At 44.4% G+C, this 144,179-nt stretch overlaps 2 protein-coding genes across 2 annotated transcripts; both read right to left on the bottom strand.

Moving 5' to 3' along the window:
• Window positions 1–35,850: 35,850 nt before the first annotated feature.
• Window positions 35,851–115,532, bottom strand: CRADD (CARD and death domain containing adaptor protein). Its single transcript, XM_075723797.1, has 4 exons — window positions 115,505–115,532; window positions 111,726–112,031; window positions 104,842–104,847; window positions 35,851–36,146 (listed from the first exon to the last, which is right to left on the bottom strand). The coding sequence occupies exons 2-4, from the start codon at window positions 112,021–112,023 to the stop codon at window positions 35,851–35,853; spliced, it is 600 nt and encodes a 199-aa protein (XP_075579912.1). The 5' UTR covers window positions 112,024–112,031; window positions 115,505–115,532.
• An 11,144-nt stretch (window positions 115,533–126,676) lies between these two features.
• SOCS2 (suppressor of cytokine signaling 2) lies at window positions 126,677–129,171 on the bottom strand. Its single transcript, XM_075723512.1, has 2 exons — window positions 129,018–129,171; window positions 126,677–128,048 (listed from the first exon to the last, which is right to left on the bottom strand). Exons 1-2 carry the CDS (start codon window positions 129,169–129,171, stop codon window positions 127,600–127,602), a joined length of 603 nt encoding a protein of 200 aa, XP_075579627.1. The 3' UTR covers window positions 126,677–127,599.
• Window positions 129,172–144,179: the final 15,008 nt, after the last annotated feature.

Below are 144,179 nucleotides of genomic sequence, written 5' to 3'. Positions count from 1 at the left end.
TGGAAAAGCTTCCATTTCCCACATCTGTCTTGCAGAGGCTAGGAGAGCCCATGTCCCAGGGGGTACAAGGACCTCTGTGGCAGGGTCCAGCCCTGGTGTAGGTGTGAGAAAGGACAACAGCTCAACTCACGGCATTTCACTTGGCCAACAAAGAATCCTTCAGAGGAGCAGTTCGCTGCTGTCAGTGGCGCTGGGGCTGCCTGGGCTGATGTGCCTCCGTTTCAGTCCCAAGCAGATGATGTGTCTCGCTAAGGGGAGAATACAGGCGACTACTAATACATTTCTTTTGAAGAATTCTCATTTGGGGAGTTAATCTCATTAAACCCATCTGCAGCAGCCTGGGCAGTCACAAACATCTGCTCAAGAGGCTGCCGTAATGAGGCGATGCCTTCTCCCCACTCAGCTGCCACTAGCGTGGCCTCACCGCCGCGCATTGTCCGTTACGCACTGTCGGCGACACACGTCCGTCTGTCTTTGGCAGGAACACGTTACACAATGTTTGGCACGCATCAGGAGGATGCGCTCGGTGCATGGACGCATAAACGCTCCTGGCGTCGGGTTACGTGTTACACAGCTGTTTAAATTGTTGGGAGGCTTTCCCTCGGTGGTTCTTTTATATGGTTTATATGGTGTGAAGGGACCATTACTCTTGAAGGGACTTAAAGATCTTGGCCCGGTTTGTCTGTGGTCTTTAAAGATCCCATGACGCTTTTCGCAAGAGCTGGAGAATTAATCTCGTCGTGCTGCTTAAATTTCAACAGGGAGAATTATGTTTTGCTTTTCTATCCTTTCTCTTTCTGTGCTCTGCTTTGTAGATTCAGGAATTATTAATACCTTTTATAGTGTTTTAAACATACACTGTGTGTGGCACTGTGAATGGAAATCTGAGGGGTTAATCTCAAAGGAAAATGGGATCCTGAACAGTTTATGTGCTAGGAGAAGATCATGGTAACAGGCAAGAGGCAGTGCTGGCAGCTAACATATGGGCATTGTGAATATTGAATAAGAAAGTACATCAAGTTAAAGTGCTATTAAGTACATAAAATATTTTTTAATTCCGACACGGTTTTCAAAATACTTTTTTATTTAAAAAAATGAATATCTTCTTCAAACACTTGTTTGACATTATGATGGAGTTCAGAGCATAACAAACCTCACATCTGATGTAAATACAGAACACTGTGACTAGATGTCATAAAACAACTTGGTTTATGTCAGTGTAAACAAAAGCAGAATCTGTCCCACAGCAGCACCCACATGGCAGAGTGCATTATCTGGTCAGCTGTCCACACTTGGATGCTTTCTCAACATAAGAAACAGTTGAATGCCAAATTTGTGGAAATAATTTGGCTTTGCATAACAGGTACATAATATCCATTAAATAAAAGGTGACGAAATGAGGGGAAATGAAATGGAAAGAGTTCTTCAAAAATGCAGGAAGAAAAATGGGCAATGAGAAAGAAATAGCCTCAAAGTCAGGATTTTAAAACCCTCAGTTAATTTCTAATAGCAGTCATAGGATATGCCTGAAGGTTTTCTACAGTAAATAACAACTGTAATTCAATTACTGAGGACAGAAAGACTATCAACACCACAGACTGCATCTGTGCCGAAAATGGGCTTTCTGCCAGAAGTGGCGGTGCCTTCCAGACCAAACTCTAGTTGCTGTCTACGCCAGTCCTAACCACCACATTGCACCCCAAACGGCGCGTCCCAGAGGATGCTTTCTTGCAGGCATGCCAGCCAGTGAGCCGTGAGCTGCCTACCGCCCACCTCTCCTGCCCCGCAGCCCCCCAGCACGGGCTGCCTCCCCAGCTGGGCTCTGCTCAGCCCCACGGCCCCCTCCCCACTGCCTCCTGCACGGCTGAGTTTGGGGAGCAGCATGTAGCACCTCCCTTTACTACAGCAAACAAGGCAGGGGAGCATAGGAGATGCATTTGGGCAGAAAAGCCTGCGTGCCAAGCCACGGCGCACAGGGACACAGCTATGCTGAGTGCAGCCACCGGTGTAAAGTGCTCTTCTAAAAACACCAGCAAAGAGCCTTAAATTCAAACGGCATGCTCCTTCTGCTTCATGAGAGACCGTGGTAGGAGCAGGGAGGTGGAATGCCAGAAATGTTATTTCTTCGTGTCTAATAAGCAATAAATGGATTTTATTATTTGCATTAAATCATAACCCCTCTGCTAACTTTGAGAGTTGCTGCAATCTGAGGTAGCCAGTATATTAGATAATATTGTGTCATGGGGAAATATATGGCTTCCTGAGGTTCAAACTGCCAAATCACACCCAATCGCTATTGTTCGAAAATTGCGTGAGTGTTATAACTGTAACAGATGACACGGGGAAGCTATGTTGAAGTGCTGTAGTCAAATATCACCAAGTATTAGTAATCGCACAGTGGGGCCCATTCTGATTTAACAGAAGCTGGAATTAAGTTTGGAGCTGTATATCCTGATTTCTCTTTGATTTCACATGGGCCATGACATATGTCGTTAGCTGCTTCTCTTCCAGGCTGCGTGGAGGAAGCCTTCAATCAGCGGGTTACAAAGCTAATATGATGCCACCACAGGAAAAACAGAAGCTTTTGAGTGAAGAAGCCTATACTTGGGCACGGGTTTCAGGCTAAAGGCCGTTAGTTATTTGTAATCTAAACGCACAAGACAAAGAATTATTCTAATACTTGTCCTACAGACTAGGGTTAACATACAGAGGCCATGTGGTTTGCTCAGGCTGATGCAGGAACAGGGAAGGGAGCTGTGCATGCAGCTTCAAGACTGTATTTTCCTGCAGGAACCTGGCAAAGTCTTGAGAAACAACTACAGACATGCTTGTTCCCAACTTTTGCGTTGCCACTCCAGCTTCCCGATGCGCACATCTGACATGAGACAAGAGGTATGTAATTGCTGGTATCTGATGGAGGGGAAGAGGGTTTGTGGCAGACTTATTTGTCAAATAGGAGGGCATTTCCACTCAGAGTGAAAGAGAGAAAATATCAGTTCCCAAAGACTCAAAAGGAAATGAGGGATTATTTCAAAGTTTAGGAAACTTCCTTCGTTCACTGGAAAGATTTCATGACTATAAACCTGACACCTTCTTTGAGTCTTGCACAGCTCATAAGCCTTTCCTCTGGAGACGCAGGCCAACTCCTACTTCTGCACAAACCCAGCTTGCCAGGGAGAGGGGGCTACTCCGGATCCCCTGCCAGCACCCTGGAGCCCGCGGGGGTGGTGACCAGCAAGGCACCCCAAAATTTAACATTCTGGCGCCGCCTGACACACCCAGTGACAGTGGCTATGTAACAGTGTCTGGGCTAAAGTCAGCACTGAGATTTTCCTTGTGGCATGCTGTTCGCTTCCTTCTCCCCCAAACAAGGCAATTTAAAGTCATCAGATTGGTCCCTGTTAGAACGAGGCATTGCCCCCAGTCCCTTATCCCACCCTGTGAAAGCACGGGAGTGCTATTGCTACCCATCACTAAAAACAAGTCCTTTCCCCAGGCTTAAGCATTGATGGGACCCTTCCCTTGGCAGAGCCAGCAGCCCAGGACAGGTCTGGTTCTGGGCTAAATGTGCTGGACACATGCCTTCCCACAATTAAAAAAAAAACAAAACAAACCAACCCATATCATTTTGGATACTTCTGAGCAAATTTTTCTCTAGCTTTATTCTGAGAATCAAAACATTATTGGCTCCCTCAGTGTTACGTGCAGGAGTTAGAAGACAGCCTTTGAAGCAGACTCAGTCTGTGCATTCAGTCTTTCCAGTCTCTCTATCATCTGATTTTGCTAAATGCATTTTCAAGCAAATGCTAAATAGTATTAATTTTCATTTTCTCACAAGCACTGCAGGCAGACACAGCTGGGTGTAACCTTTCCATCATACAGAAACCAGAGATTATTAAAACCTTGTCATCATACGTTTTGAAAAGCACAGTTAATTTCTCGATCTCCCCAAAACTGAAACATTTATCCACAGCTGCTTTTAACAAAACCTGATTTGTGCACTTCACTGCATTTGAAAAATGTTTGCTCCAAATGAATATAAATGAAATGTAACTGTGAGGAGAAAATGGGCACTCACGTGTCCTCCCTCCTACATACATACAAACACACACACAGAGAATTAGGAAACCAAAGGAGCCAAATTTCTGTTAAATAGTTTCATTTGCATTTCCTTGAGCCTTTGTGAATACCAATAGAAATTCTGTAAACTTTTTGTCCAAGAAAAATTAAGTTCAGAATGATGGTACCCCCCGCCAACATACTCATACTCTGAATGCTAATAATATTAGGTATTGTTTTGCATACCCTGTGCTTTGTAATCAGAGAAGATAGCCAGCCTTCATAATTTTGAGTACTGAAAGCATTTGGCTATCTGCTGCCAGTTGTAGTAGCACTAATCCAAAATAATTCTATTAAGTGCAGTTGTTTCACATTTGCTCCGTAATGTGGCCATTAATTTTACCATCAAGGAAGCTTACTCTCCTACTAGAATTTAATTGATATTAGCAGACCATTTACTGCACAAGGCTGTACCATCAGCACAAGGAAGTAAAATAATGAACTCTGCACTGCAGAGGACTGGGAAGAGCACACATAATCAAATAATCAAAAAGTGTCCAAACAACTAATGGCAGAAATCATCATCTATCCTAAGGTTTCTTTATCTGATTAAAATGAATGCTCTCAATGTGATTTTACACAGGAAAATACTCTCCCAGACTATTGTAAAACTGACTGGCAACCGGTCACCAGCGGTGTTCCTCAGGGTTCAGTTCTGGGGCCAGTTCTGTTCGATATATTTATCAACGATCTGGATGCAGGAGTTGAATGCACCATTAGCAAGTTTGCTGATGATACCAAACTGGCAGGTGCTGCTGACTCTCCTGAGGGACAAGAGGCCTTGCAGAGGGATCTATAGATTGGAGCATTGGGCAACAATTAATGGGATGGAAGGTAACAAGTTCAAATGCTGGATTCTGCACCTGGGACGGAGTAATGCTGAGCACAAGTATAAATCGGGAGAGGGGTGGCTGGAGAGCAGCCCTGCAGAAAGGGATCTGGGGGTGCTGGCTGACAGCAGGCTCTGTATGGGTCAGCCGTGTGCCCTGGCAGCTGAGAGGGCAAACCGCATCCTGGGGTGCATCAAACACAGCACAACCAGCCGGTCAAGAGAGGGGATCATCCCGCTGTATTCGGCATTGGTGCAGCCTCACCTGGAGTACTGCCTGCAGTTCTGGGCCCCACAATTCAAGTAGGATGTGAAGGCACTCGAATGCATCCAGAGAAGGGCAACAAAGCTGGTGGCAGGGCTGGAAGGAATGGCCTATGAGGAGTGGCTAGGGACTTTGGGCTTGTCTAGTTTGGAGAAAAGGAGGCTGAGGGGTGACCTCATTGCTCTCTACAGCTTCCTGAGGAGGGGAAGTGGAGAAGGAGGTGTCAATCTCTTCTCCCTGGTATCCAGTGACAGGACATGTGGGAAAGGTTCAAAGCTGTGCCAGGGGTGGTTCAGACTTGACATGAGGAAGCATTTCTTTACTGAGAGGGTGGTCAAACACTGGAACAGGCTTTCTAGAGAGGTGTTCGATGCCCCAAGCCTGTCAGTGTTTAAGAAGCATTTGGACAATGCCCTTAAAAATATACTGTAACTTTTGGTCAGCCCTGAGGTGGTCAGGCAGTTGGACCGGATGATTGTTGCTGGTCCCTTCCAACAGAAATATTCTATTCTATTCTATTCTATTCTATTCTATTCTATTCTATTCTATTCTATTCTATTCTATTCTATTCTATTCTATTCTATTCTAAATTTCTATTCTAGCTCATTGCAGCCTCAGCAGAGGGGCAGCTGTGTCAGGCAGACCTGACCTGCAAGCCTGGGTGTGACAATTAGCAGTTGCTGCTGGCTGGGAAGAGTCACCCAGGTGGTCTTCAGGACAGTATCTGTCCTGGGACATATTTAGAGTTTCTAGCCTTGTAAAGTGACACCACCTTTCCCGCCCCACCCCCCCACCCCGCTACAAACCTCTCCTTTTCTTCATGCAGAGAATCACATGTTCACACTTGTTTCTTTCAATCATGTTTTGCATTTCCATTTGCCTTTGGCTTGAAGTGAAATCCAAACATGAAGCAATGCCCTCCACCTCCTCAATGTGGTCTAAATTTGTTTGATACATAGACCAAATCCTTGGATGTTAAAGACCCTGGGACACTGTGGTTAGAAATAAAACTTGACACAGTTAATCTGGTTTGCAGTCATCACCCCCCAATGCCATGCTCAGTAACAGGCCCTGGTGACCAGGATGTTGGCCTTGCTGATGATGCCCCACCCTGCCAGGTAACAGGATCGCTATCGACAGTGATTGAAGGAGCCATGGTTTGGTAACACGCTCTCTGCTCTCCACAGCTCGGGTGAAGCTGTCAGCCAGAGCAGTGCCGGTGGGTTGGAGATGTCAACTCCAACTGCTGGGGCATTGGGGGTATCTGACCAGCCCAAACCTACCTGGTAAGGGAAGAACCCCCTTCAGATATCCAGCACTCCAGCTGTGCTCCAGCAGTCTGCATGTGGGACTAAGAACCAGTGTATTTGAGGCTTGCTTTCACTCATTCATCACAAGGTACTCCAGGTAGTGGTTTGCCTTTCTGCCTCAAGTTAGCTGTCCCTGCATGACCAAAACACCCACTTTGGCCACCTCTTCCCTGCCTTGCAGCTCTGGAAATGCAGTTCAGATGGCCAGAGGGCTTGACGATGAAAAGCCATTAGTGTTACTCAACCCTCTTCCAGGCTTGCTGACCTGATAACCTGAAGGGAGCAGTAAGTTACAGAGTTCTTTACCACTTTGGCTAATGTGTGATGGGCCTCCTGGGTTATTTTTTACTAAGTTTGTTTTAAAAGCCCACAGTGGAGTTATATGGTGCCTGCCCCACCTGCCAGGCAGCAGGGCAGCACGGATGGGCAATGCCCATGCTGCCCAGCGCCCTTCTTCCACCTCCCCTTGCAATTACTCATCCTCCCCCTGTCCCGGTCCCTTCCTTTGCAGCCTCCTGCCGGGAAGTGTTATCACATGCTGTTCTTACAATAAAAAATTAAGAGCCTTTCTTTTAATTTACTTCACAGACGACCAGGTTCAAAAACTCCTATTGTGTTTCACAGAATCTTTTGTAACAGGATTAGATAGGGCCGTGCAATAAGAGCACCGTAAATAAGTTATGACTTAAGGGCAATTTTTTAGAACACCTGTCCTGGTGATTTGTCATAGCTGTGGGTGCGCTGCCCTTCCTGACCCACACCGGCTTCGGGCCACCAATATTACGGCCTTACAGCTTTACCTCTGTGGGCTGCAGCGTTTCCCCCTTCAGGTTGCAGCAGACCTTTCAGTTTAGCTTCAAATCCACTGCTGAGCTTGAGCACCACTTGAGCACCTGGGAACTTACCTCTGCTCATGCTCTTACTATTTTTATGTCTGTGTCCTCTTGATGGATTTTCAACTTTTGCACTCACCTGTTAAGCCAGAAGGAACATCGGAGCTCAAGATTCAGAGCTGCATCTCAGAAGCAGAGATTTTCACTAACCAATGTTAAGCTGGTAATTGCAGCAAAACCCCTAAGGACTGGGTACAGTTATACTGATATCAAAGTGCTAAAAATGGACTGTTTGCTGCAGACCAGCTAAACTAAAGTTTCCCAGCTGAACTCCGCCCCTGGAAAAGCTTTTACTGACATAAACATATATGAGGAAAGAAAAATCAGAACCACAGGAGATGCAATTATATTAGGAAAGCCTGCATTTCTTAAGGATTTCAGACATGTAATCTCTTTTGAAACAAATGAAAATTACAGGTACTTAGATGCCTACCACTTACAGATTTTAAAGCCTATTAGAGGTTTGCACATCTTTAAATGAGCTGGTTCTAAGATTATTTTTCGACTCTTCTTGCTTTCATTTAAAGCCAATGGGACTGAAGTGGTGCTGAGGATTTTGCCATAGCCTCTCCACTGGATGGTGAAAATCTGCATGCCTTTTTTGGCATTGGCTGCCCAATATCTGTCCCTCTTGGAATGAAAACATTGTTAGGGTCACTGTCATCAGTGCTACCTAGTTCATTGGATTGCCAAAACCTGAACGCTGCTCACAGTCAGTACAAATTAAAAAGAGGAAATCTTCAGGAACAGATGCAATTTTGACACCATTCAGTTTTTGCTGAATTACCAGCACCCAGAGCATACCAGGGGACAAGTTCAGTGCCATTCCCAGTCCCACTGGGAGGGGACATGTCCAGGAAGAAAAGAGGCAAAGCATCCCATCATGTCCACATCCCTACACCCAGGCTCTCCAGCTGGCCCGTGGTGCATGAACCTTGCAGGGTGGCCGCCCAGAGACACCCCATGTGCCAGATGGTTATGCTCGGGGTGGCTCCTCTGCACAGAGCAATGCCCCAGCCATGTGTGGGGTACAGCTCCGTGCTGGGATGATCACCCCAAGCACATTTGCAGGGACCCCTCTGCCACCCAGCAGGGGCTGCTGCCTCCTCTCCACCCCATAGGGCAGGGCTGAGCACAGGTTTTTGGAAAGTGTGTTTATGGCAGCTCCCATACTCCTCCAAACAAGCCCTGTGCAGACAGGACCCTGTGCTTCAGGGGAGACTGGTCCTAGAAATACCACCTCACTGCTCTTTGCTGCTCTTCCTAACACAGCAGTCCTGATTTGGGGCTGCAGCTGGGCTGGGAGGCAGTTAAAACACTTCTCATCCTATTGTATGAGATGGGAATAGACTGTAAAGATCATCTCTGAATGAATACACATGGTAAGTTTATAGCATCAAACACTTCTCTTGATGCTTCTGGCATGCAGACCTGCTGTGGAGGGTAGTCAGAGCTGCAGCTTGCTCACTGGAAAACCACACACGCAACTGTAAGAGGTGCACACCCTCACTGACTAATGGGCAGAGCTTATAAATTATGGCATGTACGGGAGTGGAAGGAGCTTTAGCTATTGAGAAATGGGTGGGGGATGCCTGAGCATCACTGTGGGTGCAGGTGGGGTTGGAGCTGTTGGAACCCCAAAAGGGGATGGGGCTCAGGCTTCCTGAGAGGGATGGGGATGCTCCCGCTGCCTGCCATGGCCAACAGCCTGGCTGCGGGCTGGGCAGGACAAAGGCAGGATGGCACCCAGGGCTTGAGAAAAAACTCAGCATTGGAAAACTGCTCCCTATCTTTGCTGGGGGAAGAGGCAGCAGGGCTCTTTTGGGGCCAGGGGCAGGCTGCTGCTTCAGGCTGCAGCCTGCTTTGCCTCACCAGCACTAGCTTTAAATAGAGGAGCTTGCCTGGTGAAAGCATCAGCTTTTGCCGATTTCCTAAAGGGGAAAAAAGTTTATTGCAATTTTGCATAACTAATGGTGTTATCTGAGAAGATAATTGTTTGGTGTAATAGCAAACATTCCTGTTCTCTACACAGCCAGCAGGTTTCGGGAATGAATAGGGGATTCTTGTTCGAGCAGTTACCCCTGATGGGTTCCAGTTCCTTCCCTGAGACACGGCTTGCTGCACGCTGCACCAGCTTGGGACTCCCGTGTCTCTCAAATGCAGCGCGCGTTTCAAGACTCTCCCAAAGATCAGCAAGCCCACAAGGCAGCAGTTGTGATCCTCACCCTCTCCTGTGTTTATTTTTAATCAATATGGATTATTTATTTGGTTGTGGTAGAGGCCCACTGTATAGAAAAGTCTAGAGACCACCCCACATGAGCTACAAGACAGTCAATGCGGGCTTTTTTTCCAAACACTCAGGTGGCCCTTCAAGCCCTTTCTTGGCCATTGCCAACTGGGGGGTGGCACTTTGCTACCACCATGGTGAGACCCAAACCAGCCTGGTCTGGGTGAAAGCAGAGTCAGGAGGGAAGGTAAATAAAAAGGCAGCACTGGAACAAGGGAACAGGCCTAGGCACTAGCAGCCGCAGCATGTATGAGGTTGCACGCCTGCTCCAGCCCAAGCGTGTCAGATGAGCAAGGGTGCACAGACTCCCGCTCCTCTGCCAGTGTGCCATGGTGCAAGCCAGCTCGGGATCAATCCCATGTTAGCACAGCACTGACTGCAATGTATTAAGCTGGTGAGAGCACGGCGACACACTATTATGGTAGCAGGGCTTTGGGATGAGGACTCTCTTGCATCGGTTTGCTCCTGACTGCAAAGACATGCTGGCGAGGGGGGAGGTGGGGAGGGGCACTCTGTGGGGTGAACTTTGCTTTTCTAAGGTTTGCTGTTCTCTTGCCATTGTGTCCTGATGGCTTTCACATAATCGCTGCAGGTTTCCCTCCACTGCCTGAGGCCTTGGGCAGGTGTAGCTGGCTTGCCAGGCTGGCTCACCTGGTTGTTATTTTTTCCATAAGCTACCTTTTTTTCTTGTACCATTGCAAAAGCTGGATGGGAGCATGAACTTTCGTCTTCTTGCTTGATAAGGCTACCAAAACTGCTGTGTTCCCTTCTCTGTGATGAGGAGCACGGGCAGGCTCCTTGCTGAGCACGTGTGGGAACAGGCAGTAAATGCTGTAAAAAACCTCGTGCGCGGCAGCTTCGCATCTTCACCGGCAGGTATAGACACTGTCCTAAATTATTGGCTGTACAGGTGTCTGCAAAGTTGGTGCAGGACCATTGAAAGTGGAAAGGCCTCTGGGCAAGTGCTTTGGCTTTGCAAAGTTGCTGCAGCCTACAGCTTACCCGGGGAAAGGGTCAGCCACTGCAGGTGCAAGCGACCAGGCAGCTGGAGCCTAGCACGTTCCTCTATGTGGTCTACGTGGGTCTGTAGGGTCTGTCCATTCGTAGGGCTGTGGGGAGCAAAGGTGCACCCCCTGCTCTGCAGGAGGAAGGACTGTGAGCAAGCGAGACACAAAGAGCCATCTGAGCAGAGTTTGTGAAAACTTCCTTCCTTCTCCATACGCGTGTCTTGTTTGCTAAGGGAGCAGTTACTACCTTTTCCTCTTGTGTTGTCTCTCTCTACCTTGTTTTAATTTCTTTTCATCCATAACAAAGCAAAGAAAGACTTCATTGTGCTGTGTTTACTGTGCTAGGAACCTGCTTCAGTGAGTAAAGGCACAGATTTTGTAATTCCAGGATAAGGAAGCAATAACTCAACCAGTGCGAGCAATAGAAGAGAGAAACACAAGAAACCTGTTGGTGGGGACTTGAGTGTAAGAGAGGGGGAGGAACAGGTATTCTGGCTGTCAATAGTTTGAAATAAGAAGATGCCAATTTCTTGGGCCACAAAACGTGAAAATCTGAAGGGGTGGAAAACCAGAAAAAAAACCCATGTATTTTTCAGATAGGGTTTCTCTGATTTTCTGTGCCCATTTGTGGTACGAGTATATGTACACCATTCTCAACAATATAATTTCACAAGCAAATCACTCTGGTAACGTGTTCCTTCAAAAAGCAGGCAGCAATGGCTTCAGGAGGCTCAGGAGTCGCCTCCAGCAGCCATCCCGGCACAGTGTCTTCTGCGTCAAGCAGGAGATGGTGGAGGCAGGCAGAGGGGCTCCGGCCCCCAGCAGCACGCCTGGACGAGCACTCGGTGCTGGGGTCCCAGGCAGGACGCGTGCTCCCCGCACCGCCCACCTTGCTCCAGCACTGCCCACGGCTGTCTTGTGCAGAGGGTGGGTGGGCGGCTGGGGTGAGACATCACATCATGGCATCTGCCGGGGCCCTTACGCTGCTCCGAAACATCAAGGGCTATAAAGCGCGGTGAAAGCTTGAAGCCATTGCCCAGGGTTTTACCCCTGAAGCCTCCTGTGAGATCAAGCTCCCATTCCAGACTCAGACCTAGTCAGATGTGAGATGACAAACATTGAAATGAGTCTCAGATCTGAAGCACTGCTTTTTCTTGTTGACAGCATTCAAATCTCTCTGGGTTTAGGCCAAGTTTGTTTTTTAAAAAACCTGCCTGTTATTAGCACATTTCTGCAATTCTTTCTCAGAGACTTCAAACAGAAAACTCTTATGTGAGTGTACCAGAAGACAACTGAGTTTCAAAATTACCCTTCAAGCCAACCACAAAAAAAAAAAAGGCAGAAAGAGAAAGGAGATCAGGAAAACAAAAATGAGCCCTTGTTACACGAACAGGCATGAGGTTGCCATTTGCGCTGCAGTTCTTGGCTCTTATGTGAGCCCAGTATTTTCCAGCAGTGCCTTTAACCCAAGCATTAGTTGATTAGGGAGCTTGAATTAAGTGGTTGCTACTTAAAAAGTAGCCTACCAGACTAAACTATGGGATTTTAATTAAGGCACTTCCTTACAAGGAACAGCGAAGGGCACTGGGAACAGCAGCTGTTTAGTGGATTAGCTCCCAGACAGGAGCCAGGTCTCTGAAGGGGCATCGGCTGGAGGTCCCCTGGTCTTGCCCACTGCCCACCTGTGGGCTGCACAAGCCTGCCCAGGCTGCGCTGCCGTGCTGCACTGCCGTGCCATGCAGGCAGGAGTGTTTTGGAGAAGGAGCCCTGACCACACCTGCTGCTGTTCTTGCTGGCTCACATGCAGCATAGGCAAGTCTGGTCTTGAGAGCAGCCCTACAGCAGCTTACACCAGCCAGTGTAGACATAAACATGACAGCCCAGAAAGGAGCAGCAGTGCAGAGAGAAGTGTCCTCTTTAACAGAAGCAAGGAAAACTGCTGGCGTGCACGCAGAGGACCTCTTTCAGGCATGTGGACCTAGAGGACTTCATGAACATCAGAGTCTGCATGAAGAAGGGTAAAAAATTGTACCCGTGGTCTACAGGACAGGCTGTACATGTGATTTGCTGTCAACGGTAGCTAGGCAGAGGTGTCTGGAAAATAGCAAACTGTGCTAACAGGAGGTGACTAGATAGCCTTCTGACCCCACGGCAGGGGCTATGGGCAGTTGTTACTTGGTGGGGAGGAGATGAAGAGTGGAAGATTACCATAAAGTGTGTCAGAAGCACATGTAGTTCCAGGTGCAGCAGAGTGGAGGACATGCTGCTTCCTTGGGGATTTCCGTTCTCTGTCCCTTCCTTCCCCCTCCTTTGTCCCCTTGTGCCACAGGAAATCTAGTTCCCATCTTCGAGCTCCAATGACTACGCCCTGCTACAAGACTTTCAATTCCTCCAACATCTTTGAGATTCCTTGCTACCCTCACACCCTTATTGACTATCTGTACCAACTTTCAATGTCCCTCAGTTGCTAACTGGTCAGAAGGCAGCACGTACTATGCTGCATAGAGCTATGCAGGTTAGATCAAATAATTGCTCCACTGTACAGAAGCCTTCCCCTCAGAAAGGCCACGACTATGGGTCTCCTTCTTCTCCACAGCTGCCTGTTATCACAAGACTTGCAGGATCTTTGAGATTTCTACCTCACTGTCAAATATGGTGGAATCTAGTCAACCTGGTCAAATCTATGAAGAAGGGGCTGACAGACACATAGGAACAGCACGGTTGCATAAATGAAATTACCTCAGGAAATCAGTCTACAAAAGAGCTCACTGGCACACATAAAATGAAACAAAAAGCTTGCTTTCATTTGCAAAGAATTTGCAATCTGGCATTTGTGGCTTTCTGCAAGGAAGACTTTGATAAAGGTCTGAATTCCAATCAGGGGTGTAGGCAGAATAAAAGAATTAGTCTTCTCCTTTAAATGATAGGAAAAATCAAACTGGCTACCCCAGCAGACTTGTAGAAGGAAACAATTTTCACATCTGTGCTCAAATAAAAACGACACAGTCCATTTCTGTAGTATACATCAGTTAAGGATCTCAAAGTGCCTTAGAGCTCATTGAGCACTCCTACCTCCACTTACAATGCACCATCTTTTGAGAGACACACAATAACTGCTTTGCACAAGAGCTGGCAGGAAACATGGAAGACATCCATATTACATCTTTCCTAAATGGGGATTGATCAATATACTAAGGGTAATGTGTTGTATGGTCAAGAGAAAGGCTTGGGACATGGGTGTTAGACTTTGTGGGTTGCCTCTCTTGACCTAGCTAGATATGCCTACACATCATTTAGACTGTGTACAGAGCAATCCCATGGCACCCATAAGGGTTTGGCAATGTAATATCACCAGACGGCAGAATTGAGGACTGAAAGCCAGTATTTGTTGGTGGTGACCAAAAGTTTGTCTCCCAGGATGACTGTTTCATCACCCATGGGACATGAGTTGCTGATGTCAGTGCAGTTCTCAGAGAATAAGTGATCAAATTACCAATGCTATCATTAAAGTCAGTACAATTAGCTTTCTTGCTGGTTGCTTCACAAATTAGTCCAAGGGTTGTCTTGAGCCTTTTCCACTTTCAATCTCATTGGCTTAAATCTAAGCCAGACGAAAACCTGGAGAGTCCTGGAAGGCAGATCTTCCTGTACCCGTAGGGAATGGCTGCTGAAAGAAGTACAATAGCAGGCAGCCACCGATGCTGATTTTCATCAGTCCAGCCTCAGCCTTGCTCCAGCTATATCTGAGGGGCCACATCTCATGATCTCTGTGTGCGACTCCCACAGCTACCTTCTGCTTCACACGGCCCTGCTCAGAGACCCCTCATACATGCCCAGTGCAGGGCTGCTGTTCTGCCTGGCTTGGACCTACACCGGGGCCAGACACAGCCTCCTCCACCACACCTGCCCTGGAGAACTGCAGAGAGACTTGGAGCGGGGCTGCCCCAAGGCGAGGCCCATGCTCCAACACACTCCCCAGCCTGAGCCTTTAGGTACCAGCAGCGCTTCTGCCCTACATGATCCAGTGCACCATGTGCATCCAACAGCTATCTACAGCTCCTTTTGGCGGTAGTGAAAGGGGCTGTGAGCAGTTTTAATCAGCATAGTCCTCCCAAAAATGAGCACAGGCCTCTTCATATACTCCTGGGTTAAGCTACTGGTCTACCTTGATCATGCTTTTGCAAGAGAATTATGCTGTTACTCTTCAGGAAAGTTTCCTGTAACAGCTTAATTTCATACTTATGACTGTGGCATATAAATGGCAGTCTCCACAATAAATTGCAATAGCTTTGCAAACCTCATGAAGCTTTTTGTCCATCAACGGGCTTATTTCCTTTTGTCACTGGCACAGGCATGTTCATGATTGTCTTAATAGAGCTGAGATCTATCTATACACCTTGCAGCATTCATGTTTTGATAGGCACTTAGGTTTTCAGTTGTTTACTTTGTTTACTACCACTGGTTTCCAAACTCCTCTAAGCTCCTGCTTATGCTCTTCCAAAATTTATCCCAATTCAGTGCCACACGTAAACCTCTGTATTATCCAAATAATATCTGCAGTTGCTACTCCAACGGCACCTCAAGCACTCAGTGCTTGAAGTGTTTGCAAGTGATCCGCTTTATTCTGTGTCCAGCTTAAACTGCTTGCACATAGCAACTAAAAGAGTTTCCAAGTGTCTCTGTCTGGGAAAGTTGGCCTTCAAAACTACGGTCCCCTATGCCGCAAGGCTGTTCATTAACACTATTGCGTGGCTAATACAATAAGAATGGAGCCCTATGGGGAAAAAGAAGGCTTGAAATCTCCCTGTGTTCCAAAGAGGGTCCCCAGGGTCTAACTCCTGCTCTTTCATGACATTTCAGCTCTCTGATTCTCACTTGCAGGTGCTAAAGGTCAAGGGTGGGTCCACAATGGGTAGCCAGCAACTGTGCAATGCAAGAACAAGGGGTGGGGGCAAGACTTGGAGACAACTCAGATACAATGGTGCAAACTTCCACAAGGAAGCCTCCTTACCAGGAAAACTAGAAGAACAAGTGCTAAATGCAACCCTTGCTAGCAGACACTGTGGTGGGTGAGTTAGTCACCCAGGACACTGGCAAGTCAGCCAGGAGATGCTTATGGTTCTGTTCATTCATTTAGTAAAGAAAGGAACTCAGCCCCTCTTTTAAAAGAACAATAAATGTAATAAAAATACTTAAGAAAAAACCCAGAATCAGAGCAGCATAACTAGTGATGCAATGAAGTGAAAACTGTCAGCTGTGACAAATGACTCGGCTGCAGACAACCCATTAATGAAAAGCTCTCCTGGTAGATAAATTCCTTTATAGATCCCTGACACTCAGGTGGTGGTCTTTTCCACCACCCCCATTTTATACGAGTTTCATAGCATTCCTCCTTCCCCTCCCAGTCCCCTCTGCCTTGTGTTGAAAGCATCTACATGTAAAGTGGACTTAGCATTAAGCTCCAGGGCTCTTTGGAATAGCTACAACAAACTACAAATGATGCGATCTGATGGTATGAAATGAATAATCTCTGCAAAATGGCACGGTGTACTAGCCTGTTTGCTGCATTAGTCAGACACACGCTTCGGTTCAGCAAAGTGCTGCCAAAAATTCTGACCACACCCAGAAAGAAACATGAAAATATTCCTCCCAGGAAAATAGAAAGCTTATTTTAGTTAATTTTTGAAATGAGATGGTGGCCAGCTAACTGGATTTGACACAGAGAGAGAGGGGAAAAAAAGCAGTATAGCCCTCCTTCCTCACAAAGGAATTATAAATCATTCAAAGGGTTTTTTAATTACTGGGCCATTACAAAAATGCAGACAAATGCTGGATGTGCATGAGCGTATACAAGTGCATATGTGAATTTAGGGGTAAAAGTGTGCACAGATCCTAGACAAGTGCACTGCATATCATTAATGTCTCCTTTGAGGGTTTTGGAATATAAGAATGTGAAAAAAAAAAAGAAAAAAGAAAAAAAAGATCCCTGTTAGGTCAAACACAGACCTGGCCAGCCCGGTGTACTGACTCGGAGAGTCGCCAGTAACAGATGCTTTGGAAAGAATATAAGAAAGCAAGCAAATATAGAGCAATCCTACACTTCCAACAGTCAAGCAGGGGCTATGGGGACTTTCTAAGCTGGAGGCTACATCTGGAGCCCAGTTTTTAATAGCTGCAGAGATGCTTACTGCTCAGGTGGTCTCCCTGCACGCCGGGGAGCTTCGCCTTGTAAACAGCAAGTGAGGAACGGCCCCAGGGGCTGCACTCGGCTGCTGCAGAAGGAGCTACCACCTGCCCCCGCTTCTCCAGGGAGCCCCACTTCGGGGCATAATCAGTCCTGGGTTTTTTTGCTGAGACAGCCAACAAAAGTTATTACAATTAACATAAATTGTGGTGATGGACTCCCTAATTCTGCTCAGAGAGGTTATTATACAGCTATTAGACTGCAACAAAATGTGGCCACTACTGATCTGTGCTGGTTTGAATTAATGACCCAGAAATGAAAGACTCTATATCCTATTAACAGTCTGCCAAGCCATGCCAGCTCTCATTACTTTGGTTTATTTGTAACCCGTCAGGAAGGACCCAATGCAAACCCAGATCTGGAGTCGATCCAGAGCAACTCCAAAAGGCACCTCTGCAATCTCACATGGCAGAAGAGCATCTGCCCGGCTCCACGCAGCAGTGGGGAGATGTTCCTTCCCACGGGGCTTTGTTCACCCGGACGCATGTCGGAGGACAACGGTGGAAAGGGACCCGTGAGACGCGAAGAGGCACTCAGACCCCCCACATTGCTAAAGCCATCCGCTGCACTGGTACCACGTTACAACGTGGAAATGCAAGACAATTACTTTAAATTTCAGCTCTGGTCGGTGCGTGACCCTGGTTTGTACTTTGCTGGTTCCAGCTGGTGAAAGAGGGGTGCATTTGGCAATGGCGGGGGTGCAGGTCACGGTGTGCGCTGTGGGGACAGGCCCCAGCAGGTGCCCCCGCATCGCCTACAATGTGCAACCCCTCTCCCTGCCAGTCGATGGGAACTGGTGGGACCCTTCAGCTGGCACAGGGTCACCGTGACAGAACCTTCCCAGGGCACGTTTCAACCCTGCTCCCGACCCTACCACCCCCACAACTCTTGGTGCAGGGAGTGAAACCTCGGTACCACAGTGATAACTTCAGGTTATCGTGTAATTCCAGCAATAAAGTGATAAGGAAATATGAAGAATACCACGCTGGGAGCGAGTTATGATTGTGGGGGGCCTGTGCTGGTCTTGGCAACTGACGCTGGTGATTGCCTATGGAATAGCCCAGGTAGTTTTTGTGCCAGACTGACAGCCCAGTCTCACGCAGCACTGCAGATTTTCCTATCTGCTTACTGCTGGAGACTGCAACTCAGGGTAAGCATACCAGTGAGCTGAGTCATTCCACACAAAAAAAATCACCCCTTCCCTCCCTGTCGTTCCCATCTGATGAGAAAGGAGGAGGAGAAGGGGAGAAAACGCAGCCCCCCTCCGCCCTGGCCCCCCGCAGCCCCCGCTCCTGAAAGAGCTGCTGCAATGGCATCATCCATCTCGGCGTCTGACTGCAGCCTTGATCCAGTCCAGGCTTTCTGCAGATCCCTACTGGAAGGAAGCCATTTTTCTTGAGTGTATTTCCAAGAAACAGTTGACAGGCTTGGCACAGCTATTCCTGGAAATGTTCAATAGGTCATCTTCTGGAAGAGAGTGCTGACTGATGGAATTGAACAGATCTTGTTCTGCGTGCCGCGCGCCGCTCACTCCCTCTCTCGCGACGGCTTGGCGTTTGCCCTCGCGCCATGCCGGGGCCCCCCCGCCACCTTGGCATCCCCCCGGCCCCAGCTTCAGCAGTGCACCGGCCTTGCACCCAACCTGCTCTGCACCAAAGTGGCCTGCGGCATTTGGGGTGCTGCGAGCCATATTTCCCTCCTGGCAGCACCGCCGTGGTTGTCCTGCGCTGCCAGAACAATTGCTACGTGAAGACGAATGGCCCCAGACTATAAATTACAGCGCTGCCCCTTTGCACATGCATGCTGGTGCGGTGGAAATCCTGGGCGCGTACACATACACACACATGCATGTGGTGGCTGGGAGTGTGGCGATGCGGGCTGTCTGACCGTGCTGTCCCCGCTTGTCCCTGGCCATCCCTCTGAGCTGAGGCATACGCCGGAGACAGGCTTTTAGTTTTTGTAGCGTGTTGCTGTTTGCCAGCAGTGAGGAAGCGCAGGGTGAAGTCATGCTAAGAGAAAGTTGCTTAAGGTGAGGCGTGCCGGTGGGGAAAAAAACGAAGTTCCATGTTGGGTGGTTTCTTCGACGCTTCTCCTGCCTTTAACCTGTTCCTGGTTGTAAATGCCCTGGCGAGATCTATTTCCTTCGCTGATCTTGGGGCGGATCCTGGCACCTCTTGCTAACTGAGGAAAAGGTCTTGGACAGTGATCCCGGCCCAGCCTGAGCCAGGGCAGGTCGGGATGCCTCGCTGGCACTCCCACCCAGGGCGAGGAAGTGCTGCCATGTGCCAGGACGGCCCGGACAGCAGCAGCGGGGAGGGTCTGCAAGCAGGGGCAGTCATCCAGCCTCCCCAGCGCCTGTTTACCAGCCTCAGCATGTGGAGAGTGCCAGGGGTTGTGCCCTCAGGGCACCAGCCGGGGAGGAAAGTTTCTCTGTTTTAGAAGAGCACGCAAGTTTGCTCCCCACAAAGTGCCATAGCCCAGCTCTGCAGCATCCTGCCCCGGGCTGGCTGCAGAGGAGAGCTCAGGTCCCCCCGCTGCATCTTAGCTCCAGGGTCAGGCTTGCCCTTCTGCCCATGACAGGTATTTTCTCCCCATGTTCAAAGAGATTTAGCATGGCTGGCTGGGTTTAATTCTGGTCTAGATAGCTCTTTATCATATTAAAGGATCTTTGCTTCTGTATCAGCACAGATCAGCAGGTATATGTTGATACCACCAGCAGCAGCTACGTAATGTTCCCTGCCCCTGTCCCACAAGCAGAGCACGAGCAGGGCTTGTCTTCATGTCCTTCCCCAGCGGCATGAGGTGGATGAGGACCCGGAGGCACAACCGAGGTGCTTAGCTGGGATGTGGTGCAAAGAGTCGCCCTTGCCTCTGCGTTTGGGCTGTAGCAATTCTGCAGGTTAAATACTGTCTCTGCCCTGAGTCCCATGAGCTTTTTCTTTCTCTTCTGCAGCCCGTGAATGCAGCTGTTCACTAAAATTATTTTTTAAATAATGCTGTACAGGTTCTGTGTTGTCCCCCTTCAACTCTAGCCACAAATAATGTAATTGCTCTCTGCCAGGAATTAAATTTCATCCATATCTGTAAAAACATCAAGACAAAACATGCTCAGCTCAAACAATTGCCAGAGCTGGCACCAGACCTGCTGGGTCCCCAGGCAGAGGCTCAGAGAAGCCTTCCCTTTCCCCCCCTCTCACATTGTGGATACATTGCTCCGCTGCTTGGTTTCCCCTTTATTGCCCCCCTCCTTGATTCCCAGTGGCCTGGAGCTCACCTTCTCTAGGCTGTGGGTTCCTAAAACCAGTTTAGCATACAACTGCAGAGGTATTTTAAGACAGTGTCATGGTTTAACTCCAGCCAGTAACTAAGCACCACACAGCCGCTCAAGTCAAATCACGGGTTACAACAATTTAAAGGTATTTCCATTACAATCTCCACTCCTGGCCCCTTTGGACCATTTAACATTGCAATGAACTCCTCCCCTTGCTCCTAGCCTGGCTAGCAACAAGGGGTTCCTGCTGTACTAATTCCCATAACATGCAACTCAAATCCTGGGTTACAACAATTTAAAGGTATGTCCATTACAATCTCCACTCCTGGCCCCTGTGGACCATTTAACATTGCAATGAACTCCTCCCCTTGCCCCTGCTCTGGCTTGGACTTATCCACAGACTGCAGTCCCACAGGGGCGTACCTGCTCCAAGTGGAGCCTTATCTATGAGCCACAGTCTCTCCAGGGGTATATCTGCTGCAGCATAGACCTATCCACAGCAAGAGTTGCTTTGAAGGGCACCTGTTCCAGCATGGCCTTCTCCATGGGCCACAATGCCTTCAGGGATCTACCTGCTCCAGCGTGGCCTTACCCACAGCCACAGTCCCTTCAGAACTAAACCTGCTCCAACATGGCCTTACCCATGGCTGCAGTCCCTCCAGGGGAGTACCTGCTCTGTCGTGGGCTTATCCACTGCCACACGTGTTGAGGTGCTCCAGCATGACTTCATGAACAGCCACTGATGCTTCAAGGTGTCCCTTCTCCAGTGTGGACTTATCCTTGGGCCACAATCCCTTCAGAAGTGTTACTGCTGCGGCACAGACATAACCACGGCCACAGATGCTTCAAGATGTATCTGTTCTGGCATGGGCTTATCCATGGCCACAGACACTTCAGGGTGTCCTGTTCCCACATGGACTCATCCACAGGTCACAGTCGCTTGGACTTGAGTTCATGCTGGAGTTCCAGCCTGTCCATTACAGCAGCACAGAAACAGCAGTGATGCCCTGGTCCTCTGCCAGCCCAGGCGCATCGCCATTGCTGTTATCAAAATGTTCCCAGGCACAGCAGAGTAAGATGATAAGCAGTGCAGCACTACAGCAAGCAGCAAAAGCAAAAAGCAGCCACTAATGAGCACTAGACTCTAATATACAGTCGGGCAAGTAAGCCCCATGGCAAGCACAGAAGACTGCCGATTAATAATAGCTAAACAGCAATAACAGCTATAAATCCGATCTAGCACATTCCAATCAAACCTGTCATTATCTCAAACCCTTCAAGCCCCACGTTGGGCACGAAAAAGGATTGTCATGGTTTAACCCAGCCAGTAACTGAGCAGCACACAGCTGCTTGCTCACTCCCCCCCGGTGGAATGGAGGAGAGAATCGGAAGGGTAAAAGTGAGAAAACTTGTGGGTTGAGATAAAGACAGTTTAATAGGTAAAACAAAAGCCATACATGCAAGCAAAGCAAAACAATGAATTCACTCACTACTTCCCATTGGCAGGCAGGTGTTCAGCCATCTCCAGGAAAGCAGGGCTCTATCACGCGTAACGGTTACTTGGGAAGACAAATGTCATCACTCGGAACATCCCTCCTTCCTTCTTCCCCCAGCTTTATATGCTGAGCATGATGTCATATGGTATGGGATATCCCTTTGGTCAGTTGGGGTCAGCTGTCCCGGCTGTGTCTCCTCCCAACTTCTTGTGCACCCCCAGCCTCCTCGCTGGTGGGGTGGGGTGAGAAGCAGAAAAGGCCTTGACTCTGTGAGCACTGCTCAGCAGTAATGAAAACATCCCTGTGTTATCAACATTGTTCTCAGCACAAATCCAAAACATAGCCCCATCCTAGCTACTATGAAGAAAATTAACTCTACCCCAGCCAAAACCAGCACAGACAGGAAAAATAAGGGTTGGAAGGTACTCCTTGTGCTAGCAACGCAAGCAGGGGTGAATACGCAATGGACACTCGGTCCCCGCACCTCTGGAGCGCGCCCACTTCACATCTTCCCACTCACTCTTAGATGTTGCAAGTCTTCCCCATTTGAAAAACTCAAAGTATCTTTTCGAGGAGAAAGTAAAATCATGGCCCCTGTTTACCAGTGAGTGGAGAGGTCTGAAGGGCCACCACGGCACCCAGGCCACCAACTCCAAACTAGAAGCCCCCCAAGAAGGACCATGGCACTCATGGCTGTTCGCCCCATTACAAACACATGAACCAACTGTGAAGTTTAGCCCAAAATGAGGACTTTCCCCAGAGCTGGGGGAAGGTATGAAACAAAAGGTTCATCTTAGATAAACTGTTTCAAAGGGAGAAAGTTGTAACCCTTCTGAGAACAGGAACATGCCTTTACTCTTTAGGCTCTACTCCCTATCTCCAAAGCGTGGGACTGAGGAACACTTCTCCCATAGACACCCTCTTACGTGTGGGTGTGGGTGCCTGCTGCAGCACATCAGGATGAGAGCTGTGCCCATGGTTTCCCTCCCTCCTTCCCTTGCCCCAGCCTCTGTGGGTCCTCTCATCTCCTGAAGGTAATCCCAGCCACGCATGCACCATAGACCTACTGCCGTATTTCTCTAAATTGAGCTCTCTGTGGGATGCACCTGCTCTGTAACATTGACAAGGCTGTGTTTTTCCAAATCTATGCTTTCTAGTCCTTTTTTGAGGCATTAATAAACACCTCAAATCATAATTTTTTACTGACTTAATTACTGGTTGTCACCACTCAGCAAATATTTCAAACAGCTGACAGTGGGAAACACCCTGTCATATGCAGTATACAAGACGAGCTCTCGAAAAAAGATCTCTAAAATAAAAAAGGAGTCGTTCAGTGACACTTTTCAGGACCCTTGCCTCCTAGCGGGTGGACATACAGAAAAATGTGCAAAAATCCTTTATCCAGCATTCGTTCATTCATTCATTCACAAAAAGCTTCTCAGAGACTTTGCATAATCTTCAGAAGCTCACGGATGCTGGTGGGACCAGCTGTCATGCCTTCCCCAGGGCCTGGGGAGGCTGCAGCTCCGTGGTCCCCTGGGCTAGCACAGGGCAGAGTGGTGGGAGGACCTCCTGGGGCTGGAGGCTTTGCAGGGCTGTGTTAGGCTGAAGAACAAACCTTTCACCTGAGCTTCAAGAGACCGCTTTCTTTAACATGAGACTCGCCAAGTCTGCAGGAAAAGCAGTTTATGGCTAAATGCATGGAGGTTGGGGTAAGACTGGGGAAGGGTTGTAGCAGAAGGGAACAAGTTGTGGTTTTGTGAGTAGTTGCAGGAGAACTCATCCTCCTCTGGCTGAGAAAGAAATCCTAGCTTACAGTTTGGGACAGGATTCTCATATCTCTCTTTTAAATCATACAGTGTTTAGTAATAGAATGTGCTCTCCTTCCCTAAACCTAGATTCTGTATAGCTTGGTGTCTGCTGATGGGCAGCTAACAGTCAGTGTTGCTTTGTCATTTTTGTTCAGAGCTGTGGTTTTTTAGAAGCTATTTAGAAACGCCTTTTCCATTTTACTTGCCTGTGTATCTCCCCACTGTCTGGCCAGCTTGTGGCTGATAATTCTCAGTGACTCACAGATAAAACCTATTAAACAAAAACCCTAAGCAGTGACACACCAGATGTGCAGTGAAATTTTAAAAACATGCTATGACTTTTTAGGAATACATGCAATTAATATTAAACAGATGCCTGAAGTTTCCTGCACAGCTGTTTCTCTATTACGTGTCATGACTTTTAATGGCACTGAGGTGAGACACACAGACATGAGGAAATGCAAGACTATTCCAAATTCAAGCTCTTAAAATTCTAGCAACAAAGAGGGGGAAAAAAAAAGCCAAACCACCAAACCTCTCACAAGGCGCAAAATGGAACTTTTTTTGCTCGGGTGCTTCACAAAGCAGTCAAGTGTCTCGGTCAAGGTAACGTATGCAATCTACTGCTTGGCAGTTTAGCACCTTTGTTAGGCACCCTTGTCTTTACTGGCTTCCTTCGATATATCTATTTTTGTACTAGAGATCCACTCTGTTTATACACAGCTAGGACTAGAACTGGATTACAAGGCTGCATTTTGTTCCAGAATCCCTCTTGCTGTGTGTGAACTGTTTATACAAACCGAGTGGGTCTTTTTCCAGGGAAGCTTGTCTACCAAGTTTCAATTTCCTTTTATTGGATATATGAACCATTTATTACCTCCTGAAAGGCCTCCGTGAAACTCACGTTGTCAGGACCTCCGCGGCTGGTGAGGTGGCAGCGTTACCGCAGGGGCCGTCAGTGTTGGCAGCCAGAACCATCGGGAGCTGAAAGCACCTTGTCTCAAAAATCAGGACTTTGGGGTGGGATTGATTTAATCTGACACAAGGGATGGGCTTCATCTCAATTAATGTGCATGCCTACAGCTGAGGCATCAATTAGAGTCACTGGGGTGTGAATTCTTCTCATCCTAGCAAAAACATAAGGAAAGGTAGATGAATTGCACCCAAAAGGTGCCTGCTTCTCTCCCTTGACTACAAAAGGATGTGACAGGGATCAGCTCTGATGGAGGTGTCTCTGTGGTAGATGTCTAAAGTTAGATGGATCCTTCTCTGGCTTTCTAACACTAAATGGTTGGCCAAAGCGAGTCATCTACATTCCCTCAACAGCCAGTGGAAAAGAGATCCCTCCAGAAGATGTAACCCACATCTACCTGACAGGTGGGCTGAGCTGCCTGCCAGTGGTGCCTATCTTCATTCTGCTGTCTATGGGAGAAGCACAGGATACGTGCCTGATCTTTAGCTGCTGAAAGCTAGAAGGGATGAAGTCAGGTCTCCATCTTGTAGGGTTACTTTGCTTCAGGATCACACCCTCACCCACGACCTCAGTAAGGCCTCAGCTCATCTTTTGGCTGGCATGGTGCAAACGCATCTGTGCTTTCGCTTTTCTCGGCTATCTTTTCTGGCTCCAGGGTTAAGCAGTTGAAGTGACACAGGAAGGCCTCTGGATACTAAGCAGTTCTGGCCCAAGCACCCTACACGCCCTTACCCGTAGGGTGCAGTTCCCCCTCACATCCACTGCCCTCCCTCCCAAGGGGATCTCCTGCAGCCCCAAATTCCTCCAGCAGCAGCTGCTGTTGCTCCCTGTGTCCCTTTGGAAGCTCATTATAGTTCTGATATTTGCTCTCTCGCTATTCATTGTGCCTTCTGTGGGAAGTCACAGCCAGTTTATCAGCTACTAGGAGCATGCTTTCTGGGCTGAAAAGCAATTTCCTTTTCTCCTCTTATTGCAGGAGCCTAAGAAGGGTTTGATTTATGCCATCAGCTTTAGATTTAAAAATCTTCAGCTTCACCTAGGTACATTTCCTGGAGATCGGCAATGCTTAGTATAGTAAGCATTTAGTAATGCTTAACAGATGAGCAATTCTGTTATGCCATATGATCATCTTGTATACACTAGGTCTGGATTTTTTCTACCATGTTAGTTATAGCCACTGTCAAATGGTGCAGTTCATCTTTTCCTCCTTCTCTTACCAAGCTTATATTCCCAGGAGAGTTCACAGCAGCGAACGTGGCAGCCCCTCGATGCTGCTTCTGATCAGCTGCACTTCTGGCTTACTTTTGCGCAGCACTCCTACATTGTTGCTGTAATGGCCCTTAAAAGACATAAGCATTTGCCAACATGCTCAAGTACAGGAGAACACAATGGCACTATTTGAGAAATGCTGGCTTTTCAATGAAAAACGCTGCTGTTTGCTGGGGAAGTGGCATTCACCACCACATGGATAGCTCAAACTCAATGGGCCACGCTTGTTGCTGGATTTCTGCTGGGTTCATAAGAAGTATGAGCCACTGCGGTCCACCCTGAGGGTCCACGCAAGCTCATGATGGGGATGTCCATGGTGGGAGAGGCAGAGCAGGACTGGCAGGGACTGTGGCTCAGGCCCACCTCGGGTGTACATCAAAGGGGCACCGTGAGGAGTGAGCAGGAGCACGGGTCTCTGTATTGGGCCCAGCACTCACCCATTCCTCTTCTCCAGGTTGGGAACAGGTTGACCAGAGAGGTGGTAGATGCCCCAACCCTGGCAACATTCAAGGTCAGGTTGGATGGGGCTCTGAGCAACCTGATCCAGTTGAAGATGTCCCTGCTCATTGGGGGGGCGGGGAGTGTTGGACTAGATGACCTTTAAAGGTCCCTTCCAACCCAAACCATTCTATGGTTCTGTGATTCCATGCTCAAAGTGCTTTTTTTATAACACTTAAGAGAACAACCTGCATTACTAAGATGAGACACACGAGAGAAGTTTTGAAGCAGCTGACGCTTCTGTTGACTTATTTAGGTTCCCCAGGAACCAGCTATTTCAGTTGCCAGTTTCTTGAAGCAAAGCTGTGTATTGACTCCGGACCTGAGCCGCGCAAACCCCTGGCAGCCTCAGAGCAGCAGGCAGCTTTCTCCAGCCGAGGAGCCTGATCTTCCCGCAATGCCCCCCAGCTCCACCAGACCCGGACCCAATAGCCTGGGCGGTTAAACTTGTCCCCAAACTGGGACCTAAAAGCCAGAAGGAGGCCTTAGATGGGGTGGCTGAGCCTCATCATCCAGCCCTGCATGGCGCATGTCCAACACTGGCCCGGTGCTCACTTCCCCTGTGCGGAGAGGTGGTGGTGGCTGCACACCCCTCGGGAGGTGCTGGGTGGTGGCAGCCATGGCCAGAAGCGTTTGCTGTTGGCCGTGCTTGGCCAGGCGCCTGCTGGCGCTTCATTTGGGTGACGGCTTTGCTTCAGTCGCTCATGGCTTGTCACCTTGCCAGGATGCACGCCTTGTGGGATTAGCTTTTGGAAATCGCAGCTGCGTGCCCTGTGAGCAATGTCCCTTCTAGGAAAGCACGTTAAACCTGGAGCCAGCCTGTCAGCTGGATTTCAGGGTGAAATCTGATGTGTCGGTTGTGTCTGTCTGGGAAAAGAAAAAAAAGAGAAAGAAAAATCCTACCTGCTGTGACATCTGCCCAATGTGCGGCCTCGTGGCAGGGACGGGGAGCCAGCAGGCAGGGAGCTGGGGCACTGCCAAGGTCGGGGCAGTGCTGGGAGCAAGCCCTCTGGGAGCTCCGGAGCTCATTCCTTCCTCTCCCGATCCCTTTATTCTTGTCCTCTACATGCTCATGCACACGTTGTCCCTCTCTGACCTGTTTGCTATTCACTGTCTTTACCAGGTGCCCGGGGGCTGACTCACCAGAGCCCCAAGCTGACATGGAAGCGGAGAAGCCGACAACCCGTGACACGGAGCCCAGTCTGCGGCTGAAACAGAAAAATCACAGTCTTCAAATTCACAACAGGCTGGTCAGCCAGACTTAGGGCGTCGTTTCCAGGCTGGTTTTCTTCAGATCTTTGCTATTACTCTTGCCTGCTTCTGTGATGTGGCTCTTGCTTTAGGTAGTTATTTCCAAGGTTTCTTGGCTTGGTTTTTTTTTTTTTTTCAGAGTTTTGTGGGACCCAAATACTTGGTGCTGGGTGAGAAAACCTGTGTGTATCACAAGGAGGAAAACCTCTGGTCGCCTCTTCAAGCCCCATGTTGACAAGCTTTTCACCATGGCTGACAAGCACGCCCGTGCTCCTCAGAGCTCTCTCTGCTCTGCAGAGGTTTCAGTGCTCCACCCTGCTCGTCGTGCGATGGCTGCTTGCTCAGACAGCAAACCCTAAGCGTGTGTTAAGTAAATAATCTTGGGCTCGCTATGCCTTCGTTGAACTCTGCTCATTGGAAGTCTGCATCACTCTACAAGTTGCAGCCTGAAGTGGTTTTTCAAATGTTGCAAAGTCAGGACCAGCAATGGAGAGGAAGAATATGTAATTATTGAGGCTCATTTCACATGCAGACATTAGACCTGAGAGCACAGCGAGCCCAACGCGAGGCAAATAAAATTCCTTCAGAAGGCTTGATTTCCCAGGTCCCTACGTGGCTTGTTTGTTAATCCTGAGATTTTTCTCAGAAGTCTTTATTATCCAGAACAGGGGTGTGTGCTGATTGCACGCTGCTTCTTGGAAATTAATGGGAGGCAACTTACTGGGAGATAATTCTAGATGGGAATCTGAACAAAAGGTGTTGCTTAAGCATTCTGGAGAATAATTGAGCACTTGCTATGCAGTTTGTTTAATAACCTGAAAGACAGATCCTTATCAGGAGTCTCCACATGCTCTAGTTATTCAATTGCTTTCTTATTTAAATAAAGCCTAGCAAATGTGTCCATAAAAATAAAATTACCTCATAAAAGGCAGTATCACTGAGGTCTGCCTGCTCAGATAATTGAAAGTTATATTTTCCTGTTAATATGTCTTTATATTTTTTTTTTTTTACAGGGCTGTTGGGTGCCTGTTGAGCTTTCAAGGGCAATGACTGTGCCATGCATCCCCAGTGCTGTTCCTGTTAAGGTGCCACGAAGGCAAATGTGGTTGTGGGCTCATCCTGGCCGGCCTCAGCCGAGTGGGAACACCCCCAGTCCCTTCCTGGAGTTCACAGGATTGTAAGCTGGGAAGCATCACCCTCCTGGCAGAGAAAATATCACTAAAAAATCAAAATGAACATCAAAGGAGTGTAAGAGTCTCTGCGCGTCTGCTTCCTAGGGAACGGTGTTCAGCATGCATACAAAAAGATACCCCCACTCTAGTTTGCAATTATTCCCTTCAGGATAATCCAAAATTAACAGTGCAAAGACAGAATATAAAGAAGAGTAAATAAAAATAAAATAGCTAATGATTGAAATCACAGTGAACAGCCATGTGCAGATGTCCCAGGTGCTAGAAGAGTTTGCATATTTTGAAAATCAGAAGGGCTAATTCCGAGGCCCGCACCTGAGCTGCATGCCATGGAGCAGGCTGTCTTACAGCTGCGGAATGGCCAAGCGCAAGCATCCCGACCACCGGGCAAAACTCACTCTAATAGCACAGAAATCAAACCAGGAAGCAAGTGTTGGATCAGCTCTGAATTTAAGAAAAAAAAAAAAAAAGGCATTGTTAATCAGAAGATAACACTGACTCTGGAAAGGTATCTTCAACTAGAAACACTGCTGATGGGATCTGCGCTTGAGCAGTGCTCCCAGCTAAGGTGTTGTCCTACCCTGCCCTGAGCCTGTTCATGGAGGAGACTCTATCATGCAGAAACAGGATTTTGGGCAGTTAAATATTATGCCCTGGCACACAGTCCTCAGGAAGGGCTATGACAGCACTCACAGGAGAGTAATAACTAGCCAGCAAGTGAAAATAGCCTCCGAGCGTATGCTGCAAGGAGTTGTTGAGGAGGTCTCTGTGTGTCCTCCCTCTGTGAATGAGCTTGCTGCTGGTGTGGAGGAGGTCTGGGTGACATCCCAGGCAGCTGATGGCCTCTCTGCACACATCATGTGAACATTAACACCGGCCATGGCAATTCACATTGCCTACTTTGCCCTCCCAGGGTCTAACGGGTTTGTCCCTCTTCTGGGCAGAGGGCAGCTCAATTACTTGGCTCACTCAATCCTCTACGCCCTTTTTTAAGTCTGAAGACAAGGGCTGGTGCTATGTAGGTCAGAAATCAAAGTCCTAAAGATAGAAGAAAGAAAATGCGTAGTTTATTTTGCACAGATTGTCACTAGGTTGCATTTCTTTTGGGTTAATGTGAGTTTGGACCTTTGATCTTGAGATGGAAAACTCCATGAATCTATTAACAATCTCCTGAGCCATCAAGTCCCACCTCTTAGGGGATTATTCACATTCCAGAACTTAAAATGATCTCAGTTTTGGAAACATACTGATATCCTTTGCTGAACGGCTCCACTCCTCTGTTCTTTTTCCTTTCTCAAGATGCTTACTTTGAAGTGAATAGTGCAAAGTAGTACTTGAGGCGGTGAAAAGAGGACCCCATAACCTACAGTGCTTACTACACCCACAAAAACCCCTTTCCTTTTTATTGCCCCAAATCCATAAAGACTCCTTTTCAAAGGGATGTAGTAAAAGTACCACGCTTCATCAGGTTCCAATTAAAGAAGGCCTAATCCAAAGTGCATTGAAGTTAATAAAAGACTTTTTGTCTCTTTGCTGTTGGGGCTTGGACCAGACATCAGTGTCAGAAATGGTATCTGTAACACGTGCAAACATTTTAATGCAGTCACTGCTGCAGGAGTGCAGGGAGTCTTCCTGCACCATTATCAGCTATACTGATCAGTCAGCTGTCCCCAACAGCTTCTACAGGAAATTGCCAATTCATCTTTTTTCACAACTAAAATCCTAGGTTCAGAAGTGAATTCTGCTAAAACATGTACTTCTTTTTTTTAATCTGGAAAGATATTTTGAAAGATTATTTCCATTTCCGGCAAATGTTCCTTTTTCTCAGGAAATCAGTTAAAAAACCCACTGTATTCAGGCCAAAAAAAATCAAATCACTGGATTTATTTTTAGGTCTGTTTATCAGGTGATAGAAAGACACCTTGAAAGTCAAAATTCTTTTCATTTAGTGAATTCTGGACAAAGCTTTTGAATATTCATTGTAAGTACATAAAGCTTTTAGGAACTGCCTTTTCAGCTCTTCTTCTACTATGCCTTGACATTAGTCTATGGCTGTGGAGAATATGGAAGCTTATAAGCAGATTAGCTCTCAGAGACTGTTTTTATTTCCAGCAAGAAACAAAATTGGCAGCATGACCACATTGATCATCAGATGAGCGTGCCTTTTATATTCTTTGAATATAATGCGACTTTGTTTATTTTTCCAGCCTTTTGCAAAATGTTTTATTCCATAGATCAATGACTGTCATAACATATGACTCAAGATGGAAATTTCCCCCACATCATCTGGGAGAAGCGGCTCAAAGATGACTGCATTTTCATTTTACTCTACACTCTAGTCACTGTTCAACGCAGCGTAAAGCCTGCTTGACATGGTTCTGCCCTGAGGAGATCCCTCCTTTGTGATCATCCATGCTGCTTTATACAGGTGGGAAGTGGTGCTCTTAGACCTTGCCTATTGCTATCCTAAGAGTCCACCTGTACTTGCGGAGTACAAACCGGCTTTTATAAAGCCTACTTACCACTTAGGAGAGTTAAATGGGATCTCAAAGGCTCCTTTATAGACCAAGGAAGAAAATCAATGACTACTTTTTCCAAGGACTAGAAGTTAAGCCATCCATTTCAGTGGAAGGTGCAGCCGGGGCCACCTTTATGCTTTCCTCTCTCAGGGCTCCTAAACACTGCCACAAATAAGTAGACAGCAATAATACCATTTTTACTGGAAAGGCTTTTTCAACATTGGTTAAGAAAACCAAACACATCAGAGAGCAGTTGCTGCTGGCTAAACTTTGCCCCTGAGCCCACGCGCTAGCCCGAAGCCTGGAGTGGCCACGTGCCTTGCTGCAAGCAATGAGCAGTGGAAGAGGGACGAGTCCTTGCTGGGGACTGCCCCGGCCATCAACCTGCCCTATGCACCAGTCCTGAGGGCACGGCAGGCAGGGAGGACAGGAGCCTCTGCACAAGCTCCCTGTCGTCACCCAAACCGGTGGTGCAAGGGAGTTGAGGCAAAGGGAGAGATGGGGAAATTTGCTCTCTGAGTTGCCTCACTCCTGAACAATACTCAAGTCACAGGCTTGTGTACAAGTGAGATTTAAATAAATAACATTTGCTCCCAAATTAGCCAGAGAAGAATAAACATTTTAAGACCTTTTGGCTGTCCTAAGAGAGAATAAGAGGCCTTGCTATACATCTGAAGGATTAAATTGTCTTAATTGCATCCTTGTGCAAAATAAAGCGTTACATACAGAAGAAAAACATTTTTAAGTGGATGGAAAAATCCACTGGCTTAGAGGGATACTACTGTCAAGTTAAATGTGTCCCTGCATTTGTGTGGTGCAAAAACAAGCTTTAATAAAACTTAAGAGTCTAATAGGAACATTTCCATGAATTTAAAAATAACAGTAATGGAAACAATCTCATAAAATAAGTAAACCTCTCCCTTCAATATCTGCAACTCAAGTATTACAGCATTAACTTAGGGCCTGGGAATGTGAAAGTAACTATAAATTATGAATTAAGTGCTTTGTTCTACAAATATGAGAGGCCAGGTTTTAAATTCCTTGCCTAGCCGTTGCTCCTGTAATTTCAGTACCACTGCTGGGATGCAGAATTTAGCCCACCTAAAGACCAATTTAAATGGAGAAATTACCTGATATGATACTTACCCACCAGGTTTCCAGTGGCCCATAGTAGATATGGAGACGGATACCTGACTTGTAAGGAAGGCTTCTTTGGCATGACACTTCATACCTACTCCAGGCTGTTTTCCTAACCATTATAAAGACTCTAAATATATTAGTTATGGATAACCTGACATTGGTCTTACAAATAAGGAAGATGAAATGCAAAGTTCACCCAAAGAAGAAGGTACCAGGGCCCCGTGAGTGTGCCCATTACACTGCTTTACGACCCGGACTGGTTGCCTTCCCGGAGCACTGCATACATGTTGGGTTAACTGGGGATGACTCCCTTAGACACCAGCCTGTGTTAAGACTTGGTCCATGCTGGCTCAAAACACGATAAGGTACTTCTATTTATGTTGCCAGGAGCCAGTTTCTTCCTCTAAATCACATTTTCAGTAGTTTCTCCTGCTCCCTATTTCCAGCTTTTGTTCTTCCAAACTGCTGCCAGGGACACTGCTTTGCCCCTCTTCCCTAACATGCGGACCATGCTCCTGCCCACCTCACTGGCAGAATTGCTTCAGAGTCCTCATCAGACTCCCTACATTGGGCTGTGCTCCTAGGAATTTGCCAAATGTCTGGACACCTGCTTTAGGATGGTTTTCAACCAAAAAAAGAATATGCTGGCATTATTGCAGATGACACCAAGTTGGGAGGGAGTGTCGATCTGCTGGAGGGTAGGATGGCCCTGCAGAGGGACCTGGACAGGCTGGATCGATGGGCTGAGGCCAACTGTAGGAGGTTTAACAAGGCCAAGTGCCGGGTCCTGCACTTCGGTCACAACAACCCCATGCAGCACTACAGGCTTGGGGAAGAGTGGCTGGAAAGCTGCCTGGCCGAAAAGGACCTGGGGGTGTTGGTAGATAGTTGGCTGAACATGAGCCAGCAGTGTGCCCAGGTGGCCAAGAAGGCCAACAGCATCCTGGCTTGTATCAGGAATAGTGTGGCCAGCAGGAGCAGGGAGGTGATTGTCCCCCTGTACTCGGCGCTGGTGAGGCCGCACCTGGAATACTGTGTCCAGTTTTGGGCCCCTCAGCACAAGAAAGACATTGAGGTGCTGGAGCGTGTTCAGAGAAGGGCAACAAGGCTGGTGAAGGGTCTGGAGCACAAGCCTTATGAGGAGCGGCTGAGGGAACTGGGGTTGTTTAGCTTAGAGAAGAGGAGGCTGAGGGGAGACCTTATCGCTCTCTACAACTACCTGAAAGGAGGTTGTAGTGAGGTGGGTGTTGGTCTCTTCTCCCAAGTAACAAGCGACAGGACAAGAGGAAATGGGCTCAAGCTGCGCCAGGGGAGGTTTAGGCTGGAAGTTAGGAAAAATTTCTTCACGGGAAGGGTAGTCAAGCATTGGAACAGGCTGCCCAGAGAGGTGGTGCAGTCACCATCCCTGGAGGTGTTCAAAAAACGGGTAGATGTGGCACTTTGGGACATGGTTTAGTCTAGTCTACCCTTGATTGGTTTAGTGTGGATTTGGTAGTGTAGGTTAATGGTTGTACTGGATGATCTTGAAGGTCTTTTCCAACCTAAACAATTCTATGATTTTATGATTCTATAAAGCATCATAAAACAGAAAAATAAATAAATCCCAAGACCTAAATTGATTTACATTGTTTATTTGGGATTTGTTGATAGACTTAAACTCTGTAAGTAGACATAATAGGATATGATTAGTTAAGATCTGAGTGAGGTATAACAGGATCATGATTTACTGAAGGTCAGACCTGTATACAGAAGATTAAAACCAAAATACCACCAGATTGCTTTGGGACTTGCAGGAGCTGATCCTGCCAGGATATGTTTTCTGTTTCCATGCTTCTGAAAATCAAGGCAGAGAGGATTTCCTTTTAAATCTCTTTGTCTTTCCTGATTTCCCAGATGTCTTCCAAAATCTGAGTACAGGAAGAATTAAAAAAAAAAAAAAGGCAGTAAAGAGTTCATTCTTGTCCCAATAAAGACTTCTGACAAGGTTGTTAAGCTGTTAAATTATACAGGGCAGATCTTGTAGGATGGGAAGTTACTTGGCAATGACTCTGTAGATGAAACAGTCTACTGTAACTTGCTCATACATAGACCTGGAAACCCCGCATCCAAACTTTGTTCCTCATTTACTGTATAGCAAACTGCCCAGAGAGAATTAAAACGTATTCTGCCTCTTATCATCAGGCCTCAGAAAGCAGCTGGTCACTTCCATTGCCTTTGGATACATACCCTGTGGACTGATCCCCAATCACCTGGTCAGCAAAAACCTCAGTGGTTTCTTCCAGCAGGAAGAAAATCTCCTTGACAGGAGGGAAAGAGGAGAAAAGTCCAAGCCTTACCGTTCTTTTGGATAAAATGTAATCATCACTGGTGGTACAATTACAGCTGGCAAAGAACTGGGGACAGGAGCGTCGAAGCTGCCCCCATTAGGTGCAGAAAAGCTGGCAGAAAGCAAACGAGCCTGGTGGATGGCACAAGCTGGAAGGAGCAGTGCAGAGCTCATCTTGACCAGAAAGAACCTGTCAGCTTCAGTACCCTGTTGGGCATGTGGTGGTCAGAGAAAGGTGCCTATGGACACTTGACCTAAGAGTAAAACTTCTGTGAAACAAGATTGCCAGGATCCAGAGCACAAAGACTCAGTAGGCACCAGGTTGTCTCCCAGTTTATTAGCGGAGGCAAACACGGACAACTTAGAAGCTGTCTCATTTTTAGGCCCCTTCTCGCTCTGCTTGCCTGTTCCTGCCTATCTTCTGGTCACTTTTCTACTGCATGTCTTCCCTGAGAACTCCCCACCCATGCTATGCTAAGAGATGGCATACATGCACAGTGCCTGTCTCCCTGCAGAAACCTACACCCATTAAATAATAACAGGAGAAAACCTCACAGGCACACTGGGTTCCTGTTACTTTCACTTAGGGCCAGTTTCAAAGGCAGACTAAGGTGGCAGCCATCTATTCTAGCAAGAAACTGCATGTGCTAAAACTTTTATAAATGTGAAATTAGCCACCTGCAATAACTGTTGTAAAATTGTTAAATTAGTAACAGTGATTATTCTCATTTCTTGCTGGGATATCAGGGAACTAGCACGGAACAGCAGTAAAAAAGGCTCCTACATAGTCCAGAAAATAGGTTAAACCAAGTGTTGCTCCCGCAATGAAACCAGAAACCTTGCTGAACTCACTGCAGGGCCTCCTGCTTGCAAGGACTTTAAGTGTCACCCTATATCCCCACTGGAATAGTACAAAAGCGAACAGGAAAGAGTGATCCATTTTTTAATGCCTGCTAAAAATTAATCTGGCATGAAAAGAATTACAAGTCACAAGATGCCACAGAAAACTGGAATGTTTAAGCTTAATAAAACCACAGTTCCCAACCCCATTTTTTTCCAGTTTGAGGCGTCAGGTCTTCAACATACATTTCAGTGAATCCTCTTTATTTAATTTAATGAAGTACTTGAAAGCTCCCAGTGAATAGCAAGGCTTCACTCAAGCATGTACTGTATCACCGAAGGATCCACTTCTTCTGCCGTCAGACTGGCTTGCAGACTTTGGATTGTTGCTTTTTTCCCCAAACGTTGTCTCCACAGGACAAACGCAGCTACGATCTGTGACTGCAGGTTGTGAGGGTGATTGACTTTACATCGATAGATGTCAGTGTGGGACAAACCCAAGCACAGAACTATATGCTCCCATTCAGGTCCCAGTCTCCTCGCAAGCTTGTTCAGCTGCTGATCTGTTGGTGAAGTCTTCAGAATACATGGTGCAATTTCAGTTACATCTGTAAAAAAAGAAAAACAAAATGCATACACATGCCACTAGGCACTGCAGCAAATACTAATGTAAGACCTTGACAAAGGAGGGAATAAGCAAAGCTGAGGTGAAAGAATTAATTAATTAAAGAAACAGAATACATGCTCACCTAGAAAAATGAATTACATAATCAACCAGAAGATTCCTTAGAGGAAAATTAATGCTCAGTGGACCATACTAGCGAGCCTTGTGGTTTTGACTGTCAATAATCCAGATATCAGAATTCTACTCCAAAGCCATGACTTCCAAAAGTAATTACAGATTTTGGGGTAGTGAACAAGAAAGGTTTTCAAGCAACAGTTTCCAGCAGCCATCACCCTCTGAAAAATCAATCTGCTTGCACCAGTATGATATAGTGACAAATGACAAATACGGGACCAATAATACCTTATTACTCCTATTCTGTGACTCTGTTTATACACTTCAGCAATAACTTTGATTCCTTAGTTACTAGGTATTACTCTATTTCTTTGCTGAGGGCTGTTCACAGGAAATTCTTCTGTCTCCTAAGATGCTACTTACCCTTTGTGCCCTGTCATATATGGCAAACTTGTCTTGAGGAGACCAGCTTTGGGAGCTTTTCTTCTATTTGAATGAACCCATAAGCATGGTTCAGGTGAACCCAAATGAACAGGGCATCAACACTGTTCCCCAATACAAATTATGCTTCCTTATCCCTCATCCCAGTTTAGTAACACTCCTGAAAACAGGCATGTATGCGCTACAGCCCCATTCATCTGGCCTCCCTGAAGCTGTTTTCAGGAGAGCGCAAGGAAGTCCCATGTTCCTTCAGAGATTTCTGCCCTATGTCCCTTAGTATTGCCCAAGTATCCAACATGCTCCAGAACGCACTCTTCATCCAAGAAGACATTTAGCATCGAACTGGTACCTGAGTCATGGACGACAGGATCAATACAACTACCAAAACAGCTCTCACAGGAAGCGTTAAGGTCGCTGTAATTATCAGTGGTAAAAAATCTCTTTGGGACTGAACCAAGTATTTCTTACAAATACAAGTGACGTCTTTGTGTATCCCCTATGGTAATCTGATAATTTTGGTTTTTTTAAAAAAAGCATTAATACAAAAAGTGTTAATAGCAGAGTGAGAACACAGTGCTATTCAGAAACATGCTGGATGGGATCCATCTCACCTAACTACAGATAGCTCCTCCTGAACTAATTCTACTAGGATTAATTATTGCTAAGGAGAGAAATAGGCTCTTCTAGAATACAACCCATCTCACTGGAAAGAAGATGTCTAAAATAGACCAGATGAATTACTCCTTTAAACATGCACATTTCTCACCACTGACTTAAAAGGAGGGCTGGGTATAAGCTCAGATTTTGATGTTGATGCTGTAAACACCAGTGCTGGCGAAACGATTCTCTGCCTGTAAATTCAAGCCACATAACAGTTGCTTTAAAAAGGTGCATTTAGAAAAGCAGCATAAGATATCTATAAAGCATATTTGCTCTTCGATATCCTTTGCAATCACAAGCTGAAATTAAGGGTCAATGCAGCCTGCAATTGCTGCTCTACTTCAGTTGCTGAAGATACTGCGTCAAAACAGAGCAAAAATATCCCCAAGAAAATGCTAATTATAGCCTGTCAGTCTGAAGCAGCAGACTCCCTACAGAAGAGCCGCTTTGCAAAATCTAATTTATAGCTCCAATATCATGCTCGCAGTCTCCACTACAGCAGAACAGCAACATTAGAAAGCACCATTCCTTCATTTTATCAAAAGTAATTGTTTTTGCATAGAATACCCAGAGCCTGCAAACGTTTGTACAATTTAAGCCCAGTCATACATAAGTACTATACAAAGCTGCTTTGAGTAAAGGGAAAATTGCTTTCTGAAGAGTATTTAAGTCCCTTTGATCTTTCTGTCTCCAGATTGCCAAAGGAACCCGGGGCAAGTGGCTGGTTTGGCGACAGGGCAGAGGATGCACAGCTCCCGAAGAAGGTTGAGCAATACTGGAGGGGCTGCCTACGCTGTCACATCACACGTGATACCAGCTCCACAGGTAAGTCAGGACGAGGGAGTGCCTTTCATGAATGCAAATATTTGAGAATAACTAAAATTTAAAATAAATATAGCTACACCGTGCTGTCGCCAACACTACTTTTTGATATTAAACCCTTGCATTGGCTTACGGTCAGCTACTAAGCATAAAGCAGTGTGCCCAAAGGAGCGCTACCTGCCAGCCTGGGCTTTTTGCTCTCACACTGGAATTTTTATACTTCGTGTTCACTAGCAGCATGATTTTATGATACTGAAGTGTGATCAAGCAGGGAGGCCTAACAATAATACATGTCAGCTTGTCCATCCAGCCTTTGATATTAGGCAGATTTTTTTACTACAAGTATCTTGCCTTCAGCCTGTTATCAGCCCTTCAATAAGAATAAGAATAAAATCCATCCAGGAAATCTTTTCATCTTACGCTACCATCTGATTCTAATATGGATGTGGAAAATTCTGGGACAGAAGCCAAATGTTAAATTTAATACAAAGGACTGTTATTTTAGTCCCATTTTATTTTCTGTGATAGCTCTTTTTCAGCCCTCATACAAAGTCACTGAGGAAAATCTGAGACAAGTATTACATGACGGGCAATATTATTTAGAGGTATAGAGAAATATTTAGTGAGATCTTTTAGTTATGACAAATACAAAATCACAAAAAGATTTGGGTATGTTTTAGGATTAATGGCACTCTTAATTTAATAAACATAATAGTATTTCAGGTAAAAGGGAAATGAGTTTTCCGTGCTCGGCACCCAAGCTGCTTTGAACACATTGCAAAAACATTAAAGATGCCTTTTTTTGGTTATGTTTGCCACAGACCCTCACTTATAATCTCCATTTGTCAGGAACTGCCTGAGGGAGGTAACAAGATTAGAGCAAAAGTTTCAATTATGCAGATCCTGCAGTTGCATTTGAAAGGCACATTTAGGATACCGAGACCTCAATTTTGCAAAAAAGGTGAAGCTCTTCTTCCTTTAGGTGGATCTGATGTGGAGGTGTACATGCTTATGTTAGACATATGCTTCAGCTTAGCAAAATGAGGACTGCACTGTTAGAAACGGGAAGAAGCAGGGCTTGGAGCACCACGGGAGGGTGTCGAGGGTTTTCCCTGGAGAAGGCGATTTGCGGCGCTGTCCCCTCCAGCGACCACACCGAGTGAAACACCGTGTCCAGCTGTGGACATGGTCTACGCCGCAAAGTGCCAGGGCCGCGTGCTGCGGAGATTTAGAGGCTGAAGTCTTGCTGCTTACGCTGAAGCCACTAAGTCCCCGAGGAATGGAGAGCCGACAGCATTGTGCTGGGGAGACAGCCAGCCTTGTGCAGAGCTGCTCTCCTGGGACTGTGGCCAGCTTGCTGGCGCGGCGCTTGGGACCATGAAAATCCCCTTTCACTGGGCTGGAGGTGGGGAGGACACACCACCCTGGTTTTGGAGCTGAAACCAACCCAGAGAAAGACCCGCAGCTCCTTCTATTCCAAGCTGCAGCACAAGGGAACGCGCTTCTCCCCGTCTCCAGCTCTCACTGGTCAAGGAAGCTCATCCACCCTAAGCCTTTATCCTAGCTGTCCCAGTTGAAAAAACAGGCGATGTTGACAGCTTCTGGCCTGCGTGTACGTGTGTGCTTCCAGACCACTGCACAGACCGGGAGATGCAATGGTGCTGGTGAATGTGGACAGGAAACAGAACTGGATATAAATAGACAGTATCACAGATACGTACCAGACAAAACAAAGTAACCCAGATACCAAAGCTATATATGGGGCAAAGGCAGCCGGTCGCCACTTCTGCATTTCTTTTTCTTCAGGACGTCTCCAGCTTTAAGTAGGAGACTCCAAGAAGATGTTGCAACGATCAGGGGGATGGAAAATAAACTCACCCCAGCTCTGTCCTGCTTGGCACAAGTGGGAGGACGCAAGATAAAGTTCAGTGAAAATGGGCTTTGAATCCCTTAAAGATTTTTTTGCTTTTGCTTTCTCATCACCATCTCTAAGTGATGAAATAAGCTGAGATCATCTCTTAGGCTGTCTTGCGCCATGGGAAAATCTTTATCAGCATCAAGGAACAGACCTCCCTCTCTCCATGCTGCTGGAATGCAGTGGGGAGCAAGCGAGCTTGGCTCCAACACAGGACACAGCAGTGAAAAGTGCTGAGGCGTTTTTGGGTGATCTGCAAAGTACCCAGCTGACTCCTGAGAACTGCCGGCAGCCCAGCGTGCCTTATGGTTTTGTCTGAAGGATCCTTCTCCATGTAAGCGTGACTTCTCTGTGCATGACCAAAAGGATCTGTTGGAGTTTCAGGGAGCCTTCTCCCTTATGCGGTCAATACATTTTTACATGATGCAAGACAAAAACAACTTTTTGGCTTTTGCTCTCTGCTGTGTAAAAGTGACTTTGATGGAAATGATGTACCTGAATCCAAAGTGCTGAAAAAGTCTCAATCAGCAGCTGCCTAATCCTGCAAGGACAACTCCACAGGCAGTTCAGGAGACTGTTGGAGAGCCAGGGATACAATAGCCCACCTCTTATCTAATAACTATCTAACAAATCTGTCCCTTGGGAAAGGATGTTCTGGGGACTGGTCTCTGCTTCCAGAGCTGCCTCTGTATTTTATCCATTTAAATGATCATGTACATACTCATTGGATAAGAAGACAGAAGCAGCCCTGGAAGAGGAGATGGGAATCCAGGTCTCTCTGAGCTGCACATCCTAATGCTGAGGTGCACAGTCATGCTCCTCTTCATTCCCTTTCTCCTGATAAATCATTCCAGCAAAAAATGTAAAGATTTCCCTGGGAAGGGTCCAGAATGCTTCCCAGCCTCTAGAATGGAGCCTGGTGGAGAGAAAACTTGCCTGGGAATCAAGGGGTATGCTGAAACAGAGCAAAATTGCATGCAAGAGCCCTTGGCAGAAACAATGCTAGGCAAATGCTCTAATTTTTATATAATCACATCAGAAACAGCAGGTGATTCTGGGCTTCAGACCATGCATAACTGGAATGGGACTGTAAGAAGGAGTAACCGTTTAGGCATGAATCTGGCCTCAGCGTCTCCTACTGATAGGTGTACAGAGTCCTTCAGTGATCTGGACTCAAGTCACTAACTGTTGTTCACTTGACCCTCTTATCAGATCCTGCTCATAATTTCTGAAGAGTTCAAAGCAAGCATTTCAGAGTCCTCTTCAATTGTCTTTCCTGGCATCCGGAGTACAGTTCTTCCCTGAGAAGTGCTAAAGTTAGATCAAGCAGTTCCACAAGCAGCAATCCAAAGAAGCCTTGTTTCCCCCAGGTCTGACTCATGCTTTAGGACCTCTCTCCAGCTTCTTACTGATTCTCAAGACACTCATGAAATTGGTCCTCTCCACAACAGCAACTAGACAGGCTTCTTGAAGTTGGCCAACAGGTTCAGAAGCTACTAGGAGTGTATGCATACATGCAATGGCCCACAGCGGAGGAGCACACAGCCTTGGTTACTATAGGAAATTAAGCTAAAAGGGACTTTGAAGCTCCACGGAGCCATTGTGGCTAACGTGCCAGCAGCCAGTGACATTTGGGGCACTTCGGCTAAAGGGAAACATATATAACAATCTAGTGCCCAGCTCTGCTTCCCTCCAGCCCCCTTGGAGCGCAGTGCACTTCTTCATCTAGCCTGAGCCACAGACCCAGCACTAGGTACTGAACGGGCATGGTCATGGTTGCCAGACTGTGTGCTGTGTGTTTTGGCAGCTGTATTCTGTTCCAGAAATTATTTAATGTCTAAATGTCACAACAGCAAACAACTTGCACATAGCCAGGTATATCTGCTTTAGAGTGAAATCCTCTTGGCCTGAGCACAACGGTAGAAGTGGGTCATGAAGCAGAACAACACTTGGCGGATCAGGTTGGGACAGGCTTTCAAGAGCAGTGAGGCGGGGTTGCAGAACCTGAATTGGAAGGTAAGTGGGTAATGTTTCCACTAATGGAGGGATCGGAGACTTCATAGAGAGAGAGCTGCAGCCTGCCTTGAGCCACCAGAGATGCTGGATGAAAGGGAAAGCAGAGAATAAGCATTTTGAGGAATCCCAGTGGGTGCTGTAGATCACTGAAGTCAAAGGGCGGTCCTGGTGAGAAGGGTGGAATAAACAGAAGGTGCTAGGTAACTGCAGCAGGTGGCTTGGCTCAGTTTGTTAGAAAAGGGAATGGGAGGTGACAGTGAGCCTCCATTTGTACAGCTGCTCTTCTGCTTTCTTGTTTGGCTGTTCTCTCCCAACCCTGTCCTAACAGGCGGAACTGCAGGCAAATGCCTGCCCTCTTCCTACAGCACATCCAAATTCATGAGCTCTAAGCCAACCTGCAGCAATGAATGACTGGGGTGCCAGATGGGAAAGTATCACGCTAGATATATGACACTTGGCAGGCCTGCATGGAGAATGCAGCGCTTACTCCCTCCTAGGCAAGTTAAAAATGATCACGAAGTGTTATAAGGTTATTTTGTGGCTGTGAACTTTAGAAGGGTCTGATTCAGGGCTGTTTAAACATAAGAAACAAGAAAAAAGTAGAACAGACTATCCAGAAACCAACCCCTACTATATAATTTGGGTGTTGTTCTTTTTCTTGTTGTCGTTGTTGCTAATTAAACATCAGATTGATTCAAAGGCTGGGAAGGGAACACTAGTGTTTTGCAACAGCTCCAAATAATCATGCTCCAGGGAACATGGAAAAATATTCTCCTCTATATATCACCACATACATATCTTTTCCATACATCTGCAAACAGCACAGATCACGCAGCCCATCCAAAGTCTATTAAAAACCACTATGGTTTGCCTCCTGGAGTGAGTGGGTTTCAAAAAGTGCTTGACCAAGGAGCAAGAAAAAATTGAACCAAATCCTTTACTACTTGAAGCAAGATGGCTGACCCCATTATAGATATCTTTCCATAAATAAAGTTAATACACTCAGATTATAATAACATACAGAAGAAGATTAAAATAACTTGGAGAAGAGGTATAGCCTTCTCCTGCTTGTAGGACGTGCGTAGCTGTTTCTCTGTCTCTTCTGCCGAATGCAAGTGATGAGTTATAAGGGTAGCTGCAGGGTGGAAGACTGTGGTAGGTGTTCCACTTATCTCTGCTGGTTGCCTCCTCTGTAGGCTCCTGCTCACTACCAAAGAGATGCGCACCTCCTTCATCCCATTTGAGGGCTACCAGAGGACACCATTCGACAGTGACTGCCAAGCATGCACTGATCTCTCATCTCTGCTTGGGAACTCCCTCTTCTTCCTCCTACAGAGCTGACTCAGCATGGGGAAATCCCGGTGATGGAAAACCTGCACCTTTGTAGGAACAACAGGCCCAGTCACCTTCCCAAGAATGCCTGTATGAATCCAGAATAAATACTATATTCTCTAATGTAATCAAAATCAAACCTTGGTCAGTTAAATACTCAGACTAAACTATAGAATGGAATCTGTACCATAAGCACATTAAAAGAAAACCACCTAAAACAAGGGTTTAGAAAGTGGCACATTTTTTTCAACTGCCTGCATTACAGTGCAGCAAATTTGACAGAGAATTTATGTTCGTCTGAGTATATGCCGCAGTTATGCTTCATAAATGCTGGATTGTAAAGTTTCTGTATCTTGATAATTTCTGATCTGATGAATGCAAACAGTCATTTATATAAAGAATGTGTGTGAATAAAACCAACCTCTGTCAATTAATGATCATAAAACACTTACTCGTAAGCGTACATCTATCATAGTAATTTACAATTCCATGTCTTGTAACTAAATTATGAAAGACACTAATCAAAATGAAAGTAAATATGAAATAAATTTTTAAGACTGTCCGCATTCTTCCACATTGTGCTGTTTTTTTAAGACTTGTATTAAAAGACAGGAAGTTCTCTGTCTTATTTTAAATACATTGAAATCTAATACTGTGACAGCCAACTTGCAGAATAAATTGTGGCCATGATCCCGAGATAATCAAATCTATGGCAACTTTAAACAATCTCCTTCAAGTGAAGCAGAATCCACCCATTGTACCAAATTCAGCTCCTTCTTGCCAAAAGCTTGCTGGGACTCAGCATTACTGCTGTAATTAAAAAGTACATATATCTTCATTTGTTGGCAATCTCTTCTCCTGCATGAGCTCTAAAGCATCACGCTTTTGTGACATTAAATACATTTTGAGTATTAGGGTAGGGAAAAAAGGCAGCAAAAAATTTTGTAAATCTACAGGCAATTCAAGAACGCAGATGTTTCTATTTTGGCTCGACACCAGCAGCTAATTTGTATATTCTTTATCACTTGCTAATGACTGCCTAGTAGCTGCGGATGTGGCAGCAGACTGCTAAAACCTGAAACATAAACATTCAGATTTCATGACAAAAGTTTTCAATTGTTTTCCCACTATTCAGTTCCAGTAGCTGTGCAGTTTTCCTGAACTTTTTTTTGATCTGTCTTACAGGTTTTGTACCTCCACAGATCTCTGCTATACTGATGGCCTTCAGTATTAATCCATGTTAAACAGACTGACAGAGAAGTCCCTAAATTAATTCATGCTGTCTTAAGTTTTTGTGCTTTTCAAGCCATAGGGAGCAATCCCTCGGTTTAAGGAGTTGAAAGAGGCTGGGGTTTCACTTGTTCATTTGCCTTTTATTGGGAAGAGTAGGGAGGAAGTTTCAGCAGTTAATAGTGTGGATGTTACTCTGTTTCCCATGCAAAAAAAGAATTACAACCCTATCTAGTATTTCTCTGCTGTTGCATACCATGAAATCAAATAATTAATTTCGTAAATAAAATGGCAACTACAGATGCATGCAAGGAAAAGAATACTTTTGCAAAGAAAAGGCAAACACAACATATATCTGCTCTCTTTTCAAGCAGGATTATCTACGCATTACAGACAGGATTGGACTTAATCATTCTGTGGTTTTATACTTTTTTATTTGTAGCAGCATTTGATGCTGCTATAGACACTGAAGTGGAAGCAAAATTTGCTTGATAATTCCTATGAATTGCTGTAGATGCAACTACTGTTAGACAGCACAAAGCTACCTGAGAGCCTGGCAGAGCAGGGACGAGAGTCTCTGGTTTACATGCTGGCAGTCACACCAAGAGTCAACTCTAGAAATAATGCTGAAAAAATCAAATTCTGAAGTATGCCAATGGATTTCTATATACTTGTGAATGCTCTGCAGTTCTTAGTGAATTCAACAGAGTTTGATAATACTCACAGCACTTTCAACCACTAATTATTTGTCTGAAGCACACAGAGCCATCATTTCCATCAGTCAAGTTTCTTCCCCACGCTATCACAAATAATAATTAACAATCAGCGGATGGTTGTACAAAGTCATGATGATCATAAAGCACATTCATATTTGCAGTAGACTTCTCATGGTTTCACAGGAGGCAAATGTTTACCTGGGTGGGCATGGCAGCTCTGACACAGTAATTCACCCACTCTAAGTGCAAAACAAAGACAACTGGAGCAATTAATGATTATTTTGTCAGCTAGGTGACAAACTCATCACACAACTTTTGTCAGGGGATTGGAAGGTAACTTCTTTTGACAGACGCTACTTGAATGCTTATTTCAAATAGCCTGAGCCGTCTTTCAAAGAGCCGAGGCGAGCATTCATCCCGCTGCTCCTTTGCATGCAAGAATCATGGCAGAGTCCTTGGGCTTTTCATCTGCCGGGTACAATAAGTGAGTAAATTTTTTACTAGCAACTTTCCTACCAAGAAATCTTTCTAAAGGCTGCAGCATTTCAACAATAAAATCATGTGCTTGGACTTTAGCTATCGATGTTCCTTTCACGCAACAAAAATCACGCTGCCAGTATGAAGGACTGTTTTCTTATATAAGACAGCTAATTGTACATGTTTCCCTTACAGGACTTAAACCAAGTATGACAACAAGCCATTATATTTAGCTTTGATAAAACTGTTCATTCCTCCTAGAGACTTTTTTTCTTCAAGTTGGCTCTTTTCACTTTGGCTAGAGTAGTTAGAAATATCAGAACCAAAGATCTGTGCAACAGATGGAGCTCGGTTGAGAAGAATGCCTTTGGCTGGTGAGGATCTTTGCCTGGCAGGTGTCAAACCAAAATTAATACTGCACATATTATGCTTTACCGAGTTTCAGATTTTAGCGAAGTGAGACTGCGTTCCTTCCTGACCTCAAACATATATTAATAGAACAAGCCATGCAGAGCAAGCTAAAACAGTACAATCATTATGCTGAATCCTCCGCTGCTTGGCATTTTATTTAATCATTTACACCCATGCAAAGCAAGTAAACAAAATGCAGTGGGTTAGTTCAGTGTCTCTTTACAGACATTTTGTGCAGGTGTAAAAGGCTTCACAAAATGCCATAAGCGACAGGGACTTAGACCCCTCTTGCTTTATTTTTTTCCCTCCTTTTCTTGTGTCAGTGCCTTAAAGGCTCATGAACTTTGGCAGACTTTTTGACATTTCAAAATCAACAGGAAAAAACAGATACTGGTACTAAAATACACTGCTGAGCTACAGCCGGTCACTATGCCTGGCTTGCCAAGCAGGCAATTCAGCAGCCTGAGTGAGAAGGCAGGGCTTTCCGTAGGTGTGGGGAAGGAGAGCTTCAGGTGGCATCATCTGCTTCTCTGCATTTCCAGACTAGTGGGAGGCTTAGCATCGCACCCAGCCCTCTCAAGTGCCAAGTCACTTGAAGGTCTGAAAGAAACCGGTTTGGAATCTCACGGCTGGTTTGACGGATTGGTACCATCCAAAAGCAACTTTAGCCGACGGACGGCGGTAATTTTAGAAGGTCACAGTCACAGGACTTTTAATTGTCTATAGAGCAAATGTGAGATTATATTTGTGTGTGTGTGTGTGTACAAACAAACAAACAAACAATCAAATAAACATTTTCAAATTCTTAATAAAAAAAGATGAAAGTCTTAGACATCTGCAAGTCAAATTCATCACGGTTTTGATTTCATTTCCACAAATTCAGGTTAGGGAACTGTCACACCACCCTGTGAGAAAAAGGACGAAAACGGGAGTGTGGGTAAAGTCATTTCATAAGCAGAGATCCTAATTCACAGAGCACTTTACACTACCATGTGTTCGATGAGTACTCCTTTCCCCTCTGAGTCAGCACTGACCTAACATCCCGTGCGATGTGCTCACTGGCGTAGCTCACGGCTGCCCTGTGACACGGCTTGTACCGGGTGACACGGCTTGTACCGGGTGACACGGCACACTGACCAGCTGCAGTCATTAGAGGTCCCAAGACGGTACTGAAAGTAATGAGGTGAGTCACAGCTGCAGCCACGCACTTGAAGGCTGTGGACCCAATTACTCTTCTACTCACTCAGGAATAGTATTGTGCCAAAACGACTGAAGCAAGTTCAAAATCAAACAAGCTATTAGCAAACATTTGTATTACGGTACTTGTAGAAGATTTATGCCAGTATTAGTGGGACAATTCATATGCAAAACCTAAACATCTGAAAAAAAAAAAATCTTTTGCTTAAACAATTAATTTTCAGGTCTCATGCATACAGAACAATGTTTTCCCTCACAGTTTTGTAGTCTACTAGCTGCCAGATTTTGATCCAGAATTGAAATTTCAGTCATTTTGGCTTTCGTACATAGCGAATCAGAAATAAAAATGTTTTAACATCAGAAATGAAAAGGCTGGAATATCAGACAGACCATAAAAGATTTGTTTTACTTGGTTTGGGATTTTTACACAGCTATGCCTAACCTAAGTAAGACTGAAACAAAAACAAAAGGCAAAACAAAAAACTAGACAAATCTGCTCCATCCCGGAGATGCAGAAATACAAATTATGTTTGTGTCCCTGGGGGAGCCAAATCTGAAATGCTGCTACGAACAAGAGAGAAGGGCTGTTATTTCCTCGACGACTGTTCCTGACATCACAGCTACCTCCTAGAGGTAACAATGGAAAAACAATCTTAAAGAAGATTTTTTTTTCCTTAAGCAAATATCTTTCTGGGTTTTTTATAATGCTGAGAATTTTAGTGCCAGAACTGTAAACATCAACTTCTTTCTCTTCCTTCCTTCTTTAGATGTAACTGCTATGAATTGGCTGACTTTAATAAAGAAATCAAACACACCCTGCAATGAACCTTCTAATTGATTTCGGTGTTAGGCAGGGCTAAATATTGAGCTTTGCATTCAAGGTGTGTTACCTAATTTTGTGTGTGCACTCCTCAGAGAAGAGCCAAACGATCTGGCGATGCGAGGTTAACACATTCTGCAAAAGTGGCCTCAAATTTCCCATTGCGGAAATACGCCATACCACATCAGTATATGCAAACCCAACTTTGCTATGTATAAACCACACAAACAGTGCCCAGCTACCTAACCTGACCTTCCACTTGCACTTTAGTGTGTGTAAATATGCTAATGACAGGCACAGAGGGTTCATGTGCAAGTTTACAAGTTCAAGTGCAGAAGACAGATGAAAATTTGGCTGCAATACTTCGTTTTTCTCTCATTTTGGGAGATTCCAACTTTCTAAGTCTGTTATACAGCCTAGGAGTTGTGTCCTAAAGCCACAAGACTGAACTATTTAAATATCTTTATCCGATTTTTTAGATTGAAAATGAGACCTTCTTGTCTACTTGAAAGAGGTTGACAAGAACATGAAGGTACCACTATGATTCAGGCTTCTCAAGACACATTATTTATTAGACATTACTTACTGATATTGATACTGTATCATCTGAGTCGCTTGAGAACTTTAGGCACCCCATGAAAAGTCCTTGCTCCAGGCATCTCGGAATCTGGAGATTTATGAAGGTTTTCACTTCCAAAATTACCGAGTGAATGGGGACAGTCAAGCTGAAAACTGTGAAGAGCCTCAGTGTTTTCAGGAAGTCCTGTGCAGGTGGATTGTGAGACTCGGGACAAGAATCCCTGGATCACCACAAGAAGCCAGCAGTCCTTTTAAACAACCCAGGTCCAAAGCATTTGACAAAGAGACTCAACAGACCCCTTCTGTAAACCAAGCAAGGAAAGCAGAAGCAAGTTTTAATACTGCTCTTTGTGTCATGCACTTATTTCCACATGCATGTAGAGAAACTCAGTCAGCCAAGGGCACGTGTGTCTGGAAGGAGCACACCTTTTACAGGGAACAGAAGTATGTTTGGAACAGCTGAAGATAAGCTTAATGGAGTAATTTCAAACAACATATAAAATTGCCTCAGATACACAACTGCAAAAAATTTGTAGCTCTGTAAACCCACGGATTGCTATTTTAAAGACAGTTTCATTAAGAAACACAGCTTGAGAATATCTATCAAATAAGATCAGAGATACATGCAGGGACAGCAGGAGGCAGCTGAAGCAATCTGCAGCACAGCTCTGGTGCTCATTGGTCTCTGACCCTGAGAAAAAATATAATTACTGCATAAATACGTATAGTAGACCAAAAGAGAAAGCCTAGGAAAAGACAAAACTCTACTAGAAAGAGATGGTGAGAAATCCTCGGGGTTTATGCAACGGTCTACAGCTCTGTATGTCCCAATCTGATATACTTTGTTAGACTGACAACAAGGCTGTGGCTTTAATTTCGAAGTCCACATTTTAATATGGGAATCATTAAATATGACACACTTGTCCTGTTCAACAGAAAAACAAATCTGCCTCTACTTTTTATTCCTCCGAAGCCTTAATTTAATTGTGCAACATTTGCTTTAGAAACACATTTGAAGATGTTTTAAATATTACCTCATTTGTACACCATCCCAGGCTTTCCAGGAACTCTGAACCAACAGCCTCCTAGCCTTTCTTATATCTGAACTACTGTATTTTATGGCTTCCACACTGTACTGTCTGGCAGCTCCCTGTGAGACTGGCCTTGTTGTGTTAAATACAAACGTAGGGAGGAGAGACGCTGCGCCGGAGAGTTTGCAATCTCAGGCGTGGGTTGTGAAAAAGGCTTTGCATGTACTAGTTTACGTACACAGAGATTGTCATGATTATGCTCAAATAACTCCAAAGGGCTGGGCCTGTACAGGTAAAAAAGGAAAAGCACCAGAGGAGCCAATAGCCCAGCAGCTCATCCATGCTGGATTTCCTACTTATGACCACTGCTTTGAAAGGTGCCCATCTTCAGATGCCAACGGAGTCCTGCTATGCCTCTGCAGTTTTAATCAGAGAACCGAATTTACCAGGTCCCAGAAATGCAAATAATAAATCGTCCCAAATAATCTCAAGTATGGAATTGAGCATACTGGAATTTGGAAATCCAGAGGTACTGATAACCAAAGACAGCAGACAACCAAAGGGGTCAGTAGCTATTTGAGCTAGAAAGACTGAAATGTTATGAAGACAAATATGCACACGTGTGCTTGGGACGAGGCTCGGGCTCTGACCTCACGGCTCTGTACCGAGTGGATCGTCTTGAGGCTTTTGACCTGCGGAGCTAGGAAGCCTCCACACAGAGGAGCTCCCCTGCATTTAAGAGGGAGAATGAAGTTTTGCCCTGTTCTGTTTGCAGTCATCCAGTGACCCCAGGTAACTCATGAAAATATCTGAAAATATCTCCTATCTGTGCTCTTTGTGCATGCAGGTGCTGTCATGACGATTTCTCGAAAATTCATGAAAAGCTACACCAAGACCATAGCTGATCCACTGTCACTGCTTACCAAAGCATTCTCCAATCTCTGCACCTCATCTTTATTCTGCCAGTTGCTTCACATGGAATTTAAGGCATTGGGTTTAATCTGGAAAAAAAGACCTTTGAGTCAAGTTCTGATGTCTGCATTTATACAACGTGATAGATTTTCCCAGACAGTTCACAGTGTGGATTCCTTCTGGTCTCCCACTCTTAGCACTGATTTAGCCTATTCCCACCGTCTGCCATCTCCTCCATCTCTCTTCTCTTCCCTGCCTTGTGCTGCGGCTGCTGGAGGACCCTGGAGCTGGGGCAGGGTGCTACCGCCATGTCCCTCCACCACAGAAAGGCAACTGGTCTGTCTCCTAACCCGCGCCAGGCAGGCATGCAGCCCTCCCACCGGATGGGTGGACTCGGCTGTGTCAAAGATATGTTGCAAGTTTTTTCCGTAACAAAAATCCCCTCCTAGTTTCAAATAATGAATTTGTTTTTTTCTTTTTTTTTTTCTTCCTTCTCCAGCTTTTTCTCTCCTTCCCCGCCCACTTTTTCAAGCAGGAAGGAGAGTGACAGGGAGAATAATGATTTCCTCAGCTTCTGTTGGAAAAAAAAACACAAAAATTTTCCACCAGGACAGAATTTTTTTCTGGTTTTTTTTTCAGTGAGGTTCAGAAGCCATTTTTTTTATTTAAAATTTCCTAAATAAGTGTCCAGTTAATACTGGCATTTGGTGTGGAAGGTAGCATGGAGCTGGTACCTCTGTTTCATTTAGCACAGATCCCAGCCTTAAGTGTGGCAAGAGGTCAGCTTGAATTTTTCTCTTGAATTGTATCTTTGCAAACCACTTTTCAGGGTTTCGGCTGTATAAATCAAACCCCATAACCCAGCGTCGATGCACAGCTTGCGATGCTTTCCTTCTGCCAGTTGGCTTTGCACAACCCCGGTGTTAATCCCCCCTGGCTCCACATGTTCGGCAAGGAGGGAGGAAAGCACTGGTGAGCAAGGAGAGGACCAGAGCAGCCAAAAGCTGGGGCAGCCTTCCCATGCACGGAGAGAGCGGCAGAGACCGGAGCAGCCAGTAAAGGAGAAGAAAAAGGCACTGAGGCTATTGATTTTCCAGTGGTGTTGATGCGCAGGGGTCTGAGCAGGTTGGGGACCCTACAGTCACCGACGAGAACAGAGTGCATGTATATATACATCGCACACTGTCTCTGTTTCTGCTCAGGAGTCAACCTTGTTTAAGGTGTGCTTTGTCTGAACAGACGGCAAAGCATGACGGCTGCCGGGTTAAGATTTTGCTGCCAAACCAGCCCCCGGCTGTTTTCAAAAATAAAGACTGTTACTCCCTTTACCAATGCAAAAATAGCCGTCTCTCTGATTCCTTCCTTTAAACTATTATTTTATGTATTACAGGAGCACATGTCTAGCCAGACTATATAATTAACATTACACCATTTTTAATTAACTACATACAACACTCTTCCTGCTTTAACCGGTGGTCGTGTTGGAGGTGGGTTTTTTTGAGGCTACTAGGAAAATCTGAATTCCCAGCTAGAAATTCACATGGTTCAGAGCAGAGCCTGCACCACCAGGTACAGAAGGCGACCCGTCGCTCTGGCTATACCATGTCTCCCATGAAAAAAACAAATGCTTGCGACACCGGAACAAGCCCAACCCTCATTTGCAACAGTAAGCGCGTAAGGCAGGACTGTACCACAAAATACAGTGACAAACACATACTGATATAGTTTATTCCTTTGGCAGCTTTTTTTTTTTTTTTTTTTTTTTTGGCCAGGAACCTCCTATAAGGCTTGGCTGTTATCCGAACAGGCCCTTTCCAACAGAGTCTCCAAGGGTATGCTGCAACCACAAGGCAGCACGGCTTCCTTTGGGCATCCCTCCTTCCGATGGCACGGCAGGACTCACCGGCACAGAAAGATGTAACTCAATGCCGCTCTGACCCAGCAGCAGGGAATTGGCCTCCTAAAACTCAACAACCATCTACAAAACATGAAATAAGTGAAAGTCCAGCGACCATCGTTGGCACAAGTAAGTTCCACACAAACCAACACAAATAACGGCTCTTGGAAATCTGACGAGTTCTGGGGACAAACAACCATCATCCTCTTTCCTCCACGACTCTAAGTCTGCTTGCACCTGGAAATAGGAGTGGAAGAACCACCCCAACCACACACACACACACACGCAACTTCTCAGCAGACCACCAGCAACTGTTGATCCAGCAACTGCAGCTGGAACACAGCAACCCTACACCAGTGATAAAGCACCAATGGGTCAGATTTTATGGTGTCAGCCCAAATTCAGTATCACGGAGCCTGCATCAGCCAAGCCAGCTGTTCTCCCTAGCTTCAGTGAGCCTTAAGCTGCGCTGTGTGGAATTGCTGCTTTCCACATGGAACGTCTCATTAAGAGCAGTGTCTGCCACGGCAACTGCAATAGCACTGCGCATTTTTAGTGTGATAAGCTGTATTTAGAGTGGGAAAGTACTGCTTTGTGAGCCGAAAAGCAAACCAAACAACAAGCGATGAAGTCCAGAGCTTCAGGCCAAAGGTTTTAATACCTGGTGTCAGTCCCGTTTCCCAAAACAAAGGATAGTTTATGCACACTGTAGACATTTTCTATCTGAAGCAACGTTAACACATTATCTCTTTATTTATACTGCACATGAAGGGTCCTGTACCTCCACCCACACAATGGCCTGCATCTAGATCCACCCTGCTGCTATTCGTGGGAGGAAATCTAGGTGTGTTGCAGAGCCAATAGGTCCTGATATTCTGCAACATCAGGCAGAAAAGACAACGCGGGTCCTTCCTCACAAGGCTTCAGGGTCCTCCCAGAATGATTTTAATATCACCTGTGGCAAGGAGAGGGAGGAATGGTAGACAGATCTGCGGCAGAGCTAAAAAAGTCAGGATTTCTGGAGTCTCCGTCATACCCTGTAATTGCAAAATCATGCTTCCTGTCTTCCAAGTACACAGCAAATCTTTTTTCTCCCTTCATCCTGGAGGGGATGAGATGATTAGGAAATTCCCTAAGCTTCCCTTATTTTGGTTTCTTCCCTCATTTCAGAACCTGACTTCAAAAAAAGATCAGGCCACTGAACGCCGTCTGGACTTTTGCTTCCAAATACCTCTTTCAGCATGGAAAGGACCAACCATGGAATAACCAAGCAAGTCACCCTATTATGCAACAGACGGGAAAACTATTTGTGCGGGTATGCTGTGGTTTTCATTCCTCTCAAGGCTGCTTTCCTCCAGGGAATTCCAGTAACTGGACTAATTGAAGTGTGTTTTGACAAGTTATAACAGCCCAGAAAACCCACCTATGAAATTACATCCTGGTAGCATCTTCCAAAGTAAACTGAAATCTTGGTATCACAGCTCATTGGGGAAACTACTATGCCATAGCTTTCATTTGTTATGAGAACATAGCTTGAGTTTTTGTTGTAGATAACAGCTGGTGTTACACCTAATGATGTGGCTTAATCTTCCCCCATACCAGGTTTTTGTACTGGCAGGGATCACTTCCTGAAACTCTAACCAGAATAAAAATGTATAGTCTTAATTTATTCTCATCTCATCTACTTTCTTTCACTTTAGGTGACACCCCCACAAAGTCATCAGCTCACCCCTAAGGTTGTCTGTCTGTCCCCACCAGACAAAGTAATCGAAGAAAACCAGAACAAGCTGCCAGCGTAGATGCCAGCCTGTTGGGAAGACAGGGACACAGGCAGAGTACAAGGACCAGGCAATGTTATTCTGAGAAAGCCGCCTTACTACTAAAACCAGCAGTGCCCGTGAGCCCCAGCCACGTGCCACATACCAGGCACCGCACACAGTTCCCATCACTTAGGTTTTCTTGTTTTATTCCATTACTCCACAAGCCTACGGGTCTCATACTGCGTTTTGCTTGCCACTGCCATGGAGAGAAAGTATTTGGCTGGGGGGGGAGCTCTTGTATACAAATAATTTAGGATTCAGAGGGCAGAAGCTTTAAAATGCTAGAGGTTAGAACATTTTGGAAAGTGAGCCACAAGAAGTATGGATGGACCAACTCCATTCCGGCTCCTGAGCTCAGCTGCAGCCCGGATGAGTTGGCATGTCCTGGAGATATCTACCAGGAAGACAAAGGAGACAGAGGCAGTGAAAAGGAAGGAAGTCCCAGACTAAAATATTTCATTTTTCCCTATTTTTCTTCCTGAATACCCCAAAACAGAAAGCAGACAGATTTTTTGCAGAAGTGACCAGGATTTATTAAAGACAGGATATTGATATGAAACATTCATGACCCTCAACTTAGCAGTATTTCTCTTGGATGGGGTAACGAAGTGAATTTATTACATATCAGTGCCAAGAAGCTCATAATAAAAATACAGATTATAGTTCTCAGATTCATCAACTCAAACCAGATATTTTTGAAAAAACACTCCAGCAGGAAGAATGTAAGTCTCATAAGATACTTGGGCTACCAAAGCAGCATATGAAATACATATTTTATCCAACAATAGGATATAAAGTAAATTATTTGATTTAAAAACCCTGAAACAAAGGCAGTCTGTGAAGACATGAGAAAGAGACCCCTTGTCATGTTATCCCAGGTGTGGGGTGTGCAGAGGGAGATAGATATTTATGTTAGACATAAACAAAGCAAGCAGAGATTTTATTGCATTGCGAGTTGATGATTTTATGAGACTTGAAATAAAATAATACAGCACGGATAAAGCAAGATAGAGAAATACTGCAACTTCTTGGGAAGCCAGACTTCGGCAAAGGTTCAGACAGACCACAGCCACAGCAAACTTTCACATCAATTCTACCCTGATCACTTGGTCCCCTCTTCCCTTCTGTTTCTGACCTTCATTTCTTTCTTTACTGGGACATATCTAGCAGCAAATCAGCCAAGGAGGACCCATTTATTAAATTCCTAATAGTGAGCTTTGAATATTTCATTCTCCTTCTGCCACACTCCCTGCTAAAAGGAAAGATCTCTCTTCAAAATACTCCCAGAGCTTGCCTGCGTTGCATCTGCATGGTCTGCACAGCTTCGGGAAGACCTAACACGTCAGCATGCTGCGAAAGAACAAACTCGTATGTGCCTAGGTACGACTGAAGGCATTGTCACTACTGAAAGTTTCCATAAATCAGAGTGTAACAGACCAACTATTTAACAACTCATCTCTCCTTATTTCCAGACATACTAGCAAGAGGAAACATTTATTTTGATTTCAGTGCCAAGGATTTCCTGGGTTTCCAATTCCTCACTTCTCCCAGCCCATCCTCAGGAAAAACAAAGCAAAAAAAAAAAAAAAAAAAATCCCCCCCAAATCCCCAAAACACCAAAGCAAAGCAAAATAAAGCAAACCAAACAAGTAAGTACCATAGTGTTTCTAATTGCCTTCCAAAATACAACAAACAAAGAAGCATTTAAAATTGCTTTAGTCTGGGGAAATTAGTAATCATGAAATCCCTAGTGCGTGTCTGTGTTTAATAGAGAATGCAATGGAAAAAAAGAAAATAGAGCATTAGTGACCATCCAAGAAAGATTTCATGAAAAACAGGGTGGAAGGGAGTTTGTTTGGATTTAATGTTTCCCCAGAAGCATCTCTAGTCCAAACATTACACCACAGGTCAAATGGAGGGGAGCCAGAAAGTGAAACACTTTAAAAATAGCCCTTAAAAAGGAAAGTGAAAGTGGCCAGCCTAGTTCCACCTTTCGTGACCATGAAATGAAAATTCTGTGCTGAAAACCAAATTTGGGTTCTGGTACCATCCCTGAGTGTCAGTAAATACTGCAACCTACGCATGGGAAGTGCAACAGAAAAATAGAGGTCCAGCTTGTAAAATTCTTCCAGACTTACTTAGCAATCCAAGCTGGTACTACTGCTTCTAAGTAAGCCTATATTAAAATATTTCAGTTTGGAACTGACAGTTTATAAAACTACAAACTGTCCCCAGCCCTCTGTTGTAGCCCTTCCAAGCTGCCTCCTTGCAGACAGAGAAGCTCAGCAAAGCTCTCCCACGAGACCGACTGCCACCATGATCCGAAAAACTGCATGGGACAGCTGCCTTTGTAATATTTTATAGCCGTAAGGTTAGTCTTGCCAGCCTGTTTCACACATTGCAACACTCACTTTAGATGTTCCTTCCAACTGAAGGGAAGTAACCTTTTTAATGTTTGATAACACTCAGACTTTGCATACTGCTGCTCATTTAGGTTCATTTCTCCTTTATAGCATTTCCCTGGGCTTCAAGGTTGAAGATGCCAAGGGAAGAGAGAAGGATGGTGATGAGCATTATGCCAGTGGAACGCAATCACGTCATCCCTAGTAGATTCTCACAGACAATCCCCGCAATCCCCCTCCATGCCTCTCAAATTGGCAAGAGCGCAAAATGCCTGTAAGGCAATTTTTCTCTCTTCTCCAGCTGCTCTTTGAGAAAGAGACGTGGGCCATTAAACAGGGAACCAGAGGGTTAAGCATTAAATTGCCTGAAAGACAGAGCACTTGAGGCCCAAACAAGCTAAATGTCTCAGTCAAAGAAAAGGCAATTCCAAACTTCTTGTCAAGCATCATTGAGAAAGAAGTGATCTTACTCGAGGATGAAATGACCAGCAGCTTGCAGCACTGAGGCAAGAAATACAAGCTTTGGGAGAAAAGTCTGACACATTCTCAGAGGATGCTGACAAGAGCTTTGAAAAGCTAATCTCTCCTGAGGCTCATGATGCTGAAGGGAAACCCCCTGAGAGGGCAGGGAAGGTGTCACCTATCTACTCTGACATGTCATCTTGTGGGAAAAGCTGTAGCCCAATAAAGTAGCAAAGGGGAAAAACTGAGAAAAGACAAGTTCTGTATTTTGGAATTGACCCAGAGGGGAAGACCTCCTCCAATACTGCAAGCTGAGCACTTCAGGCTTCAGAAGCAAGCAAGCTCTGCATTTCTTAAGAGGAACAGGGAAACAAACAACGCTCCAGGGAAAAGACGCTGATGAAAGGTATTGTGCTGTGTGCTTAAAAAGAAGAAGAGAAAACTGCTCCAAACAGCTACGGGCTCCATAGAGGTCTGAACAAATGAAAAGTGGGAAGTGCAAACTTGCAAGATTTCAAAGACTAGATATTCATGGGTCCTCCAGATGCCTTCCTGAAGGCTGAGGCTCCCTCTGTACTGTGCATGGGGTGAATGAGACTTCTGAGAGCATGATCCACAATAGCTGGCAGACTGAGCAAGAAACAAAGAACTGAGAACTGCCGAGCCATACTCCCCGCAATAACAGGAGAGCCTAACAGAGGGCCACAAGGAGCTATTCATGGTTCTCAGCCTAGAATCCTCTTCCAGAGCGGGATAAATCCTTCATTTCAAAAGCAAGCAATGTCACAGTCCTCACAATGAGATCTGAGGACTAGCGATGTCGCTGACCCACTTTGCCCAACATCTCTAGGCACCCACAATTCGTTTCTAAGGAGGTTTGAATCCACACCTCTCAGTTCCCAGAAGACTGCTCTAACCTCTTCGTCCCTCCTAGTGGAGTTGTTCTTCTGGCTGCCCTCAGGCACCGAAAGCATGCAGGGCTTTCTAGTCTCCTGCCTCCGTGTTCACAACCAGTGGTTGCTCGAGGGTCTGCAAATGACCAGTGAAACTCTCGGCCTGAGCTGCAAAATGAGATGAGTCTCAAGCAGGGTGCAGCAGAACTTCCTGTCCTAGTGCAGCCAGCGGAAGCCAGGGAGGAAATGGGAAAATTGAGTCAACTGAGGAAGCAGTCCTGGCCAGGAATGTCTTTGGTTTCTAAACTGCCTGATTTAAAAAGAAAAAGGGAAAAAAAAAAAAAAAAAAAAAAAGAAAAGAAGAAGGGGAAAAAAAAAAGGCTGTGGTAGAAAAAGCCCAGTCAATCAATTAGTCAGTCATTTCCAGTTCAAATATTTCCATAAGTGCTTGGCAGTGTTTTCTATGTAAGGGATGTCTACTGCTGCTGAAAGATTTCTTAGATGGCAGAGAATTCCCCTTGATGACAAACTCTCCTCAGACAAGCTCCAGTCTGGGCAATTTCCCTTTGGAAGCCCTCACAACTTGTTAATTTGTTCAAGCATTCTGAGTCTTCTTAAAAGAAAAGCCAGTTGGCTATCAGTTGCATTTCCAAACCTGATACACTGAGAGAGACTGTGCTGAAGTGTAGGAAAATTCCTAAATTTAAGACACCAGGAACATACCGTGTACCTGACCTGAATACTCTACCTTCACAGAAAACATTTACACAAATCCTTGATGTGTCCCGAACAGGTCGACAAACAAGCTGCGTTTAAGAATAATTTTGTCTGTTACTGAAATTCAGCCTCATCTGAATTATAACTTGGCAGCTGAAAGCTGGCCGTTCTTACACAGAAAGTAATATATACTTATATAGCTATAAGTAAAGAGAAATACTGCAATCTTTCATATTCTGATAACCTAAACTCCCCCTGCCATTCTAAAATCTAAATAATTTGAGATTTGGCTGTGGTTTTGAATTCAGGCATCTTTTCTTACAGAAAATATTGTGGGTTTTTAGTCAGCCCTGTGAGCTCAGTAGAGATTTACAAGATAAGGAGTTCATGATCTGGCCCTGCAAGCAGGCAGCAGTGTGTTCCACTTACTAAAGCTATTAAAGCATACAGGAACATCACGGCAGTTCTGCCATCTTCTGCTCTGCTGCTGAAGGGCTACGTCCTTTGAGAGCACCTTCTATACTTTGTGCATTAATCAAACTGGCCCTGCAGGTTTGCTGAAAACCTAGAAGGCTTTGCCAAGAAACTAGAAGCTGTTCTCCTCAAGCCACATCTTCCCTCTGATTCTCCATCACAGCCAGCCAGCTGCCTTAGAAGTCAAGCGATGCGCATATGAACACAGCGCGCCTGAGTCCAAACTGGAGAGTTGGGCACAGCCAAATTCTCATTATTAATCCCAGACCAGACCATACTCCCACAAAGGGATGTACAGGCCAGCCAACACGCAAGTAGGATTATGAACATTAATGACACAAAGGCAAATTTTAATTATGGCACATAAGTGTCTCCATTGTGCAACAATGTCTAAAAATATCTACTTATTTTTTCCCAAACTTCAAAAAGTGGTTACAATGCCAGTAACGGAGGATCTGCAATCACAGCATTTGGTGGCTTTGTCTTATTTTTCTTTATTGGTTATGCCGGCAAATCATTTATGAGGACAGATGATAAATATTCCTCATACTAGAGAATGCTCTAATGCTTTCTTATAAAGAGATCTAAATGATGCAGTTTCTCTTTCTTTCTTTTTTTTTTGTTGTTGAGGTTTTTTTAGCTTTGAAATGGGAAGTGAAGTGCTCATCAGCTGCAAAGTGCTACTTTAATATCACCCATGCAACAATTACCTCTGCAATAACCTTCATTATATTAAATTACATGCTATCCTTCCTCAGCTCAGTGTGAACACTAGCTGGAGAATAAAACAAGAAAAAAACCCAACCCACTGAAAAGCCATTGTACAGTACTGTGCCTACACAACAAAGGTGAATATACTTCCTGCAGGGAAACTAAGTATCACTTTAAAACTGCCTGCCTTTGTTTGAAGTCTTAAATAAAACCTAAGAGAAGTCCCCTCACCTATTTCAATATTCATTTCACTGTAATGATGCAGTGCTATTGCTGAAAATGCATACATATTACTGCGTAATTCGAGAGTGTTGCAATACGCAGTCATGAGGAGTTAAATACTGAAGACAACTTTGCTTTCAGCGTTTTCTTAATTTTTAATGATTCTCTTAGCAACCCAAATATTCTCATGAGGTCTCTTTCAGTACAGAGCAGAGGTTTATATATTCCATTACTTTCTCTGAATAACCAGTACTAGTTTGTTTCTTTCTGTTCCATTCCAAATATATGTCTGTACTTGCTGGCTTTTAACACACATATATACCTATTGACATTCTGAGGATTTAAAGTGAAAGTTATTGGAAAAGTGGCTTATCGAAATGACATTAAAATTCAGCACCTTTTATGTCTCAGTGACCTCCAGATAAAATTAATTCCATTTACAAAGTATAGGCTTGGGGGAATTTTTTGGTGGTGTCTTTTCTTAACTCTTAGCCTTATTGACTGCCCAGGAGCTGAAAACTCAACTGTACTCTTTTTGATTCAGTCATTAACACTGGTAGTAAAAACTATGCAGGACAAGACACGCATCAAAGAGAACAGGGCAGTGTAAGCAAAGGCAGAATGTAATAACGGAGAAAAGAGTTGATTCAGTGGCACTGAATAGAAAACAGTTCATAGCTATGCAAAAAAATCAGCATTCTGAAAAAGAGAAACAAAAAAGGAACTAGTGAGTTTCAAGACACTGTGGGCAAGGCACGTTCCTTGTTGACGGATAACTCTGTAGCAAGGCCATGAGCAACCACAGCACCATGAGCAGACGTAGACAGAGACTGCACAACAGAGGTGGACTCTGACGGAGCTGAATGGAAAGACGAAGAGTTCTGCTCCAGGATCTGCAGCCCTAGAGCACAGCTTGAATACCGAATGACAAATCTCCCTGTCATGTCCTTGGACAGAGAAGGTCGGTGGAGCGCAGATGCCTCGGGGCTCTCCAACGGGGGCCCTGTCCGTGGTACCGTCCTGCCCCACGCCGGGCTCTGCGCTGCTGGAGCCTTGGGCTCGGATCATCTATCTGGTTGTAACTTCGTGAAGTCCCGGCTAAGTTGGAGTAACAATGATCACGTGTATAACCAATATGTTTGCTGGAAAGAATGTGGAACTGCTTGTGCTCTTTGACATATATTTCTGCTGTGAAGCAAGCACCAGCTGCTGAAGTCTCAATGGAGAGAGGGTATTGCCAACTCTATCCCAGCCAGTTTGCATCTCTGAAAGTGGTCATGGCTTTCTCTCTTCAGCCTTTAGAAATCTTGTTGGAAACTGGGGGAACTGGTTGGGAAAGAAAAGGAAACCACAAGCAACAAGACAATGATCAGTGTCCCTGAACTTGTGCTCCTGGAATTAAAATGTTGCTATTGTTAATACCTTTGGCAGCAATGAGATCCATCACAGGAAGCCCCACTGGTGTTTATCAGCTCTCTATCAGCTTCTCATGAATTGCCCTTCTACTCTGCAAGTACAAGTTTATTTTTACCTCCTGAAAGCGGAGCGCTAACAGAGATATTCCATACCAAGAGCATTGTTTTGGGAGTTTGAGAGCTCCTACGTTTCCAGAGAAACAATGAAAGGGCATCTACTTGATTTTCTTGTCAGGCATCACAGAGATAATGTCCATCGGGGTCTGCATTGTGGATTTTTGATAAAAGGGAGAATACAGTACCATATTTATGGTTCAGAGGTCCAAAGCATTCATAGGATGTGATGTCTTCTAAACACCATGTCTGAAACTACATATTCAACTAGGCTCCCCAAATTATTCTGGAAACATCAATGATCAAATCCTCTACTGCGGGGCTGGTTAGCTAAGAAGGAAAACCTGCTGTGGGAGTTTAACTCATCTGTCAGCTGGGAGGACATGAACCAGCATGAAACCTTTTCTGTATATCTGCTGTTAAAATAAGGAACAGGTGCACTGAAGCCAGAGCTTTAGGAAACACAGATTTCCTAAGGTTCCTGTTGGCCCATTTCTCCAGTCTGCCCAGGTCCCTCTGAATGGCAACCTTGTGCTTTAGCATACTGACTAGTTCCCCCAATTTGATGTCATCTGTAAACCTGGTGAATGCACACTTGGTCTCCTCCCCCAAGTCACTGATGTTAAACAGGGCAAGTCCCAGCACAGCCCCTGTGCTACTCCACTTGTCACAGGTTGAGTATGACCCATTAACCACTACGAGAGTCCGTTCCAACCTCATACCACCACAAAACAACAGCAGATTGCATCAGTTATGCAAAAATGAGTGTTTTCACAACAGCAATATCACAAACTGCTTTGTGGGCTACAGTAAGTTTCAAAAGATCATAAAAAAAGATCATAACCACTAAAGAGAGTCCATTACAACCTCATCCCACCACAGAACAACAGCAGATTGCATCACCTATGCAAAAAATGAGTGTTTTCACAACAGCAATATCACAAACTGCTTTGTGGGCTACAGTAAGTTTCAAAAGATCATAAAAAAAAGTATGTTCTTATCTTATTTGAAACTGAATCTGTGAACACTAAAAAGCCACCATCTGTGCAGAGAATATATAATATGCTTGAAAAGATTATTTGTTCTCATAATTCCCATTTGGTAATCATTTTTTATATTTAGTACCTGTCACAGTGTCAGCAACACTCACTGAATACAAAGGAACAGAAAGACAGATGCAAGCCACCCTTGAGCACAGGTGCTTACCATACATACCTTAACAGGCTGCTTATAACTAAAAAAAAACAGTAAGGAAAAAATTAGCTTTTTTCCTCACTCTGCGATTTGCCAAACTCATAGACACAGGATGTTCTGGAGGCTGAAGTAAAATTGGGTTCAAAACAGATGAGATAAATTCAGAGGATAAACAATCTTCAGTGACTACAAAACACAGTGATCCAAATACAGCCTTGGGACACATTCAGGTTCTGTACTTCTCCATCAGTATCTCTGACCAGCCTCTTTCAGAGAAGCAACACTGCGCTAGGCTCTTTTTCCAACCCACTCCACAGCTTTTATCAGGCCTCTCTAACAGAGAGAAATTCTTAAAAATAGGGCCTCCCATAAAAAATCAAACTTCCCATCAACTGCCTCAGAGTTTCGTCTTAAGCTCTAGCAGAAAGATCCTACCATTTTGTCTCAGCTGTATTCCAGGCTAGTGCTACATACCCCCACCAGGCTATCATGCGATATTAGGCACTATGACACAAGAAACAAATCAACCCAGAGATCCAAGTCGGGATCATCTGAATACCTGGAGCAACTATAAGAACGCCTGCAGAACATCTAGAAATTGGTATCTCTATTAACAGGTTGTGTCAGCATCATCTAACAGAGAGTATCCATTCCTCAAGGAGATGGCTAACCTTGAGAGAAAACCTGTCATTTGCTTCAGATAATCTTCTTTCAGCTCCCTCTCTAAAATTCTCCTTTGCTATGCTGCCTACAAAACCTCAGTAATACTCAGAGCACAGAGGTGCTGAGTTCAGTCCATACCATCTTACTGACAAATATCACTTTATAATGCACTGTGGACCATGGTGGTTGGTTTGTTTGCTAAGTAATTGCAGTCGTGTAAATAAAGGTTGGGATTTCTGAGAGGCCCAGCAGACTAAGATCTCTGTTGGCTGGCCAAAAAGACAACTAATTTCTTTTTCCATAACTCAGAAGAAGGAATTATTTCCTGCTAATTAGGTAAGAGGCAATGAAATGTGTGATGTGCTAATTGGGCAGCTTGGAATGTATTGAGAAGGTGGGGAAGATGATGTGATATAGGGTGATGACAGTATTTGGGTATGACATTATGAGATAAAAAGTTTGGATAAGATATTAGTAAGGTCATTGTGACACTGATTATACTCAAAATTCAAAATCAGGGTAAATGTAATAAAAGCAGGGTTCATATAATAAAAATCAAATCTGATTGTTTGATTTATATGGTTTATAAGAGGCCATGTATGTGGAGCTTCCTCCAAAGTGGTGACTCTACCTCTTTATCTCAACAGAACAAGGTGACCAAAATATAAGTATGAAAGTGGTCTCAAAGTGTTGATGGAGTTATGCATCTTAAGAGTACCTCTTTGATTTTAGTAACAAAGAATGTCTCTGCTTATACAAACTAATAACTTTCCTTTAAGTATCAAATTATTTATTCTGTGCTATGACAATTTATGTCAAGTATGACTTAGAGCAGGAACCATCTGCAAAATGAAGATGACACTTTGCATTTGCGTAATGGTCCCTGGCGAGTCCCTACGTCCATAATAAAATGCATATAATAAAAATAACAACAAAAACACACCACTTAAAGCAATGTTTCACAGTAAAAAAATAAATCTCACAACAAATACCAATTTCCCAACAATACATTACTTCCTATCATCTTCCCAGCCCTACGCAGAAGGATCAGAGCTGTTCCTGTGTTCTGAACACAAGTTCCTGGGAATTACAATTGACCAATTTCTGAAATGCATTATAAATGCCATTATAATTTTTAGGCCAGTTATTTGAATAAACAACTTTTCTCCGAGCTGGAGTTTCTATGGGTGGGTCAGATAACATCAGGTAATCTGCTTGGAAATTCATGCCTGAGATTCCTAGAGAAGATTAGTGGAGTTCAGTGGGAGCTGAACCCCGATGCACTGATGTGCTTTTGGAAGGCTCAGGCTTGGTTCACAACAGTCTGTTATTTCTGGTTCATGGGACTACGGACACAGTTCAGCACGATGTCAAACACCATCTCTGCCACAGTGATTTCAGTGGGAGGATCACAAGAAGTGACGGAACTGTGGCCTAGCTACAGGAGTCTCGGTGTACTTTCTGCAATCGTAAGAAGATAATTTCACTAAATTACATGGGTTTCTTAATTGCTCCATACATTACTAATTCATAGCTGACTCATCTTCAAGGCCTTACACATGCCCAGGATCTCAAGAAAAAAAACAACACGTTGTATTTGTTGTACCTTCCATCTGAGGATCAAAGGTACCCTATCCCCACAGCTATGCCTTTGTGAATTAGCCAAATAGTTTCTCCATTTTATAAATGGACATGCTGAGCTACAGTACTTTTGCTCCTTGCCCATCCTTGCCTTGCATCTATTTTTCCAGAAAAGCCTGACTGAGTTCAACAGAAGTTATCAGGTTCAAGAGAATTACTGTGCAGAATATGTGAGCTATAATGCGGGAGGGTAGGCTAGACAGTACCTTATAACTCCTCACTTCCCCTGCCAACCCCAGCCTTAAAATTGCATTGACAGCATCCTTATCTTCTATGTTTCCTTCCTAGGTCTTAATCACAGGACTGTTTTCTATCTCTTAATGGGAGTTATGGGGTTCCTTAGCTCCATTCCTGTATGGTTACACTATGCCGGTGATGAGAACTTTCCTGGGGCAGTTGCTATGAGTCTCTCCCAGATTTTCCAGTCTTTGAATTTTGACTGTGGGTAGATCACCTTGTCTTTCTACATGATTGTATCCACGTCTGCCCTCTTCAATGTTTTATGCACATCTAATCCCAGACTTCAAGTAGACATTATAGCAGTGTGACACTAGCTGAACTTCAAGGGCCAGCGCTGGAGTGATTTTGCAGTGGGTAGGCTCCCACATACTCTCTGACCTGGGGGCAGGTTACCACCACCAGAACGGTCTCTCTGGCAAAACCTCAGGAGCAGATGCAAAGTGGTCCACAGGCTGGACAACTGTGTGTCTTAGCAGAAGTAGCTATTAGCCACAATCTTCCCAGAGGCATGCTACTCTTCACCCTGTCTCATGACGGATGAGTTCTACGGCAACAGAGAGCTGCAGGCTGAATGAGGGGCCACGTATTATCTAGAGTTACATGCTGAACCGCCCCGGCCTCATCTAACCTTTTGCCTTATCACAAGCCATTTTATTTCAGATTGTTGCTCTTGCACTAGGTTCAACTGTGTTTGAATATAGGACAAATTTATGTTTGGCTACAGCGCATCTTCCAGAAAATCTTTTAGTCTTTACTATAAAGAAATATTTGTAAACCAGCAGTTTCCTCCAAAGGTTAGCCACCTCTCTTATTAAAACCATGAAGCCTGTATCTAACTTGAAATTTTCTGGCCTCAGCTTCCAGCCACTGATTCCTGTTATGCCTTCTGCTCCTGTTAAAGTGACCTTTTAGTAACCCCCTATTTTAGCATCAAGTATTTTCTCCCCATGAAAGTACTTACACATTACAAATGGCCAATGCTCTAGTTTCATTTTAACAAAAGAACTCAAACTGTTAAGTTTAACTCTCTCCTTAAGTAATTGGAGGTCATGTAAAAAAATATCTTATTTTCCCTCATTTCTTCATTCTCTTAATTAGAGCCAAATGTTAGAAATATCCTTAGAAAGACAGAAATAGGCAAGACATCCCTGCTTGGCCTAGTTACACAGCATGACTCAACAGTGGCCACAGAGTTGCAACACATTAAAACTGTAAAAAAAGGAAAAAAAAAAGAAAAAGCACTACTTATGCAGGCAGTGAGCCAAAGTTACTCCCCGTAAATCTAGTATAGTATTGAATACTTACAGATTATTAACTAGCACAGAAGTTAAAAAGTTAAACTACAACAACACAAAAAAAAGACCCCAGTTGGAATAGAAAAACAGTACACAAAATTGCAAACTTCAGATTTCAGTCTGATTTAGCTTACAGTATGAAAAAATTTAGTCACATTTGAAAAACTGTAATATTACAGTGTTATGTGGCCCTCTTCCCTCTAATGCCTAAAGAGCTCATAAATTATTATTGCTAACCTGCTTGACCCAAAGTTCAAGAATAATTTTTTGCATGGATTTTATGTCCTTTTTTTGCAACTAGAATTAAAAAAAACTGCTTGAAATGCTTTACTAATTATTTGTTAATTTAAATTAAAATACATTTTTCCATCTTAAAAGTAGCCAGCTTCAGACTTAAAATTGCATCTGAGTTTCACAGTCTATTGAGATTTGAACAGCTAGCTAGCAAATTCACTGGCTGAGAAAGTAATGCAACAGTGTATTAGCTGCTGCTTTTACCCTCAGTCCTTTCATGGCAACCTGATAGCCCAACCAGATACCCTTCTACGATGAGATGACTGCTTGGTGATGTGGGGAGAGCAGCGGATGTTGTTTATCTTGACTTGAGTAATGCCTTTGATACTGTCTCCCATAACATCCTAGCAGACAAGCGATGTGGTTTGGTCTAGTTAAGCAGACAGTGAGGTAGACTGAAAACAGGATGAGCTGTGGGGTTTCAAGGGTTGCGGTTAGCAGCACAAAGTCCAGGTAGAGGCAAGTTAATAGCAGCGTACCCCAGCAGAAGATATTGGGGCCAAGAGTATTTAATCTCTTCATCAATGATCTGGACAATGGGACAGTGGGCATCCTCAGCAGGTCTGCAGGTGATACAAAACTGGGAGCAGTGTCTGATAGACCAGAGGGTCGTGCTCCCACCTGGAGGGACCTGGGCAGGCTGGAGAAATGGGCCAACAGAAACCTCACGCAGCTCGACACAGGGAAATGCCTGGTCCTGTGCCTGGGCAGGAATAACCCTAGGCACCAGTGCAGGTTGGGAAGCAGCTCCCCAGACAAGGACCTTGGGGTCTTGATGAACAAGCTGACCACAAGCCAGCAATGCACACCTGCAGCAAAGCAGGCCAACAGCCTCCGGGGCTGCATTAGGCAGGGCATTGCCAGCAGGTTGAGGGAGGTGATCCTTCCCCTCTCCTGAGCCCTGGTGAGACACAGCTGGAGGGCTGGGTCCAGTGCCGAGCTCCCCAGGAAAAGAGAGATGTAGACATGCTGGACCGAGTCCATCAAAGGGCCAGGAAGATGATGAAAGGGCTTGGAGCATCTGACGTACAAGGAGAGGCTGAGAAAGCTGGGAGTGTTCAGCCTGGAGAAGAGAAGCTTGGGGGGGATCCTATCCATGTGTGTAAATACCTGATGGGGAGAAGTAGAAAAGATGGAGCCAGGCTCTTCTCAGTGGAGCCCAGTGACAGGATGACAGGCAATGGGCACGAATTCAAATGCAGGAAACTCAACTTAAACACAAGAAAATATTTTACTGAGAGAGTGATCAAACACTGGACCAGGCTGCCAAGAGAGGTTGTGGAGTCTATATCCTTGGAGATGCTCAAAATCTGATGGGTCACAGTCCTGAGCAACCTGCCCTGGCTGACCCTGCTCTCAACAGCAGGGTTGGACTAGATGATGCCCAAACTTCCCTGACAGCCTCAACCATCCTGTGATGCTGTGACTGTGCATGTGAAACTAGAAATTCTTTTCATTAGGGATATAATTTTGCCACTCTGAGAAGCACTTGCTCCTCGCTGCAAACTGTGTTTTGAAACTTCCATGCTCTGTAGAATTGTGCTGTCTTGGCCTTTTTGATAAACCCTTCTTTTTCTGTGCCTCATCCACTCTGTTAAGAGGAATGAAATCCTTCCAGTCTGAAACAGCCTAATGTATTTGGGGGTGAAAAAGTAGGAAAAGGAAGATAGTACAGGATAATACAGGATGAATGGTCAAATATCACTTCTTATTCTAGCAGAAAATACAACAGGCTGTATTTACAGAAGTCAGCAAATGCACTCTTGGAGATGGCTTTATCAACACCCATGAGAAGTGGGACTATCCATACGCTTGAAGTTAGGCTTGTGATTAAGAACTCCATTGAATAAGGGCCAGAGCATCAAACAAGGAAGCCCCTTGAATTCTGCTCAGCATATGGACAAAGTTTAGAGAAATAAAATCAGCCAAACAAGCCAGATTAACTCAAATGCAGCTGTGTCGCTTGCTGGCTTTTCACTAATTGTCCCTACTACCCATTAGCCCTTGAAGTTACATCTAATTTACTTACAGAGTTTCTATGCCAGATACCAATTCACAATTGTGAATATGTTCATAAAGCTACTAAGAAATTATTTCAATTTCAAACTCTGAAACACAAGTCATTAGCAAAAGACACTAAGGTTCCTGGACATGTCCAGATAGAGCCAAAATGGCAAAGCAGCTTTGCTACTAGGAAACTGAGGTAATTCTCAAACACGCACATAAATGCCTTACAATGCAAATCATCCTGAGATAATCTACTGATGTGCACCACAGTCATATGACAGATAGAACAGGCCATACATGTATGACACGTACAACACACCATAGTGGAAGTACAACAAGTAGTTTTATTCATTTCAGGGACATTTTAGCAGAAACAGGGCACCAGGGGATCACAAATGTAACATACTCTAATCTTCATTGTGCTTTAACATAAAATTGGCCCTTAAGGTCAAGAGGACTGAGGGAGGAAGGACAAGAGAGTTCTAACCAGTTTCACCATTGCTCACTAATAAATGAGCTTGGCAACTTGTCCTCATTTTAAATTAGATATTCTGGAGGGAAAATAAAATGATAATCTGGGGATAGAAAATTTCAGAATAGGTAGTTGCATTGCAAGGGGGTCTGGCTGCACCTTGTTTTGGAGAGTTGGATGTTTTGGGTTTGTTGGGTTGTTTTGGGTGTGCATGTTGCTTTTCTTGTAACTCTAAGAGAAGCACCTGAGAGCTGTGTGTTTTTATGCTGCACAGAAAATACCACTTCCTATGGGGCTGGTGAACAAATACGCCCTAACCACACTCAGAGTGCTCTTTTTTATTATTATCTTGAACCACACTTGAAGAGCTCTTTTTTTTCATTATTATCTTGAATAAAAGAAATATGGGAGGAATCAGTTCCTCCCTTTTCTCTCCTTCACATAAAAAAATAAGACAGCCCCAAGATTAATTTTACTGTTTAACACACAAATTCAAAAGTGTAGCTCAGGTTCCTTATCAAATGCCACTAAATTTTCTAAAGAAAGGACTGATCAGCCTTCCCCACCTTCCACAGGCATCAAAGGGCCCCAAAGCTCCTCCAGTTCCCCTAATGCTCCAGTAAAAGCAAACTCTGATTCAGAGAGGAAGAAGAGAGATATTCAGTATTTTGGCCTTGATACACAGATTCTATTAAAATAAGAAAACAAACCTCAGGGAGAAAAGAATAACAGGAATGGGAGGGATGCTCTGAACACTCAAGCCACCTGCTCTAGTCTCTCTAACCCCAATGACTGCACCTAAGTTTCAAGGATTTCTTTACTAATGCTGGCTTTAGAAGACTCTGATTTACTGCAGACAAAAAGTACTTCAAGTCACTTTACAAGCCTAACAGTATAAGAAAAATAAAAAGCAAAGCAGCAACTACGGCTGACAGTCCCTGGTTTCTGTGAGCCACTCTGCTATTTGTATCGCTCCACCAAGCAAAGCTCACACCAAATGGATGTTCTGGCAGAGGTCCCAGATACACATGCCACCAAGTCACAAGCAGCTCACTGTCACACCGCTCTTACTAATGAGAAGGAGTGAGCTACAGCAGCAGTTTTCCAACACCTTTTCCTCTCTGCTCTCCTGGGATACATTCCTTATGCCCTCTCCTGCCTTCCCGAGTCAACCAGAGAACTGCTGACCCAGGGAGAAGTAAGGAAGGGAGAGATGGGGAAGTGCAGACTGTGTCCTATGAGGAAGAGGCTGCTCTTGCAAGGAGGACCATGGGGAGGGCAGCTAGCAGTGACTGGGCAGGGGTGGCAGGAGGTAGGCACCCAGAACTGACCACAGCTAGAGGAGGGTAGGCTGGCAGCCTCCATGACAAAAGGCTGATGCTGCACCGGCCACTAGTTACCATGCGCTCCTGCTCACTGTGTTGTCTGCCCTCCTCCTTCATCTTCCCCAAACAACTGAACACTCCCCCACCCCTGTACCAGCCACTTCTTCCCAGGTACTCCCTTTGCTCTGCTCCCTGAAGCACACCATGGGACAACCCGCCCCGGCCGCCCCCCCCCCCCCCCCCAGTATATTCCGCATTCCCCGTCAGACAGAGGTGTGTCCTGGCTTGGCAAGCCACTGTGCTGCATCGCTGGGAAAGAAGAACAGCAAAACATTATAAGGTGTGAAAAGCTGCTTGGATGGGAGGGTAGGCAGCTGGTATGTGAGAGCAGGAAGATTCAGAGGGAAAAGTTGCAAAGCAAAGCCAAGCCCAGATGAGACACTGAGTGGTAGGCACAGTAACAGCAGGAGAGAGAAAAAGTAAAGACAAAGATCTTCCTTGAAAAGAGCTGGAAAGGATTATGTAGGATTGTGACCACATCTTTCCTCAACCATCCAGGCCCGCTTTCCAACTAAGCAGAGAAAAGGAGAGCACATTTTTTTTATGCACAAGGAAGCTCTGGGAACCTTCTTTTGAGAAAAGTGGCTATTCCTCATTCAGGGGACAAGAAACAGATTTTTCTTTTGCAGATTGCTTCAAGCACTGAGATAATCCAGGTGCAGGTTTCTTCCCGAAGCCTGGGAAGAGCCCTAAGCATGTACAAAATATTCATGAGCAGAATAGTTAGCTCATTCCAGAAAGCAATGGGAAGGAAGAGCAAACAGATCCACCAGACTGTGACAGAATCTGTGCATGCTGCACAGTGAAGTGGCCACTTTTGGGACCAGCCAGAAATGGGGATGGGTGAGGACAGAGGCCTTGGCCACACTCAAGGCCCAGAGAAGGTCTAATGGAAGTGACTGAGGGTTTGGAAACATGAGCAGTTTGAGGTTTCTAAGAGGGAAACCATGAAGAGAGTCGTGACTGGGGAAAAATGGAGAAAGCTCTCTAAGGAAGGCACTGAAACATATGTATATCCATCACATCATTGTCTTCCCCCCTAGGGAATTAGCACCTCTTCTCTATGCTCCATGCTGGGTACCTGGGTGGGGTTGGAGGTACACCATATCACCAAGAGGAGGGAGACCCTGCTGCTAAATAAGCAGGATCCAACACAGGTCTCACTGTCCAGTAGAAGCCACCACAGCCCTGAGGCCAGATTTATCATTCTGCTAAATCAATGCAATTTACACTACATACAAAGCAAAGACGAAGGAGGAGGAAGGCGGTTTCTCAGTGGTGTTTTGGGGTGCAACATGAGCCACACTCTACAGCCTTGAATCAGCCTCTGTCCTGCAGGAAGGAGGTCCTTCTTCCCCACAGGCCCACTAGCTGAAGGGACTAGCAGATGAACTTGCTGGCACAGTCTTGAGTGGGTGGTGGCCATTCAGAGGGTAGGCAGCATGAAAAATCACTGGGCATCTCTGGGTTATGAGATCTTGGATGGTTTATCTTCTCCACCTCTGTGGTCAACATTGCTGAATGGGAGAAAAAGTTGTGGTGTGTTCCAAGAAAAAGAAGGCTCCAGGAGGAGAAGGGGATGACAAGCTCAAGACAGACCTAGTAGGTGCCAGCAGAGGCACTGTCCACACAAGGACATCGTAAGGGTAGTGATTCGCTGCCTTTTCCTGGCGGATGTGCGAGTCCAGCAGGACTGTGGTGATGGCAGCCAGCACCGAGTCCTGCATGAGGTGCTCAGGAGTGGTACAGCTTCAAGGATCCAGCACGCCCCTCCCTTGAAAGGTGGTGTGCAGATTACATCACATTTAAAACACATTTCATCACCAGGACAGACGCTCTCCTTCCTTATTTTCAGTTATCTACCCATAGTCATTCAAATGAAGAATGACTCTCCAAGACAGCACAGGCATTTACCACACCTAATTTCAACACCTACTCCCAGCAACACAAGCACAGAGACATTCTACGGAGGGATCTTATTTTGGTTTTTTATTGTTATTTTTATGCGTTTCAGCTAGCCAAAGACTTCTGACCGATAGGCGAGAAAAATCCTAAGGTTTAAATAATTAATCTTAAATATTAGAAGTTTAGTATTCAAAGGAAACCTGATGGGAAAAGCAAAAACCACAACTGATATCAGCATTGTAAGTAAATCTGCACTAAAAGGCCAGCTCTGCTGCTCCTTGGCAGGGAGAAAATTGCAGGTTAGGAAGAAGAAATGCCTTGCAAATACAGAGCTTCAACTCGAGTTACCTGTTGCAATGAAGTGAGAAAATGGATGTTACTCCTGTCACCTGTACCTGCTACAGAGTGGACTCAAAGCAAGTCTCTACACACAATTATAAGTGCCAGCATGTCAAGCCAAAGCATGCCTATCAAGAGGAATGTAGTTTTCTCAGCACTGAGAAAACTGTAATTTAATTTATTATGGTCGACATAAAGCAAACACTAGCTATTGGAAAGGAGGTTGCCTGTATCATTAGAATCTACTGAAGAAACTCAGCTGGAGAAAAGGAAAAGCTTTTACCCAGGAAAAGGCAAGGGAAGGAAAAGAAGAGCAAGACAATATTCAAGGCAGCAGTAAGATCAATTATCTGGCCCATCAATCTAAAAGAGCAGCATCAGATCTTGAAATGGGTAATCATGTATTTGGTTCTGAAGGCATGCTGCAAAACCCCAAAGAAATGCAGGTATTATGTACTGCTTGCTTACAATTTGCTTGGCTAACAGCACACAGCCAGCATATGCTATAGTATTGGCCCTCAAATGGGAGAAGCGTGGAATGTATCCCAGGATGCACACCACAACAAGGAGTAGGAAGATATTGCTTTGGGAGGCGGCAAGTCTTAGCTTTTTGAGGGCCATTTTAGGGAGGCGAGATACGGGCTTAGATGAGCATCCCGTGCCGGCTGGAGGAGAAGCTGCCGAGACCCAGGTCTGATGTGAAGGGAAACGGTCAGCCCTCTGCGGAGCTGTGGAAGAGCTGATTTCACTACCACTTGTTGTCTGTTTCGGACCTGCTTTCCCCTTACAGACTGTCAGAAAAGATCCTCTTTGCACACATCAGCATTTCTTACTCATAAAATAAACCTGGGCTGTGATAAATGAAGTATTTGTCACTGTGCACTGACTGGCTACCGGGAGAGCACTTGTACTCTTGATTGACAACTCAGTTAAGCTGAGCTCAGAGTCTTTCACCAAAGACATTATTCACTTCTCTCGGATGGCAGAAACTGCTGTAATCCCAAGCAAGATTACCGGACCTATATCGTTTTACATCATGTAGGAACCAGACTATTTACTTTAAACTGCATTTAACTTTGTAGGCTACTTATTTCATCTTCTCCCAGGAGTGATTATCGTGATCCTGAAAAGAGAAGGAAGAAAGCTACGCTGGGTATTAAAACCCAACAAGATAGGTCTGGCAGCTGAGAGACATTCTGAGATAACAGGGCAAGTGAATTTCAGTTCCTAAAACCAAGCTTGAATTCTGCTGATGTGATACCTGCTCGTGTTTCACATTTACTTGCCTAGTGCTTCCTTCCCTCTCCTCTCTTTTTTTTTTTTTTTTCATTTCAAATAATTTAAAAAATACTAGGCATTAATAATAGATCTCTGCTTGCAGCCTCCAGTGCTGGTGACTGAGGGGGGGGATGTCTTCTGCTCTTCCTCACTAAGAACAGGATGGGACCTGCAAGCCTAAGGAAAATACTGCCGTGGTTTCCTCTGAATACTGAGCATCACTGGACTTGGGCCCTGAGAAAAGAAGGATGAGGGTGGAGGAAATATGAAAAATGCAGAAAAAAACTAAAGATAGAATACTTCTGAGGAAACAGCTGGAAAAGGAAAAGAATAAAATGAGAGAAAGGTCAAGTTTTGGAATGTTTAATGTGAAAAATAAATTAACAGGAAAATGATAGGAAAGAAGGAACTGTCACAGAAGCCAGTGAGAATAAAAAGCAGATACCTTTAATTCAAGCGCAGAGGAAAATGGCAACAAGCTGTTACATAATTTCTGTATTTAAAAAAATCTGATTTTTATTATCTAGTTACTTACTCCTTCTTTCCTTTTTTGTTTTGTTATTAAAATCACTCTCTTTGGGAGGGCAATGTTTGTTTGTTTAATGTAGCAAGAATGTATTTGTAATTACTGTTCGTGTTCTTTTGCTCCATGAAGTGCAATTAAATTATATTAAACAAGTTTACAAGATAGCACATAGAATAACAAATTAGAAACCTCTATTTCACTGCTTTCCAAACTTAAAAACAAACTCACTGAATTGAAGGCTTTATGTTTTCAAATTCTAAGTAGAACATTTCTTAGTTCCAGAATTCCTGGAAAACAGTAAGAGTAACTGAGAAAAAAAACTAGGAACAGCAAAAGCTCAACAAATAGCAACTGTAACTTAATTAAAATTTACTTAATTTCATACTCAGCTACAGGAAACACCTGCAATTGTAAAAGAAATTTTGGTCTCTTATTCAACTATCAGACTGAAATAATTCTTCAGTGTTCTATACTTTAATATGTTTTTAACATAGGTTTTGCTGGAGACGGAGGATCATCCACTAATTTTTAAACTATGCTGTTCTATAGTAAAAAAAATTCCTCAGTCTGAGAAAGAATAAAAATGTGACTCCACCACCAAACAAGCTTTAATAATTTCATAATTACTGTAAAATATTTGTATGAATGATAAATTATGCCTGCACTTTTTTCAGGCTCAAGCATACAATGAGAATTTATCTTATTAGAATCAGCCGTATTAAAGAAATATGCTGCTTTCGTCTATTACTTAGACTTTTGGATAGCTTCAACCAGAAGAAGTTAATTTATAGAAGCATCTTCTTTTTTCAGGAAAAGAAAGCATCCTTTGAAATTGCCGCTTTAAAGTATCTCAATACATACAGTCAAATATTAAAATGATTTCCTGCAATGCTGCTAGGCTGGTTTTTTTGGTATGCATTGTAGTCAGATGTTCCTTTAATACAATAACAAGCAATATTAAATTCCTCAACTTTTACTATGCTGTGTGCAACTCCTCAATGTAAGTCTTTCTATTCAAGCAGTTCACCAACTGATTATGGTATGTATTTTCTCGAGAAAGAAGCCAGTAACCGTGGACCAGATCCAGCAGCCTTGGAGCCAGCGGCAGAGAGCAGGAAAGAGGGCAGGCTGTTCAGGAGCTTGGAAAGGGAAGGGTTTTCTCATTGGTTTTGTTGTTACGAGTCCAGGGCAAGGATGAGAAAACAATGACGGTGACTACAGCAGCAGGGGGGGCAGACCCAAATAACTACAGAGACAACAGAGATGACTGGATACAGAAAGTGAGGTGTCCCGCATCCTTGGCGGGGTATTTGACAGATGCTTCTTTATGCAGGGAGACAACCAGTACAGCTCAATACCGCGGCAGGGCCTTGGCACAGCTTTGGCAAAATAAAACAAAACAAAAATCCCCTCGGTAAGGGTGATCGCGTAAGCAGAGAATGAGACCTATGAGCAGTGGAGGGAAAGGGAACGTGAGGAAAATAGCATTACAGGAGAGAGACAAGAACAGAAGCACGGAGGGACTGGATCCTGACAGTGTACTGGAGACTGCAGCTAACGCAGCAAGCAGGATGCTCCAGCGACAGGAGAAAGGATGGAAGAGAAAGGAGTCAGATTTGTACCAACACCAGGCAGAGGAAGAAGATACACACGATGGGAGACTGTCCTTAACAAGACCTGAAAACCTGTCAACTGACTGGGTCTACAGATAAGAATGGCCTATCAAATGGATATAGGATATGGAGTTAGGTTTAAAAGTGATCATGAAAAATCTTGCACTTAAAAGATATGGCAATGGGCAAAGGAATGTCAGTGAGCAAAAAATGAGGAAGAAAACAGACTCATAACTGCAGAGTGCAGTAATTGAGGGGAAACACAGGATCATGCCTAATCCAGTAAGGGAAATGGATGTGGTTAGTGAGAAACAAGTAAAATGTTTGTGTACTAATGCTTAGGCCACAGGCCAGAAAAGAAAAAGTGGAATTTTAATTGCTGGTGCAAAATGGGAAGCAATATGTTGCAGGAATAACAGAAAATGCAATCAGGACTAGAACACGCCTGTGTTTGGGAAAGGTAGAAACAGGAGTAAAAATGATGGACAAGAACTAAACATTAATAATATCAATGGTAATGTGGTAAGAAGGAAGAGCATTGATAATACAAAATCCATTTAGGAGAAAGATACTCTGCAGTAGACTCTCAGTTCCTTTGCAGCAGGTTTCTTCCATTTTTCCCCCCAAAAAATTTTACCTGACACTCAGAAGACACAATTCCTAGTAGAAAACAAGATTTTAAAATATGAGATACAGATAGCAGAACACATGGATCTAGTAACAGCAGGGACCCAGTTATTTCTGGATGTGACATGTATTTCTTTACCAAACATTGGTTAAACAAGAGGGTCTGTGGGGATTCTTAAGGTCGATTTGGGGAGTAGCAAAGATATCTGTAATACAATTGGATTAAGAAAATAATCATGAGTTGTGAGACCATTATTTGCTTTTGTTTAAACTAAACAGAGAGATAAGCAAAATGCCTGTAATAAAAGTTCAGGACTTCAAAGGGGCAAGTTTGATAAACTAGAAGAAACCAGTTTATTAAATAATCACCTGGCCTGCGGAGATATCGAATAGGAAGAACTATCTGAGCTCGTGAAGCATTGCTATAGAAAGGCAACTGAAAAAGCAAGATCATGAACAAAAGGCCTGAAAACAAAATTTCTGCTATAAACTGGAAACTCATCAGCTGGAAATGTCAAAGAAGACAAACCCATAAAATCACACAGAGAGTCACCCTGATATAATCATAAAAGACAAAGACACTGCTAAAGTGTATCAGATGGGCTTCTGCTACATAAAGATCACTGCAGTCATCTTGTTCTACGAAGCGAGAGCTCACTGGGAGCACTGAGCAAAGGTTTTCATTACCCATACTGAAGGAAACTGGTCTCAAACTGGTGCAGAGCAGGGTTACTGGGGTGGTCAAGAGAACAGACAAGCTTCTAGATGAGAAGAGGACCTGAGGAGCTTGGCTTGGTTAGCCTTGGAAGACGTAGGCTGGGAGGGCTACAAGATCTTTTTCTATAAATATATTGCAGAGGAAGTAAGCAAAATGACAATGTTAACTCAAGAACAAGTGGATATAAACAGGCCACAATGAAATTCAGGCTGAAGTTAGAGAAAGGCTTCTAGCCTGACCGCACTGAGGTTTTGGAACATATTTTTAATGACAGTAGTGAAGACGAACTTAAAGGGATTTTGATCACTTTGCAAATGGCATAGCAGGAGGAGGTTGCCTGGAACAGCAAGAGAACGATTGCTAGGTTCAGGAAATCTTTTTCATTCCTAATTTAAATAAAAATTTGTTCACTGAAACTTGGCAGAAGTTACTCAATGCTGTCTTGTAATGGCTGCCTTTGTTACTTCATGAAATGTACTTAAAAGGATTGTTAAAAGGAAAACCTTTCTGTTGAAAGACAGCATGGTGTTTTTATGATGTACAAACAGTAAGTATCCTGGAATCCTAGCCAGCACACTGAAAGCCATTAAAATAAGTTGCAGCAAATTCATTCGGAACACTGATAACTATAAAAATGAGGAAATATTGAAACAGCTTAAAGTTCATGCATTCTGGAGTTATATATTTTGGTAAAATTCTCCAAATCCAATTCCAGATTCCAAGTGAAAATTCAATGCAAATAATCTGATACCTATTCTTCATGCCCACTGGAATCTAACGTTCAGACATGTGCAACAGTACTGAAAAAGAATTTCTCTTTTTTTAACACATTCATCTCTGTGCCGTCTAATCTCCAGAGCAGAAGAGGCCTCTGGATTTACAAGGAAGGAAGCAAAACGATAGGAAAAAAGATATTTAGAGCTAATATATGGTTACAATCTTTCAGGAATTTAACGAATTGTTTTACCAGATTTTCTAGAAAACATACACACTGATGGTTTCGAAATACTACCTCAAGTAATTCTCTACAGAGGAAACAGCAATTTCTCTCTTCTTTTGGGACTATGGAAGAATTAAAAATTGAGCTAGTAGGAGACTTCAATCTCAGAAGTTAAAATCCTGCAAATTTTTAAGTAAAACAGATACCAGACATTAAAACACTCACAGGTTAAGATGGATCAGCGCTGTCAGCTCTGAGGTATCCCTGAAAAACAGCCTTGAAAGCTTTCAAATTATTTCATTTAATTGATGATAGGAAAAACCATCTGTGGTTAGGACAGTGGACTGGGACTTAATAGTTCAGTTCCTGAATCTGCCATAAACTTTGGGGAAACTATTCATTCTGCTGTGTAATTTGTTGGCTGTAAAATAACCATCTTTTTTTCCTTTGCCCTACCTCCACACCTGGAGATGGTGACTGCTGAGAACAACGGGGCCGGTTCCCATTTTACATTTCTCGCGTTACTGCGACCAGCGAGTCGATCAAGCAGGATGACTTTGGCTCCGTCGACTTATTCCCACTGTGCTGGCTTCTAGCGACTGACCGTGCTGCTCTTTTACAAGTAAAATCGCACAACAACCTGGAACCCAACCACGGCAGAAGCTGACATAGCAACCATATTAGGTCTATATCAACCTGAAAGATCCAAGCTCTGGCTTGTAAATGATTTATAGGTAAATGAAAGGCAATGCAATTATAACCACACTTCACACAGTCCGTCACATACGCTGATATTAATAACCCTTAGTCTTCAAGTTCAAAGGCCAAACTCAGTCATACCATTAATATTTAAGTAAAAATAAAATGTAGATTTTAACTTCACTTTGAATACCTTTTCTCTTCACAGAATATACTCTACGTTTTAAGGCGTTTCTCTGAAAATGTTAGTTTTAGTTGACTTCAGTACCTGCCAACAATGTAACAAAAGGAAATGGGATAAAAACCAAGGATCTTAGTGCGAGCAGAAAACCCTGTTGCATGTCTGAAGAAGTTTTTGTGAAAACAAGGATTACCACATTTGCATAAAAGTTGACTTGTTGTAATTCATATTTTGTAATGGGAGGCCTTTCATAATTTTCTTGCTGATTGTTATTATTCTTGCAACATACAGGGCAACATGGATACCCCTTCTACCTCCCGTGAATTAAACACCTACAAACTTTCATCTTCATTTAAAAAAACCCCAGCAGCTATGAATTAACAAGCACTGCTTAATATGACACAGGACAAATTCTATCTGCCTGGTATGCAAAGAGCACAGTTTTATTATCTTCCTTCTGACTGCCAAGAAATGCAGTGAAGAGATGAAGCGGCAGAGTAGATGGAGCGGCTCTTTCAATAGATCTGGAAGACCGCCCATGTTAAGCAACTTCCACATCATGGCACATATTATTTCACATTACTGCTGAATGACTACACAAACAGCGCAGATTAATCCTACACAGAAAAGAAAGAATCAAGGCTGAAAGTTGCACCAGCCAGAAGGCAGCCACTCATAGCAACACTGCTGGGGACTATTTTATACAGGGGAGACAGACAGACATTGCCCGTCTGCGCCTGAAGCTGGTTTGCCTTGTATCCCACACTGACAAAAGGAAATGCTTCAAGTCTTTGTGCTAGGCTTTATGTAAATAACACCAAACTGACACCCTCAGGCAGTTGGGTGCCATTTTTCTTTACCAGAAGCATTCGTCAGACTAAAACAGTCCCACTACGTGCCTTTACAGAGACAATCCTAAAAGCAATAAAGGGTCACTTTGGTCTCCTGAGCCTAGGAAGAGCCCTGGTGAATGGAGAGGAAGGCCAAAGAGAAAGGGTCTTCCTGTGTGCATCTCTTTGTAGAACTGGAATTTGCCTTTGTGCTTGAAGGTAGATGTTTTTATTACATGGTCATCACAGACCACACCCTTAGTAAGAGTACACTGCTCTCTCTCCTTCAAGCCTTTCTCTCCATCTTTATTGGATGTGGGGGAAACATGGTGACAAAGGATGAGGGAAAGGCTGAGGTACTTAATGCCTTCTTTGCCCCAGTCTTTAAGAGTGAGACCAGTTGTTCTTGGGGTACCCAGCCACCTGAGCTGGAAGACAGGGATGGGGAGCAGAATGAAGCCCCCCTAATCTAAGGGGAAATGGTCATCAACCTGCTACACCACTTAGACACACAGAAGTCTATGGGGCCAGGTGGGATCCACCCAAGGGTACTGAGGGAGCTGTTGGAAGAGCTCACCAAGCCACTTCATATCATTTATCAGCAGTCCTGGCTAACTGGGGAGGTCCCAGATGACTGGGTTAGCAAACATGAGGCCTATCTACAAGAAAGGATGGAAGGAGGATCTGGGGAACTACTGGCCTGTCAGTCTGACCTCGGTGCCGGGGAAGGTAATGGAGCAGATCATCTTAAGTGCCATCACATGGCACATACAGGTCAACCAGGTCATCAGGCCCAGTCAGCAGGGGTTTATGAAAGGCAGGTCCTGCTTGACCAACCTGATCTCCTTCTTTGACAAGGTGACACGCTTAGTGATGAGGGAAAGGCTGAGGATGTTGTCTACCTGGACTTCAGTAAAGCCTTTGACATTGTTCCCCACAGCACTCTCCTGGACAAACTGGCTGCTCATGGCTTGGACGAGCGTACTCTTTGCTGGGTAAAAACTGGCTGGATGGCCGGGCCCAAAGAGTTGTGGTGAATGGAGTTAAATCCAGTTGGTGACTGGTCACAGGTTGTGTTCCCCAGGGCTCAGTATTGGGGCCAGTTCTGTTTAATACCTTTATCAATGATCTGGATATAGGATTGAGTGCACCCTCAGTAAGGTTGCAGATGACACCAGGTTGGGTGGGAGTGTTGATCTGCTTGAGGGTAGGAAGGCCCTACAGAGGGATCTGGACAGGCTGGATCGATGGGCTGAGGCCAACTGTATGAGGTTTAACAGGGCCAAGTGCCGGGTCCTGTACTTCAGTCACAACAACCCCATGCAACGCTACAGGCTTGGGGAAGAGTGGCTGGAAAGCTGCCTGGCCGAAAAGGACCTGGGGGTGTTGGTCAACAGCCAGCTGAACATGAGCCAGAAGTGTGCTCAGGTGGCCAAGAAGGCCAATAGCATTCTGGCTTGTACCAGAAATAGTGTGGCCAGCAGGACTGGGGAAGTGATCATCCCCCTGCACTTGGCACTGGTGAGGCTGCACCTCGAATACGGTATTCAGTTTTGGGCCCCTCACTACAAGTTAGACATTGAGGTACTGGAGCATGTCCAAAGAAGGGCAATGAAGCTGGTGAAGGGTCTGGAGCACAGGTCTTATGAGGAGCAGCTGGGGGAACTGGGGTTGTTTAGCCTGGCAAAACGGATGCTCAGGGGGGACCTTATCACTCTCTACAACTACGTGAAAGGAGGTTGTAGTGAGGTGGGTGTCAGTCTCTTCTCCCAAGCAACAAGCGACAGGACAGGAGGAAACAGCCTCAAGTTGCACCAGAGGAGGTTTAGATTGGATATTAGGAAAATTAAGAAAAATCTTCACGAAAGGGTTGTCAAGCATTGGTACAGGCTATCCAGGGAAGTGAAAGAGTCACCAGCCTTGGAGGTATTTAAAAGACATATAGATGTGGTGCTTAGGGACATGGTTTAGGGGTGGACTTGGCAGTGCTACGTTAATAGTTGGACTTGATGATCTTCAAGGTCCTTTCCAACCTAAACAATTCTGTGATTCTATTCTATTAGCCAACCATGTTTGGGGAACAGAAGTGCATCAAATGCAACCGAATGGGAAAGTAGGTCAAAAGTTAAATCTGTCACAGTCTCCAGGCGCCAGATTTCAACAAGCACATTCTCAAATTAAGGGAGAGAAAAATCCATGACGGGCTATACAACACTGAAATACAAATCGGAGCTCATGAAGCCTCCAAGCCCCAGCCTGCAGGAAAAGCATGGCAGGTACCCACTGCTATGGGCAGGTCCTGTTCTTGCAGCTTTCCCTCAGCTACTGGGCTACTGATCGTAATCGGAAACAGGTTGCTGAGACAGATGGACCTCAGTCTGGCTTCATATGGCCATCCTTAGATTATTTTTATGTTCGTGTTTTCTCAAAGTCTGTTCACACAAAAAATACACACACAATATGCTGTTTCAAAGAGTTAACACATGGATAAGAAGAAATTGGTGATACTTTGTACAACACTGACAACCCTGAGTGGCTTATACACCAGGATGACAAAATAAAAGAAAAATCTGGAAATGGCAGGGACAGGAGAGGAAGTTTATTTTGCAAATTTTTGACAGAGTAGCCAATTTGTTTTTCAAAGTTTGTTTCCATAATTGGTAGGGGCAACATTTTTACATTATCAAGAATTCTTTGCAGGATTCAAGTACCTTTGCAAAAGGAAAATGAAATGAGAAGTTCTAAAATTGCTACAAATCTGAGCAACGCAGTATTCAGCATGTTAAGATCCTCTAAAATCAGAACTTCCTTCTCCTTTTTTCTCTCCCAGCACTCCTCAATATTAGCTCATCTAATGCACATTGCAAGCATAACCTGAACGTGCTGATGAAATGGATGCAGAGCTCTCCCTCCTATATAAAACCCAGGAAAGAAGGTTTAGGAAGAAAGTCAGGGTGGTGCTTTATCTACTGCAGCATGAGATCTGTCTCCCTCTGCTTATATGGGAGTAACAGCTGTCCCTGAAGAAGATTCCCAAGATATTTCCTTGATCTTGGGAAACCTCTAGAGTGCCACGATGTCCCACTCTGGTGCTGATCCCACGAACTACCAATTTGACAGTCAGAAGCCTAAACCATGAACATGACTCTAGGGGAGCTGCACCTGCCCTGGCTCGGCAGCGGGATTCTCGATGGCACACCTACAAGTGTTAGCTAAATCTTCTTGCCCAAGCTGTACGGCACCAGGGGTGGGGCTGGGACCAAGAACACATGATATAGGGCAATGCTCTGCTCTTCTGCCAAATCTCTGCTCCTGCCGCCTGAATCCGAGATCCTTTTGGCCTACTTGGGGACTGGGAGAGCCTTTGACGCTCTCCCTGCCTTTACATAGTAACGAAAAAAATCAGTGATCAGAGGAAAAGTATCAGTCTCTCAGGATGTTCTGTACCACCACAAGAACAAAGTTCCTGAAAATCTCCTCCCATGCCAGGCAAACTACAGCCAAAGACAGAAGAGTCCACTGGTTATAAAGCATGCTGTTAATTTTTCCTTTTGCCTTCCTCTTGCGGGCAAAACAGTCTCAACTCTGGGAATTTTACTTAATTCACTTTATTGCCAATTAACACAAAGTTTTAATTACTGATTTGGATGTTAAGGGCGGGCGGGGGGGGGGGGGGGCGGACAGACACACGAACTTCTCCCCCTTCCTAGCCTCAGTTTCCCTTGTTTTCCCCAGGTGCCATGCTCTGTCTGTGGGAGGCCGGGCAGCTGTTCCTTCCTGCTGTGCCTCCCTTGTTCCTTCTCCTCCACGCATCTTGTTCCCCCTGCCCCTCCAAGGACCAGGAGTGGGTCCCCAGCCGTGTCCCCCGCGATGGTCCCTTGCCAGGTGCCGCTCAGGGACCGGCAGCGGGCACTGACACCCCCCCACGGGGCACCCCATGGCCCCCTCTGCCCAAACCCCGCAACTTATGCCCCAAACCCTCGCTGCCAACAAAACCCCAGAAGCCAGGGCTGTTGTAATTTCAGAAATCACGCTGTGAACCCTTTTTTTGAACCAGCAAAATGAGGAAAAGAAACAGCGAGAGGCCAAAACACGCATTGCCCAGGCATCTCCTAAAGCTGCAGCAGCAGGGCTGCTAACAAGCACGCAGCTGACATCAGCCAGGCTGGGTTTTTGCAAGCAACTCATTCTATTTTTTTCCAGACAAAATCAGTTTGAGCCGCAAAATCCAGTTGTCCAGGTGGGTGTCTCTGGTTTGGGGGGAGGGAAGGGGTGTTTCAAGCCCGGGGAAAACGCACTGGCAGGGCTTGGGAAGGGGCTGGCGTTGCATCTGCTGGGGTTTCAGCTGGCACAGCTACACCGTCAGGAGTGTGAATTTTGTGCCAGTAAAACTTTCAGGGTAATGCTCCAAAAGTAATAGCTGTAAATATTTATCTTTTATGCTTAAAAAACCTGACTGCACAGAACTGCTGGATGCTGGTGCATGCACTGGAGGGACAGGAGAAGGGGAGGAGAGTCAAGGCCCTGGAGGTTGCCTGCTAAGCTCCTTCTAAGGTAAATTTTCTGTAGCCTGTTAGCAAGAAATCATCCGCTTTAGAGAGAAGCACGCTTTCGCGTGTTTTGTTTTCTCAGAGAAGTGTGGAATTTGAAGCCAGGTCCTTTGGCTTATCTGTTGTAAACCATGACTGCTTCTCAGCGCCACACCACTCAGTATTTCCTAGAGAAGGGATTCTGAGAAAAAAGAAAGAGCCCCAGTTCCCTAGAAGCATTAACACAAGGGATCTGTAAACGAAACAGCAGAGGTTTGAAAGCCTTACCCTTTACTGTTTCCTGCTTTCTTGGAAAAATCTCAGTATTAAAACAGATTGGATTACATTACAGGACTAGTTGCTGCTGAAGAATTTTATTTTGGGTTATAAAACACAATGTTTGCTGTTTTTCTAATTCAATTTGCTTTTACCTTCGTTATGTCACACTGTTACTAAGGTTCCTGTGAGAAAATGCAGGTTGTTATTGCCTGCAAACTACCCCAATTATCATCTGCTCTCACTTTGCAAGGTAATCATGGGTAAAAGCTGTGTAGTAAGTATAATGCTGACCTAAAGAAGTATGTCATAATTTCAAATCCATTTACAGCTTTTGCTTTGGGCATATAAAAAAATTGCATTAAGAACTTGTTCCCCCCCCTCCAAAAAAAAAAAAAAAACCTTAAAAGGTTAACACATTTCTAAAATAAAACAAACACTGACCATAACACTACCACCCAGTTTACATCTCTGAATTATAAAATGTAAACAAGTGATCTTGCAAACTTCATTTCCAAGGGCTTGTGCCTTTGTAGTGAAGTTTTCAGCTAGAATAACAACACCAGCAGCCTCGCGTGGGCTCAGAAAAATTTCACCACGACGAGCTGACTGTAACTCCAGCCCTACTCCTGCAGCCCTGACACAAGGAAGACTCGCATTTAATACAGTGGGAACTTTTGCCAGGTGATAGCCACAGGATCAAGCTTCCTGGGTAGGATAAAAATCTAAAGCAAATTTTTATATTCACATTTAAATGTTTTAAGTAGGTGAAGTGAAAATTCTTGGCGCTCCCAAATGACATCAAAGATTGAGGGAGGAAAAAACCAGAAGATTCTTGGTAGCAATATATTTAGCACCTTTCTTGGAATGTAATTGTTACTGGAAACTTTGGGGGTGTATCCATATGCGTTAACCACTCTTGTACAGTAAAGTCCGGTCTCTGAACTCATAAAAGTATTACACAATATTCTAACTACCTCAAGAGGCCTGATAATAATCATAAAATCATAGCATTCCACAATAATCCTTAAGATAAAGGGAATAATTAATTTGCAGCTGGAAAAAAATATGCTACTGCATATGTTACTGCAATCACAATTTCTCTGCATACTGCAGTGATGCTTCTCACATAGCAAGTAAGAACAGAGTTAAAACTATAAAAGTGGCAGGCCCAGGCCAGTAATTGACTCTGCCAAATTTATAGGTGCGTGTAAAAATTTGATTTAACAATGTTTTTTCCTAGGTATTCATGGGCTATGTGAAAAATGGGGGGTCTGAGGGAAGTTGCGGTGAACACAAGCGATGCAGGTCAGGATCAGATTTGTTTTTCCTGTCGTCTTTTAGTAATATTCATCTGCTCGGTTTAATCTTCCTACTGCCACCTGTATGCTAAAACAGTGAAGTTTTAATGAAGAACATTTAATGACACTGTAATGCTTGTAATCAATATTCCTTCTTGAAATGGCACAGCACAGCACTATCAGATTTGAAAAGGAGGGAACTGTGTGAGTGGAAAATATATAGCCACTGCCCAGTCTGTGTACTTGTTCTTGAGTGTTTGTAAGCAGTTTCGTTTAAAGGTAAGAAAACAACAGGACAGTCCATCAAAGTCCCCTACACATTCCTCTTGGCAAATATTTTACCACCACCACCTTTGTATTTAGAGAAGACATACATCAATCCAAAACCAGACTGTAGAGCCATTTTTAAGCCAGACATGAAGAAAAGATAAATGACATGAACTAACTAATGAAAATGACACCAGAGCCCTACAGATTTTTAAATTATTTATTCTTGTTCCCTTTTACATACTAATGTAGTTTCTAATACCATGAGCAGAAAATATAGACATCAAAACATACAGTTATTACACTATTAAACAAATAACTAGAGTGTAAAATATTCTGCATTTCAAACTGAAATATTGAAATTTTTTTCAAAAAGTTAAAGACAAAAATGATGGCTCAGACCTGCATGCAATTTGCAGGTGACTTAAAATGACTTGAAAAATAAATTAAGATCCTATTCACCCAAATGAATTCCTAGTTGAGTATTCAGATCAAACAGCAACAAGGACAGTAGCTCATATCATCTTTAGGATGTAATCTTTAAAACTCAGCCACAGAATTATAGAAATTTTGACAGCACAAGGAATATAATTATGGTTCATACAGAAGCCTGTCTCCCAACTTCACATGTATCTATTAAGTTATAATAAGTTTAAAAGGTACTTGCTGAAAGAAAAAAATATTTTAATTTTTGTTGTTCCATACACATTATTCCTGTTCAGCTCTCAGTAGTTTCAGAATGATTTTCTTTTACCTCATCTTCTTCAGAGTACATTTACCACTGACCATCAGATTTTTCTAAGTGCTGCCACTGTCTGCCTCGGGACTTGAGAGGTGCTCCTTATTTTAACAATTTAGCCCCAACTACATAAAAAAAGCACGTAAAACATTAGTGGACTAAAAAATATTCTAGGCTGTCACAACCAATAAATATCCATGTCTGAATATTTTTAAAGGAAGTTAACGTTAAATCTAGGTACTCTATTTGAGCCACAAACATACCCAATATAGTGCAATTCAAGTAGAAAGGAAACAGTCCGAATTCTTCCCTCTTTTCTACAACGCAACCCCTACCAACTTCCCGGAAACTTCATATTTCAGGAAAATCAAACCAATGTTACATGAGCACATCTAATTTTATGGAAATAAAACATTTAAACTCCTTGTAAGGTTCTACACCCATTTCTTCTTTTTTTATATATATGTGGGTGGGTGTGTATACACATCTGTTTTAGGCATCTGCATACATCTGACTTCTTCAAAAATCTTAAATATTGATCACATATTGTGTGATGACCATGAAGTGCTAAGCTACCCACAGCCAACAACAATAACAAAACTATTCTTAAAAAAGAGTTTTCTTAGTCTCTCCTAATATTTGCAGAAACAGTTCCGTATTATTAATATTTATAACTAAAAATTATTCCACTAGCAGATTTGTGTGAAAAATACAAACATACTTAATATTTGGCACAAGTCTTCAGAATGAATATAATTAATGAATATGGTATAGTATCACCTATTTTATATCAACATTCAATTTTTGAGAGTATGATACACCTTTTTTTAAGAGGCTCTGCTAGCAAATAGGTTTTAAGAACTTACCGAATATAAAAAATATATTTATCATGAAAATTATATGCTTGGAGGAATATACTCCTAGTTTGAATGTGGAGGATATGACAAAATATTTGCTTTGAGGAGAGGGAGGGACAGAATTAGAAAAGCAAACTCATTCTGTCTAAAATATTTAAACAATTTAGTGAACTTCCTACTCTAAATCCTACTCACGATATTCAATATGAAAACAAGTCAATATAGCTTGATAATAAAACCAGAGGTAGTGCTGTAACCGGGAGCCTTGGGTGCAAAGGAGCAAGTTGCTGAAATGCAGAAGGTGGGACAGGTTCTCAGAGGATGGTCCACTGGTTTAGCTGCTTTCAGTGGGACAATGACAACGTAAACCAGCTGAAGGGCTGCCCCACCATTTTGTTGTTCAAACAATTCAATATGATCCCTGCTTGAGGAAGAAAAGGAAGGCAAGATTTCTCAAAAAATGAATACCACCACCTGATTCTGTGTTTTCTTTATTTTTAAAATAGGCAGAGCTCTAAAAGTCAATAATAATATCACATTGTAGATGTGGGACTGAAGTCAATAAGACACAGTAAATTCAGTTATGGGAAACAGCTTTGAATGGTTTTAATTATATTTTCCTAGAAAGGCTTATAGAATGTTATTGATATTTGATCTGGATAGTTCTGTTTTCTATTACAAAGTACATAATATCAATACAGCACCATATATGTCTGCATTCAGCACTCCTTAACCCTTTGCAGGCCCCAAATGAAAGGAGAGGCAGGTGGATATATTTAGGTTTCTTTAATGTTGGAAAAGCAGATGCCATCAAACCTGTCACCTGTCACAAAGCATTAAACCTCAGTCGAAGCAAAGAAGTAATGAGGTCTGAAACACCATCACGTTCTCGCGTGCTGAAGAGAGAGAGCAGACTATTCATTCTGTGTTACGGTATTTGTATGTTAACTGCATTAGACATCTTTTCTTTTACAGTTGCCTCATTCTTTCTCTTTCCTAAAGCCGGCTCATGCACCTGGCCTCCCCTGGAAGCCTCTGCTGTCTGTCACTTTCCAATGTGCACATTCCAGCTGATTGAATCCTTTATTAAATTAGATACCCCCATACTGGGGGGGGGGGGGGAGGGGGCGGGGAGGAAGCGTGCCAAAAAGAAAGGAGGGGGGGGGAAAGCCATACAGTATGAACAAAAGAATCCAGTTTCTCAGAACTATAAATTTCAAATCCATCTGGCCTGGGAGGGGGACAATAAAAATATACAGAAAGTGATTAAGAGGTACTCCACGATACCCACTGCAGCTAGTTACCGCAGGTCCTGTGGGTCCATCCACCCTGTGCATTCATACCACAGCTGAGCAGCTCCAGGAGATGCATAAATGAATCTCATTGCCTCCAGTGAACATAAGGGAAAGCAGACCAGCAGTCACTTGCCCAAGGCCACGCTTTAAATCAGTGCTGGAACTGGGAATAAAATTCCCAAATCACTCTGCTTTCCTGGTTCAGGCACCATTCAGTAGATTGCAGCACAAAAAACCAAACAAGCACACAGACAAAATTAACAGTTTGGTGTAAAGGGAAAATTATTTCAAGATAGGAGCATTGTGACAAGGCTAACAGCAGCCGAACAACGTGCATTCGGGCTCAATCAGAGCACCTACCTGAAATGGGAGTGCTGAAAAGCCTCAAAGAAAAGCGGGTAATTTTAGGAGGCCTGGGCATTATCAGCACACCAGTTCAGGAAAAAAGCAAGATTTTTACACGCTGCGGCCAGCAGTAACCACCCCACTACTTACAGTCTATATACCGTATATATACTTGTAGGTACATATATATAATCCACGGTGACACAGAAGACAGCTCTCCATGCTGATTCAGTAAGGTTAGAAGTGAAAAGGAGCTGCACAGCACTTGACGTGACGACAGAAATGAGCAGAGACAGCAAGGTTCAGATGCATGCCCCAGTCAGACGTCGTTAGGATACAGAAAATCAGAGCTACAAGTTTGACAGCAAAATATAGGTTAGAAATACACGGGACTGACTTGTGGAATAGGCCAGGGGAGTTGTTTCAACACCCTGGCACGCTGCTCAGAATGATCTTTAAAATCCATTAAAAAGAGAATATACAGTGAGAGTGAAAAGGCAGCAAATGTAAAAGATTAAAGAAAACAACCTCCTGCCCAGTTAACGCTCTCCTGGGCTGTGTCCGGCACCGACACAGCATCAAACTGAAACCAAGGGGGCACCAACACACACAGCAATTTTTCTTCCCGTTTTCTTTTTTGTTTTAAATACCAAAACAAGCTTTCTTGTGCTCCACAACTCAAATGCAACCGTTAACCCTAAGAAAGCAGAGAAGGAATTTTTCATGGGAGAAGTTTTATTCCTAACTCAATAATACGAGGATACTTTCATGTTTCTCAAGAAGCTCTAAAACTAACCAGCCCGATATTATTTGGATGGATGGCACATATGGGAGTGGTTTGAAGAAGCCATCTACTGAAAACGTAAGCAAAAGGCTCTTAGGGTAGTTTTTTGATGCTCGAGGAGGAAGTCTTTGGAGAAACCATATACAGTGATTATAAGGGCAGGGAGTATATTCAGCAATCTTAAAGGGGGGGGAGGGAGCTGACTGCCCTCAAACTACGACAAGGATCAGTCTTTGGAAGTGTAAGATGTATGGCATTCGGGTAAGTGCACCGGATCGGGCCAAAACATAAAACAAAACACAGATGAGACCACACGGGGGGTTCAGAGACGGCTGGAGAGCAGCACGTCAGGAGACGGTCTGCGACCTGCGAGACGGGACGCAAAAAGGCACAGTTAAGCCTGGGTGAGAGAGTGAGCCAAGAATTACGAATGCATGGGAGCTACCAAAGCGTCCTTTAAAGAGTAAAAACCCTGCTCACTACCACGAAGGAAAGGAGATCTGCAGGTCAAGGAAGGCGCGAATTGAACGGGCCGTCTGAGCAGCGAGGCTGCGGTGGGAAGCGGGAGCCGACGGCCGGTCCCCAGGCCGTGGTGTCCTCATCCCACCCTCGCCTTCGCTACTGGCCCACCACCCACTCCTTTTTCTCCACAGGAACAACACGCTTTGCTGTTTTGCCTAAATGCCCAGCTCCGGGCATCATTTTGCCAAGCCCGCTGCCCTTGGTTTTTGTGAAGAAAACAACCCTACATTCTTCATGATGGAGGGAGGGGGGCAGACTTGAAAGCGTTAACCCTCGAGAGTTAGAAATGAAAGCCGCGCGTTGCCCCCTTCGCCATGCCCGTGGCTGGGGGTGGCACGCTCCGGCTACCCCCTGAGACACCCCGGGCGGAGAGGCAAGTGGTCTCATGCACGGCCTCGGGAGACGGCAGAATTCTGGGATCTTGGTTTGGCATCCAGACAAAGTTTAGTCATGGTCCAGCTCGAGACCAGAGTCCCCTGTTTAAATATCTCTTCTGCAGGCACAACTGCGTGTTTTACACAGTCCTGTAAACAATCATCTAAACCCCATTTTCTTTGGTAACATTTATTAGGAGGAGAACAATAAGATGGCATGTGTGACTGCAGCCCATCTCAGCCACCCATGGGAGCGGAGCAGACAGTTACATTAACTTTTTTACATCATTATTTGCTATTGAGTTAAAAGGGGAAATTCCTTTTCCAAACAATTTTTATGGGCAGTCAGTGTGTCCTGGACAAAGCTTAACATTACAGTAAATTACAGAATAGTTTGGGAAGTTCAAGTGCCATAAATCACTCAATTCTGAAAAAATAGCATAAAGCAGCAATGACGCTTGCTGATAGAGCAAACTGAACCCTTTTAAAAAGCAACTATTCCTGAAAAGTCAATTATCCAGTGCCATTTTTAAAAGTAGTCAAGTCAAGTCGAGGCAGAACATGACAATTAACACACCAGACGTTACCAGCAGCAAACCTTATCTCAGTCCCAGGGGAGCAGGGCAAGACAAAAACATTAGGTTACGCGTAATATCATACAGTCAAATCAAAACAGGTTGAGTAAATGAAAATTGAGGTTTGCGCAGCTACTGAAACCATGAGCTCAGCTGAATGACAGCGTATACTTCAGACCAATTTCCTCTTCTCTTCCAAATGCAATACAAGGTCCTGATCACAATCTGATGAAACCCTAAAAAACCTGTGCTGTAGTTAACAAAGATGTCTCCCACGGTAAGTTATGAATACCTGGCACTTCCAGGCTTCAAGGTCAGGTTGGGTGGGGCTTTGAGCAACCTGGTCTAGTGGAAGGTGTCCCTGCCCATGGCAGAGGGTTGGAACTAGATGATCTTTAAGGTCCCTTCCAACCCATACCATTCTATGATTCTGTGATTCACCCCTGGTGTTAAACTCCCCTCCAGCAGGGAGAGGTGCCTTGCAAGAAACGTTCAAATCTTTGGAAAGCGTATCCTCTGAAACATCATGCTACGGGGCCCCTGGGCCCTAAGGATCTGCAGTATTATACCAGTCAGCTGCATCTTCTTTTATGAGTTTTAAACATGAACTACTGTAAAAGCTTCAGGGCCTAAGAGTAAAGTGCCTATGCAAGATCAAGGCTTTCAAAGTTTTTTTTAAATGTATTTATGTCCTTCTCAATTAAAAAAAAGATATAATTGCTAGCCTTTAAGAAGCCCGGGAGCTTTGTCCCTCTTTAACAAGAGCTCTCTCGCTAGTCCCAGTGCCTGGTGGGAATATGAGACGTTTCTACTCTTGAGATGTTACCTAACACTAACTCGGTTTGAAGTCCAGATTTCCCCTGCATATTCCTTAGGGCAGGTCACAGAGTAGACCTGAAATCTAGCACCTTCACCTTGAGATGTATAAAATAAAAGTCAGCAGGTGATGCAGTGACTTCTACTCCATAGGCGAGGTTCTTTACAGCAATTTAAATAAATTATTAGCAAATTACATTATTTTTCATGTCACTGTCTACAGGTCCTACTACATATTTTCCTTTACAGATTACAATCCAACTGTTCAACCACAGTAAGAACAAAACCCAAAAAAACATATCATGGAAAGACAAAGGAGCGACAAAGAGACAGCCTCGCCTAGTTCCCAGAAGTTTGTTGGTTTACCAAAAACATTGATAAAAAAATATATTCTTCCTGTGGTTCATGTTTCTCATGGTCCACAAGAAAACAAGAACTACTAAGAAACATGATGAGAAAACACAGAATGGACAGGACTTCATACATCAAGAGCACCTTTTCCTTAATCTTTCCTGATATTAGAAGAGTTCATTTGTGTTCAGAACAAAAACAAAAAAAAACCAAACCAAAACTTGAATCTTCAGCTTGTAGCAGAAAGAGTTATGACTGGCTTTATCTCCAAACAGGAATGATCCTTTAAAATTCCATTTCAAGACTCTGTAATGAAACTAGACCAATTACTAGGCTTTGAAGATTAATTGAAACTCTACAAAACAGCTGTAGACAAAAGGCAAATTTCAGCTTTTCCTCTGGCTTTAGTCACGAAGAAAACTACCCTGAAATTAAGTTCTGGTGTGTTGTACAATATAAATGTAACACACACACTTTCTGTACTGGGGCAAAGCTCCAGCTGCTAAGTACTGCTTGTTCAAAGAGGAAGACGCTTTTCTGAGAAAACTCAGCTCAGCTGGGTGCTGCCTAGAGCATAACACACCCAACTTGTACAGAGAGAAAAAAGTAAGTGATACAAAACAATTCTGAAGACAAGCCATTTAGCTCTCTTCTGTACTAAATATAATTCAATCATGCAGATTTCCCCATGAGAAAACACCAGGAACAGCAAGAGATTCAGCTATTTCTCCTCCCAAGGCCAAAGGTTCACCAGCCAGCCTGCGTACGCCACAAGGTAAGAGAATTGCGGTCTGCCGTACGCACCAATTCTCTTGAACACCCTCTTTTCAGCTACTTAAACACATTCATTTCCCATAGGAAATAAACTACTTGAGTATGTATGTATATTCTGAATTCAAGCTACCAAAAGAGGGTGACCCACTCAAAGCTGAGAACAGCTCTCAACACTTTCTCATAACCTGTAGGCAAAAACAAGTGTAGAATTGGTTGTAGTTCCATCAAATAGCTACATCCTCTTTGGCATTCCTAAAGCACCAACCACCTTTGTGTGCAGATACCAATACTTATTTTATAAACCTGGAATGGTGGGGGAAGATTATCTAATAGTGCATTTCCCGTATCTTGATCCTAAATCATACCTTGTTTTGAGCGATTGCCTTCTGCCTCTATGTCTGAGGTAATTCATTTTGGTGTTCCAGACATGGCATATGCACTTTCCTCAGGCATGTGTTGTATTATCACTTTGCATGAAAATAATGATGACTGTGGTGTTAAAAGACAGAACTTTGATTAGCTACCTCTAGTCAAATAAAAAAAATCAAACTGAGTACTAAAACCTATGCCTAAAAAGGCAGTCACTGAAAACCCTGGGATTAAATGCTCACTCTTGGCTTAGAATCATAGAATCGTTTAGGTTGGAAAAGACCTTTAAGATCATCCAGTCCAACCATTAACCTACACTACCAAGTCCACACTAAACCAATCAAGGGTAGACTAGACTAAACCATGTCCCCAAGTGCAACATCTACCCGTTTTTTGAACACTGCCAGGGATGATGACTCTACCACCTCTCTGGGCAGCCTGTTCCAATGCTTGACCACCCTTTCTGTAAAGAAATTTTTCCTAATTTCCAACCCAAACCTCCCCTGGCGCAGCTTGAGCCCAAGCTTATCCTTTCCTAGACCACTGTCCTGACTGGCTTTCCTACCTGGGACAGGCATCAGAGGGCTAGATGTGGGGAAACCAAGAAAATGACTACGTATGATGATCAAGGAAAAAAAGAGAGAGGCTTGAGGGTCAAGGGGTTCAAAAAATGTAAGAACAGGGATCCAAAGGGGAGCCTCAAACAAAGCATCCCTGACACCATTTCCCAAAAACCCATAAGAAACCAGCAGATGCCACCTCGGACCTCTCTGTCTGGAGACAGGACAGCAAAAGGGAGTGGAAATAGGTCCTGCCCCACTGTTGGGATTCCCCCAGTCAAGCTTCCTTCTCATGGTGCAGTGGGTGTCCAGCTTGACAGAGCCTGGCAAAGGTTAACGGTGAGTTCTTTGATGTGGTGGGTGTATTGAGCAAAACAGACCCAGCATGGCTGTCCTTTCATCATCTCTCATCCCAGTGGCTATATTACAGAAATGCTGAACAAAACCTCAGGCATCTCTTCTCTTACAGCGAAGACTTCATGGGTAAGGAAGTTTTCTGAGCAACTGCAAGACTACTATAGGAGAAGGAATATTACTAATAACATAATGGATCCCACAGGTGGGGAAAAAACCCCATCAAAGCCTATATGCCCTTAGAGCTCAAAGGCAAGGCAAAGAACACTGGTAAGTTTGTAACGTAGGCTATGCAAAGACAGGATAGGACTATGACGAAGTCTTGAGAAAGCCCCTTTTTCAAAACCAAGGTGAGGAAATCTGTAAAACATAGTATGAGGAGTAAGCCCATCAGCTGTGGTCAGGAATCAGTGAGTGTCTGCTACGCAGCTGTAATGGTTTAAGGACAAAGCAGTAATCACAACTGTACATTAGAATTTATATCGGACATATTACAACCTGGAAAAGATAAAAGACCATCATGGCAAGCATGAATGCTACCACTGCAAAAGAAAGACGAACAGCTTTTGTAGGAGGAGGATACTTCAGGGTCATTTTGGTGTTGACAGTTTTTAACACAAAAAATAAATTATATATATCCCAAAACCCAAACGCGGTATCTAATTTCAGTGTCATGCAGAAAATAAGCATGTAGATAACTCACAGCAGTTCCCTATGGTGAGGCAAAGCAGCCAACTCTTCATACTTTATATATTCTATGTGCCAACAACATTTTTTTTAACCTTGTGATACCATTGGACTCAGAAGCTGATAAGAAAGAACATGAAATAATAACGTACCCACTCCAAACATCCTGACAAAGGCAGAACATGCAATCCTAGAGAAAGGTCTGAGTAATAACTTTGCTTTTAGATCTTTAGAAAAGATGCAATACAATGATGTTCGGTTTGCTCACAGAAATGCTATTAAAGTCTTCTCTGGTATGTATGACCAATGCGCTTTGCGCCTCAGAATTAAATCAACTATATGTTCTAACGTTGACTGATCTGTGAAAGGGTTATGCATATGGAAACAGTAGACTGAGAAAGAAAAAGCTATCCACAATGGGGAAAAGGCTCAAAAGTTGTGGCTTAGACATGACTGGAACCAGATAAGGAGAAAGGGAGCCATTTAGAACTGGGTGTACATGGAAGGGGTATAGGGTCACATATAGGGTCACAAATCTAGGGGATTTTATACCCTGCTCTTGTATTAGCTTACTCAATAAACCAAAGGACGTAATCTATTCAGAAAGTAACTCTTCATAAATAATATGACAATGTAAGTGCTTTTCTTGATGCACAAGATTAAATTAGCAGTCTGAGTAACTAAATGGTGGTAGCTCTATGGGAGGGGAAAAGGGCTACAGCAACAACTTGTACAGTCAATAGGAACTGAACCACAAAAAAACCAAAAAGCCACACTTACAGCATGGAATAGGAGAAAAGGACTTTGTTTATCAGTGCAAACCCTACACGTGTACAAGTGTTAGCTGGTGCCAAATCAGAAGGCAGTACAGTGTTAACACCTGGCAGTACAGAATCTCTTACCACCTCCCTGTTCCTACCAGGAACTGTGTGCCTGCTCTGATGCTCCAGGATCAACAGTTATGAGATCCCCAATTCCCAGACTTCTGGTATTCTCCAGCCTCATGTGGAAAGAGTTCATAATTACCCCACAGGCAAGACAGTGATGAAGTCTGAAGAGCTCCAGACTTGTCTGGATATGTGTATCTCAGACAATGTTGCTGACATGATGACAGTTTCCCAGAATGAGCTACAAGATAAGGGCAGCACATACAAAAAATAGTGTCTGCCTGTACATAAACTGGAGGGTTTGCAGTTTTAACTGGACAGAGTATTATTTAGTACCAGAAGCACTAGTAACGCTGTATCCTGCACAAGTAATTCATAACCCTTCCTCGATTCACACCAGGAGGAATCAGTTGGCATGAAAGCAGTTATCAAGACATGGACATCCCGTGTATTTCCTTAACTTAGACCTCTGAAGCTTTATGGACAAACGTTACCCAATATTTGATAGTACTCAACAAAAGAATGCTGAAGTTGAAAAAGCAAGCTGAAGAAGCATACAATGGTGAACTTCATCTTGGGGGACATTATCAGGAGGGCTGATACTAACAAGTACATACAATCTAATGTTTAAGACCAACGTGAAAGGCTTATGCACAAAAGCAAAAACCTAGTTCTGCCTTTCCTAACATTTACAGATGATTACAGAAGGCTTGCAGACGATCTCATGGGATTACTGTTGCTATCATTATCAAGACTGATTTTCTTAAAAAAATGTTCCGAGTGATTTCAGCATTTACCAAAGAGGTTTTGAAGGGGAAGAAGTAGTGCATTTGTGCAGGCAGAACAAGAGGAGGAAAACCCACCACACTGCTTTCTTAATCAGAATATAATCTCTGTCATCAAAAATACTCAGTGACACAGGAGGAATTTTACCAAGTGCACGGGCTACTGAGCAGTGGAAGTGAAAGCTGTTAAATTTACGATTGGACTCAATGATCTGAAAGGTCTTTTCCAACCTAAATGATTCCATGATTCTAAATCATAAATTCATGGCTGTAAATCACAGTTTCCTTCTTATCTGGCTTCATAAAACAAACAGGGAGAAATCTTCTAAACCAGAGCCTGGTATGCCAAGAATTTTGTAAGAGGGTGCACATACCAAGGGCAGAATGAACACTCCAGTGGACATATAATCACACTAGGAATGCCTCTGATCAGCATTAGCCAGGAAAACACGTTGTCATGCAGCAGGCTAGAGCATGAAACTCAAGTGAACAGCAGGGTTTACACTCCAGTTCTTCCTGATATCAGTCTGAATGGAAAGACACTACTGAGATTCACTTTTTCTCTAAATAGCTTGATGTTTATTCTTTACCTTACTGTAGGTGACAAATTGAAAAACAGAAGAAAAATGCTAACAGAACCCAAACAAGACACATACGATCCTCTAATATCCCCCCTGGACTCCCTGTGCATCCTTCAGTGGAAACACAGTTGTTTTCACTTCTATAGACTCTGTTTATAATGTATACCAGATACAATAACATTGCTATATATGAGAACTAGAATAAATGAAATATATAAACAAATAGTGATAAATGAAGACGAGACTCTCAGTAACAGGGTCAATTGTCCTGGATTCAGATGCAAAGAGGCACAGGTTTATCATCAATCACCTTCCCCCAGGACACGTCTGAATTATTTTGCTAAAATCTGTGCACAATTTCTGGGGAAAGTTAGGGGCATTAAGAAGGGGATTCACAAAGGCCAGCGTGCCAACTGAGAAACTGCCTCAATTAGCCCAGATGAAACAAGGAGGAGAGGAACTCAAGTCCTATCTTACCTCTTTGTGGGACTTAGATACATTTCTTTCAACTACTTGGAAGGACTTTATTCTAGTCAAAATTCAAGATTTGAGCTTTCTCTTGGAGCAACACCTCCACCAAAGATTTCTAAAACACAGCTGAGGGGGCACCGCTCATAAAAACCATAGATGCGCTTACTTGGGAAGTGTCTCAGATGTCAAGTCACAAGGTGGTACCCTACCTGTTACACCGTGGGGTCACAGTAATATTAAAACTATTCCATGCAAAGAGCTGCACCTCACTGCCAGCTGCTGGCAGGGACACAGCCCCATCTGACAGGTGTGCACCACGAACACCCACAGGATTCGGCCCCTCGGGCAAGATCGCTGGAGGAAGTCCTGGCTGCATGTCCTGACGCCGGCCGTGAGCGAGGCGCCGTGCTGCTCGGCACTGTCGAGAGGCGGGCAGCCTGGGACCTGCCCAGAGCAGGCTTTGAAGCGCCCGGGGAGCTCCGACAGCAAAAGCTGTGGTCCCCAGGGACCTGGCTGCGGGCACAGCCAGCAGCTCGGTGGGGAATGATTTAAGGCTCCCCATTTTGGATCTGGGTGCCTGCAAGAGGAATGACCCAAGAAACCCGAGTTAATTTCTACTGCAAACAGCTGGCTAGCATTTCTAGCTATAACTTGACGTTGCTTTTAAAATGAGCGTTTTGCAGGTGAACTCGTCAGATCCACCATGAGCACATGAACCGAGGGGATGATGAGGGCGTTTTGCAACCCTGACTGCAGCAATCGCTATTCAAGGATATGAAGATGAAACTAACCTCACGTGGGACGTGGCAGAACTGGATCGCAGAGAAATACATGACATTAATTAAACAGAAGAGAAGTAAGAATAAAGAACATGTTTTGCCGCTTTGAAAAGCTGAGCAAACACAGACATTGCCTACAGTAAATAAAAACGTATTTAAAGAAATACTTTCTTCACACAGAAATACTAGAAAGTACTGGTTTTCCTTTTCATTCCAGGTTTCCTTTCTCAGCAGTTACTTTGCTGAGGATTCATATGCCCCTGCTTAAAAGCGGCACCAGCTGCCCATGGAGGATGCCTGCCTTCCACCAGCACCAGCCAGAGACCCCCAGGGCTGGCAAGGGGCTTCGTCAACCCTTTACCTGTGTGTAAAGTCCCTTCACTCAACCATAGCATACGTTTTATTAGAAAGATCCAAAGACTGAAACAGGCTGTTCGTTAAAGAGCTCAACACATTAACTACAAATGAAAGGTAAGACTTTAAAAAGTATCATCACAGGACTAAAACTGCCTTCTTTAAAGCCAAGGGGAGTTTACCCTTGACCTTGACAGGAGGAGGGTTGGGTGAGCTTGGGTTAACTATGAGTGCTTTTGAAAATCCCAGGCAAGGTGGTGAAACACTAAGATTAAGAAGGCTGCCAGAAGTAGTAATGCACTAATGGCAATTTATTCCCCTTGACCCAATGCATTAATGCTTATTTCCTGCACACACAAACTGTATAGTATAAATCAAATCGGCTCCTTCTCTAACTGTAGATTGGAAGAAACACTGAAGCTTCACTTCAGTTTGCAGCAGAGGTGTTTGTCAAAACACATGCACAGCTCCTTGTCAATATATCAATATATGAAGGAACACAAATCTATTCACAGACAAAGCCAGAGCAGGAAGAAAACTTAAAAAGAAGATCTGACAGTATACTGGAACAATGATCCAATGGCTAAAAGAAGCAACAAGATTGGTTTTCTGTTTACACAGACAATTGCCAAATAGATAAAAATTGGCTTTGAAAGTCTTGTGTACAAAACCGTAAATCTTCTAACAAGATAAACTGCAGCTGCATCACTCTGAGGTAACAACGAGTGATACTTGGGTGCTCTAGTTCTCATTCATACAAACATATATATATGACCATAAACAGATCTGGAAGGAAAGCTTAGTTGCATATGCCAATGCAGGGAGGGCTTCAAGATATAATAACCATGCATAATGAACTGTATCCTAGAGGAATGTCCTGACCTTTGTCACACAAGTGACATTTCCCAGTGAGAAGTAAGTCACAACAGTGCTGATATTCTCAGTTGACAGGCAAAAGGAGTGCAGAGTCTGAACTAGTAATAGCTTTTCAACTGCAGAAATTATTTTGCTTTGAAGGTCGAGACATACTGCCATGCCACTGTAGGGAAGACAGCATAGCACCCATTCCTTCACCAGAGAGAACATTTCATCCATCAGTGGCGAGACCTTTGTCCTGCTCTGGTCAACAGGAGTCTGGCCCCTGACTTCACTGGAGTCAGACTTTCACTGTGAGACACTAGTTAACATTTTTACTGACTTTGGATGGCTACGCAGCCTCCACAGCACATGCAAGCTAAGGTGGGTGTGTTTGCTGCTTGGTTGTTTGTTTTTTAAAACAGCATTCATAGGCTTAATTTACAAAAGACAATAGATTTTCCCCATGCAATGGGAATACAAAAATTAAACAAACATTTTCAGATGGAGCTCCGAGGCAATTCTGGAGGTGCTAAAAGAAGAGCTGGCCAGCTCTGAAGGAAAATATTAATGAAGAAAAATTTCATGAAAAGAAGTCTACAAAGTCTTAAATAGGAAGTCCTCTCAGTTACTCTGGAGCATATACTAGTGTATATCTATGGGCCACAAGGGCCACTAATTAGTATCAACAGAATGCCTATACTGATGACATAATGCAAAAATAACAACTGCATCTTGCTTTTTCATGTTTACAAGTGGCTTCATCAAGCTGCAGGATCCGGTCCTTACAAGAAAGTTTCTAGTCTGTTCTAGAAAACAACTATTACTATCTGTGCAAAGCTTTTTCAATGGTTAGCCCACCACATCCTGAGACAAGACCAACAGTGGGAAGCTGGCAACAATTAACAAAAGATCTCAAGGATCATAGAGGGCTGCAACTATGCATGGTTTTGGAAATACAAGACACAGGCATGATTTTATCATACTGTGATGCAAGTTGAGGAGGAAAATGGACAGAGAATTAAGATATTTTGTCGAACGGAAAACCACAGGTAGTGAACTCTGTAAGCCATTTAGAATGAACATACCCCAAGATGAGAAGCAGTACTATAAACTCTGGGAAACAGAGATACTTAAATAATCAAAGAAAAAAAAAGCATTTATTTGCATACAGCAGCATCCCTGATATGATGCACATCTACATGTATATGCATGTATGGACAAAGAATTCTGGGAAGAAAGGATTCCAAGACTGTGGGTGTTTATGGACAAAACCACCTCACCCACTGGCCAGAAAAGGCTATGTCTATATTAGCAAGCAGTACAGAGCAATAGTAGAGGACCTATAGAGTGATATAGATCATGTTGAGCATCTGGCGTTCACACTATACGCAGCTGGAAGGTTTCACTCCTGACTGGCTCTAGTCTGGTCCTATAGACTCTGTGAACACTTGGAGCACATTTTCCTGTTCAGATTCACCTGAAAGAAATCTAATTCAAACACTCCAACTCACTTAAAAAGCACATTCCTAATCTGAACTAGAAGTCATGCATACATATCCAAAGTGTCCTATGTCAGCACCAGTTATATTTGGATTAAAACCCCACATACTGAGTACACAGAGTGTGATGCCAAGCTTACAGAATGACAGAAAAATTTAGGTTCAGAGGGACCTTTGGAGGTCATCTAGTCCAACCTTCTGCTCAAAGCAAGGCCAGCTTCAAAGTCTGCTCAGGTTTCTCAGGGTCTTCTACTGTTGAGTGTTGACTGTCTCCAAGGATGGAGATTCCACAGCCTCTTTGGGCAACCCTACTTGGGCCGCAACTTCTGGTGGCCAGTGCTTAGCCCGTCTTGTGAATTATTTTTCCTTATATCCAATCAGAATTTCTCTTGCTACAACTTGTGGCTGCCACTTGTTATCCTTTTGCTGAGCATCTGTAGGAAGAGTCCAACTCCACTTTTTCTGAGTCTACTTAGCCTTCTCTTCTCCGAGAACACAATCAGTTGTCTCAGCCTTTCCCTGTACTTCATGTTAAACTAACCACTTTAGTGGTGCTCCACAGGACTCTCTAGTTTGTCAATCTCTCCCTTGTACTGGTGGCATAAAGCTAGACACACTATTTTAAATACAGCCTCCTAGTACCAAGCACAGGGGAATAATCATTTCCCTCAGCCTGCTGGCTTTGCTCTTGCTGATGCAGTCCTGTGTATGGTTAGTCTTCATCATCATATTTGCTGCCTATCAGGACATCCAGCTTCTTTTCTGCAGAGTTGCAACTGGCAGTCAGTGCCCATCTTGTGTTATTTTGCAGGAATTTTGTATCCCAGGTGCACAACTTCATGCTTACTTCTGCTGAATATCATGAGGTTCTTGCTGGCCCATTCATCCAGCTTGCTGGGATCCCTATGAGAGGCAGTCCTGCTCCCCAGTGCCAAAGATCTCCAAGGCCTGGAGTCATTCTGCTTCCTGCTTTAGGCACAGTTCAGAAGATCCCAGAACACAAACTGACAAGTGTGCAAACAAAGTTAATTCACCTACAAACTTCCTGAAGATACAGTCCCTCCTATCACCCAGGTCACTGACAAAGAGGTTAAACAGAGGTTAAAAGAGGTTAAAACTGGTCCCACTGTCAGCCCTGAGGAACACAACTCGTAACTAGCCTCCAGTTAGATGGATACTGAACCACTGACCACCACTCTTTGAGCCTGGTGGTCCAGCCTTTTTTTCACCCACTGTGCAGTCCACACCTTCCCAGCTAGCCACAAGAATGCTATGAGACTGTGCTGAAAGCCTTGCTGAAGTCAATTAAATGAAATCTACTCCTGTCATCCACAGAGGCAGTCATTTTATCACAGAAGGCAAGAATCAAGTTAGTCAAGCTTGATTTACCTGTGGTAAACCCAAGTGGGCTGTTCCCAGTCACTTTATCGCACTTTGTGCATTTGGCTTACCACAGCCCACCAAACATGACAGAAAACAGCCTCTCAAAGACATAGGCTGGCTCCCTGAGCACTCTTAGACACATCCCATCCATCTCTGTGGATTTGTGTATGCCCACTCTACTCAGGTAGTTTCTAACTCAATTCTGTTCTACTATAAACAGCATCTCCCTCATCCAAATTCTAGGCACAGAGACCAGGGCCAACTGACAGCAGCCTTCGCATATGAAGACCCAGCCTTTTCCGTGCCCTTCATCAGTGGTTGCCTTAGTCTTCCTTCCACTGCCAATGTACCTGTAGAAGCCTGTCTTGTACTTCACATCCTTGAATGGTTTAAAACTCAGATGAGCTTTGCCCTTCATAACCCTATCGCTAAAAGCCCACAGAATGCTTTTATATTGCTCCTGGGTAGCCTGTCCTCATTTCCACCTCCTAGACAATTCCTTTTTGAATTTGAGCTCTGCTGGGAGATCCCCTTTCAGCCAAGCTGGCCTCCTGCCATGCCTGCTGCTTTTCCTGTATGTAGGAATGGACCATTTTTGTACTTTGAAAAGGTTTTCCTTGATGATCAGTCAGGTATCCTGGGTGCTTGTCCATCAGAACTGTCTCCTGCAGTGTCCCATCAACCAGTTTCATGAACAAGCTAAAGTCCAGGACATTTACTCAGCTACTTGCTTTCCTATCTTCTCTCAGTATCTTAAACTTGAGTACTGCATGGTAACTGCAGCCAAGACTGACATTAACAAACACATCCCTAAACAGTTGTTCCTTGTTTGTGAGCAGCAAGGCCAGTAGAGCACCTCCCTTAAGTCTATTCATCTAGGACATTCATCAAGGTATTGTCCCTTCTGCATTCCAGAAGCCTCCTGGATTGCCATACTGTGTCACATTCCCAGTAAACACCAGGGTTGTTAAGGTTTTCCTGAGAACCAGGGTCTGCAAAAGAAGCACTCTTTTCAGAAAGCTTCATAGGATCATAGGGAAATTCAGGTTGGAAGAGACCTCAGGAGGCCTCCTATCCAACCTCCTGTTCCAAGTAGGGTCAACTCTGAGATCAGACCATGTTGCTCAGTATTCTACCCAGCCAGGTCTTGAAAACCCTCAAGGATGAAGACTACTCAACCCATTCCACTTCTTGCCTCCCCTTACGATGAAAAATGCTCCTTATAGCCCGTCAGAACCTCCCATTTCAATTAACACCCTTCATCTCTCATCTTCCCACCATGCATTGCTGTGTAGAGCCTATCCCTGTCTTCTCTTGATACCTTCTTCGTAGGTATTGGAAAGCTGCTAGCTTTCCTTCTCCAGGCTCTACCTCCTTTTGATTGGGAAGCCCTATAAAAGATGCCACCACAATGTCTCTGTTACTGAGCTCCCTTCTGATCCTAATCCATAAGCTCTTGACCAGCCTGTTGCCCAGGCAATAGCAAAGCTCTGTGCACTCAAGACACTCCTTTGAAGAGACTGCAATGGCATCCTTGTCTAAGAACCTGAGGCCATGCACTACGGCACTGCAGTTGTGTGAACTATCCCACCATGTCTCTGCAAATCCAATGACATCACAGTGCTTCAGCTGTGCAGACTTCCACTTCCTCCCAGCACGCCTGCTGGTAAAGACACTTTTGTCCCACTGTTGAGTTGATCCCATCTGTCCGTAGCAGTCCCGTTTCTTGAAGAGGGTCCTGTGGTCATAGAGTCCGAAGTGCTGCCATGACACCAGGTGCACAGACAGATGTGAATATGCAGGATGCATCCACCCCTGCCCAGGTTTTTTGCCTTGAATGGCGAACACTGCTTGGGCTCCATCCCTTCACATAGGATCACTGAGCCCCGTAGTCATCCTTAATCTGCTGAAGTATTACTAGCACCCAACATGAGAGATTAGCAAAGTCTGATGACTGGGCAGGCCTTGGCAACCTCTGTGATGTCCTGGATCCAGTCCCTGGGGAAGCAGCAAACTTGGGAAGTCATCAGGTCTGGGCAGCAGATGGATGTCCCCATTCCCTACACCAAGGAGTCTTCAATCCCAATTACCTGTTACTTCCTCTTAGCAGCACTGGTTATAAGTAGTTGATCAGGCACAGCTGGCCCAAACAGCTCTCTTGCCAGAGCTCACTGCTCCTCTCCTGTTTCCAGGGACTACATGTTTTATTAAATCTATATTATTAGCCTCACGTATTTGTGTTACTGAGGATGACACCAAGTTTGGTTATATCTTTCCATTAACTTACCTGGAAGAAACTGTTTGAGACTGGACAGGAAACACTACAGTTCTTAACAGTGATGCCTAAGATTTGGGCTTCTCAAAGTAAAAAACACAGACATAAGCAGCATAAACACAGCTGCTTATTAGCACAGCAAAAAAGCAACAAAGCAAATACTCCTTAAACTGTTAAAAAAAAAGAAAAAAAAATCTTACGTGCATACACACATTAAAACCAAAATACATACACAGAATGCTCTGTAGAACCAGGGAAGTTGATTCCTTGTCCGTGTCATGATGCATGCTGTTAATATTGAGTGTGTGCACAAACCTTTAATGCCAGACTTCACAGATCTCGCTGCGGTCAGGAACAAAGCCAAAGCTGTAAATGTAACACCCGATTTTCAGGGGAGATGGGAATGTGGAAAAGAGTTTGGGAAATTCTCCTACGAGGATGCCTTTCAGTCTCTCCAGAGAACCAGAGAACATTTTCTATAGCCTCCAGGCATTGGGATGTGGCACAAGGGCATTCCTTCATCTCCAGGTCAATCCAGTGAGGCCAAGGCTGCTAAGCCCATCCCTTTCCTTCAGACATACGTGGGAGGAAACTCCCCCTTCTGCCACAGGACTATACAAGAGAGGGGAGGGAAAGAGAAGAAAGAAAAAAAAAAAAAAAAAACCACACCGTCTTCTGTCCACCATTTTAGAGAAAAGGAATTCATCAGCTGCTCTCCTATCTGACATCCAAATGGAAAAGGCAAGAGACCAGGCTGTTTCCTCACTGCATTAGACGTGAGAGGAAGCAGGATAGGAAGAGGGCAGGAAGCAGCCAACAAAAGGTAAGAAGAGATGCTAAACTGCCCCATGTTCTAATGCTGTTGCATTTGAATCTGAATTCTTAGAAACCTACAACCCAGCTGTGGAAAAAGGACTTTGGGAAAGCTGGGAGGGGGGAGGGAAGGATGGCTTTCTCAGCAGAAGTACATGTTTTGCTTTGTTTTGTATTTGCATGCTTCATCCAAAGTGTTACACAACATGAAGCCTTATATAGCTATACGAGAACATACACTCCCCACACATCCAGGGAAAAAACCCCAACCACACCAAAATCTATTCAAATCAAAAAAAACTCAACCAAGTCTAACAGGACCCTAATGCAGACTGTGGACTAGGTACCACAACAACAACAAAATCATGCATTAGAAAATATTCCTTGCTTAGTTGTGAGAGAACAGCTTTCCCAAAACGATTCTGTGAAACTCCATGCCCCAAATTCACTAACATTTGCCAGATAGCAACGGCTGCTGCAGGATTCCTTTGGCAAACGCTGTATCTCGGACTTTTCTCTCTCTCAATATGCTGCGATTTCCTGTGGAATGGAGAAATCATCTATAATACAAAGAGGTGCAGTACTAACACTTTTAGAAGTAAATAATTTTATAGCAACATATAGTATGGAGAGAAATAGAACACTTGGGCAGAGAAATTCCCGAGTGGAGAGATATTAAAAAAATATTCTGATAAACAAACACCGTCGAAGCTTGTATTTTTTTATTCAGTGCAAAAAATATTGGGTAACTGTTCGCTGTTCCTAGAAAGAACGAGTTCTGTTGCCAACAGCTGTAGTTTTTCATAGGAATTATAATACTATATTGAAGATTTATGTTCCTGACAAAGGCATAAAGTTATCCAAACTACAGCAGAAAAACCAGAATAGTCTTTTCCCAACAAAACAGACCCACATTATTTTGGTTAACTCTTACTACGGCAGAAGTTTTAATCTTCAAAAGCAGGAACTCATGCTGCATTTGATGTTTATAATGATTAAGTCTTGCAATGCCACTCTGCACAGGGTGAACTGTTTTATCACAGGTTCTTACACAAGTAAGAAACACACCCTATCATCTTGAAATCAATTAAAGTCATAAATATTTACCTCCAAAAACACATGACTTGAAATTTTCTTCTTGAGATTTTGGGCTTTTACAATGATGCTTTCTCTACCTTAAGGAAAGGCTTCCCCAAAGCTGTGGCCATCTGACAGATCATATGAGAGAGAAGAAAGGTGGCCCTAGGCAAAAGGCTGTCCTGTGCATAAAGTAAACAAGCAAGGGGAAGGAATCTTGGGTCTCTTTGCTGCAATTATACAGCGGCAAGTGGCCCTACCTGCCTGCACGTCACTCTCCTGATTACCATGGAAAAACTATTCCTCGTGTTCTGCAGGATTAGGGTCTTCTGTGTTCCTTGGAACTACAGCAGATAACAGTACGCAGAACTATTATTTTTAAGTCAGCTGACATTCAGCAATAAAACTCAGGATATCACAGGTTTTAAAGTCCATTTATTTGCAAGCAGCCAGATAGCATACTCTGGGTTGAATCCTGGGCCAATTTACAGTTACACTCTATGCTGCTCCATGAACATTACACCAAGTTACACAACTTGGGACTCAGTAAATCCATTGCCTTGGAAGAATTTGCCCAAAGGCTCCTGATGAGTCAGTGGCAGTGTCCTGTTTAGATCTCAGACTTTGGCTTCCATTTCATAGCTGCTCGGTCCACCAGATCATATTTACACTACATCACCAAAAATGTTTTTATTTCTGTCCTTCTGAAACTGCTGTTTATTTGGTTCAGTTGGTTTGTTGTTTTGGTTTGGTTTTTTTTTTCACTAGGGGAAGAAAATAAATTAAAAGCTTTTTAACAATTACAGTTGTGATTTTTTTTTTTTAACTGGGAACCAACAAACTATATTTCTCAGCTGAAGCAAAGCTAGAAAGCCTGATCTCTTCGAACAATATGCACAATAATCCAAAGGCCTACACAGAAAAATCACTGTGCATATGCCACAGTTTTTACGTTCAGATAGAGAAAACTTAATAGTCTACTTTGACTGACTTTAAAAATCCTACGTGTAGTCAGTGAGAAGTGAAAGACTATAAAATAAAACCTTCCTTCAAGGAACAACTTGCCACCAGTCCTTAGTCCTGCAAAAGATCTGCAAAAACTGAGGATATTTTGCTTGAGTAAACAGAATTTTAACTGAGCATAAACAAGTGAACAGCAGGCATGCGATTTCCATAAGTATGCATGATTCAAAGGAAAAAAAGATTTAAAAATCTGGGGCCATAAAACCAACTTCGATTTTAAAAGTTTTAGGGTCTAAAAAAAGGTAGTGTGCATGCGGCAGGCTTTTTTCACTACAAATGGATTCTTTAAAAGAAATTGCCACTGACAAATCATAATTTATAAGAACTGTTTCAAATAAGGCAGAAGTTATCTAGCATGGCATTAAAGAACACATTTAAGTATGCTTATAGTTTTATTAGAGCTTTTTCCATGCTTAAGGCCAAGCATATGCTCAAGCACTCTGCCGAGACAAAAGCTTACAAGTTTGTTGTTTAAAATGAAAAGAGAGGCTTTTTATCCCAAACCACATTTTCTTGCATGTAATCAGCACTGATGATTGCCGCCATAGTTTCCAATTCATTTCAGGGTGCACTCAGCATTTATTAGGGCACAGATGGTGCTCTCTTTCTTTGGCTTCTAAAGAACATGCCGAAATATTAAAACAAACTTGGCTATCTGCCCCTTATCCTGTTCTTACAGTCTGTACTGCCACAGTAAAAATAACAGTAACTTTTGATCTAATCTGGAAACCTTTTCTAACTTACACACAAAATCTGGCAATAAGATTATCAAGTACAGTGAGCCCACTCGAAACCGGAGAACTTGATATGCATAAATTCAGCATGTTAGTCACAAGCAATCAAGAATGGGAACAAGCAGTCCACAAAACAATCAAAAGAACAAAAATTGGAAACAATTTTTCTAGTAACACACTATGCGATCCTGACTGTACTCGATGGCTGTGTGTGCTTTTCTGGAACTGTAAGGATTATTCAACAGCTTAACCAGCAAGTAGTAAACGAACAGGCTGATTTGTAAGGCAAATAAAGAGCATTAGCATGACAGGATTTGTCATAACAGCGAGCAAGGTCTTTTCCAACACGCTCAATGCCACAGGTTTGCATTGTGCTGAGAACTTGCAGTATTCTCCCCTACGGGCAGCACAGGATGTTTACTTCCCAAATTCTGAAAATTATTTACCCATTTCCGAGCAAGCATAAAGCAGGCTCCACAGAGACCCAACAGAAAGACAAGCAGTCATGATATTCCATTAAAAATGTCCTAAGGTAAGATAATGTCAGATTTGTCCAGCAGACCTTGACAAACCATTCTTGAACGTGCAGCTAACTGGGACGCAGGTGCACGTGACGGTCAACGGGTCTTAGTCACCCATCTTCACAGGCTTTCAGTCTCACGTAAAGCACACTACACTGGAAAAATCACATATCATGTGCATCAAAATACATATGACCAAACTCAAATGGGGCGGGGGGGGGGTGCGGGGTGAAGGACTTGGAGAAAGGTTAATCAAGACTGCTTGGAAACAACGTTCCCAAGTGAGGACTATTTCACTATCTTACTGGTAACATGAGGTTAGCAGCCAGTGCACGCTGCCAGAATCTAGGGCAAGAAATGTGCATTTTAAGCAGTCATCTTGATTCCAAAACAGCTCAACAACTGCATGCATGGTTTGGTAAAGAAATCACTTCTGAACAAACCTCAAGTCCAGAAAACTAGTTTTAGAAGTACATTTAAATGTCAGAAAGCCAGAGGTTTGACTAAATAAGATTATACAGCACCCACTAAATGGGCTAGCTCCTAAATTTGTTTTAAAACTAAGCAATGGCTAGTAATTTTGGAAGCAATGATCCTAGATATCTGCACTCCAGTAAACATAATAAATAAATCTAAATTAACATACGGTACTAAATCAAAATGACATTAAAATCATAAAAAAGTAAGTAAATAAAAATTCTGTCAATATGAACAATCCAGAAACAAACCACTGTAAAACATACATAAAACAAACAATAATCAGGTATGGATGGTGACGAGACTGTTCTGCAGCTAGTCAAAACTACTTTTTATAGTCTGCTCCCTTTGAGGTAATAGAGTCTGGGTCCTCCTACATCCCAGCCTCTCCCAAGACAGTCTCTCCTGCTGTCTCCTGAAACTCAGCCCTGCTCAAAGACCAAACTTTGCAATAATTCCTGGCATTGGCTGGCTTCCAGGAAATTCAGGCTGTCCCCTTCTGCTGGCATCAAGCTCCATATCTACACGACGCGTAACTTTAAATTGCTGGTACATGCAATACTTTGAAAATTACATCTTGAGAACAAGCTTCAAAATATCAGCAACAACAATCCTGGCCTTACCTGCAGGATCTTGTACTGTCATTTCTTTACGCTTCACCATCAGCTTGTCTTTAACCCACGGGAACTCCTGTAGGGAATCCAAGAACGCATCAAAAGCCTTGGGTCCTCTAGTGGGGAGAATATCAAGGAGCATCATGGTTTTCCTCTGACTGGTGGTTTGGGATTTTATTTCTTGAACATGACTGTCCGTGAGAATCCCTTCTTGGTAGAGATACTGAATAACAACTCCATCCACCAGCACCTCTGTGCAGAGCTCCAGGCGCAGGGAGCGTAAAAGCTGCTTGTCTCTGGCATCCATCTGGCAACCTAGAGTGTGACGAAAGGAGTAGGGAAACGCCTGAAGATTAAAATACTTCAACCTTTAATATCCAGAAGCGATGTTTGATACCTGGCAACCTGTAGAGAGAATGCCAAACTCAGAATCACCAACCTGGGAAAACTATTAACGATCCCCACCACCTTTTTTCTGCTCAGATTTCACTGTCTCATGAGCTAAAATGCAGCCATATCTGGGAAATATTGGACAGGAAGAGAACCTTTGGCATTGTGAAGACCAGTCCTTCGCTGGAATAAAAACCATGCCAAATAATCCCGCTCACTAACTGGTCGAGGTCCATGCTAAAGGCAGCTAGAGCATTTGCCAGTCCTTTAAGAGACTCTAACCACAAAAAGCATAGAGAGATGTCACAGCTGACCTCTGTTACTGATGCCTCTGATGCTACTGCTGTTGCGGCACTTTTGCTGCAGTACTGTAAAAGCAGCAGGACTGGTAGATGTGCCACAGACAGGCAGCAGCGGCAGGGACAGAGTCAGCAGGTAGCTTTGGCCTACGCGATGCATTTTAATTTTAGGAGGGGTGGAAATGTACCTTATGCACCAGGTCTTTCTTCCTCCTGACTCATCCTGGAAGGCTGCTCTGGAACTCAGCTGATCTGATGATGAGAAACTTTCTTCGAATTTCCATCTCAAATTTATCCACCTTCTATTTACAGGCATTTGTTACGCCAAAACTGTGCTTTAGCTTAAGTAGCCCTTCTCTCTCCCTGGTATTTACCCTTCTAATGTATTCACAGGAAGCAACTGGATGCCCTCTGCCAGCTTCCATTTCACTTGACTAATACTCTGACTAGACAAAAGCTGCAAAAGATGCATTTTATAGCCACTCTACAGAAGAGGAATCAAGGTCCAGAGAGACCAGGCAACTCATCCAAGCTCATACCAGCAGTCCGTGCCAGACCTATGAACTGAATCAAGATGTCTGGTCGAGTCCTTAACGACAAACATATCCTTAGGCCCATTCATGGCACTTGAAAAGGAAAATGACAGAGTCATACAATTTAATACTTTCTCATGACTAAATAATGAAGTCAAAAAACTGCAGCAGGTGTTGAGTGTGATTACCAAGAGAGTTTCTGATAATTAAACTAAAAGCTGCTGTTCAAACAGCTAGACCTTGCAGAAACTGTACTTCATTCAGCTTGAGGATACAAGGAGAGGCAGAGATTTTCAAAGGTTTTGTAAGAAACCTGCTAAAGTCTTTATATCATCAGAGGTGCCTACTGACTCCCAAGGCCCCATCAAAGGTTGGTTGGTTGGCCTGGTTGTTAAAATCTAGGGTAGGCAACCAACAGAACATATAGGCACGTAAATGGCATCTTGGACAGAATGCAAGAGCATAGGACCACGAGAGAGAGACTGGAAAACCTTGTCCATGACACCCTCCGATAAAGCCACTTTCCGAAAAGCTTCCCCCGTGTGCTGAAAGCATTCCAGGAGGACTCCATCTTTCCTGAGCCACCCAGTACGTTTCTCGTATACTGAAGTGAATTTTGAGGTGCCTGCCTTCTGCCTAGAGGTCATTTGGGAATCAAACAACAGCTATCCTGGCACATGTCCTTAAAAAATGCTAGTTTGCTAAGCATAGCTCAAACAACAAACTCCATCATGGAGTGAGGTAACAGTGCAAGCAAGGAGATGCAAAAAGAGCAGGCAAGAAAGAGAGCTGGATTTCCCCACTTGATGTTAAGATGCTCATTTTGGACAGGTGGAGCTGAAGATTCTGGTCTCTAACATGCACTACCTTTACGCTGCTGGGAGTTGTGGACTGAACTAAAGCAAAACCAGATAAAATTCAGGCAGCACATCCCCACCGTTCCTTCCTTCCAGGATTCCCTGACCACCCCTGAGCTCACGAAGCGCTTGCGGAGTTCAAGACAGGCACCCAGCAGCAGGTCTGAGGGCGTTATCTCAGCCCAGGCAGAAAACTTTCGGTTGCTACAAAGCTCTTGTGCTTCCCATTCTGCACGGGCCACCGCGAGTCCTCGACCAGGAGCCTCCTCACCCACGTGCCAGATGAGGAACATCGACTTCTCCAGTCACTGTCCAGCACTTGATGAGTTCCCCTTCTTCATGACCAAAGTGGTCAACGCTTTTCAAGAATAAGGCCTTTTCAAACCATCTTGGTTTGCACCTTTGCGCACTGAAAAACGCCTATCAAGCCATGAATCTGAAGGGGGAATTTCGGCTCAAAAAGGTCTTTGGCTCGCTGACTGCAGAGTGAGCCCAACTGAGGTTTTAAAGCCCTTCACACCAAGGTCACTGGCCCAGTGAACTTCCAGGATAGGGTGAATTGATTTTTAAGATCCTTTTAAAGATTAAGTATTTTTTTGTGTGTGTGTACCGTGAGAAGGAAATGTCTGAGTTGGGGACTAAGCAGCCAGATATGGAAAGGAATCGGGATTTTGGTGCCTAAGAGTGTAGGGATGGATTTCAGTGCAACACAGAATTAGCTTAAATTAATTTTAATTGCAGCCTGTACCTAGCGATCCAAAGTAAGCTCTAAAACAGATTTTCTCCAGTAATGCTGGTGCTAGAGGGGAAGTAAAAAGATGAGACGTCCGTTTACCCAAAAGATGACATGGCTCACACCTTAGCCAGATACTGCTAAAAACGCATCTTTTCCATTGTAGAGCCAAATTTTAAGAAGCGTACCCCCACGCCCTGCTGAATGAGCGCCGCCTTTTACTTATCACCACACCAACACAGGCACCTTTGCCTTTTTCTGGATCTGACACAGAATCCGTCCATGAACGGGGATAAAACTTTTGAAAGCCTTGACCCTAAAAAGACCCCATCCGATCTGAAAAAGAACATTCACATAGTTCTCGGCTGGAAACGCTTCGGCCTTTTCCCAAACCCCAACTGCGGTGGGCTGCTTGCGACTCCCAGTACCATGTGTCTGCTTAGCTAAGAGTAAGGTCCACCCCGCCTAACGCATGAGTGGTTTTGGCTATGCACGGCATGCCTACAGGTTAAAAAGTTGCCCCCCCGCCAAAAAAAAAAAAAAAAAAAAAAAAAAAAAATTAAGTTTTGCGTTTAACTCCTCCCCGGTGACCGAGGTCTGGAAGCTGCTGCACCTCAGCGCCGAGCCGGCCGCCTCCCCTCCGCCCTCCCTCCGGGCACGGCTCGGCGCGGCTGCTGCGGCGGAGGCGGGCGCTGCCTCCGGCCCACCGCCGCCCCCGCGGAAGCCCGGCCCCGGCCCCAGCCCCGGCCCCACAGCGCGGGGGGCCGCCGCCGAACGGCCCCTGGGCAGCGCTGGGGCTGACGCCTTCCCGCCTTCCCTCCTGCCTCCGCCTCGGCGGCGCCCGGGGCAGCGGGCGGGGGGGGCCGGGCCGGGCCGAGCGGGGCCGCCGGCACCGCGCCGCGGAGCAGGCGAGAGAGCGTTCGGGGCGGCGAGCGCTGTGAGGGCAGAGCTCCCTCCGCCCTCGGCCCGTACTTACAGGAGGGAAGTGGGGAACTACGCAGGGCGCCCAGGCGCCCGCGGAGCCTGCGCGGGGAGCACCATCTTTGTTGAAGGCAAGAAGGCTTCGCCGGAAGCCGCCGCCGCCGCCCTGCTGCGGGCCGGCCGAGGAAGGGCCGCCGCGGCCGGCCCCGCTGAGGGCGTGGGGGGGGGCGCCGCGGGCGCCATGTCAGCTGTGGGCAGCCGGGCTGGGCGGCCCCGCGGGTCGGGACGGGCGGCCGCGTCCCAGCCGCCCCCCGGCCGGGAAGGTGGGCCTCGGGGCGGGGGGAGGCGGGCGGCGAGGGGGTCTGCTGCGGGGCGCCGGCAAGGCGAAGCCGGCCGGGACGGGCTGGAGAGCCCGGCTGCGGCGAGTTTCGCGAGGGGAAGCGACCCCAGAGCGGAGCGCCAGCGGGCGCGTAGCCGGCCCCACGCGAGTTCGGGAACGGCCTGAGGGAGGGAGGCAGGGAGGCAGGGAGGGCCCCGCGGCGGGGTCCCCTCCGCTGCTGGGTGCCGGGGGCGGCTCCGCGAAGGCGGCTCCGTCCCGGGAGTTCGGAGGAGCTGCTGCGCCCTCAGCACCCGGGTGGTGGTTTGTTTGGGGTTTTTTGGGGTTTTTTTTTTTTTTGTGAAAGTGGGCGAGTTGTAGCTGAAATTAAATGAGAAATGACAAAAAGTGGCGTTTTCGTGACATTGGAAACAGCTGATCTCATTACTCTCCGTGTCTGCTGGTTCCTACTGGCAAGTATGTGCTAAGCCAGACTTCATCCAGGTGCTGGTGTCATCGTATCAAACGTACAGCAATGTCGTATTGGCTACTGTATATATTTAGCGTCATTATTTTCATCTGAACAGCCTAAAAATGAAGAAACTTCCGTCGATGAAAAACATTTAGCAAGATCCAGCCTGCGTCTGCCACATTTCAAGCGCTGTGCACGTTCTCATAGTTTCATTCGACTGCGACTGAATACGAAAACATCTCTTTCACATCATTTTATACAAATATTTGAAACCAAAGTACGGTAGAAGAGAGAAAACTGTGATTCACAGAGCTATAAAAGCGCGGCGGTGTCATTTCCTATCACATCTCATCGAAGAACTTTTTTCCATCTTTACGTAGGTGTCAGGTGTTGCACGGGCTCGAGCGGTGTCAGCCCTTTTTTCTTTCATGTCGGGACCGCAATAGCGATGAGAGAAAAAAAAAAAGATCCTGCAGAGCTGGAACGCGCTACCTTGAAGCTGCAGGCAGCCACAGCGGGCTGGCTGTGGTCTGCTCGGCTTGCTAATGCCTACCCTCTGGAAAAGCAGGAAAGGTGGTTGCAGCTGCTGCTAGAAATGTTGCCGCTGTGTGAATCCCATTTGTACATGCAGTTAAGACTAATCGTACAGATTTAAGGGTATTTGGAAGGTTTAAGGGTATTTGGAAGTGAGTTACGGAAACCTTTACATACCGTTCCTAGATACTGTACCCAGGAAATATTTGCCATGGAAAAAAGATACCAAAGTATTATTGGTAGAGCTCACATACTGCATGTGCTCAACATGATATTTATCTACAAGATTTTGCATAAAGATACACACTTAGTCACACTCAGAAAGCTTAGATCCTTTTCCTTTGATTTTCCTGTGGCTAACGGCAAAGTTGAGAATTTTTGTGGACACAGAAATCACAGTCTTGAAGGCAAAGTTTGTACGCTGGATTTAAGAAATGTTTAAAAAATTCTGTAAATTTATTATGTGGTCAGCTTCTGCAGAGATGCTACTTACTTGGCAATTTTAAAGCAATATTTTGGTTTAATTGACATAACGCTTTTACCTAGGATTATTTCCAAAGGGGTTTAAATTGCTTTTAAATAATTGATAAAGAATATCTTATTCCAATAGATCTATTAAACCAAGGTAAATGTTTTTTGTCTCAGGCACACGTGTTAGTCTTCTAGTAACACAGACATAAAAAATTTAAATACTCCTATGGGCTGTTTCAGAGTGATGCATTAACATGTTTACTATGACCTTGACAACACTGGAAGCCCCACAAGTCAGTCATCTTCGGTAACTCTAAGACAAGAAGCATGCTGCTGTTGTAGCCAAAGTACAGCTGAGGTGGTTTTAAATTTTCATGTCATAAGTAGTTTGTAATACCGGTTGTGAGAAAATACATTTGTAAACAACACAAACCGGCACCAGGGAGCAGTGAACACCACAAACAACGTATGGGATCATTCCTCAGCACAGCGCTGTACAGCTACTGACAGTTTCCTTTCTTAGCTTCTTGTATTTCTGATTGCCAGCTTTTTTTTTTTTTTTTTCTTTTTTCCAGTCACGATCTAAGGAACTGTATTATATCTGGAATTGGAGTGACCAGACTTGGAGACTTAGAGTATCACATCACTGTGATCCTGACAGCTGCATTTAATTGCAGATAATGTGCCTGCATTTTAAAATAGAAAATGAAGACAAGCAGTTACATCACTTGCATTTACTGTATTTTTTTGCCAGATGAGGCAATCGGGATTATTTATTTTATAGTGTCCAAGAATATCTTAGAAAGTTAGCAAAACATATGGATATGCACAGAGCAACTCCGGTTCCTGCTCAAGTAAATGGTAGCAGTTGTACAGCCAGCGTTTAGTCACGTCTTTGCTTACGGTCTGAACAGAGATGCGAAGGAGGAAAGCAGTGAAAGGAACACAGATAAGCCTCGGAAGGAAGAGGATGAGAGCAGAGGTCCAAGTCTGATAAAAGGGAAAATCTGGTGTTTCCTTTTCCTCCCACTAGTTTACAACTAGTGCTGCAAATTCACTAGCGGAAACGGTAAATGTGCTACGGGTGGTTTGGGTTCAGCTTTAGCGGTGCACCCCAGGTGTTGATTATACTCTGCAGTTACAGAACAAGGATGCGCGCAGGTAGTACTAAGTCCAAGGAGAGAAGCCCTTAAACCTTCCATTTTGGTTCTGACTAAAATTCTTCCAGTTCAGTTCTGGTCTGAGTTCAGTAAAACTTCAGAAGGTTGGTTCAGTTCTATCCCAGTTTTAGGGACAAATATCTATATCTATATCTATATATTTATTTATTTGAGCCAGTTTGGGTTCAGCTCATCTGCCCACTAGCAGATGAAAATCTCAAAGCTAATGATGTAGATTAAAAAAGAGTTTCCTAGACTTTGTAGATCAATGGACCACGGTCAATCCCGCACATCAGCATCATCTGACTTTTAGACTTAAAACCTTGTTCTCTCTGGTTCTGTGGGTTGGAGAATCACCGGTGGTCATCAGGCCACACTTTTGAGAACTGCTGAATTCGGGGTAGCCGAATCTGTGGGTACCAAACTAAGCAGCATCTCTTCTGACAATGCTGTTCTCTTTACATGCCTGTTATTCCAAGTCAGAGTACCAGATTTTTAAATTTACTGTTCACTTGTTTAAAGCTCACTTAAAAGTCCCAAATCTTTTTAGAAACTCTGTACAAAGTATAATGAGATTTGTAAAAAAATAAAGCTTTTCAGAGGATCCTTTATGCTAATTAGAGCCAAGCTGTATCCTAGCATGTACATATTTTCTCTGTTTTCTACAGACTAATTTGTTTCTGCTGATAACAAGAGCCAAAATGTGTTTTTAAAACTAGTGCAAGCAGATTTAATCTATTAGGAGTATGCTGTTTTCAATTGTCTGTAGGACAGCATTCCAACTTTAAGGACAAAAGAAAAGAAATATGAGCCTCTAGATTTGTTTATTAAAAACACATCTAATTGGTTAAATCTCTCACAAAACCTCTGAAATGAAGATGGAAAAAAAGAAACATGTATTATATGGTTGCCTGTCATTTTTAGAAATAAGAGCACAGAAAACATTTCTGAATGTGATGTATCTCAAAAACACTGTTAAAATACAAGTCGGGGTGGCCCAAACTCAGTGGCCTGAAGACCAGATGACGGTCTTGCAAGCTATTGCCACCCACTGCCATCCCAGGCAATAATCCCTTCCCTTCCTCCCTCTCCTCTTCCTCCTCGCCCTGCTCCCCGTTGCACTCCCCTTTGCACGTGTGGCCCTCCCTAACGCCGACACAGCCACGTCTCCCGCGCCAGCCACCCAAAACCAGGCTGATGCCAAGGAAGGGAAGGTTTTGGTGTGGAAAGACGGCCCAATGTGTAGCGCGAGGGGTGCCGGCAGGGCTTGAGGGCACTGGACTGTGGGTCGGGAGGGCTGTCACTCTTCAGGTGGCATTTGCTACTCCAGAAGTGATCCCTTATTGCTCCTGGGAAAAGAGGATGGGCAGGACCGAAGTGCGTCGCTGAAGGGGATCAGCCCCTGGGCTGCCACTTAGATTATTCTGATACTTAATAACTTCCCATTCACTTAAGTAATAAAGGCTTTAAATTAAATGCAGTTCGAAGAGAGCAATGAATATAAAATGTAGGTGACACGTCATTAGCTTCCTTAAAAGTATTATTTTATTAAAAGGCATGTCCAGCATGGAGGTAAAATATAGCACAGAAAGTTTCAAAACATCTTAAACCGTGGGGTTTGAAGTGACCATGTAGTGTCTGTATATTTACATTTGTTTCAATAATGTTTATTAGCGGTACTGCAATGAATTAGTGCTGTTTACTTTGATACAAATAACCTTTAACGAAAAGTTGAATGCAGAATTGTTGTAAGAAAAGAAGCAGGCATCAAATGTGAAACTTTTGTATTCATTCCAGAAAAAAAAAAAGAATCTCCAATGAATTGTAATAAAAACCCTGCAATTATTATATGCAAAATGTGACTCGGTATTTCTCAGAATGTTTAGTCTGTTTTCTTTAAATATATGAATTAAGGTAGTTCTCTGTTTGTTTTTGAAGTTTAATTTAAAGATGCTTGGGGAGACAGATGAAATACTACAAGCCTCTAAGTATTTATTCCAGACTTACGAAACTAGTTTTTAAATGTAAAGCAACCATTTTAATAATGTGAGAACAAACAAAGAAAATTCACAAATTAGCCTGAGAAATCAAACATCGACAAATAAGTAAAAGGAATTTAAGATTCAAGTCTGAAACCTTTTCACAAAACCAGCTTCTTTTGTTTGCAAATTACAGCGTATGAAATGGTTGTCTCGCATTTTAGATAAAAGTCTGAAAGGTTGGGTTTATTTAGGAGGAGAATAACTACTGCTTTTTGTAATCTGTTTCTTTCCCAGGCTTTGAACTGGACAAACACATATACAGTACCTGTATTTTTAAAGGTTCTTACTTTCAGGTTAAGCAGGAGCTAGTAATGATTTGTGGAAAGTTTTTACTGGTATCCTAGCAAGACATTTGCCACTGCTTATACTTCTTCCGTACGTCCTGTTTTCAAACAAAAAATACCCTTCGATTAAAAATTCACTTACTCTGTTTTGTTCCCTTTCAAAATGAAACCTGCCTGCATGCATGGTTACAGTGGGCTGGTTAAGCAGCCCGCAGCAGGCACTGCATCCTCCATCAGGGGAGTTAAAAAAAACAGATGGATTTCCAGAAAACAGTTATCTTCTCGCAGGCAGTTTCCCACACGCGTCCGAAGCACCTCAGCTCACGATGCCACTTCCACTGCAATCCAGTTAGACAAGAATCTCACTTTCCTAGCTTATTTTCTTCTCTCTTCCTAGCAATGCAGCCATTCAAAGACATTACCATCATCGCAGCTTAAGTTCTGATCAATGTTAATTGAAATATAAGCGACTTTTCACCCCACGCTGATAAATTACAAAATGTTAAGTCCACCGCCTACTTTACAGATAGGTAAATTGCAGCTAATATAGGCTCAGTCTTGTTTAATATTGCTCTTCCTAAAAGAAAGTTGAACCGGCTAAAAATCCCATAAACAATAACACTTGATCCACAACTTATTCTGCCCTCCAGGCTGTGTCAATAAGCAGCACGCTAGGTAAGAAAAAAGCAAACGTATGACGTGTGTAATGTCGGTGTCCAGAGCAACCCCTCAAATCTGGAGATTCCCCCTGAGACAAAGTGAGTGTGGGTACAGAGATTCAGCCGAACAGATCCCATTTCAGGGCTGCAACCTGAAGAGATACAATTAAATTGTTACAAGGCATTTTGAAAAGTGATTTTACAGCCTCCAGATACCAGTCTTACAACTGTTTCTTATATAATTCTTGTTATCAAGCCTGATCCAAATAACCTCAATAAAGTCAAAAGAAGAATTTGCACTGGGCTTTGAATCTTTTCCCACGTTTAACGTACCTCCGCATTTACTATTTGTTAACCAACAGTGCACCAAATTGCAATCCTCAGCTGTGAAGCATCACTTATGGAACAATTTGACTGAAAAAAAAAGGGTTTACTTATATAAACCCTACCTGCCAGTGAAAGAAAAATTAAGGCAGGCGCATTGAATTTGGGGATCTTTCTAATGTATTTTGTTCTTTGCAGTACTCAGCACTGAACTTTTCCTGGGTATTACTAGTTTGAACTTTTTCTTATTAAATGTGAGCTTGTTTCTTATGCTAAGGTAAATAGCTTTTGCTCCTGTATTTTTTTAACTCCTTAATATCCTTTTTTACTCTTTAATATCATAGGAGGTAATGATATTATTTTGGTATTTCAGTTCCTGGAGAGTTAATGTTTCCAACTCTGAAAGAAAAGAAAAAAACCAAACGAAAGCAAAACCAAACCCACAGGTGCAATCCTTTTTTTTAAATAGGATTTAAGTAGAATAAAATCCACAATTTATCAGGGAGATTAAACACCGTAATTATGGTGATATGTTTTTACATTTCCCTAGACTTTCTCAGGGGCACTGGCTACTTCAAAGCCCTGTAGATAACCTGATTAATAAGCACCATTAATCCCTTCCCGCCTTGGCAACCCTGGGACCAGGACAGACTGATTTTGCTTAATTTTTCCCTGAAGTTCAGTTATCTAGCCAGACTTTCTTTATATGTGGTTTCAAATTGCGCCGATACTAGTTACTCCCCTGGACCTTTAAGCTTCTACTACTACACCTTTCAGCATGGTACTACGCCCTTTGGCTGGTTATTTGATACGCCCCGTGAGAAGTGCCACTGCTCACAGGAGCTGCTGGCTTTTCCATGTCCTTTCCCTTCAGTCCCTTCTCAGACCCCAGATGCCCGACGGGTGATTCCCTCCTGAGCAAGCAGAACCGCTGCTCAGCTGGTTTCCTGGCGGCTCTGTTTTCCCTAGCCTGTAGCATGCCCGCTGTCCAAGGCAGCAGACAATGACCAGCCACGGCCGGCACCGATGCCCTCCACAGCCCCTGGCAGCGACGACTCAGCCTCCCAGTTTCTTCGACTGATCTTCAGCCCATTGTAGAAATTGCCCAATTTCAGCAATACTGTGGCGAACCACCATGTTGTTGTAAAGCGAGCTCAGACCTTGGTGATCTGAAGTTATGTGTCGGTGGAATGTTGTTTCCAGGCATTTTCAGTCATGCCAAGGGCTTAGCAAAATACTGAGACCTGCTGAAGTTAACACTAATAAAGAAGTGGTTTGCAGGAGCTAGGCTGAGATACCAAAGTAGCTTGTCATCCCCACTTCCTTTGCGTATACAGCACTAACCAGCTCAGACCTTTCAAGTAATTTCTAGTTATTCTGTTTGGAAATTTTATGGTTTAAGTACTAAAAGTTTCCTTTATTTCTACAGTTTTTTTAAAAGTAAAATTTCTCCTTTCGACAGAAAAGTTTCTTATAAAGATTGAGAATCAGTAATACAGCTGTTAGAATCCCTCAAGCCATTGCTTCCTCTAGCAGTCAGTGTGATACTTAGATTTACTTTAATGACAGCAAAGTCAGCAGAAGTTTTATTTTATTTTATTTTAAATGACTGTTAGACACGACACCCACATCTAAAGGTATCTCTTCCCATCTCCATCATGTGTTTTGGCTTAAGAAGAACAAAACTCTGACACCACTCAACTTACTTTCTGCTAGATCCTAAGCTTATAGCCAAAGGAAAAATCCGTAGGAATTTTATCAGGAATACAAGAAAAAGCTCTTGAATAGAACATGTAAGTAAATAAAGCTTTTCTACAATCTTTAACAAGGTAATTTACCTACAGTAACACTTTGCTAAGACATGAGAGGTGGCTAAGATACAGGAATCCATGCAACTACAGAACCCTGTCCTTCCTACCGTGTGTAGATTCTGTTTTCTTAAGGTAATGCAACTTAGTAAGAGTCTCAGCTTCTAAAGCTCCACAGTTTGTAGTGGGGAGTAAGTTCCAGATTGGTTTAAGATAGAAAAATAAACCCCTCTCCCCCCATATTCTAGTGAACAATTTTTCCTTCTTGCTACTAATTATATCTTGTTTATCTAGAATGTGGTTACATAAAATATAATTAGGACAATACTGACAGGATCAGATTAAAATAAAATTACTTCTAATGCAATGTGCGCAACTGTTTGGTTGCATTCCCACTCTACCCACCCATCTCATACTTGAACCATTTTCTGTCTCTGGTGATAATACTACCAGCAGGGAAGTACCCATACAACTAAAATGGAGCCATAGTTCACACTTCTGCTAGGTTTACTGCTAAACTAAATAAAGATACCAATTCCATTTTCATCATTCATCTTGCTACTATTATTATTATTATTATTATTGTTATTGTTGTTATTATTATTATTTCAAGCATCACCTTTTAGGATTGTGGGATTCTCGGCTTTCCTTTAATGAAAATGAAGACTTTTCAGCAACTAACATTCCAGGTATAAGCTGGAAAATCTGAAACCTCAAGACTCAAAAATGAAAAACCAAACCAACACATGGGATGGAAAAACAGGCTTAGGATTAAAGTCCTTGTGATTTTTGGTTGACTCACGGGCACTGAACCTGTGAAACTGGCTTCACTGAACACCCTGTACTAGCAATTCAAGGTGACGTATATCAGTTAGAAGTCATTTTTGGAATCTGAAGGGCCAGCAATTTAAAAGCTAGTACAACAGCAACATCCATAAAGTAAAAAAAAAAAAAAAAAGCACTGGAACTTTTTAAAAAATGTTTGGACAACATGATCATGCCTGAAAATTCATGGGGTCTACATGAAAGATTCTTGCACCACTGTAATCTAATAACGTGCTATCCTTGCATTTTTTCTACCAGAACAAGTCATTCCTCTGTGCTGCGTTAGAATGAAGCCCAGCTTGCAGCGAGCTGTAGTGTGGTTTAGTTTTACTAGTGCAAAGCATCAACCCTAGGGCTGGCATCCTAATGAGGACAAGAACTATGCTCTCATACAAAGAGGACTAGTTCCCCCTCCAGTCTGTTCAAAATATTGTTCACTGCTTCAAGCACACCACAGCTACAGACCCTACTTATTCCTCGCAGTAACTAACACAAACGATACGAAGTGTAAGTCGGTACGCACGTTTGGTGACTTGATTCCACATCACAGTAACTACTCTCAATTGTTTATAAGAACCACCACCTTGCGCTTTACTAGCGCTCCTTGTCTTCAGCCTACCGTTTGCCCTTGTGCTTTGGGGAATTGCTGACAAAAAGCCCAGCGAGCTGCCCTCCGTCGGCCCCGTGTCATTCCTCAGAGCTTGGCGCTGCCCTGGGGTATACCTGGCCTGCGACTGCTTACAGCAGGCTGCCGGCAACGAGCCATAAATCTTTTCTGATATGTACAACACGATTGTCTCCGTGCACCCCAAAGCTCTTAGCTTCTCAGTCTGCTTGTTCCGGCATTGGTATTTGTGATTTTAAATCCCCAGACCAGGGGCTAGCCTGGAGGGAACTTACTTTAAAGGGCCTTAGTACGACGTGTTCACCACTGCGACGCCGAGCACGTGACAGCCAAGTATCACCTTGGCTAAAAACGCCCAGCAGTAGGTGGTTAACGTGGCAGCAGGTTAGAGCGTCTCCTTACTGTAACAGAAGTTGTTCCGTACAGCAGCTATCTCATCTCAAGGCAGAGCTAGGCAAGGACTGTAAGAAAACAGATTCATCAGAATGAAAAGTGTTCCCAGGAATACCGTTCGTGCATGGATACCGCTCACAGGAAAAGCTCCTCGCCTTCAGGGTGGCAGATCCTAGCAAGACAGATGACAAGCGCAGGAGAACCGTGTGATTACGACACGTACCTGGAATACGAGGGCTCTTCTGGGATGGGAGCCAGAGGGTGGTCGCTGTGTTATGTGAAAAACTTCCAACAACCTGCTACATTTTGGCTGAGCATGGGGAAAACTTTTATGTAACAAAAGCTTTTGGTTTGTTTTTCAGGAGAAAACTCCCCCATTTCTATACTAAAGCTTGCATTAAAAACAGGGAGAGAAAATTGAAGATGTGGAAGAGGAGGGAAAAATGCCGCCTTTTGCAGAGGGAGAACAACAACAGATCAAGTATTTGCCATACCAAGGGACCATCCCCTCTGCCTCAGGTTCTTGGTGCCTTCCTTGACTCAACGGCTGTGCTACTCATTTCAGCCAGCACGTTAATGACCAAACTGAGTGCATAACACCGGGAGTTTCGATGCAACAAAATAAGCTGGTCAGTGCACCAGAGTTTATGAGAAGGGAGACAGCATCCTGAGAGTACTACGGAGCAGTTAAGTCACAAGGAAAACAAGATTATTTTATGTTGTTTCTATTTCAGCCTGGGTAGGGCTAGATTACAGCAAGTCTTGACAATCCTCCTTGTTCAAACACAGGTCTATTTGCTTTAATTAAAAAGTAAGCTAGGGAAAGAGTTAAAACTATGAAATTGTTGACTAAGAACGAATCTATGTCCTTGTTTCTCTCTTTACTGCTCTCCTATTACTCTCACCCTGGCTATTTCTTCTATTAAATACATTTAGGCTGAAGAATGGGTACTGAGGATCTTGGTCTCTTCTTCCTCTTTGGAGGACTGCTGTAACAGAAAAAGCAATATCCTGTGCTAATACCTAACTCCAGGAATTCAGCAGGCAGCCGCTAAGCCACTAATCTGAACGTAATCCAGCCATACCTTTGAGCAGCACCACAAAGGCAAAGCAGGAGTATTCATCCTCACTGATGCATTTATTTGAGTATTAGCTAGGAAATGATACAGGTTCGTAAGATCACCGTTTCCTGAATAGTAGCAAATCCATACATACAAAGATTGGGAGACTGTTGTGCAATTAGATTTACTTTATTGAGTAATAGTCTGAGAGCTACAATGGTGAATTAGAAGAGAAGAAAAAAAAAAAGAAAAAAACCCAACCCCCTCCAAAAAAAACCCCCCAAATCCGTATTTCCCCACATTTTGGGAAACAAGCTGAAGAAAACATTCTACACTGTAGAAGACAGCTGTAACTGCTGATATCCATGTTTTGACATTGGAACTGAGCAACTGCAAGTCTGCAGCGTACAGTCCTAAAGCCTCAACCAAAAGAGGCTTAATAGTTATAACATGGATATATCACCACTGGGAAGATGTTAACACGTTAACAAAGATTCTGGGATACCAATCTGGTATAATCAGCAACACACTGGGTTCCTATGAAAGATGTGGCATTTCTCCTTAAGGTCAGCTTTTAGAGAACTTTGAAAAAACAATGCTTTAAAGTGATTACTTACAGTACTCCTTTGCTTGCAGAAAAGCATGAGAATTACAGTTCAATAAAAACTGAATAGATGATCACTTTTTTGACTGGATTTGATTAGTTGCATAACTTTGGCAAGATTATCACAGTGTGATCCAGTTAAGCTTTCAGGGTTATACGAACACCAGCACCAAATTAATCTTGGAATCAGACAACTGAGATACTCAGGCACTCTCATACGTCTCTGACCACTTTTGCAGTCTCTCCCGGTCCCACTGCTTCAGTTAGCATTGGATAGTTAGCGCAGTATTTTATGCCATTGACAAAGCAACACAATCTGGACAGATTCCTGGCTTCTCTCTCCTCGCAAGAATAGCATACCACCTTGTCGAACCCCCGAGGATGCAAGATGGGATTATTCGACATAAAGTCTCCCTTTGTGGCATCTGAAATAAAAACCTTTCCCCCAGAACTGCCACTGTTTTGATAGCGAATTCCATGCCGAGTTGTACAACTGGTTACTCAGTTCTTTGGCTGATTTTAAGAATTGCATTTAAAAGTTACTCTACATTAGAGGCATTTAGAAAAGATATTTATACCTGGTATTGGTACTCTTTCAAGTACTCTTTTAGTCTTGTTGGTAATGGCAGCTCCCAGATCTGATTTGTACACTTGTTTATAGTTATTCTGCAGTGGTGCTGCAGAGATGGAGCGGATGTATAGAGAGGTTTGTTCAAGTAAAGATGAACTGTTCCATTTGAAGGTGTTTCGGTTCTGTCCTTGCACATAAGAACATAGTACTCAATCAAATGCACAACGCTGTTAAACTGTTTAAGTCTAGATCTGACACAAGTGATAGAGTCCAGCCTAAACTTGCCATCTTGATATTCTATACGAAGATTGGTCGGCCCCGCTGATGTTTTTACCGAAATCGTCAGCAGATACTCTGAATGTGAACTATCCCTAACCAAGAAGGTCCCTTCGGGAGCATCCTGTAATCTCTCTTTGGCTTCAGCAACAGTCATGTTGCCCCAGTACCACCCTGTTAAAAGAGGAGAGAAAGAAGGCTTTTGTTTATTCCTGTTTGCTGGTTTGTTTGTTTGTTAAAAGCTGCTCCTCAGCTGATGTACTTGTAATAACCCATTTCCTTTGCTGTTGAAAGCTAAAGTCCTGCAGGCGTTGTAAATTTTTATTTTCTATTTAAATTCATTTGCTTTGCAACGCGTCTCCTTTTGACGGAGCCTTCCAGGTCGCCGTTTACTTTCAATTCTATGCCTACACACGCACAAACTTTCCTGCGGCGTCCTGCGAGGCTCACGCCGAAGCCGCCGACCCCACGGGCCGCCCGTCAGGTAGCGGGGACGCGTCCCGCGGCTCCGCGCCGCGGCGAGCGCGGCGTCCGCCTGGCAGCCCGCAAAAAGCCCGCTTTTGGTAACTCCGGGCAGGCTGTTGTTGAAACGAGCTTTTGTCTAGCAATCGGAAACAGAGAGGGGTACGAAAACAACTTCGGCGGGGCGGCTGCGGTCCTAGCAGGGAGGCGATGAAGACAAAAGCCCTTCCCTCCGCCCTTGGCCAAGCCCCGCGTCCTGCGGGGCCGGGCGAGCCGCCGCCACGCCGGCGAACGCAGCGCAGGTACGCGGGGCCGAGGGGATGCCGCGGCCGCCCCGGCCGGCGGCAGCGCCCGGCCCTCGCCCGGCCGGCGATCCCGGGCTGCCGCCGGGGCGCGGCGCTGCCGGCGCGGGCGGTGCTTTCGCTTCAGCCGCCGCAGCCCGCGGAAGGTCGGAGCCGCCGCCGCCGCCCCTGGCCGCCGCGACCCCGCAGCCCCGGGCGGCGACGGCAAAGCGTCGCCCCGCCGCCCGCTCCCCCGCTCGGCCCGGCGGGGCTCCCCGCCGCGCCGCTCCGCTCCGCCTCCCCCGGGACCGCGGCGCGGCGGGCGGCGGCGGGCCGGGCTCCCCGGCGAGAGCCGCCGCCCCGGGCGCTCCCCCCTTCCCGGCCGGCCGCCCGGGCTTACCTGCCCGCCGCAGCTCCTCCATGGCCGCGGCCAGCTGCGCCGCCTCACGGGGCTCCTCGGCAACAGGCGCGGCCGCCGCCGCCGCCCCGGGGTGCCCCCAGCGCGCCCGGGCGCCCGCCGCGCTCTCCAGGGACCCGGCGGAGCGCAGGGTCATGGGGGGCGGCAGCGGCGGCGGGCGCGGCCCCGCTCGCACGCAGGTCGGGGGCCGCCCGCGGGGAGAGGGCTCCGCTTCGCCGCCGCCGCCGCGGTGCTCAGCGCCGCGCCGGGTGCATGGCCCCGGCCCCCGGCCCGGGCGCCGCCTGCGAGCGGAGAGAGAGCGTGGTTAGCGGCGAGCCCCGCCAGAGGCGCTCCCGGCGCAGCCCGTGCGGTTCTGGCGCTCCGGCTTCGGAACGTCCCAGCATCCAGAGGAGGGACCCGCGGCGAGAGATCACCTCCCGGCGGAGCGGGGGAGGGACATCTCCTCCTCCCCCCACCCCCCGCCGCCCAGCCCGTCCCCGGCTCCCCTCCGCCGGCGGCGAGGCGGCGGCCCGCCAAGGTGGTCTCGCTTTAGCGCAAGGGCAGAGCCGCTGATGCGCCGCTCCCTCGGCCGGGTAGGCGGGAGCCCGGCCGGTGGCGCTGGGGGGGCTCTTGGGGAGGGGGGGGGGGCGGGGGGGAGAGCCGGGCGCGTAAAGGTGCGGCTGGGGAGGGGTAGCCAGGGAGCGGGGCCGGCCCCAGGCCCGGCGCTGCCCGGGCGGCTGCGGCGCGTCGGGACGGCGCGGTACGCCTCTCGGTGAGGTCACGGGCGAGGTCGTACCTCCAGGAACGGGAGCGCGGCGTGGGCCGTGCTGCCGGGATGGGAGCCGGCCTTTCCCGGGCAGCGGCGTGCCCGGGGTCCGCGGCCTGCCCGGGGGGCAGCGGGGCGGCTGCGCGGGCAGCGCCGGCTCCCGGGGCTCGCTGGCCGCTTGGGTGCGGGAGGGGGCAGCGCGGCGGAGGGCGCGATATATTTAGCGCGGGGCAGGAAATGTGCTTTTCCCGTTCCATTAAATGCTGATACTATTAAACAAAAAAAAAATCTTTCCGCTCGGCTGCAGCGGACGGGAGGGACAAAAAAAGCCTCTCGCTCTCCCACCGCCCCGCCGGGAGCGACACCAAGCCGGACAGCGCCGGCGAGGGGAGCCCAGCCGGCTCGGCCGGCGGCGGGGCAGGGGGATCGCGGGGAAGACCGGGGCGCCCGGCGGTGCCTGCGACCCGGGCAGAGCCCCGGCCCCCGGGTGCGCGGCAGCCGCCAGGTGAGGGGTTATGCCGAGGTGGCTCCTCCCGTCGCAAGTTCCGCGGCGGAGCTCAGAAACTTTTCCGAATTCAACTTTATTGGCAGCCGAGAAGGTCGCTCTGCCGGGTTTCTATCGCAACATAGGCAAGGCAGGCAGGCGGCAACCTCCCGGCAAAGCCCATCCCCGTGCCCTTCTCCCCCGCGCAGGACCTCCCGCCGCCGGCGCGGGCAGCGGGCGCAGGTGCGCCTGTGGCCGGAGCGGCTGCGGAGCCCCAGCGCGGCTGGGAGCAGCCTCGCCGGGGCTGCCCGAGCGCGACCGCTGGTGCAGGCGAAGCGCCGGGAGCGCCCGGCCGCCGAGTGCCGCCGGCCGCGGCGGGCTTGGCGGGGGCGGAGGGTTTGCGAGGCGGTGGAAGCTAGCTTGCAGCGGGGACGAGGAGCGCCCGAACGGCCCGCCTCCGGCTTCGGGGCAGCCTCCATCTCGCCCGTCGGCAGCTCCGTCCCGGGAGCGGGGCGGCAGGCTCCCCGCTCTCGAGGAGCGGCAGGGCACCGGGCGCAGGGGGGACGACGGCGGGACTCACCCGGGCTCGGCGGGACGGGGCTGGGGCCGCCGCTGCCGCCGCCTGGAGGTGGGGCGGTCAGGTTGTTCTCGCTGCCGGCGGCGTTGGGGCACAGCACCCGCCGCCGGGGAGAAGCGTCGGGGCCGTGCTCGGGCGGGCAGACAGGCTGCCGCTGCCGGAGGAGGACGGTGCTCCTGGGGAAACAACACCCTCCGCTCCCCTCCTCTCCCCGGCTTGCGGGCGGTCTGTTCGCCTTTGATTGCGAGGCGAGGGCATCCTCCCCCCGCCGCTCCCCCCTCCCGGGATGGCTACATACAAAGGCTGCTTTCCAGGAACTTTCCAGGAACCGCATCATGTGACAGGACCCGCTCCGGCGCCTCCACCGTGATCGCGGCCAGCCGGGGCCGACGCACCGAGCCGCCGCCCCTGTCACGCCGGGGCAGCGGTCGCCTAAATCTTTTTCCCCGCCGCTCTCCCCACGCACGCCCACACACGCCCTCCGGCCGCGGGAGACGCGCGGCGAGCAGGTCAGTGGCCGGGGCCGCTGAGGTACCGGCGCGCGGGCGGCCGTTGGAGCCCGCCGGTGGGGGCCGTGCCTCGCGGGGCGGCGCGCGCCGCCCCGCGAGGCACGGCCCCACCGGCGGGCTCCAACGGCCGCCGGCGAGCTCCAACGGCCGCCGGGCGCGCGGGCACCTCCTGAGGTAACCGGGAGAGCGCGGGAGCGCGGTGTCCCGTTTCCCCCCACCCCCGCCCCTTTCCTTCCCGCTTCCCCTCCGCCGTGGAAGCCGGGGTGAAGGCGGCGACGACGAGTGGCTCCCGGCCTGCCCGGCGCCGGCAGCCGCGGGCACCTGAGAGAAGCGGCGGAGGCCCTCCCTCAGGGCCGGGAGCGCGTCAGGGGCCGGTGCCAAGGAGCACCGTGCCAGGGACTTGCGGCGGCCGAAGCTCCTGGGACACCCCACCCTGGTCTCCACCCCCCCTTCACCCTCCGGCGCTAAATACCTCGTTGCTACAAACAGCCATTACCCGCCGATGCGCGCGCCGCTCCTCTCCTCCCCCCCCCCCCCCCCCCCCCCCACTCCCCAGCTCCGCGACTTTTTTTTTTTTTTTTTTTTTTGGTAATAAACCCGAAGCTGTTTTTTCGGTGCAAAGATGATTGATTGCGCCGCGGGTGCTGCTCGGTAACCGGCCACCTTCTGCCGCTGCCCGGGCGGCCTCGAGTCGACTTTAGAAAGACCAAAAAAAAAAAACAAACTGGAAAGAAAAGAGGGGAAACAAAGCAAAAGCAACCGTATGAGTCCCACCCCTGCCCCTGGCTGCAGGTCAGGGCTCCCTGCTAATTGCCCGGCGGTGTTTGGGAAGGAGCGTTTTTTCGGGTTTGACGGGAGAATGATTAAGGGGTGTCTTTTTAAAGTCCTCAGGGAAAAAATAATCTCTTTAAAAATCGGGGGGGGGGGCGCCCCTTTGTTATCAAAGAGATAAATGAATATGTATTAGGCTGGATGGTCTGGCTGAGGGAGCGGGGCAGCACCGGCACGCCAGCTTCCTTGCACAGAGAATGCTCCCACAGGGACACTCCTGCCTTGGGTCGTACTTCCCAGTAACTCCTGAAATTCAACTTTTCTTTAAAAAAAAAAAAAAAAGAAGAAGAAGAAAAGGTACCGTGGAGGACAGTTCCTGAAGGCTTTTGTAATAAGTATTACTTACAATTTTGAAACATCAGGGGATGAGTGAAGAGATTTAATAGTTCCCTTAAAAAATAAGCACTGCACTGTATTTAGTAATTAAGCAGATTCATCTGAGGAAAAAAATATCTACTTTGTTAAGTGAATTGGTCGGCATGGTTTCATCTGTTTGTAATGCCTGGGTGCTTTTGAATTTAATTTATTCAGTTTATGAAAAAAGATGGTTTTAATCACTGACAGCACCGCAGATTTAAAATGAGGTCTGATGAACAAACATGGGCTTTCTTACTTAGGGATTTTCAGAACTGGTTTAAAACAATTTAGGTCTTGAAGGTCATTCTTGTTCCTGTTTTTATCCGTGAAGTTGAGATAACCTCAGATTCAGCCTCCAGTGACTCTTGTGGCATCCCCACTCACTTTTCATTGGATAGATGTGAAGCGGGGAGAGAATATGTCTGTGTCCTTTGAAATTTAGTTGACAGTTCTGCTACCGATGATGTGAGATCTTGCGTAAAATCTAATTTACTTTTTCAGAATTGCACTGGCTTCACTATGTTCAGAAGAACAAAAACAAACAAACAAAAAGAAATACAGATCTATTTTTATTACTAAATTAATTCCATATATGTATATGCAGGCACAGAGCTTTTGCTCAAAAATACGTTATTTTGATATAATAATGTTCAAATTAGGGCTATTCCTTTAAAGTTCACTAATTCATCTTAGAGAAATGGAATGCATCTTGTCTAGATGCAAAGCTGCTTTTTTACAGCTTTGCTGTAGTTGTCGTTCCCTATGTTATTTATTAATGGCATTTTTATGTGGATAGTACCTCAAGACTTCCTTTGCTTCTGCTGTTTATTCGTCACTTGAAGTCAGAATAATTTGTTTCTAAAACCACAGCTGGCTGCTATAAAGGCAGAGAGAGGAAGACCATGATTTATGTGGTGAATGAGAAACAAGAACAGAAGAATGTAATAAATATTTGTTACTTAAAACTTCAGATATTGTTATGAAAAAGGTAGCATAAAAATTAAATAGGCAGTATATCAGCAGGATCTTTCCTAAACAGAGTTCTGTTATTTTTTTTCATGAGAAGTTAATGTCTTTTAAAAATAGTACTAAAGATCTGATAAATTTACAAGAGTAATGAAATTCAAACTTAAAAACTGCAAATTTGATCTTTAAATGACACTTTTGGCACCTCATAAGAGTACTTTGGTTCACAGTTATCTTTATTCTCTGGTATGAGACTTCCGTAAGTACTATAGACTCAGTGGAATAAGTTAGTATTTCACTGTTTCTTTCAACAATGTTAGTTAGCTGGTTTTCTCCTCTGTCTGCGTGAGTCTTCCACACAGTCACAGGGGAGAAAAAAAAAATTAAGTGTAAGAAAAGGTGATCAAATTAAATTACTTTTTGGATTATGGGCCACATGTGGTGCATTAAACTACTGTAAGCTGCTTTTTTAGCTTATTTGGCGTTAGGGTGTTTAGGTGTTTTACTATATAAAAAATTAGAGTGGGATAGGAGAAGGATGTGAAATGGAGAAAGACAAAAGCAGCAGCACGGAGATCTCAGACTCTGAAAACTTAGCTTTCCATCATGTAAACAAAGTAAGTTTTTTTCATTTGCCATGTAACAAACAGTAATTGTTCTAAACAGAGTCACTAATATGAAGAGAAAAATTAATTTATACAAATGGGGATTTAAAATTTGTAAGTACAATTCAAATCAAGTGCTTTATTTATTGGTAGTCTGTCTGGTTTGGGGTAGCAATTCTAGGGCAAATATTGCCTGTATGTATACAGTTAGGAATGCTTCTGAGCCAGTTTTAGAGGCGTATCATCCGACTGGGGAGATGAAAGGCACAAACTTAAGGAATCTCTGATTTCTTTTCCAGATACATTCTACTGTGCATGAACGTTTTGGTTTGGGCAGTATATCATCCATATAGTAGATATTTTAAATCGAGATTTATATTAGTAGTGAAAACATGAACATTAAGAGTTCTTGAAAATCACAAGCAGAATGTATTATGTTCCTGACTTGTTTTCAAACGTACGTGCTCAAAAAGAGAAGGGGAGGGATGAGTGGATTATTTTTTATTTTTCCTTCAGGCAAAAATCCCTTTTGTGACCGAGGAAGGAGGCAACAACATTTTTACAACAGTGTGAAGTGCCTGTTGCTAGAAATTATTTTCACTTTGTTCCTGAAAAGTATGCCAAATTTACTGGAGAGCTAGCATGCTGATTTATTTATATAATATGGCGTGAGCGGAGGAGGGGATAATGCATTTTTGGCCCAGCGGATTTTGCTTTGATTTGCTGAAAAGGTTTACTGATTTATTCAGCTAGATTTATCTGAAGGAGAAGGGGCCTTTCCTTGCTCTCTGCATCCTTACTTCCCGAAGATGCAGCACAGAATATCCATTATCCATGGCATATCATTCAGTCAGATAAAATCCGCTTTAGTTAAAAGGCCAGCTATTGCTTATCACATGTCTATTTATTGACCATACTTTGACAGCTACTTACCTGAACTGATGTAAATAACAATGTATACTTGCCACAGTTCCTCCCTGTCCTGTGATTACAGTGGTCAGGCAGCATGTCTGGTTCTCGAGCAGAGAAATATGAATATTGAGCCTCTATCTCAAGCAAATTAGAACAAGTTAATCGTAGCTCCGCACCACAAACAAGGTCCACAATGTGAGCCCTTAGAGAATTTCTCACTCAGCAGTCAGGAGTAAGGTTTACTTATTTCACAAAGAGTTCCTACAGCATAATAAATACAGCAGAGAGAAAACAAATATTTTCGTAAATGGGATTGCTCTCCTCTTTCCAGCTGCCTGAGGAACAGAATGTTTTCATGAAATAAATTATGATGTATACCAAACAATTTTACTCTTAACCAGCTGCCACCTTATTTCCTGACATTTTTATCTATTCAGATGTGAATGCTTTATCTTTCTTAAGAATATACATTTGGTAAAGGAGAACAGTCAAAAATCCAGTGAATAATTTCTATGAATCAGTGGTGGTGTAAAAGAGAACCAGCACTTGTAATTTAAAAGCAAACCATCAAGAGATAGCACTAAGAGAGCAGTACTTTGAAATAACATCCAGATTATTTTCTTTCAGAGGTGGTTGAGAAAAAGAAGGATCATTTCCTTTAGTTCAGTGGATAGGTAGATGGATAATCGCCAGCAAGCATGAAACTTTGACCATAAAAAGGTGGCATTTAAATCCTTCTCTCGTCTCATTGTATGCTTTCTACTATTTAAAACTTACGGTAGCATCTAAAGGCCTCAACTGCATTGAGTAGAGGTTATCTAGACACACTTAGGATCTCTAATTAAAAGCATTAAATGTAGTGCTTTTATAGTTTCTCTAATTTACTATTTACAAATTTAAAGTAAAACCAACATAAGATAAAAATAATTTGGCTGGACTTGTTAAGGAAAAGTGGAATGTGGTGACACAGGGTACTAAATATAAAAAAAAAGATAATTTACACAGCAGTTTTCACCTTATACTATGTTGGGCTTCTTTACAAACAGTGAGCAGAATTCTGTTCTGTCACTTTGTTATTTTGTGAACATACATGCAGTTTTACTCTGACTAGAACCAGCTAAATATTGCTGAAAGTTACCTGAGGATAATTTGTAAATATACATGCTTTGACAGCATTTTCTTCCCTGTCATGCTTCCTCTTTATGGACAAGATAGAAAAAAAGACTACTGGCAAGCGCCGTTTTGATAGCAGTCATTTTAAACAACTACTAGGAGAATATCTGCTGTGGATTTCAATATTCAGATTATAGTATAAGATGCTGTGACTGTAATATTTATTTCCCTTGTTTTTTTGGCTGAGAAAGCGTGTATATGCCTGAGCAAGAGCGTGTAGGTGTATATATACACATACACCTATACATACACATGTTCACAACCATTCTCTTTGAAGTTCTGGATTTTTGGAGAAATGTACACTCTTGTCTTTTTTTTTAGAAAAATCCTAGAGATAGCACAGCTGAAAGCACTGTGAAATCTTGCATTCTCGTCCTAGATGCTGCCAGAAAAAACAAGCCTTTTATGCTTGAGGAGGCTTGAGATGTTTTCTTGCCAGTCGCGAGTCCTACTTCTCAAAGTAAAAGAGAGCAAGTAATGTCTGTGAAAAAAGTTTTCCTGACAGACGGCATGCAGGCAGCTCTCCTGTGCTCTGCCAATCCGTAAGTAATTAAAGTTCCTTTGTTGGCGAAGAGTCAGTTCTGAAACGAATAAGGAAAATTAGAACAGGTGATGCAGTGGCTATCTCCAAAGGAGAGAGTTTTGAGTGCAAAGTAAAACAAAGGTAAGGAAGAAACTGGGTTATATGTCTCTGAATAGATGGTCTCCCATCAGAAAAAGATTAATTTTAAATCACTGTTCTAGTTCTTATATTAAAGATGGTATAATTCACCCAGAGCTATTTGGCCTTGAGGATGAATTCCTACAATTAAGTGTTTATGACTGAAAGTGCTGCCATGGAAAGCAGACAGATGAATATCATTTCAGGAGTACTGTGAATCATTAAATGAGTTGTAGAACCTTTTCCTGGGCATGAGCCACTTTGAAATTTCAGACTAAGGCTATAATAGACTTCAGCATAAGGCCTGACGTGTTGCTGTATTTGGGAGTTTGAATAACAGGATAATCAACATGTACTAATCTGTTTATATCATTTGAAACTTCTTAACAGTTAATTGAAAATATGTTGCCCATGGTATGTGTATATGCTGCTCAGATCAAATACATTTTTCAGATTAGTGCCTTAAGGGTTAGTGTCAGGTAATGAACTTAACCTGCCTCTGACGTGTCGGCTTCTTTTGGCTCAAGGCAGACATGGCTGCTTTCCCCACTTCAGTATAAACAGAGGCTGAACGTGGAATGTCATACAAACCTGAACAGATGACAAGAAAACAGTGCTAGCTGCCAGCTACCTTCTCTCTCTTTATTTGTCATGATTAGCGGTTGGGTTTTGTCAGCAAGGCTCAAGGCATCATCCTATAACTGATGGGCATGTTGGAAGACGTAAACTGAGATACAGGCCAGACAGACAGACTGGCATTTTTGGGGCTCAACAGAGGAAATAGATACCGCGCTATTCTTCCTGGTTAAGGAAAGAGCATTGGTCCACAGCTTGCCTTTTCTTGGCACTGCCTGTCCATTCCCAGGATTGTTTGCCCCTCCTGTAAGCAGTTTTGCCAGGCATGTGGGAATTAAAGCTCAAACAGTAGTAGATAAAATGGGATAGACTGCTTGAGGCAGTTACTATCTCCCCTTATACTGCACCTGAAACATCCTTCCTGTGGCTCTGACAGAGTGCTGCCTGCAGCAGGGATGAGAAATTAACTCACGCATCTCCTCCTAAACAACTTCAGCTTTCAGTCCGGTGTGTTAAGATCAAGCCCAGTTTCAGTGTGGCTCAAAACTGCAGTCATTCAGGAGCAGCTTCATGAGCTGTTTGGTCGTGAGGTGGCAAATTCTGTCATGGGGTGGGGTGAGTGGTTGGGGATGAGAGTAGTAACTCCTTCAGCCATCTGATTTTAATCCCTCACCATATGTGACTCGAAGTCCTTAGATGCCCTCTACTGCCATAGACCAGAATTAACAGATGGCTCCGTGTAACCAAATTCAGATTTGCTGAAGTCTGTTATTATCTCTTTGTCTTTGTTAATGAACGGGGGAGGGGAAATAATATCCATAATTATTACAAAATATGCAAAGGGTTTTATAAAGTGTGAGTTTGGGCTAGGCATCTTTTCCGACTTTCAGTGCCGTTGCCCTGTATTTCAAAATTTTAACACTATTTTTAGCATTCTCTTCAGAGCTCATTTCTCCGATAAATTATCCCTCTGGGAATAAATTTGATCCAGAAAGACGCCTGAGGCAGCGCAGAATTTTTCCCCAGCATTTCAGGCCACATCATGCTAGACGGAAGGAAGCTGCAAAACCTGCTGCTGCAGATTGGTCTCTGTTCTGGGAAGGAGCTAAAGGATGCATTAAACCATCAGATGTATTGTTTGTGTAAGACAGAAGAGCAGGCAAGAGTCTGCGTCTAAAATGGAACAAGAATGAAATTTCTGTCCCACCTTTCCCTGTGTTACGACAGTTTCTGTGTGCTGGCAGGCACAAAGCAATCCCCGGTCAAACAGAACTAATCCTGGAGGGAATCACCTACGGGCTCTAAGAATCCAGTGTTTCTGCAGTGCTTGAGCTTTAGCTGTGTTGGTTGTATCAGCTCCTTTTCCCTTCTATACAGAAAACCCAGCAAAAGAATCCCACCTTTAATTCCCCAGCCCATTCCTAATGCCCATTTGAGTGAGTGGGTTTGGTCCAAATGAAATTAGCAGCCACGTTTTGTGTACCTTTTTAAACATGCCTAACCTTTCCTGAGGACAGTCTATTACTGTTCATTTTACTCTAGGTGGTTGCCAGTGATGTTACAGATGGAAGCAGGCATGGCAGGAGGGAGTGTGAGCTTTCCAGTGGCACATGTGACAGTGCGGGTCTGCTCCAGGTAAGTGAAGGGTGACGCATACAGGGGACACGCAGGGGGGCCTCGGCCAGGCTAATAAAAAGATAAAGCTTGGGTTCATCGAAGACGTGAGCTTTCACACTATGCTTTCTTTTCCCTCCGGCACAGTCCTCCACTTCCAGGCACACTGGTCTAGAATATGCTACTTATATTCTTCAGAAGCTTTTGTAATTTTTCCAGAACATAATCTTAAACTAACAGAAGCCCATAGCAAAATCTTGTTGTGAATGGGGACTTTGTTCTGTGGGACTGTTTCTGAAAACACCTGGCTATCTGTTGGCCATTGCACAAAAGACTGAAACATGAATTTGTTTATATGCTTTTGTTTTCAGCACGTTCATTCCTTCAAAGCCCCCCCTTTCTCCAAGAAATACGTGAAGCTCTTCAAGTCCCCCTGGCAGGTGGGCTATATATCGTTATGGTGGCAAACCTGTGAAGCTGTACCAATTTATACCACCCAACAATGTGGTCCATTGCGTATATTTTTACTAGATCCATATTTTTCCAATTTCTTCATGTTCTTTCAATGGCATTTTTTTTTCTGTCCGTCAGGGAGTGGAATCCTGTTTCCAGAGAATGTAAATAACAGCTGTTTCCACTCAATTTGCATTTATATACTTAACACTTCAAAACAGTTTCTTTCTAGAAGCTTTCGCAATCTAGTCAAAATTCCTACTTATTCTGAGGTACTAGTGAGATGTTAATGAAATCCCTTTGGACTGGCTGATGGAATAGATACAGCAACAACAATGAAATTCCCCAAACGTTTCTGACAGTTATACTTCAACAATCATATCTTTTAATCTCCTTGGGCATTTTCAGGATCAGTTCCTTGGGTTGTTCTAGGGGGGTGAGAGTATGCCAGGTAAGGAGGTGAATTGTTAAAAAATCTGTGCTGATCTGGTAGCGTATTTCTAGCAGAATTAATTTCTCATATGAGTAGAGCTGAAAAGGCAAAAAAACCCCACCCAAACGAACACCTGGCAAGCTATTTAAAGTGAGCAGCTTATTAGCCAGCATCACAGATTTTTAAATAAATAAACCCCTTATGTCCTGAGAATAACTGAAAAACAGCTCTTTAATTTGTTTTTTTCTATCACTATTTTATTTTGTTGACATTTCACTAGCCCTGAAATGGAAACACAGTATTTTTATTTAGTAATGCCTAAATTAAGATTTTAAGAATTATGTCCAATTATTTTTTTTTTCCTCCAGAAAACTTTGAAAGCCTTTCACCTCATTATTTTACCAAATGCCTCAACTTGAACCATTTCTTTAGATTTCTTTGATCCTCTGAAGGCTGAGAATTACAGAACGTTGACATTTAGTGACCTTTGGTACGGTTGATTTACTCCGATGTGGACTGTTGAAGATGCTTGCTCCTAAATCCAGATTTTGTTTGAAGTTACAGAAATGCACTTTCTTCTCTGCATATTTAATTTTGTTTATCCAGATGAAAAATCCTTTTATTTTTACAGGAGTCTCAACTGGGGCATCTCTGAACTGGATTGGACAGTCTTGATGACTCAAGTTGTTTAGAGAACAGTAATTACGTGTGTGAGTTGTTGGTTTTGCATGTCTCGATAAGCCTGTACCAGACTCATTCAGACATAGTAGTCTGAACAGACAAAGACAATCTGAGCTCAGGTTGTCTGTAAAAATGATGTGTGCCTCAACTACCCAATTTCAGAAGGCATGCTTGTATTTCTGAATTTAAAAAGTGCCAGATGCCAGGAGGATTGGCTTATATTCCCACCTATTGGGGCTGGTTCCCTCAAGAGCAGACTCCTATATTCACATCCCACAGTTCTCCTTGGACTCTTTCTGGTGCCCCTATGGGCCCAACATGTAATTCTGATTTTTTGTGCATCTTGCATTTTGAAGTATCTGAAATTACATGAAACCATACTGCAGCCTATGAGAATGGTGCTTTCCTAGCAGGAAAGCGAGGGTATGTATTATGTGTTTTGGGATGCGGAAAGATTTGAGGGTGCATAATCAGCTTGAGCAGTTTAGAAGAGCACTTTAGTACGGTAAAGTCAAAGAAGACGGGATCTTGAGAGCAGTGCTGGGTGTGAACTCTTCCTGCAGGGGTGTGCAGCCATTGCTTTAAAGAGGGCTAGGCGGAACGAGGCGGGTAACGAAGAGGTGTGGGGATCAGCAGCCGGAGCTGGAGCTTGCTCCCCAGCCTGCAGCAGTAAGGACGTGCTCGGAGGGACCCCGAGCATCAGTCTGCTGCTGGGGACCACCTCTGGTGAGCTGAAGCATAGACACAGGTATTTTGACTGCAGGATAAACGCTTCACTCTTAAAAGAAATATAAGGCTTCTCATGTATCATTTCCACAGAGTCGCTAGTTAAAATCCTGGTCATATCGAAGCAAAACACCCACCCAGCTCCAGCGATTCAAGGTTTTGCCCTTGGTCTGGACAAGGACTGGTGAAGCACTGTGTAGGTACTAACCACCGCCGCCCTCCTCTTCGCAGGCCATTGTGACACCTTTCAGCCTTACCAGTGGCCTCTGGGCTCATTTCAAATCTTCAACAAATACAGCCATATAAAGTCAATGAATTGTAATCCGTGCAGCCAACATACAGCATGTTTATTTTAGTAGATTTGAACAAACGTATGCTCTAGAAAGGGAACTTCTCTGCCGTTTTTCTTCTCTCTACTTATGGTGAACTTACCTTGAATTTTGTTTGCTCTGTGCCTCTACTCTGCATAGGAAATCCTTTTTCTTAATCCAGTTCTAAAATTTGCGGAGCTTGCTGACGCCCTCAGTTTCCCCATCACTAATGCCAGGATCTTAACTGTATGAAAAATGGCATGGGGGAAAGGCAGTTTTATAAAGATCTGAGGTATTCTTGGAAAATAACAAGTGAACCCATACTTAAACTAGTCGGCATTAAAAATTTTGAAATAACAAAAAAATATGAAAAGGGATGTGAAGCCTTATGCTACTGTATACCAACCAGTTGTGAACTAATTCAGGGGTCAAGGAAAATCTTTTTTCTGGCATTAGTTTTTGTTATTCAGTTGAAGTCCTCAGCATGTCTTAACTAAAGCAGAAGGTGAAGATCACTGCTGCAGCACAGCTCTGATCCAGTGTAACTCTACAGATGTTGACTTCAGAAAAACGCTACTAGCTTATTATTTGTTTGAACAAATGCAACATAAATTCGAATAATGAGAAAGACTAGCAGTATTTAAGACAGACTAATCTTTACATGAAACTATAAAGCTCTGCTTTGTTAGCATTAGTGAGTAGGGAATATACACTAGGGTCATGCTTTAATTTTTACTTAGGTTGGTTTTTACTCTATGTGATAACAGCTTCATGCAGTAGCCTAATTTAACAGTCACTGTTCACTGTTCATTTGAATTTTCTGTGATACTTACATGGTTAAACTTTGATTAGTTTTGGCAGAAGAGATGCTAAAAAAACAGCTCTTCCACAATTTTTTTCTATGGTATCTCATATTTTGCTGGTAGGGAGATTCTTTTGCTGAGGAATTATAAACCTTGGTAGCACTCAAAACTGGCCTTATTTAAAATGGTGAACTGCCTCTGACCCAAGGCTGTTTCTCATCTTGACAAGCAGTAAAGCTGAATGTAAGCACAATGGTTTTCTGTATTTATTACTTATTTGATTTTTCAGAAAGACTAGTTGGCAAAGTTTCTCAGCTCTCTGTTGGCCATTCCAACCTCCTGTAGTGCCTCCAGGTGATGAAAAACTTTGCGATACATTGATTATCATTTCTCACCTACATCACGACACTTAAGGAAGTGGTTCTCCAGGCCATAAACTTCTACTTCTCCAGAAGCCACGCAGTGCAAAATTGCTGACCAAAGGTGCTGTTTGGTTCATGCAGCTTCCACATAGCTCCCACATAGTTCCCACCTTCTGATGTGCAGTGTCCTAACAGCTGTAGTTACATACAGTGGAACGAACATTCTGTGTAAACGCTATTTAAATTTTCAGAGAATTCTGTGCAAATTACCCAGTAAATTATAATTTATTGTGTTCATTTTTCTAGAATTACCTAGAGTAACAGTTGGGATCACAAGCTCATTAGAAGAGGTGCTATAAAGATGCATAAAACAGGTAACTGTCTTATTTCTGCTGTGACTACAGACCAAATGAAACAAAACAATAACAGCTTAAGTATTATCTTTTAGCATTGGAGGGTTGATTAAATATAAGGAGGTGAGATTAAAATCCTATACATAATTTATTTGAAATTACAAATTAAATGTGTGTGAATTACTCTATATAGAAAACAAAGAGTTGCTACATATGGACTACATGCTATTGAAGGCTAGCAGAAACAGCAAAAATGTTTTTATTTTAAGCCGAATATTTTTCTTTTACATATATGCTCTCTTAAACTTATAAAAAAAAAAAAAAAAAAAGGTAAGACTGCTTTCATTTGCTCTTATAAGGGCATCTGAATCTCAGCTAAGCTTCATCCTCCCTTCATAGACGAGAAGGGAAAAGCACCTCCAGAGAACAATTTGTGTGACACATTCCAGACAATAAAATCTTAAAATAAGATCAACTGCCTTGTGCAGGTACTTTTTTTTTGTGTCAGCTGACCGTAAGGGGAGCATACAAAGATTAACTCGGGCCTAGATGTCTAATTAGTAGCTGTCTCAGTCTTAGAGATGAATCCAACTTTTATGTATTGTAGGTACACAATTTGTCTGGCCTTTGTTCCAGTGAATGGTGGGCTGCAAGTCAATTTTATTGTATTGCAGCATTAAAACAAAATGTACGTCCTCTATTACAGAAGAGGAATGCAGCCTACATCTATTTGATCTCTTCCTTGTGTAACTTTGTACTGGTTTTGCGGAGGGAATGAGCATGTGACAAACTACAGCAGAGCAGTTGCTCAAATTCATGAAGATTGGAATAACTGAGGAATGCAGTGTTGGCTTTAAACAGCAATCATTACTGTGACGTAAAATGGAGCTGCAGTGATGACTTATTCTGGTACAGCAGAATTTAGACACGGCAGCTGACATGCAGACCTGTTACAACAGCAAACGGACAAGAAGGGAACTTTCCTACAGGACTGAATAACCAGAGGGGCAGG

Source organism: Pelecanus crispus, chromosome 1, assembly GCF_030463565.1.
Source record: "Pelecanus crispus isolate bPelCri1 chromosome 1, bPelCri1.pri, whole genome shotgun sequence".
NCBI lineage: Eukaryota > Metazoa > Chordata > Aves > Pelecaniformes > Pelecanidae > Pelecanus > Pelecanus crispus.
This window is presented reverse-complemented; position numbering and strand designations above follow the sequence as displayed.

Excerpts from the sequence above, each read along its gene's own strand:
- CRADD (XM_075723797.1), bottom strand. The coding sequence starts at position 112,023 with ATGGATGCCAGAGACAAGCAGCTTTTACGCTCCCTGCGCCTGGAGCTC.
- SOCS2 (XM_075723512.1), bottom strand. The coding sequence starts at position 129,171 with ATGACCCTGCGCTCCGCCGGGTCCCTGGAGAGCGCGGCGGGCGCCCGG. Across the intron at positions 128,049-129,017 it reads GGAGGAGCTGCGGCGGGCAG|GGTGGTACTGGGGCAACATG; the intron begins GTAAGCCCGGGC and ends CTCTTTTAACAG.